General features: G+C 33.9%; 3 protein-coding genes and 2 pseudogenes across 3 annotated transcripts; 4 read left to right on the forward strand and 1 right to left on the reverse strand.

Moving 5' to 3' along the window:
* Positions 1-24,862: 24,862 nt before the first annotated feature.
* LOC120194876 (transcription factor bHLH143-like) lies at positions 24,863-27,728 on the forward strand. Its single transcript, XM_039197053.1, has 4 exons — positions 24,863-25,028; positions 25,132-25,698; positions 25,909-26,068; positions 26,166-27,728. Exon 4 carries the CDS (start codon positions 26,183-26,185, stop codon positions 27,263-27,265), a length of 1,083 nt encoding a protein of 360 aa, XP_039052984.1. The 5' UTR covers positions 24,863-25,028; positions 25,132-25,698; positions 25,909-26,068; positions 26,166-26,182; the 3' UTR covers positions 27,266-27,728.
* A 36,118-nt stretch (positions 27,729-63,846) lies between these two features.
* On the forward strand, positions 63,847-66,259 carry LOC120195044 (annotated as a pseudogene).
* Positions 66,260-67,216: 957 nt separating this feature from the next.
* LOC120194915 (zinc-finger homeodomain protein 2-like) lies at positions 67,217-68,190 on the forward strand. The gene has a single exon (XM_039197085.1). The coding sequence runs from the start codon at positions 67,410-67,412 to the stop codon at positions 68,172-68,174; it is 765 nt and encodes a 254-aa protein (XP_039053016.1). The 5' UTR covers positions 67,217-67,409; the 3' UTR covers positions 68,175-68,190.
* Positions 68,191-70,687: 2,497 nt separating this feature from the next.
* On the reverse strand, positions 70,688-72,618 carry LOC120194936 (GEM-like protein 1). Its single transcript, XM_039197100.1, has 4 exons — positions 72,216-72,618; positions 72,020-72,121; positions 71,614-71,885; positions 70,688-70,878 (listed from the first exon to the last, which is right to left on the reverse strand). Exons 1-4 carry the CDS (start codon positions 72,502-72,504, stop codon positions 70,699-70,701), a joined length of 843 nt encoding a protein of 280 aa, XP_039053031.1. The 5' UTR covers positions 72,505-72,618; the 3' UTR covers positions 70,688-70,698.
* Positions 72,619-90,626: 18,008 nt separating this feature from the next.
* LOC120195125 lies at positions 90,627-93,713 on the forward strand (annotated as a pseudogene).
* The last annotated feature ends 28,213 nt before the right edge of the window (positions 93,714-121,926 follow it).

Genomic DNA, 121,926 nt, shown 5'->3' on the forward strand with positions numbered 1-121,926 from the left:
AAGGACCACGTAGAACCCTCGAATCTTGGCATGCCAACTATACCTCTAGCTCTCATGGCACTTAACATGGGCATTATCTTTCACTTTTATCACATATTCACATATACACGTTGATCACTTGCACGTAGAACATTTTCATATAAATCACATATCACATGGCTTATAACTTGTTCTTATATCTTCTCATAAACATATGTTGTTATAACTTATTGTCATAACATTCTCATCACTTAATTTCACCTAGATCATAGTCACGTGGCTTAACTTATATACATATAATTACATACTTTATAATTACCTAGTTTACTCCATTGCACACATAAATCATTTCCATACCTAAATCATATAACACCTAAGTATTCCTCATAAAGCTATACTATATATTCATATAATCTCATATTATCCTATAAGTAAATATTTATCTTATAGTTTGGTATCATCAGTTATATTTATGCCCCCTAATTTATATATTATTCTCATAAAGTGTCATAACCTTTCTTCTATAATCATTTATACCATATGATCTAATTTATACTTGATTATCTATATTAACATATATTTATATCAAATGATTCTTCAGCTTATAGCTTATGTCAAGTTTTCATCTCATTCCTTTATCCTTATCATATAGCTTATTTCATATTCTTATATAATCATATAGAACATTTGTATTGTTCATATGACTTATCACACTAACATGTATTTATACAAATCATATAACTTACATAACAACATGTCATCACATATACTAATGCACACATATAAATTATAACACATACTTCTATCTATGAATGCATGCATTTTACTATTGGAAATAGACTTTTCGTAAGTCTTATTTCCCATTAAACATCATATACTAAATAAGATGCACTCGCCTATATCTCTTTGTCCTTTCCTCGATCGATCTTACTTCCCAAATGTTCCAGAATTGCTTTAGGCTCAGTATCTACATAAATATAAATTTTAAGCCAATTATTAGATACCTAAACCTTATAATTCGATACTAATAACTTAAGCTAATTTAATGAACCAAAATTCATTTTTTTTCCTTTAGGAGGGTATCGCTACACTACTGGTGTATCGGTACCCAAATTGCTTTCGAAATTCACAGGTATCGGTACCTGCCTGTGTGTATCGATACATAGGTATCGGTACACTCCTCAATGTATCGATACACCGTGAAGATATTCTTCAAAATTTGGTCTTAGTGTATCGGTACCTATTCATAGTGTACCAATACACCCTGCCCAGAATAGACTTTTCCACCCGAAAATTCATTAATTCTTCACTAAATTTCCTCATATAAAGCTCTTTTTACACCCCAAACTCATCAACAATCATTTTAACTAACTTCTATCATTCCAATACCTTATAATCTCTCATATCTCATCCAAATTCTTAAAGCTAAAAATCGTACCAAATTATCAACATGTTCTAAATTCGTTGCTAACACTTTGAATTTCTTATATTGATTGATAACAAGTCAAATTTAACCTCCAACTTCAATTACTAACTCTTTTACAATAATTCACTTAAAAACTTCTTATATTCAATCTTTCATATGTTATCAATCTTTAAGTTTTAAGCAACCTTATGCTTAAATATCATCTAACAATCAAAACCCAAACTTAATTTCAACTAATAATCTTTTAATCAGAAAACTCACCTTCCACGACAGAAGAATAATGAATAGGAGTTCTCTGGAACTTTTATTTTCCTTTAATCCTTCCATTCCACGTGTTTTTTAGCCCAAATGAAAGATAAAAAAAATTCTTTCTTGTCAAATGAACATTTTACCCTTAATTCTTTCTATCTTTACTAATTAATCCTACTCACATTATTTCCAATTAAACCCTCAAACTTTTAACTTATTTCAAAATTGAGCACAGAGTTTTGAAAACTTATATTTTAATCACTAGCCCTGATTTTGGGATGTTACAAATATCCCCTCCTTTAAAGAAAATTCGTCCTCGAATTTTCGCTGCACACATTGATAAGAACATATCTTCTAATGTTATAATGTTACTTTCTTTACTTAATATTTCATGTCACCATCAACAAACTTGTATTTTACTCATTTAATTCTTCAACTCATTTCTCCTTTATACTTCTATTTATTGTTACTTATTATCAAAGCAGTAATAAGTAACCTCAATCCTTTCCATTCAATATTATGAGTCAAATTATTCACTTTATTAATCTCTAATTATCTTACCATAATAACCAAACCTTTAATTCTTGTACCATTTTCATCCAAATTACAATACTCGAATTCTTTTATCATCTATATGAGAACACCCTTATATTTAACAATTTAATCGAAGAAAAATGTAATCCTTATTCAAATCATCATATACCTATCTCTTTTATCAACTTAAACTTTCTATCAATCTTTATCTCCTTACTACATCACATTTACATTATCAAAATACATAACTCTTTTCAAATTCAAGCCATACTTTGTTAGCTTAACTTGACATCATCTTCAAATCCTTTAATTCTAATACATTCATCATTACCTAACTTTGTCAGTCAACAACAATTCTTCCAATTATATCCACTCTTTTCGGTCGAAATTAATTCAGTGATAATTTATTTAACCTATCTAACTCGCATTCTTACTCATCCACAATGCAATTATCTGGTTCCAAACTCAAACATTACCGCTTTCTTTGTCTAACAAATTGATCACCGATGTACTCATTCTTAAACTCTTCTGAAACAATATCTACATCTCTTGATCCATTTTAGATACTTCTATTTTGCAATTTACATAATTTTTAACAGAACTTTCAGTCCAATCCAACACTTTCATATCTTTGTCTAACAAATTGATCACCGATGTACTCATTCTTAAACTCTTCTGAAACAATATCTACATCTCTTGATCCATTTTAGATACTTCTTATTTTGCAATTTACATAATTTTTAACAGAACTTTCAGTCCAATCCAACACTTTCATATCTAAACTTAACTTCATATCTATCTTGAATTCCTTATTTAGTCTTTCAGTATCAGACTCTACTACTTCAGTGAGTTTGACTTTCATCGGATTTAATCTTTTATCATTAAATACAACTGATTCAAACCAAATCTGTAGTTGAAGACCAAAATCTCTATCTCTCTTTAATAGTGCGGATCTCTTTGACATACCAGTTCACTTAATCATTCTGAGTTCTCTATAGAACTTCAACACAACTAACTATTTCTTGAATAGGGAAACAATTTCAACACCAATAACATCCTTTTAATCTGAGCACAAACCATTCACAAACCCTTTGCATAACTCATTTTCATTTAAATTCACATAACAATTCCTTCAACTTATCAAACTGCACTCTTATCCCTACACGTTACGATTCCCCTGTTTCAAATTCATAAACTCTGGCTTCATATATCTGATAAACTTATCATTGAATACTTATTCTCGAACTTTTTCTACAAATTCTCACTACATCATTTGATCTTTGAACGTTATTATGGTGACATTGGTTCACCATATTATATCTTATCCGCAAAATAAAAAACTACTTCTTATTAATTTTTTGATTCAAACAGCAGAAACCCTCTAACGCTATTCTAACATGATTTCCACTTTCTGCAATCCACTTTTGATCTTACGAGGCACTTTTTGAGGTGTCCACTCTTCATCCTACCTGGCCAGGGCAAGTGAATTGCTATCACCATCAGGTTTACCTCACTTTTCTTCAGAAATTCTCACAATCAAATTTATACTATATTAAACTAATCTTATTCTATTAGCAAGATAACATACTCCTTACACTATCATATAAGAAATTTTCTACTCTGGGTTGGCATGTACATATTTTTAAAACTCTTTTACCTTTGGTTTAAGCCTAGAACCGGCTAAACCCTAGAATCGGCTAAACCTTAGCTCTGATACCATTAAATGTAATACCCCTAACTCATATCCGACCCGAATCCGAGTTTGAGGTGTCACATTGACTTTTCAAACGTTTTTCTTTACCAAATGGCTAAAAATTCAAATTCATAATTCAAGGAAAATAATTACTTTGCATTAATTTAAAAACTTTTGATTTACAAAACTTATCAGAGCTTATACAATTCTAATGTTTAAACTACATACCAACTATGTTCTAGATAAAAAAAATATATATACTTCAATATATTTCTGATCTAAACAGTGGAAATGAGAATCTGACATTTATTGCTCTTCTTAGCATCTCTTCTTGCTCCCCAGAACCTACGTGTGAAACACTCACACGCTAAGTCATTGACTTAGTGAGGCATAAAACTTACATATAATTGAAACTCTATATACTTAACAATACATAAATATATCATACTATGACATCACATAACATCACCCATATGTGTGTATATATATAGGCTTTCATATAATCAAATAAATATACACATATCACTCATCATTTTCATCATTAATTTTATTTCACTGTCAACATCACTATCATTTATATCTTTTAAGCATATCATCTTGTACCTATCATTTTAATCAAACACTACACACATTCTCGTATAAACCATGTAATACAATTCATATTACACAATAGTTTATACATGACATGTAATATATTTATTGTTATCTTTTTGTTAGCCTATGTACACATGTGAGAACTAAATATATGCGAGTATATAGAGGTTGTGCACATATATTGTCACCACAGCTCGTATAATTCCCACTAGGGGCGCATAGAATTTTGTCACGAATGACCACATAGAACATATATCACATATGTCCCGAAGAACCACTCCTTAAGAACCATATATATATTCCAATGGTCCAATTATGTGTCTCAAAAGACCCTATAAATGTTCCAAAGGATACATTTATGTCCCGAATGACACGTAGAACCCTCGACTCTTGGCATGCCAACTATACCTCTAGCTCTCATGACACTTAACTTGGGCATTATCTTTCACTTTTATCACATATTCACATATACACGTAGATAACTTGCACGTAGAACATTTTCATATAAATCACATATCACATGGCTTATAACTTGTTCTTATACCTTCTCATAAACATATGTTGTTATAACTTCTTGTTATAACATTCTCGCCACTTAATTTCACCTAGATCATAGTCACGTGGTTTAACTTATATACATATAATTACATACTTTATAATTACCTAGTTTACTCCATTGCACACATAAATCATTTCCATACCTAAATCATATAACACCTGAGTATTCCTCATAAAGCTATACTATATATTCATATAATCTCATATTATCCTATAAGTAAATATTTATCTTATAGTTTGGTATCATCATTTATATTTATCCCCCTAATTTATTTATTATTCTCATAAAGTGTCATAACCTTTCTTCTATAATCATTTATACCATATGATCTAACTTATACTTGATTATCTTATGTTAACATATATTTATATCAAATGATTCTTCAGCTTATAGCTGATGTCACGTTTTCATCTCATTCCTTTATCCTTATCATATAGCTTATTTCATATTCTTATATAATCATATAGATCATTTGTATTGTTCATATGACTTATCACACTAACATGTATTTATACAAATCATATAACTTACATAACAACATGTCATCACATATACTCATGCACACATATAAATCATAACAACACATACTTTTTTATATGAATGCATGCATTTTACACAATATAAATTTTAAGGCAATTATTAGATGCCTAAACCTTATAATTCGATACTAATAACTTAAGCTAATTTAATGAACCAAAATTCATTTTTTTACTTTAGGAGGGTATCGGTACACTACGAGTGTATCGGTACCCAAATTGCTTTCAAAATTCACAGGTATCGCTACCTGCCTGTGTGTATCGATACATAGGTATTGATACACTCCTCAATGTATCGATACACAGTGAAGATATTCTTCAAAATTTGGTCTTAGTGTATTGGAATCTATTCATAGTGTACCGATATACCCTGCCCATAATAGACTTTTCCACTATAAAATTCATCAATTTTCACTAAATTTCCTCATATAAAGCTTCTTTTACACCCCAAACTCATCAACAATCATTCTAACTAACTGCTTTCGTTCCAATACCTTATAATCTCCCATATCTCATCCAAATTCTTAAAGCTAAAAATCATACCAAATTATCAACGTGTTCTAAATTCGTTTCTAACACTTTGAATTTTTTATTTTGATTGATAACAAGTCAAATTTAACCTCCAACTTCAATTACTAACTCTTTTACAATAATTCACTTAAAAACTTCTTATATTCAATCATTCATAAGTTATCAATCTTTAAGTTTTAAGCAACCTTATGCTTAAATATCATCTAACGATCAAAACCCAAACTTAATTTCAACTAATAATCTTTTAACCAGAAAACTCACATTTGCTAGGTGTTCCACGACAGAAGAAGAATGAAGAGGAGTTATCTGGAACTTTTATTTTCCTTTACTCCTTCCATTCCACGTGTTTTATATCCCAAAGGAAAGATAAAAAAAACTTTCTTATCAAATGACCATTTTACCCTTAATTCTTTTCTTCTTTACTAATCAATCATACTCACATTATTTCTAATTAAGTCCACGAACTTTTAACTTTTTTCAAAATTGAGCACATAGTTTTCAAAACTTACATTTTAATCACTAGCCCTGATTTTGGGATATTACAGATTGAATGTTCATTGTCAAATGATTGAGAATATATAGAACATATATTACTTTCTTAATCACTTTTATAAAATCCTACACCAGTATGACACACAGTTGACTGATAAAAGTGTCACAAGAAACCACTGTAGTGGCTAACCAAAAATTTTCTTTAACATGCTCAATTAGAACTATTCATTTGACATTGCTCATGATAAAATAAATAATAATATTTATATAAATCAATTTATAATCGGGAGCTCCCAAAAGAACATTCCAAAATATACATACCATAAATTTAAAATGAATTACGACTCGATTATACAAAACATGGTTACAAATATACATACCCTCTAAAAAGAAACCGAGATGTACTCCGCTATGAAATATGGGTCTGGATCTACTCTGTACAAATGTTCTTCAACTGCTCCACCTATGAATCTGCGTAAGAAAACAAATTCCTAACGTTGAGCTAACTACCCACAATAACAACTAAAACATACTAGATAAAATAATATAGTGAGTATACTCGTATACTCGCTTTCTACTCAATGGTAGACATCATCGTGCGACAGATGGATTTCTGCATCTCGGAGCTCACGTACCACTTTAGTCTACAGATGATGAGGTCCGAAATCTCTGCATCAGACACAACACCCTTGACTAGCCCACCCCTTGTGAATGTTGGACCTTGCACCCTAGCTAATCATTTAAAGTGACTTGCGCACTACCTAAGGATATTCAGACTGATTCTAAACTTCGTCACCTCATCTTTACTTAAGAAACTCGAGTGTCTTGATCATTTCCTAAACATCAATCAAGGCTAATTTTATGTCACCCTAATTAATCGTGCTTCTAAATATAATTAAACAATATTATTGTTCTACTTAAAGTCTTATTTGAGAGTAATTAGAATCTTTGGGAACCCCTATTGCCCCTTAAAAACTTTTGGGTTTTGTACCCGAAACTGAATAAGGGTGTCTATACTTACCCTTAGGTATTGGTACCTTATGTTAAATTAAAGCTGAAAATGAGTAATTAGTATTGATACCACTAACACAGTATTGATACACACAAACTAGGGTATCGATACCATCTGTGGTATCGATAATGAAATTGGTTTCAATGTTGAAAATATACTCTTGGTATCGATACTCTATGGAGAGTATCGATATTGGTATCAATACTCCCTGAGTATCAGTACCAAATATAACTCTGCAATACTGGTCTCGATACCAAGCCCCCCGGTCTCGATACCGAACCTCCAGTATCGATACTCCATCTGTGGTATCGATAATGAAATTGGTTTCAATGTTGAAAATATACTCTTGGTATCGATACTCTATGGAGAGTATCGATATTGGTATCAATACTCCCTGAGTATCAGTACCAAATATAACTACTGCAATACTGGTCTCGATACCAAGCCCCCCGGTCTCGATACCGAACCTCCAGTATCGATACTCCTTCAAAGGGTATTGATATTACCCTTACTATACTAATGTATAGTATCGATACCAGTTCCTTCAGTACATATACTCAGACTCATGAATGCTCTTTTTAGGCATTTAAACTCACCCACATTGATACTTTGGGGTTCCCATTTGTTATTAATGTCTTATGTGATCAACAAGGCTCACAACAAAGGCTTTAATACATATAAAAAACATAAAACATAACATCTACCATAAACATGCTCACCAAGCCTTAATATCAGTTACTTGCACTTCAAAATGACCCACTAGAAAGTATAAAAGAGTTGTGAGTGTGGTTACCTTAAATGTCTTGACTAATAGCAAAGTTCAACTCAATCAAGAGGTGTTTTCTCTTTGCCCACAGCTTTTGAACTTTCTCTCACTTCTTTCACTATTTAAGGGTAAGAAAAAAGAATTTCTAAGTTATCTATATAGTGGGAATAAAGATTAGAATACTTCTTACATCTTGAATCTAACAAAATAACTTGGAATCCTTAGATTCTATTAAACTTCTCAAAAACTCATTTTGAAAACTATGGTTAAAACTTACAAAATGGATCTTGTATTGAAGCTTGAAGGATGTTGATTCACGTTCTTCTTACCTTGGCTTAACAAAACTAGAATTGAAATGTTTGAAAATTTTGATTTTGGAAGAGAAGAGGAAGAGAAAATGATGGAAGGAAGAAATAGAAAGTTTGGTAGGAGATTTGGGGAGTGGTTCACGTATCATACATAAAATAGAGGGGAAAGTTTTTAGCTTCAAATAAAAATGAGAGATTTGCACCTTAAGTCCCTATACTTTATATTTCATAAAATACCCAGCATCTTTCATAATTCTTTTGGGTCTAACTCAAGCCCAATTTTCACTAAACTCGGTCATTTGAACTCTAAAAATGAGTCTCATATTAACCCAAACTACTGACTCGAATTTCATGGCGTTACAATTTTAGCTTAATAAAAAAAAACAAGTCGTCCGTATTCGTTAATCATTGGATATTAGTGGGACAGTTAAATTATTCAAAGACTAAACTATTGATTCATAAAAAATCATCCTTAGGAACCAACATTTTCATTTCAACTAGCACGAGCTGATGAGTATTAAATTATCGATCCATTCAACTCCTTTACTAAAGTAAATGAACTATTAAATTATTATATAAACTATTCTCCATTCTTTTTAATGATCGCTAAGATCAAATATTTAAAATAAATAAAACTTATAAAAACATGTTTTAGTTAATCATTTATTTTAATAAGTGCCTTTAACTAAATATTTTATATTAAATAAATTTTATAAAATTTATACCTGCTAATAGTTATCGAAGAATTCTAACAAATTTTAATAAAATAATAAAATCGAAAAATGTTACAATCTGATTAATGTTTTTTGTCTTTATATATACAAATTTATAAAAATAATAAACATATATGAACCAACTTACCTCAGTGATTAAAGGAATCATTGTTGTTTCTTGAAGTCACAAGTTCGAGCACCAACGACTGCAACAATGTGATTGAGCTGTCAATCTCAAACGATTAAGAGTATTTAGAACATATAGTATTTTATAAATATAAATTATTAAAAACATGGATAAATTGAGGGAAACTGATGGGGTATCGTCTCCTTCAAAATTTAAAATTACTTGATTTTTATATTTTTTATGTACTTTCTATTAAGAATAAAATTTTATCCCTTACAATTTTATAAGTTTAAAGTCGTTCCCTTAAAATTTATAAATTTAAGTTCATTCTTCTAACATAAAATCTTATATCGGTCATGGTTAAAAAAAGTTTTAGGACTTACAATGGTATCATAGCATCACGAGAGAGTCACAAGACATAATAAGAAGGTGATCGAATAAATCAGTGAAATCGCAGCTCATCAACAACTGATCATCACAATTAATGATGATTTTCTTTTTAAATTCTTTATTTCATCTATGGTTCAAAACTCGTAATCATTTTTTATAATTATAATAGTTTTTGTCGTCATTTCCATTTACGTTGATTTTTTTTTTAATTGAGAAGAGCTAGCTAGCTAGAGCTAAAGTTGAGACTTCCTAGGATAAGAGCACCCAGCAGCGTCCCGGTCGAGCAGATTACAAACTTCATGCGGAGGTTGATCGTGGAGAATCAGCGAAGGGTGGCTAGGGATGGACAGTTTGGCCATTTTATCTGCCACCAGGTTCCCTTCACGACGGATCCAGATAACTTCAGTAAACCAGCAGCGGTTACGTAATTCAGCGATGGAGCGAACCAGCGGGAGTCGACTTCTATCAGCACTCGGGTCGTTAATGAGTCTCACAGCGTCGGAATTATCCACCTGGACCTACAAAAGTTCGATACCTAGAGACCATGCAACTTGTAAACCAACAAAGTGTTAAAAGTCATCATGGGCGGCTAATCTTCTAGATGGCAGCCAACTACTTTGATTTAATTCAAAGATGGTTGCATTTTGCTGGAAAAAAAAGGATAAGTACAACATTTTAATCATTAAACTTTAAGGTATTTACAAGATTAAGTCCTTAAGATTTAGCTATAAATACCCTATCCCATTTAGCTTCAAAATCATCCCAAAGCATTCTAGCTTTCTTCCAATACTAGAGAGAATTTAGAGAGTTTCTTGAGAGTTGTTTTCTTCTTTTTTTTATCTAGAGAGAATTATCATTATTTTCTCCTTGGTAAATCGAGAGAAGTTGTAATTCCTATTTTCTCATAGTGAAATTCTTCTACTGTTGCCCGTGGTTTTTACCCTAAATTTTTAGGGGTTTTCCACGTAAATTTTGTGTTTATTTTATCTTCATTTTTATTTTCTCAAATTATCAGTTGCGATTTTGCTCTATCTGATAGCCGTCTTCCGCAACAATTGGTATCAGAGCTAGATTAGAGTGTGTAATATATGCTTATTGTCTTTGTGGTTGCCACCAAAAGGTGGATCCTCCAACATAAGAAAGTAAGAAGGTATTATCCATTCTTTGAAGGTTCCAGAGAACTATTCACGATAGTGAACTAGTGGGAGCTATCCGTAATAGAAGCTATGGCAACGAAATTTGATATTGAAAAAATTAATGGGAGAAATTTCTCATTGTGGAAATTAAAGATGAAGGCCATCCTGAGGAAAGACGGATGTCTAGCAGCTATCAGTGAAAGGCCAGTAGATTTTACAGATGACAACAAATGGATCGAAATGGACGGGAATGCTATGACAAACTTTCATCTAGCATTAGCAGATGAAGTATTGTCAAGCATCGAGGAGAAGAAGACAGCTAAGGAGATATGGGATCATCTCATCAAATTGTACGAGGCCACATCGTTGCACAATAAAATTTTCCTTAAGAGGAAATTGTACACTCTTCGTATGCCAGAATCTACTTCAGTGACAGAGCACTTAAATACGCTGAACACTTTATTTTCTCAGCTTACATCCTTAAGCTGTAAAATAGGAGAACAAGAACGTGCTGAACTTCTACTTCAAAGTATACCGGATTCGTATGATCAACTCATCATCAACTTGACAAACAATAATGTCACCAGTCTAGTCTTCGATGACGTTTCAGCTGATGTTCTATAAGAAGAAAATCGGCGCAAGAACAAGGAAGAAAGACAAATAAATCTGCAACAAGCAGAAGCGTTAACAATGATGACAACGACGAGAGGGAGATCAACAGAACGTGGCCAAAGCAGCAGTCACAAACATGGTAGATCGAAGTCAAGGAGCAAGAAGAATTTAAAGTGCTACAACTGTGGAAAGAAGGGTCACTTGAAGAAGGATTGTTGGAGTCTAAATAAAAACTCCAATCCACAAGGCAATACCGCAAACACTTCAGATGATGGAGATGCTCTATGCTGTGAAGCGTCAACCACCGTGGAAGGCAGAAAAAGATTTACAGATATATAGCTCATTGATTCAGGAGCAACATATCACATGACCTCAAGAAGAGAATGGTTCCATCATTATGAATCTGTCTCAGGAGGATCTGTATATAGCTGCAATGATCATGCCTTAGAGATCGTTGGCATTGGAACCATCAAATTGAAGATGTATGATGGAACAATCAAAATTATTCGAGATGTACGGCACGTGAAAGGCCTGAAGAAAAATTTATTATCCTACGGATTATTGGATAATAATGCAAGTAAGATTGAAACACGGAAAGGAATCATGAAGGTGTTCCGTGGAGCGCTTGTGGTGCTAAAAGGTGAAAAGATAGTTCAACACGTCAAATTCTAGAGGCAAAGTGTTCTAGATTGTCTCTGACGTATAGCAAGCACGGTTATATCCCTAGGCAGAGCAAAATACTTTGTCTCATTTATTGATGACTACTCTAGGAGATGCTGGTGTACCTATTAAGAGAAGTCAGATGTGTTTTTATTGCATAACAAGTAAGCAGCACCGGTTGAAATTCAACACGTCAAATTCTAGAGGCAAAAGTGTTCTAGAATTGGTTCACTCTGACGTATAGCAAGCACTGGTTATATCCCTAGGCAGAGCAAAATACTTTGTCTCATTTATTGATGACTACTCTAGGAGATGCTGGGTGTACAAAAGACAGTTCACAGTGCGAACACTCCTCAACAAAATGGAGTGGCAGAGCGGATGAACAGAATCTTGTTAGAAAGAACAAGAGCAATGTTGAGGGACGCATGCCTAGAAAAATCATTATGGGCAGAAGCAGTCAATACCGCCTATTATTTGGTGAATCGAGCTCCATCAACTGCAATAGAGCTGAAGACACCAATGGAGATGTGGACTGGTAAACCAGTTGATTATTCAAACCTCCATGTATTTGGAAGTATTGTGTACGTGATGTACAACTCCCAAGAAATCTCAAAGCTGGATCCAAAATCCAGGAAATGCAAATTCTTGGGGTATGCTGATGGAGTCAATGGGTATCGCTTGTGGGATCCCACTGCCCGCAAAGTGATCATCAGCAGGGATGTTATCTTTGTAGAGGATAAACTACAAAGAAAAGAAGACGATGATAGCGCTGAAAAGTCAGAGACTACACAGATACATGTGGAAAAGGAGGTTGAACAAGGAGATTCTTCTGAAGCAGAACCAGCACATGATGAACAAGAACCAGAGAGTTCTGAAGCTCCAACAACTCGTCAATCAGATCGTGTGAGAAGAAGTCCCAATTGGCACTCAGATTATGTTATAGAAGAATGTGCATACTTTTAACAGAGGACGGTGAACCATCAACATACCAGGAGGCAATAAACAGCTCAGATGCTTCACTGTGGATGATGGCGATGCAAGAAGAAATCGAAGCTCTTCATAAAAATAATACATGGGACCTTGTGCCACTACCACAAGGAAGGAAGCCAATTGGTACAATGGGTTTTCAAAATCAAGCGAAATGGTGACGATCAGTGGAGATGTATCGTGCAAGACTGGTGGTCAAAGGATATGCTCAGAAAGAAGGTATTGTTCAATGAAATTTTTCTCTTGTGGTTCGACTAACAACAGTTCGAGTAATCTTGGCAATGTGTGGTACATTGAATTTACATTTGGAACAGCTAGATGTTAAAACAACTTTTCTTCATGGAAATCTTGAAGAAGAGATTTATATGCTCTAGCCTGAAGGTTTTGAAGAAGACGAAAAGAAGAACTTGGTTTGCAGGTTGAACAAATCTCTGTACGGTCTAAAGCAGACGCCGAGGTGTTGGTATAAGAAATTTGATTCCTTCATTATGTGCCTTGGATACAACAGACTTAATGCAGACCCTTGTGCTTATTTCAAGAGGTCTGGTGATAATGATTTTGTTATATTGTTGTTGTATGTGGATGACATGCTAGTTGCAGGACCCAACAAAGATCATATTGAAGAATTGAAGGCACAATTGGCTAGGGAATTTGAAATGAAGGACTTGGGATCAGCAAACAAGATTCTAGGGATGCAAATTCACTGAGACAGAAGTAATAGGAAGATTTGGCTTTCACAAAAGAATTACTTGAAGAAAATATTGTCACGATTTAGCATGCAAGATTGTAAGCCAATTTCTACCCCTCTTCCTATTAACTTCAAATTATCCTCCAGTATGAGTCCTAGCAGTGAAGAAGAGAGGATGGAGATGTCTCGAGTACCGTATTCATCAGTAGTGGGAAGTTTAATGTTCGCTATGATATGCACAAGACCAGACATTGCACAAGCAGTGGGAGTGGTTAGTCGGTACATGGCGAATTCAGGCAAAGAGCATTGGAATATTGTAAAGAGGATCCTAAGATACATCAAAGGGACCTCAAATGTTGCATTATGTTACGGAGGATCAAACTTACTAATCAATGGGTATGTAGATTCTGACTATGCAGGGGATTTGGATAAAAGCAAATCTACAGGATATGTGTTCAAAGTTACTGGTGGAGCTGTAAGCTGGGTTTCAAAATTGCAGTCAGTTGTGGCTACATCCACAACAGAGGCAGAATATGTAGCAGCTACACAAGCCAGTAAAGAAGCAATTTGGTTGAAGATGCTATTGGAGGAGCTTGGGCGCAATCAAGAGTATGTCTCTCTGTTTTGTGACAGTCAAAGTGCCTTGCATCTAGCAAGGAATCCAGCATTTCATTCAAGGACAAAACACATACGAGTTCAATACCATTTCATTCGTGAAAAGGTGGAAGAAGGGACGGTAGATGTGTAGAAGATCCATACCAAAGACAACATAGCAGATTTCATGACGAAGGCGATCAACGCTGATAAATTTACCTGGTGTCGATCCTCTTGTGGCCTGTCAGAAACGTAAGCAACATGAAGGTACAAGGTAAAAAGAATGGTGTGAAGATATGATTGTTCCAATCAAATCTTCAAGTGAGAGATTGTTAAAAGTCATCATGGGCGGCTAATCTTCTAGATGGCAGCCAACTACTTTGATTTAATTCTAAGATGGTTGCATTTTGTTGAAAAAAATGGGGATAATTACAACATTTTAATCATTAAACTTTAGGGTATTTACAAGATTAAGTCCTTAAGATTTAGCTATAAATACCCTGTCCCATTTAGCTTCAAAATCATCCCAAAGCATTCTAGCTTTCTTCCAATACTATAGAGAATTTAGAGAGTTTCTTGAGAGTTGTTTTCTCCTTTTTTTTTATCTAGAGAGAATTATCATTGTTTTCTCCTTAGTAGATCGAGAGAGGTTGTAATTCCTATTTTCTCATAGTGAAATTCTTCTACCGTTGCCCGTGGTTTTTACCCTAAATTTTTAGGAATTTTCCACGTAAATTTTGTGTTTCTTTTATCTTCATTTTTATTTTCTCAAATTATCAGTTGCGATTTTACTCTATCCGATAGCCGTCTTCCGCAACACAAAGATCCCCAGAGTTTGGTTTGAAGCGGATTAGAGATGCCAATATGTTCGTTGGACCCTGTAATCCAAGTGCCATCGTTGGAACGAATTACACTGCCAATTGAGCTCGAACCAGTAAAGACATCCACTGCACCATCAGTGTTTAAAGACAGCCATTGAGCAGGCGGTTTTGCCCAAGAGACGCGTTCCATGGGATCACTACTCTGAGCGTGCTTCGACGGGGAGAACTCACTTGAGTGTTTAGCCCAAGCGATGCCTCCGTGGAGAAGGTCTTCCAGAGGCCAACAAGATGCCGAGAACACATAGTCATTCCAACACTTCCATAGCAGGCAAAGAAGGGATGAGAAGAGGATATTCCATAAAATGTCAGATTGTGAGAGCATCTTCGTTGAGTTCAGATTAGACTGGAGCCAGGGTTGTAATTGGGATCGAAAGAATTCAGTGTCCTCAGGCGCGAGAAGCTTGTTCCAGAGACCACGGACAGCAGTACAATCTCGGAGAGAATGGAGAAGCGTTTCAGGTGCTGAATTACAGACCGGGCAATAGGAGTCAGATGTATGATGGCGTTGTGCACGCTCGGACTGCGTCATCAGTTTTCTGTGAAGAGTTTTCCAAATAAAAAGCCTGATACGCTGCGGAACTTGGAGAGACCAAGCAGCCCTCCAGGAAGGGGATCACATGTTCCAATTGTTACCTACCAAACATCCAAAAGCAGAGGCAACAGTAAACGTGAGTTTGTTACTCCAACGCCAATGGCAGGAATCCGGCAGATCCGATGCAAGAGGGGGTCGGACTCTGAGGATGTGAGGGATTGCTTCCTGGAGGAAAAGAGCAGATAAGCGAGTAAAGTCCCAATCCCCCGACTGGCCAAGAAGGTCCATAAAGCTTGAGTCAGGGTTGATATCATCCCGTCGAAGGGCCCATTGTCGGCACCCAAGGGTCATCCCAAAGCTGGACTGAATTTTTTTTAATTAAAAAAAACATTGTATATACCTTGCACATTCGGTGGGCAGTTGGGATGAACGTAATTTTTTTTTATCTAACTATTAATATCTAATTTACTACCAATAATTAGTTGGTCTAGTAGGATGAGGCATTAGGTCCCTTAAGTGAGGTCAAGGGTTCGAATTCTGACGTTTGCGAATGGAGCAAAATGGATTGGGAGGGTCGTCATTGCCTCTGCAGTACCCGATTTAGATTAGTCGGTCAATAGATCTAGATACCAATGATTAATTCAAATATATATATATATAATTTACTAATCTACTATTTTAAATCCAAATTTATAAAGATTTATAATGAGATGGTCATCTCAAAGTAAATTTTAACTATTTAAAGGGTATAAAACAAAACAATTCATACAGCTCATTAAATGAAATATTGATATTCTTTGAGGATTCAGGTCGAGCATCATAATTATGAACGTTCAATGTAAAAAGTTTAAGAATTATCTTCTATCGGATAGTATCTTATACTTATCTTAAACTAATAAAAAAAGTGTAAGCATGGTCAAAGTTGCAAGCCATATCACAGAGGAAGGGCCTTAGTTCATCCATTACGGGTTCGGACTAAACTTGGTAGCAACGTGAGCCTTCCACAAAATGAAAGATTATACTGTTTATCCAACTCAACAAATCAGGAGCAGTTAACATCCCTGATGATGCAATCTGTGTAGGTTAACAAGTAGTTTTGTGCTTATAAACACCCAATTAATCATTATAATAAGGCCATACTCTGATCCACCAAAACTCATCTTTTTTTCTCAGTTAAATTATTTAACGGGTAAAGTACATTTATGGTCACTAATGTTTGAATAAGCTTTTGTTTTCCCCACTAAAGTTTCAAAAATAACCAATTGGTCACTAATGTTATCAATTTGTAACAAAGTGATCACTAACGTTCACGATTTGTAACAAAAATGGTCACTCCACCGTTATTTAAGCTGATGGCATGACATTGTTAATAAAATATTTAGTTTTATCCCTAAACTATTGCTAAAACACCAAATAGGTCCTTAAACAATATTTTATATCGTATTTATATCAAAAACTTTCCAATTTATAATTTTTTTCAAACACCCCACCACCAAACTATATTCGAGCCACTGTCCTTACAAAATGAAAATCACAATACATAGATAAATGAAGTTTTTTCATTAAAGACAAAAACGTGAATATTTAAAGCCATATATTCAATTAATTTTAATATAAAAAATAATACACCAGACAACCTACAGATCACACAATTTGTAAAGTAGTTGATGACAATTGCTCCGTTAAAGGTATGCTAAGCACTATGCAAACTATGATGTAACTCCGTTACAGCTAGTAAGGATCAAAGATGCAAAATGCCTATAGCTTTTGAATAAAATTAATACCTAGGTCAATAACAATAATCAACGAATCAGACTAATAATTAACAAATATGCAAAGGTTAACCACGGGGTATTATAGTTGAAAGCTTGTTCAGAGTGAAGTTCTTTTGTTGGGTTCAAAGATATATGTAATTGGTGATTCTTTGATCGGTAGCAACTCATGGAACTCTTTCTTCAATTTGGATTCATCATCTCATTATTACTTCCACGAGCAACAATCACCTTGGCTTGTTATTCTAATATGAAGTTTATCTCACTGAAACTTTGGGTTAATGTACTTCTTATACATCTTCAGGATCTCATTGTGGCTTATAACCCCGAGGTTCATAAAATTCCATATGACCCTCAAGTTCCTCTTTGCCATGTCAATTGAAATTGGTAAAACTTCATCCAAGATTGTCAGACTGTTGGGAATATTAATGATCATTCTACTGTATCATGAAATCTTGGTAATGAAGTTGCGAGGGTTGTTTAGGTCGGATGAGATTGACATCAGAACTTTGAGGATGCGTGCATTGTCATATTCTTTTCAACAACTCTTCAACCTAAAAAATAGTAGTATGTAAATAATTTATGTGCACTTAAAGACAAAACTAGCAAGTGAGAGTTTATTTAAGTGTGATTTTTGTTTTGTGTAAAGCGGTTAGAATATAATTGAGATAATGGGGTGTTTAAAAAAATGAAAAATAGAAAATTTTTGGGATAAATTAGATATAAAATCAATTTTTAAGGACCTATTCAAAGTTTTAGCAATAGTTTAAGTTAAAGCTAAATATTAACATTTTTATTAAAATTACCCGATCATTAATTTAACAGAGATAACAATGGAGTGATCATTTCCTTACAAATCAATAATGTTGGTAACCATTTTGTTACAAGTCGATAACGTGAGTGAGTAATTTGTTACTTTTGAAACTTAAGTATGAAAACAAAAACTTACTCAAACATTAGTGATCGTCGGTGTAGTTTACCATTATTTATTTAAGCGACCAAAATTTACTGAGATGCGATGCGACCCATCAATTGACAAGGATCGTACCTACGTCATTGCAAATAAACCCAAAAACACATCAATTGAACGGGTTTGGACGAACGAGTTTGGGGTAATATTAAATATGAATTCTTATTGTAGTCACGTAAAATACAGATCCTATTTGCTTATAGTTTTAACAAGTAATTTGATGTCTCCATTTCTTCTTCTCATCGACCATCAATGAGCTTGGTCTTCCTTGTTTGTTCAAAATCTCTAGACTCTCCAAAGAATTCATAGGGACAAGATTGAGGTTTACCTTTCCTTTGTCCGCCTTGTTGTAACCTTACTAGGACAAGTTGACTACAGATTCAATGGCCAATCATCCATCAAGCTTATCCTTCCAGAAATAATTCCTGATTACAGTGAACAATTTAAAAGTAGAGACGTCATATGGATAAATTTGACAAGGTACAGGGATATTCGTGCCATCAACCCTTAGAAAATTGAAATTGAACATGCAAGTATTAGGTAATCAGGATCTAAAGCAATATTTATAAAAATACGAAGGGGCAAATAGAAAATACAGAAACACGGTATCACCAGACCCGAAAAATCAGTAAAACCACGATGCAAAAGTCAAAAGGAAAAAAGGAGCAGTTAAAACACACGCCAGAAAGAGCACGCCATTGGCGGCTAAGATGTTTTCCAACAACTTCAATCCACTCTTCATTATTACGGCTTATAATTTTGAAAGTTAAAATTTGATTGCAGTGATAAATGATTAAAAATATTTTATAATATGATTAAAATTATAATTTAAAACTATGGTCATAAAATTAAAAATAAAGCTACTGGTAAAAAATAAAATTAATTTTTATAGCTTTAGACATAATTAGTTAACATTTTAATATATCACAAATATTTTATGATAATCTTAAATTTATCCTCAAACCCTCGCCCACCTCCAAAATCTCTCCGTACACCCGACTGTCACGCTATCATTCGCGTGCATGTTAGGCTATTTAATAATACTTTACTTTGACCCAACAAATAAAACTCTGTTAAAAGAACTAAAAGCGCGAGCCAGCGTGCACAAATGCATGCGCTCTTTAATAAAATCCCGACGCCGATGCTGATGTTGATGCAGCGTTTTGTTTTTCCTTTTTTGAAAAATAAAATTAATTTAAACTGTGATAAAACTATGTTCTTTTTTTCAGTTTACATCACAAAGAAGTATAGGAACTTTAGCTAATTTATGTAATATCATTTTAATGAGTAAATTGATTTAAGTTCAGAATACTGTTTTTCACGTTAACTAAGTTAAATAAAAACGAAATTTTATAAAGTTGAATCAATTTGTTCCACTCTTTTTTATACCGAGACTGGGATTCTTCCACGTGTCGAGGTCACCAATCGTGAGGCACCGAGCGGAGTAGCGTGAATATGTTGGGAAAAGATAAAACGGCGTGGGTGACCCCCCCCTTTTATGAGAAAAAAATTAAAAAAAAAGTCTGCTGTTTCCTTACTGTACTAAAGATTTTGATGTCGGATCGCAAGATTTTCTTCCCTTTTATTTTATTTTTCCACCAAAGTCTTCTAATATCATGTGTATATTTTAATCTATCGAGGTTAAACTTTTTAAAAAATATTTTTTAAGTTTCCCTGCTCTTTTATTGCTTGAATGGAAATGACCGATTTGCCCTTCTATTTTAAGTAAACTTTTATTTATTCATTCATTTATTTTCCCTCCGACCACCAAGGAAATCGAACATTGTGGGCAGCTGAGTTTGGTCCCATGTTTAACGCTTAACCCTTGAAATATGGGGAAGAAGTTCAATGTATTTATATTTAAGCCACGGCTTAAACAACAATTAAGGAACAACCGATTGAATCTAATTTAATATAAAATTAAATATTTAAATGTTCAATATATTTTAATTTAAATGTAAGAGATCTACCTATTAAGAAAAACTTGGATATGAAGATGTTAATCCTTTTTCTTTTATAATGCCTATCGCTTTCTTGATAAGACATAACCTGAATGATAACCCAGTGTGGGAGCAAGTTGATTGCGGTGCCCTAATAATGCAACTTAACCCCCCCCCCCCCAAAAGAAAAAAACAAAGTTCCAACTTATATCCACCCAAAAAGCATGAAGGGCGCCATCCATCTCATGATTCTTACGTTGGAATGAGGAATTATTAATCTCGACTTCTCCTTTAGTTTCCAAGTCAATAACTCATTATCATATTCACTTCACTGTTAATTTTGACCTTAATTATTAAAGTGTAAAATAACTTAACACCCCCCACGATTATAATTATTAAAGTGTAAAATAACTTAACACCCCCACGATTATAATTATTAAAGTTTAAAATAACTTAACACCCCCCAATGGAAGAGAGTAATACGTCCATACAAAAAAAAAAGGAATTGCTAATTGGCCTTATAATTACTTAGAAATGGATGCTAAGTATGCCATTATACAAACTAGCTGATCATCACTCATTAGCATCTAAAATATTATTTAAAATTTATCTTTTGTTAACTTTTTTAAAGTTAAATTTTAAAATTTTGACAATAATTATTTTAAATATTTAAAAAATTAAATTTATAAAATATATATTTAAAAACTATTTGATGGAAGGTTTTTAAAATATATTTTTTATATTTTTATTAATAATAAACTTTAAATAATAACGATTTAAAGTTAAATAAATTTGATAAAAAAAAGTTAATAACTGATATATTTAACAGGATCAGTGAGATAATTTATCTTACTCTTTTTTTATTTTTTGCTAAGATAAGGTGATTATAAAGCAGTGTATGTTCTAAATACTCTCAATTATTTGATAATAAATGTTCAATCACCCTTGATGTAGTTGTTGGTGTTTAAACCCAAAACCTCTATAAATAAAATGTTAGAAACAAACCACTAATATAAAAGTTTAACAATGATCTAATCATGTCAAATTATCAAGAATATTTTACTAGATGCAGAAGAACACATAAATTAATTGATATGTTGAAATTCTTGAATCTTTATTTGGTTGTGATATTTCAAGAATATAGGGTTCTAGTATAAACTCTTTGACAGTGATAAGAGTAAATACGATATTATCTATTTATTGAGGATCATAACCTCTTTATATAACTTAATTAAGAATCAACTATTGTATGTACTTATGACTATGCCCTAATTAAATTATAAGTGCAACTTTAATAGTACCTACGCTTTTATTTTCATGACACTTTTAATACCTTATAACTTTATAACATAATTAGTCACTTAATTTATGACATATTTTGTGATAACAATATACATTATAAATATGTGACTATAATTATGGATTTTAATTCAATATAAAAACCATTTCTTTAGTCATTGAGATAATTTGATTAGTTCAACTTACCTATTTCTTTAATAAATGATACATTTGCTTTTCATGATTAAGAGGGCTTTACTTAATTATAATTGCTCTTGATTATTGCCATGGTGACATTGGCTTTTAGAGACATACAAACTCGCTTTATATATTATATATTAAAAACCTTCAAATAAACCGTATCTCAAATCTTATAGCTTTGCTAGCTAAAATTTTGTTAAAACACTGTATTATCCGTACTTTTCCCAGTGATTTTTTATTTTCATACATCAAAGTGTAGATTTATTCTAATTTATTTATTCTAATTCTAAATTTCAAATTTTATATTATAACATATGTGCTCTAAATTTAAAATCCCGAATAAAACAAGTGATGTTAAAATAGAGAGACAAATTATGTAAAATAAATTTTACACAATATCTATATATATATATTGCAATATTAATTTATCATTATATTCATATTTTTTTTATTTATTTGGGGTAAGTACAAGGTAATATATGTTGAAAGATAATTTTTAATCATTTGATATTGAACACTCACACCCCTGAAATTATTAGTGCTTAAATTCGAGATTTCAAAGAATAACAACAATTTATTTACAAATAAAATCATTTGTATGTGGGATTATATTCATACTTATATTTAATTGTGACATTAGAAGGTTAACATTACTAAAAAACTAAAGTTGTTAATTGCAAGGCATGTGTGGTTGCTTTTAACTTTTTCTAAGCGTGCTGCGTTTGTTGGAGATCCATAACCAAATGGTTCCATGCTCGCCCAATCCCCACCACCAATATTTAAAACCGAATGGCCCCTTAAACAAGTTTTAGTGCCATAAAACATGGACAGTTGTTTAAATTTATTTATTACATCATTATTATATATTTTTATATACATCGTATTGTTTTACAAATAACATTGTTGACTTAGGTAATGATAAATTTTAGAATTATAATAGTTATAAACCGTAAAACTTCTACTAATATGAGTGATATATTTATTAAAATAAATATTATTATTGTTTTTTATATAAAAAAAAATTCAAGTTTGAGTTTTTCAAACATTGGGTAATCAAAATTTTCGTATTGTGTAGCCAGCGTTGTAAGTACGTTTTGCGAGATGGAATCATCTTCGTCAACTCGTAACATCCATGTAAAATGGATGGTCCACTTGCAAGTCAATACATATGCATATATATAGTGAGACTCGTGTGATGGTGTGTTACACACACACTGCATTTATTTTTTACTTCGTGGGTAAGCTAATGTGCCATATGCACTTTTATTTTGTATCACAAATTATGGGAGAGAAGAAGCTTAGGAGAAATTCGGTTAAGTGGTCAATCCATAACAACCACCATCATGACACCTCTCCAGGCATTATTTGATAATTAATAGTTGATACTATTTCATTTCAAAAATAAAAGTGGTAAAATTTTAATATTATGGCAGTAATGATGAGATTAAGCTAATCTCCATTTGATGATGTTTGGATTTATCGCATAATGCATTCGAAATTTTACTTTTATAAAAATAATTCTTAATGGGAAATAAATCCCAAACTTTTGACATGTGTTGTCTAAGTGGAAAAATAGTTAATTATTGTGATGATAAATGGCTGTGATTTACTTTGGGATTACTTTAAATTTAATATACGATTGGACGAAAGTTTATATTTATCGATGAATAAATGTAGTGAGGATGCTCATAATAGTTTATTTTAATTGATTTAGTTTGTAAATCTGTGATGCTAATTGGTTGGATTTTTAATGAGTTTCACTAATATATCATCATCATCATTATTATAAGTATTAAGGACAAAACAATATTAGTTTTGGTTAGATTAAAAACAATATATCATGTATTATTAAAATACTTTTAATAGCCAATAATATTAACAAAGTAATATATGTTTTTTTTACTATTTACAACACACATACACCACAAACGCATTTATTTGAACTCAGAATTTTTAGAAAAAATAAATATTCTCTTCGATCCTTGAGGCCAATTGATAAGTTCAATATATCATATGTTAAGTGGGTGAGATAAAGTCAATGATAACTATATAATTACGGTAAAATTAAGTGTGAATAAGTATTGAATCTATGAGATTAAAATTAATTATTGATATTTGTTTGGATTTAACATAAACTGATAGTATTTTAAAAATAAAAATAATAATTAAGAATTATTATTTAAGGAATAAAAATGAGAAATAAAAATATTACTAAATAAAATCTCGAACAATTTAATTAAATCTATGTATATCTTATTTTAAAAAAGATATAATTTAATAAAATTCAGTATTATATCGTTATCTGAATATTAAAATTTTATGATTGTGAATTAAAAATTATTTTTTAAAAATGTACATAAAAAATTCAGTGGAATCTAAATAAAAAATGTACAGTAGAAATATATGAATCCCGTGGAATAATAATGTGTTGATATTTTTTTCATTTCCTCGGTATAAATTGGATCCGAAACCGGAACCGGTCATGGTAAGGCCACCCGAAGGGGCCCCGAACTCCCAACACCTACCGAACGGACCAAACCGTGCTTTCATCATTTCTTCACCAGTTATTGTCAAAGCTTTAATTAGGATTTTTAATTAATTAATATTATTTTTTTGGTGAAATGAGGACATTTTCGTCAATTTATTTCCCCTATTTAATCTGCTGGTGTATGTTAGGATCCGTGCATTCCATAAATTTTCGACTCTTTTGACTGTTACCCCCAAATATCTCTGTTCCAGGAAGACGAAAAAAACTTCTCCAGGCTTCAAAAATATCCCTTTCTCTTACTGCAGCTTAAGGATTGTAGGAGCAATTTTGTGATTCTTTTGATTGAGAGTTTTTGGGTTTCTTATCCTCTTTTCTTTCCTGTAAGTTGTCAGCTTCTTTGATCATTTTCTCTTCCACATTTGATTTTGTTATGTTCCTGTGTTGTTTTAGATTATTATCTTTAGTGTTAATCCCTCTTTGCAGGATTATAGGTTGGTTTTGCTGGGAGAGGAAGTAAACAGTGGCTATTTGCGGCGAAGAAGAAACAGCATGCGTTGGTGGTTGAGTCTTTCAGTCGACGTGTTTCGAAAAGTCATCTCCTTGAACTTGTATTGTAGAGTGATTCTGTAATTCCATAATACATCATCTTCAAGATCCACCTTTTGAAATTTAGTTAGTATTAGTATTCTATCCTCCATGGGATCCACTTTTTTCATCGTCGTTCCTTGTTATGTCCGCCAGATTAGCTGAAAATCTTTAAACACATTGCTCAAATTTCTAATCCAAGAATTATCATTAGTAGTAGCGGTAGTGGTGGTTGTTCAGTTTTTGTTGATCTAGAAACGGATCTTGGGGGGTTTTGAATACGTTTTCGTACCCGGAAGACCCTCTTTTTTTGGTATCACATCGAAGGGTTAGGACGTAGTTATGGTTTGCCAAGCAGCAAGTCAAACAAGATTCCGGGCATTGAAGTATGAAAATGGTATTGCGGGGAGTGCCACCATTGTAGTTAGAGTCATAGCATGCTTTCAACCTCTTCAAGATTGCCAGGTTTGTTATTTCTCCCTTATTTTTTTTTCAAGGATTTATGAAAGAATTAGATACCCTTTTGTTTTGTGATGTTTACATTTCATTGATTCATATTTGTTTTCTTTAACATATATTATTTACTGTACTTTCATTATATTGTGTTTTTGTTGATTGGTGAGAAAATTTATGTCTAGTCTTTATTGAATTTCCTTTCGTACCTTTTTTTTTCAGGCCGAATATTTCCGTCATTTGCTTAAGCCAGTTACGTAGGTTGCTTTTTTTCGTTTTCGCGTTCAAGTTAAGCTGGAATTTTTAGTTCTATTTTCCCCTTTGGTTTTGAGAGAAACTGCTTTTTAACTGCCATTTCCATTGCTTCAGCATTCGGTTTCTGGTATGTAGTGCTATTTCTACTTCTTGGTATTATCGAATATCTACTTGTTAGTCTTTTGAATAACCCTTTTCAGGTTCACTCTTTTGTTTTCCTGTAGGTGATTGTTCCCGTTCAATGGGAGAAGGCCGTGGATCCGGGTCTCCTCAGCTGCGATTTGATAGGCAATCACCCATCTTGAACTCTTTGCCTACTCCACTTCCTTTTGGGCTGCAAAGTACTAATCCTCCATTCATGAGCCTTCGCACTAATATGGTGTCCTCTGCTGGGACTTCGCCGGTTTATGTGAATCCGGAATTGCCTCTCTTACGGGTTAGCCAAGGTTATGAACCTCGTGGCTGGTTTTACTGTTTACCCCGATTTCGACAGGTGTTTGAACCTGCTTTAAACTCTTTTGTGAAAGAGCAACCCCTAGCTATTGCATATGAAAATTGCAACGAATGTGGTACTGGTATCCTCAAAGCAGGGCCTGGGGTTGCAGAGAAGAGATTCCTTGTTTTCGATCAGTCTGCTGATCAAACCACCCTGATTCTTAGCTCTGCATTTGAGACTCCTACCAAGTTCCTGACTTCTTGGGGTCCAAAATCTCCTGTTGCTTGTAACTTTAACGTGGAAGATCCCATAGCTAAAGTAAATGGGAATATTCATTCTGGACCAATATCTACAGTTATGGTTGATGAAAATGGGATTGATGTGCAAAGTGAAATGCACGAGGACACTGAAGAACTCAATGCATTGCTTTACTCAGACGACGATAGTGAATATACTGATGATGATGAAGTTACGAGCACGGGTCATTCTCCTAGTTCAATGACTGCTCATGATGAGCAATGTGAGGGAAGCTGTGAAGATGTTGCAAGCTCTACAAGGCTAACTAAGAGAATAAAGCTGCTTGATGATGATGGAAGTAACAGTTATTCACCGTTGCTGATGGGCACGGCTAATTCAGGGAATCCTAACAAAAATTCAGAATACGAGGATGATGCAGAATCCAGCTGTGCCAATGGCCAAAGTCCTAGATCAGTTGACATGGATTCTTCTTCAGGCAACAAGAGGATGAGAAAGGATAAAATCCGTGAGACGGTGAGGGTTTTGCGAAGCATAATTCCAAGTGGAGAGGGAAAAGATGTAGTTGTTGTTCTTGATGAAGCTATTGACTACTTGAAATCCTTGAAACGCAGCCTAAACCTTGAGACCTAGTACTCGGTGAACTGCAACTGTTCGTACAAGTAGTATCAGTGGTAGCTTCTGCCATTGTTAATGGAGCTCTATGAAATAAGTACAGACAATCAGTTTAAGTTGGGAAACCAGTAGAATTGGCTGAAGTCCGAGTCTATTTGCTACAGAAATCAGGAATACTGCTGTGTATATTATGGGCCAATAAAGTAAGGTAAATCATTAGTCATCATCTTGGGGATTAGAGAAAGTAAAACTCCCAGCTTGGATGTGTGAAAGGGAAGACTGGTTATTCTGGAGAGGGCCCTTTAAGCGCATGCTGATTAGGTGTTTTGGGTCAGTTTCTTCCTTTTTGTACTCTTGTCAAGTTTCATGCTTGTGGGTTCCTTTTTCCTTGATGCAGAAAATTGCACGAGCAAAGAGTCTTCCCCCATTTTCATCATATGCAATGCCACAATTTGAAAGGGGGCCCCATATCTCACCATCTGATGCATTCCTTGTTTTGCCATCATGGGGCCTTGTTGTTAAACTCGTGATCTTGTAGTGCTTTGAATTATATTATGATGTGAGCATCCATGGGTGTTGATGTAATTTTATATTTTCTTTAGTGTAATATTTTGTCTTTTTGCCAATGTATATTTTACCCCTCGTGCATGCATTTATATACGAGACAGCGATGTCTTTTGCCTCCTTACCTGAAATGGTGCAAATTGTTTTCGGTGATGGAACCACCAAAGCTGCTGGCAAGCACTATTTCCAGTCCTTTGCTCATTTCCACATGAAAACCGGACACTCGTGTAGGAAAAAGGTTGGGTAGATAAGGCTTCTAACATTAACCAGGGAAATAGACTGATTTGTATGGTAATCATCAAAGTTGTGTTTTGATTCATGATCGGCAATTATTTCTGACTTTAGCCTATTTATTTTCCTTTTATATTTCTATGGTAATTTTTTTTTGAAGATTTTATTAATATTTTTGTAATTTTAATTGTCTTTCATTTTAGAAATTATTATTCAACTAAGATTTATAATCAAATTAGAATCGTCTACAGTTGTCGTTAATTTTAATAATGTTTACAGTTTCAAAAATTATTCATGTGAAAAAATATTTAATCTGAAACACAGTTATAATCTTTTCCCCCTCTAAATTAGTCAAAGTTGAAAAAGAAAAGAGTAGTTTATTATTATTTTTTATTTTTGGTATGCTATTATCAAATTAAAAGAAATAATTATTAGAAAAGAAAGGAAGAAAACATGGTGGGTGCATGAAACTGGAGTTTCACCTAAATAGGGGCCCCCATTCATGTCACGTCAAATCATCACTTGTGCTTTCTCAAGTTTTCTTCGAATCTATTCTTCAACAAGCCGAAGGCTTTGAATCATGCTTTGATCAATTAAGTAATTAATTCTATAATTAAAAAAAAGAAAAAGAAATCAAAGCATTCTTCACTGAAAAAGAGAGGTTAAAACCCGACAATCATGGCGGGAGTTTACATGGGGCTTTCTATAGATTGGACCGTCCTTACTGGTCTACATTGCCCATTTTACTGACTCATCCTTTGTCTAAACAACGCTCCCCACCGCAACGCAATACGTTTGTTCTTATTTTGATTAATATGTTTCTTTTTCCCCTCCGAAAATACGAGAATCATTTCATTACACAGTACACAGAGTCTCAAACGCGAAGGAAGCAACGCAGTTGATCATTTGTTTGCTTTGATGTCTCAAGTCCCAAAGCGTTTTCGTAATTAAAACCAAAGAGAAATCAGTCTCAGCTTCTAAAATTTGATAGCAATTGTTTTCCGCATTTGGAATCGATTTTGATCATCGCCGATTACCAGCCTCGCTGCCGATCGAAGCTAGGGTTTCCCAATTTCTTTCCAGTTTTAAACTTTTCTTCACAAACAACTCGATGGAGGAGTGGCCGTTCCATGACGGCAACGTGCACAATCTACTCGATAACAGGCACATCGACATTGGTCACGTATTACCTCTCTTTCTTATCAACAATTTGGTGTTTCTGTTTGCAGTTCTGAGGATTTTAATTGGTGAAGTTCCCAAAACCAAAAGAAATTGATTAGGCCTTGCACTTAAAATTTCTGAGCTCTGCATGAGCAATATGCAGTAACAGACGTGGCGAATCCCCACACTGACTTCTACTCGTCATCATCTTATAATCCAATGTATAAGAGAAACTGAATTAGGATTCGATCAACATTTGTCTCAAGAGACATTCAACCATCTCCAATATCCGTTAATATTTTCAGTGAATCAACCATCTCAACTGTGCAATTTGAATATTTTCAATGTTCCCCAATTTACGCTTTAAGCCTTGAACATGGGGCTGGAAATAAATCAACTGGAATTGGCTGTGTCCAAATACTACCTGTCGGAACCGCCTTTTGGGTGGACCCGAAATTGGGCTTCGACTTAGGTTAAATGGATTGGAGTCGCCACTGATCATTTATTTTATAAAAAATAAGTTGATTGGATACCTTATTTCTTACCTGATCTGCGTCGTACCAAAGATATGTCAGATTTGGGAGTCGGTTACAGTCAAGGAAGGGTTACACTATTGAACTGTCCTTTCGGTGCTACGTAATTTCCAGTTGTCTTTAATTAAAAAAGTTGAAAGCTTAAATTAAAAGGTAAAATAACGATCCAAATTGCTTACATTTAACGGATTAAAAATGTGCCCTTAAGATGTTACAAAAAGTGTTAGATGATCAAAGTAACAGAAAATGAAAATAAAATAAACAAAATAAATAAAGATAAGTAATAAATAAATCATAAACCAGAAAAGAAAACCCACAAGAATGAAAAAATGAAAAAAATATTTAAATTAATTAAGAAGAAAAAAAACAATAGTAAAATAGGCTTTCATAACAAGTAAATATAAAAAAAAGAAGGTGGATTAAAGAATATGTACATAGTAAGATTTAATAAAATAAGGAAAAGAGAACAAATTAAGAAGTAAAAACAAATAAATATATACACATAAATAAACATTAGGAAAATAAAAAAAAAGAAAAGAAAATATATAATATAAATAGGTATAATAAAAGGAAAATAAAAAATAGAAATAATAAAAATAATAGTGATAAAAATGAAAAAGGAAACAAAAACCTATATATATATACATGTAATAACGTATTAATAAAATTAAAGAAGTAAGTAATAAAATAAAAAGAAAATGAGCAAATATGTATATAATAATAATAATAGTGACAGGATTAAAATGAAATAAATGAAAACTAGAGGCCAAATTTCGAATAAAAATCAAAATGGGAATTCAATTTAGGGTCGAAATGAACTCATAAAATCTGAGAATGACTAAAGGCGCAATTCACCCATTTTGAAGGCCAAAACACGTGGATCTAAGGCAGTTTGGGTTGGGTTATGGTTTGATCTGTGGGCTTACTATATAAGCCAAATATTTTTTTAGTTTCATTTATTCTCTTCTCTCGCCAAAAGCATCCCTCCCCTCTCATGTTTGCTCTCAACTGTTCTTCCTCACGAAGAACAGCCACTGCTATTTCCAGAATCCGATGGGGACGCCGTCTCGCCAGCCGCCGATCATCGGCGGTGAAACCATACAATTTTTTACTTTTCCAAAAGCCCTTCACCTCCTTGTTTCAAAAACCAAAATCATTTCTTTAAAAAGTAAGCCTCGGGGGCTAGATCTACGAATGAAGATCTCGAAAAATACCCCAGTTCCTTGGCCACTCGTTTTTTAAAATCGAAAGCAATGACGAAACATGCAAGCCGAAAATTACAAATGTATGAATTTTACCTTTTCTCCTTACTTTTACTTTTCGGAAAATCACGATTCTTGACTACGATTTGCTCGAAATTTTCTGCTTTTTATTTCGTGTCTCCAAATGTTACAAGATTGCTTACGTATTTGAGTATTTTTGTGTGTGTAAATGGTTTATGTCCCATTCGAATGGGTATTACACTTATTTATAGTCTACGAAAATGCTATTTTAACAGAGTCCTAATCAAACTAATTCTCTTGCTTTGGTTGTTGGTGATGAGCGTCGGACGGTTCGTGACTTGGTGGAGACGTACTGCCGTGAAACATGGGCATGGGGAATTGGAGTCTAGAAGCTTGGGGTTGCGGTGCGGCTGGAGTGAGAGTTTGCTAGGGTTTGGGAAAATAATCCCTAATCCGCGTCTTGTTCCCCTGTTGGGTCACATGTCCTTTGCAAAATGGGCTGCTGAACTCTATAATAATTGTGGGCCTATAACCAAAAACTAATATGTATAAGATATAACATGGTACATATATATTATATAGTATATATATACTATATGTTATAAATGATAGCACGTGTAAATGCCATATGCTCGGACAAAATATGTGTCGACAACTGCCCCTCTTTGCTCATTATCGTGTAACAAAAATAGAGCAAAGATTAAAAGACACAAATTTTGTTCATATCGAATGTCCTCCGGTGTGGAGTGGAAATACGACATTTGACTGGTTCGTCACTTTGAACTGCAATATGAAATGGCTCCCTTGTTGTGAGGTTGAGTTGAACTGGAAACTTCTGAGCACGATATGCTTCGTCGTGAAGTTGAAATCGAGCTCAAAGCTCTCGGCGAGTGGCCTCTGAATCGACTTCTGGATCAAGATACTTCGTCGTGAAGGTGAGACTTGTTTTAAAGACTTTGGTGTGGCTGTGTTGCGGATGACTCCTTCGTCGTGAAGTTGGGTCAATTTGTTGGGGTACGATGCCCTTCGTAGTGAAGTTGGAATCGTACATGCTTTGCTGCAAATGATGTGCCCTCGAAGCTGAATGTAATCAAACTCAAAGGTCTTTGGTTGGCAGATAGTTTTTCTCAACTTAAGCTATGCTGCAAATGACGTGCCCTTGATTTGAATGACATGATTCAGATGATGCTTCAAGAGAAGTTATCTCAAAAGAGACATAATTCGTTTCAAGGGAAACGATCTCAAAGATATTTGTTGGTTCATGAGAAACAGTCTCAAGGTAAACAAAATTTTGTTTTAAGGGAAATAAATTCAAAGATTTTGTGTTTCAAGAGAAACTGTCTCAAGAGAGACAAAATTTTTAAGAGAAAATGTCTCAAGAGAGACAAAATTTGTTTTAAAAGAAACCGTCTCAAGGAAGACGAAATTTGTTTCAAGGAAAACAGATTCAAAGATTTTGTTTCAAGGGAAACTGTCTCAAGAGAGAGAAATTTTTTAAAGAGAAAATGTCTTAAGAGAGACAAAATTTGTTTTAAAAGAAACTGTTTTAAGGGAGATGAAATTTGTTTCAAGGAAAACAAATTCAAAGATTTTGTTTCAAGGGAAGCTGTCTCAAGGGAGACAAAATTTGTTTCAAGGAAAACAGATTCAAAGATTTTTTTTCAAGAGAAACCGTCTCAAGAGAGACAAAATTTGTTTTAAGAGAAAATGTCTCAAGAGTGACAAAATTTGTTTGAAGGAAAATAGATTCAAAGATTTTGTTTCAAGGGAAATTGTCTGAAGATAGACAAAATTTGATTCAAGGGAAACTGTCTCAAGAGAGATAAAATTTGTTTCAAGAGAAATTGTCTAAAAAGAGACAAAACTTAGTTTCAAAAGAAACTGTCTCAAGGGAGACGCAATTTGTTTCAAGGAAAAATTCAAAGATTTTTTTTCAATGGAAATTGTCTCAAGAGACACAAAATTTTATTTTGAGTAAATTAGTCTTGAGCGAGACGACCCCTTGTTTCGAGAGAAATAATCTCAAATGTGATCGATAATCTGCTTGTTTATGCATGTTAAAGAAATCCTTTCAGAAGCTTTAATCGTTGACTTAAGAGAGTCAAATCTGTGGATGACATGTTTGTTGTGACACTAAATCACTTCATCGGGCACGATATCCTTCTTCGTGAAATTAAAATCATGGATGTTGTGAAATTGAGCTTTTAATTGGATGTCCTTCGTTGTGAAGTTAAGATAAACACTTGTAAATTGCATATCTTTTGAGTTCAATGTCTTTCGCTGTGAAGTTGAAATTGACTCTAGCATGAATCTGCAAAATTACGCACATATGCGATGCCATGGATGCAATGCTCTTTTGTATGCCTAAAATGTATATGTGAAATATGTTATTTTAGGGTTTAGAGAAAAATCTCAATCTCTGGTTGTCAGTCTCGATGACTCTTGATGCTGGAATCTTGAATTTCTCATTCTTGATCTTGGATTCTTCAATATGCTTAAATCCGATGTACAAAATGTTGATCTGTGAAGGGAATAATTGTATGAGCAGACTTCATTTTCTTAGACCCAGTTTGTCTTCATTTCTACCAGGGTGTACTCTTGCAAACCTCAGCCTAAGACAACTTAGTTTCCTTGCTCCAACAAATTTTGCCCCAAAATTTTGGCTTCTCCTGCCCCAGCTTCAATCTTGAGCTTCGGAGAGATATTCGTTGATTTCCAAGACATGCTTCCAGAGAACTCATCTTGTTTGAAAATGCTTTTTTTTTTTTTGAATTTTCAAAATTTTGAAAAATATCAAAAGGAGTTTTGAAAAATATTGCCTCATTCTAGGTTTCACAATTGAAGCAAATCATAAAACCGGAGTTCATTGGATTTAAAAAGAATCAAATGCTCTTTTAATCTTTGATAGCAGCAAACCTTTGACAAATATCAAGATCGAAAAGTTGGTTTAGAGGTGGGTTATTAAAGTTTGTTTCATCGATTATGTCATCGTGAAGATCAGTGCATACCCTTCTTTCTTGATTTTACATTTTGATCAGAGGCGAACAAAATGACACAACTAGCATAATCAATGGCTAGACCTTTCAGGACACTTCTATTTCAGTTCTCTGAAATCTTCCATTTGTTCAAGTTTTGTAAGCTCCTCTAACAAAGGTAGTGTAGAAATATCGGTTTAAAAAGGAGATTCTTGAGTACTCGTGTGTATTTGACTATAACAGGTGTTCCTTAACTCCCTTAGTCCATTTTTACCGAAACTCCTTATTTAAATTTTCCATTAAATGGCTAGTTGGATCCATAAAGCCGGGGCGTTTTACCAATTACTCTAGAGAGACAACTCAATATGTAAATACCTTTATCAGGTTAATTGAATCTTATCCATAAAGCTGGGGCGTTTAACCAATTGCCTTAAAGGGACAACTCAAGCTTTATTGTATAGTATAATCACCTTTATAAGGCTAGCTGAATATTATCCATAAAATTGGGGCGTTTAACTAATTGCTCTAAAGGGACAACTCAAGCTTTATTGTATATAAATAATATTATAATGTGGGTATACGGGTCCAATTTCTTAAGTTTGTTAAGAAGAACCTGTTATAGTCTAGGTGTTTTGAAGGTCAGAAAATCTCATCGTTAGAGTTCAATTCCCAAGCAACTGACCTAAACTAGATTCACCTACTTGACCATTTCATCTGAGAAGATCATCACTGAACGTCTTAAACAAAAGTATAAACCAATTAGTTTTGCAATCTCATGTGCTAGTTGCCCCATTTTGTTCGCTTCTAACACATACATGAATACCAAACCTTTGATGGACTCTTCATGAGAAGAGAAAACTAGCTCGGTCCCTGTAAGAGAAGAGCGTATAGTCTGATGTATCTTTTAAATTAGGACCAAGAGGTCTTTGTTTTACAGGTTTAATCTTGTCATTTGTCAAAGATTTACAACCTTAATTATTAAACAACTTTTATTAAGGTGATATTCAAGGAATTCAAGATTAAAATTTGTTCATTTCCTCAGAAGGAAACATTTTATTTAAAATGTTTGAACGTCAAGTAACTTTTGAACATAAGAAGCACAAAAGAAAAACAATTTCAAACAAGATGAGAACACAACAAAACTCATGATGGATGCCACAATCAACTCAATCAGAATACCTCATTACTCATTGAAAGTCAATGCCCCTGAATCGATCAGATCTTGGACCTTACGATTCAATGCCCCACAGTTCTCACTGGTGTGCCCTGAGCTCCCGATATGATAACTGCATATGGCGTTAATATCATGGCCTTCAGGATATGGGGCCTCTCTAGGTTTGGATTGAACCGAAGTCACAAGATTCTTCTCAACTAGCGTTGGGAGCAACTCCTCATATGTCATTGGGATTGGACTGATGCGAGTCTTTTTATGGAAGATATTATGAGGTCTAATCCCCAGATTAGCCAGGTAAGATTCACTTTCATTCATTGGTTCCCTCTGAGTTCATTTAGAAGTACCGGATGATACAGTTGCAGTGGTTGAGATCGTAACACCTTTGTTAGCGTTGTATGTGTTGACATTGTTGATCTCCCGCTCTTTGTTCTTCATGGGAGGCTTCTCACTGGAGTCACTTCCCTCAATTTTTCCTTGTTTTATAGCTAGTTCGATCATCTCGCCAGCCATAACTAGATCTGAGAAAGTTTCCGATGTAATTGCCACCAGGTGCCCGAAGTAAGGCGTCTTCAAGGTCTGTACAAATAGCTTTCTAGTTTCCTTTTCATCCAAAGGTGGATGAACTTATACAAATAGATCCCTCCATCTCTGTGCGTATTGTCGGAAACTTTCATTGTGCTTTTTCTCCAGGCTTTGTAGCATAACCCGGCCTGGTCTCATATCTTTAATATGCTTATATTGCTCCAAAAAAGATTTGGCTAAGTCTTTCCATGTCTTAATATGAGTTCGGCTGAGCTGGTTGTACCACCGGATAGCTGAACCAGACAGGCTCTCCTAGAAGCAGTGGATCAAGAGTTGGTCATTTCCCCCATATCCCGTCATCTTCCGACAGAACATAATGATGTGGGCTGATGTGGGCTGAGGGGAAACTGTTCCCATCGAACTTCTCGAACTCTGGGACCTTAAACTTTGGTGAAAGCACCAAATATGGAACCAGGCTCAGCTCCATTGTGTTCACTTCATTATAATCATGGTCCTCTTGGATCATCTTCATCTGATCTTCTAACATCTTGATCTTCTCTTCCATCTTCTTTGTCTTATCCTCCTCATCAAAATCTGAGATATGATAGTCTTCCGGATGATTGTCAGGACAGGTTGTGGAAGTTTGCACCTTCGCAGCAGATGATGCTTTTTCTTTGGTAAAAGAAGAGTTTTCTTGCGGTCTGAGTATGATCCCGGGTGAAATAACCACATGTGGGGTTGGTGGTATAGTGACTCTTTTAGATGAACCTGCCCATGGTATATTGACTTGTTGGAGACCCGATAACTTGGCCATAATTTGATCGACCAAGGACTCCTGGTTCTTCTTGATGGACTCCAAGGTATTTTGACTGTTCTGAGCCATCTTATCCTCCAGCTCTTTTTGCAATTTTGCCATATTTTCTTCGATTTGAATGATTCTGGCCTCCATTCGCTTCTTTTTTCAAGCGGGTGTTATGCGGATGGGGTGTGTCCAATGCTTGAGGTGGTGTATCCATTATGTGTTCCTTTTGATGAGACATGCATATGTTAGTTAATGCGAATGCAAACAAAATAACAAAATGCAAAATATGTCTAAATGCATAATGCATGAAATATCCGAGGCATTGATCCAAAAAATGTGCCTGTTATAATGAATAATCCTTATTGGGGACAAAAGTGTTTTATCTTTTAAGAGACTAAAAATATCATGACAGTTTTTGACATGCTGACTAGTCTTCTGCGTTCGTCTGTCACCGGTTGAATAACCTGTCAAACCGCTCCAGCTTCTCTGGACGAACCGTACAAATGTTGAGTTGTTTTTTGTACTGGCCCAAGAAGTCTCGAATGACTGTATCTCGGGCATTTATCTTTTTTTGAGCATGTTCCCAACGAATACATCATTGGAGCCCTTAATTGATAGGAACTACGTGAAGTTCATTTGTATGTTTCTTAAATTCGTCAGCAATGGTCTCCAATTTCAGCTATCGTTTTGCCATTGTTGTCTTTGAAGGGACTCTCAAGATCAATGACCTCCATCTTGCCCCTGCAACCTCTGCCAGTCAGTTCTTCCAAGATAGACTTTCATTATGCTTAATGTAGACCCGATTCATTCTGAGTCCTTTATAACGCAGCAGAGTGATATACCCTTCAATTGTGGGCACTGCATCTTCTAAATTGAATGTGACACATAGTTGCCTTGTAAACTGTCCTATGTATTTCATCTCTTGTTTCCAAGATAGACTTTCATTATGCTTAATGTAGACCCGATTCATTCTGAGTCCTTTATAACGCAGCAGAGTGATATACCCTTCAATTGTGGGCACTGCATCTTCTAAATTGAATGTGACACATAGTTGCCTTGTAAACTGTCCTATGTATTTTCATCTCTTGTATTACAACCCCTTTGTCCATTAATACAGATTATTCATGCTTAACAAACACATTTTTGGTGGATCAACACCTCTTTTAAATGATGCAAGTGCTTTAAAAGAAACACAAAGGCAAAAAGTTAGCAAAATAAAAATGATAAAATAAAATAAAATAAATAAATGATGAAAGAAAAAATGAAAAGTAGAAAGACAAACAAATAGCAATGTTAGGGTAAAAATATCTTAGGTTTTGGAATGTGGTTTCGGGGTAGGCTTTAATTCTCTATAGTCTCCCGGTCTAGGTTCTAAAAAATGGTACCCGAGTTCTCCTTGCCGGCGCCCCCTTGGGCTTACCAGACCCTTAGTCCTAAACCCATCACAGGCTAGTGTGGACTAAGTTAAACTCGAGAGTATACATTCCCTTATGTATATTCGGAGAATAAATTCACACGAATACATACGATATATGAATCCCGAAGGCTACTTGCTAGGCCTATGCGATGAATAAATTCACACGAAGGCGTCACTTTCACCCCCACTTAAAAATGGGTTCGGAGCTCGGGTTTAGAGCCTTAAGTGAAAAATGAGCTTTGATGGCTGAAATCATTATAAAACGATTAGTACAACTATTTACTCGAAAATATAATCAAAAGTAAGTAATAAGGATCGAAATGTTACCTTAAAATTTAAACTTACCCTTTTCGTTAAAAAGACAACTGGAAATCATCTTAGCCTGACTCACTTACCTGTGTCCCCAGCGGAGTCGCCAAGCTGTCGGAACCGCCTTTCGGGTGGGCTCGGAATTGGGCTTCGACTTAGGTTAAATGGATTGGAGTCGCCACCGATAATTTATTTTATAAAAAATAGGTTGATCGGATACCTTATTTCTTACATGATATGCGTCGTACCAAAGATATGTCGGATTCGGGAGTCGATTACAGTCAAGGAAGGGTTAGCAACCTTAAATTGCCCTTTCGATGCTACGTAATTTCCAATTGTCTTTAATTAAGAAAGCTGAAAGCTTAAATTAAAAGGTAAAATAACGATCCAAATTGCTTACATTTAACAGATTAAAAATGTGCCCTTAAGATGTTACAAAAAGTGTTAGATGATCAAAGTAACAGAAAATGAAAATAAAATAAACAAAATAAATAAAGATAAGTAATAAATAAATCATAAGAAACCGGAAAAGAAAACCCACATGAATGAAAAAATGAAAATAATATTTAAATTAATTAAGAAGAAAAAAACAATAGTAAAATAGGCTTTCATAACAAGTAAATATATAAAAAAGAAGGTGGATTAAAGAATATGTACATAATAAGATTTAATAAAATAAGGAAGAGAGAACAAAATAAAGAAGTAAAAACAAATAAATATGTACACATAAATAAACATTAGGAAAATAAATAAAAAAATAATAGAAAAAGAAAAGAACATATATAATATAAGTAAGTATAATAAAAGGAAAATAGAAATAGAAATAATAAAAATAATAGTGATAAAAATGAAAAAGGAAACAAAAACCTATATATATATATATATATATGCATGTAATAACATATTAATAAAATAAAAGAAGTAAGTAATAAAATAAAAAAATGAGCAAATATGTATAAAATAATAATAATAGTGACGAGATTAAAATGAAATAAATGAAAACTATAGGCCAAATTTCGAATAAAAATCAAAATGGGAATTCAATTTAGGGTCGAAATGAACTCATAAAAACTGAGAAGGACCAAAGGCGCAATTCACCCCTTTTGAAGGCCAAAACACGCGAATCTAAGACAGTTTGGGTCGGGTTATGGTTTGATCCGTGGGCTTACTATATAAGCCAAATATTTTTTTTAGTTTCATTTCTTCTCTTCTCTCGCCAAAAGCATCCCTCATCTCTCATGTTTGCTCTCAACTGTTCTTCCTCACGAAGAACAGCCACCGTTATTTCCAGAATCCGATGGGGACGCCGCCTCGCCGGCCAGCGTTGAAGATCTCGAAAATAATTTCTTTAAAAATAAGCCTCGGGGGCTAGATCTACGAATGAAGATCTCGAAAAACGCCCCAATTCCTTGGCCACTCATTTTTTAAAATCAAAAGCAATGATGAAACATGCAAGTCGAAAATTACAAAGGTATGAATTTTACCTTTTCTCCTTACTTTTCCTTTTCGGAAAATCACGATTATTGACTACGATTTGCTCGAAATTTTTTGCTTTTTATTTCGTGTCTCCGAATGTTACAAGATTGCTTGCGTATTTGAGTATTTTTGTATGTGTAAATGGTATGTGTCCCATTCGAATGGGTATTACACTTATTTATAGTCTACGAAAAATGCTATTTTAACAGAGTCCTAATCAAACTAATTCTCTTGCTTTGATTGTTGGTGATGAGCGTCGGACGGTTCGGGACTTGGTGGAGACATGCTGCCGTGAAACGTGGGCGCGGGCAATTGGAGTCTAGAAGCTTAGGGTTGCGGCGTGGCTGAAGTGAGAGTCTGTTAGGGTTTGGGAAAACAATCCCTAATCCGCATCTTGGGCCCTTATTGGGTCACATGTCCTTTGCAAAACGGGCTGCTGAACTCTGTAATAATTGTGGGCCTGTAACCAAAAACTAATATGTATAAGATATAACATAGTACATATATATTATATAGTATATATATACTATATGTTATAAATGATAGCACGTGTAAATGCCATATGCTCGAACAAAATATGTGTCGACACTACCTTCCATTGATTCTTTGCCTAAAAGCCACATATCACAACCTTCCCTTTCTTTTTCTTTTCTTTTCTTCATGTGGCAGAGAATTCAGTCACTCTCACCCATAAAGTTGGCAGCCTACAACATATATGAATGGCTCATATTTTTATTTATTTATTTCTCTCTCTTTCTTTCATATAATCATCTTCGATTGTGACTTTCTACTTGGTAGACAATGTTGCTATCAACTACTTACATCTAAGACAGATCCCAAACCTGAATCACGCATGGCACTCCCAAAATTAATATTATTAGATATTAATCTAATTAGCCTCCACCCTTAACAAAATCATTCATAATTATGTTACCTTTCTCACACGCGACATCGAATGTGATACACACTGTTGGTTAATGTATTATTGCAAATAAAACTCACCGTCTTTCTTTTGTATTAAGTTTAAAATAGGTGTTTAAATTATATTGTTTTTCATGAATAGCTGATTAAAGTTTTTTTTTGACTCATTTCGGTGTTAAACGTTACCAACGTTATCATTTTAGATGTCTAGGCCGTCAACGGTGTTAATTTGTTAAATGACACGTGTCATAATCTGGTAATTTTAAAAATTTATTTTTTAAAAAATTAAAAAAAAATTATTTTTGAAAAGTCTCAATTTTTCCCAAAATGTTAAAAAAAACTCAAAACTCTTAAAATCTCTTATTCTAGTCTCATTTATTTCGACTGTCAGTCATCTCCGATCACCATTCGCCGACGATTGATCACTGACCCAATGAGTAGTCACAACCCTTACTATCATCTCAAAACCCAAATTTCTCAAACCCCTAGATTTCAATCCCTAAAATCTCAAATACTCCATTAATTAGCTTTGATTGATCGTGATAATCGATTGTTTAGCCGACTGTAGCATCCAACCATTTGGTCGGCCGTTTGGCTATGGAAATGTCATGGAAGCATGGGAAAGGGAGTGGGGCGCGAGTAGAAGAAATGTTGTTTTAATATTATTTTATTTTTTAAGAAAAATAAAAATTTAAAATTCTAAGATTATGACACATGCCATTTAACGAAAGAAGTTAGTGTCGTTGACGACATGTGCACTTAAAATTGTATCGTTTGTAACATTAGACACCGAGACAAAAACTACTTTAGACACATATTCATAAAATCAGTATAATTTCACTACTTATTTTATATTTATTATTATTATTTTTTGCCTGTGTGGATGTCTTTCATTCTCTTACTACCCCTAATAAAAAAACCATTCTTTGATCTGTCTGTCTGTCTCATATGAATCTATGACATGCCAAAAAAAAAAAATGAAAGCAAACAAGGGAAAAAATGGTCCAATTATATCACAGCAATCAAGGCTCATCCAGTGTTGCATGTGTGGCGATTCTGGCCCCCAAACAAGGGGAAAAATGAAAGCAATCAAGGTCTAACTCAGGAGCTCTTACACTGCAAAGTTTACCTTTTCAGATCTCAACACAGGTCATTTTATATCCCCCCAAATCAAGGTCTTTTCTTTCATTCATCAAAAAGTAGATTCTCTTCTCTAAAATGAGAAAGATTATCATCTATGGTTTCTGGGTTTCAGCAATCTGTACCTAAAAGCAGAGTCTTATGAAGTTTGTAATTGGTGTTAGAGTCTAAAGGTGGATTCCAAGTCTCATAATTCTTCTACTTCTTCGCCATCGTGTAAAGAAAACAGCGAAGACGATTGTAAAAACAAGAGAAAGGGCGATTATAGCAATGACGGTGCAGGCTTTAAAGGTGCCCAAAGGAACAAAAACTTAAAGCAGCAATTCGTCAACAGACCAAAGTCGACGGAGAAACGGCCGCCATGCACGACACGAAAGAGGATCATAAGCAACGCTCGTCTAGAGGAGAATCTTAGGACAAGAAAGGCAGAAGAGGTATCAAATGGTGGGCACATTACAAGGCATGTTCTCAGAAACAAGGTACGAAGATACAAACTTTTGGATGATGTTTGAAGTTAATACACACACGCACACATGCAGCTGTAGAAATGTTCATCTGGAAAATGGAACTACATACATTGTTTATGGTTTGGTTTTGTTTTGGTTTCGTATAATATTAGTGTGATTTGGAAGAAGAAAAACCATGGATATGATTTCCCATATGGTGCATGGTTAATTAAATTAATGTATTAGAATGGAAATCCCATTGATATAACAGCTCCACAAACAGAAAATAATAAACAATTGCTCAACATATTTTGTTCAAGTCAAATTCTAGCTAGCTAGGTCTTCCATAGTGCATGTTGTTTTGCGGTCGGAATAAATTTGGAGATTTTATTTAAATGTTATATTTTGGGATAAATGTGGAGTTTATACGTAAGGTTAATATTTGATGGGTTTATTATATATAATGCTACACTATTAATTAATCAGATTTTAATAATAAATTTATTTTTGATAATTTATTATTATTTGATAGATTATATACACGAATTGATTAAAATTAATTGAGTTGGGTAAACGCGTTTACAGTTGTTGAGTTTGTGGTTTCTAGATTCAGTGGGTGCATTATTAATCTCCAATGCCACACACGTATTAGTAAACAATAGAGGTGAACCTAACGCATCGACTATGTTATATTAATATATGCTAATCCAAATAATTATCAATCCTCTTTTTCTTCTAAAAATAAAAATAAAATTCCGTACGTAGACCTATACAAAATTGGCAAAATTCACGAGATAATGTTCCGAACTTTTTATTTAACAAGATAATGCACTCCCTAGATTAATTGCTCAAATTGGGTAAAATCCACAGTGTTGGCTTTAGGTCGCCATGCCATCCGGGCGACCTACTACGTGGCCAGCTTCCAAACAAACACACATAGAGAATGAACGTGTTGCATGGCACATGCACATCCCCAAGCATAGGTCGCCAAGTACTATGGGCGACCTTGTAGGTCGCCATACAATCCTCTCCTCGCGTGTGATTCCTCTTGCAGTTGCTCAGGAGAACCTATTCCTCCTGCTCCTCGCGTAATTCCTCTTGCAGCTGCTCAGGAGACCTCATGCATGCAATTGTAATAGTTGCATTATTGCAGCATGATTTGAGCTGCAAAGTGTCATAGCTTCGAGCCATAGCTGCTCCCTCGTGCCATAGCTTTGAGACTGTCCCCTCTTGTTATCATAGTTGCATTGGTGCAGCGTAAAATCAATTGCTGCATGCAGCAATTAGTGTTGTATTATTGCAGCGTTCAACGGTTGAAAAATTTACAGCCTTCAACGTGAATTATACAGCTCAAATTGATTGCAGCTTACCAACCATGCAAAGATCATTATATATTAGATATGAGGGGTTTAGGGTAGAATCATAAGAAAGAAAGAAAATTTGGCGAGAGAAAGGAAAGTTTGTGAGGTAATTTTTAATTGTTTAATTTAGTTTATTAATATGAAATTATGAAATAATTAGTTTGTTAGTTTAGGGTTTAGGGTAAAACAGAAATTTAGTTAATTAGTTTGTTAGTATAAATTATTAGTTTGTTAGTTTAAGTTATATTATATTATATTATATTAATTTGTTAGTTTAAGTTATATTATATTATATTATATTAATTTGTTAGTTTAAGTTATATATTAGATTATATAAAAAATTAGTAAATTAGTTTCTTAGTTTAAGTTATTAAATGTAAAAAAAAATATTTAATTAATTTGTTAGTGTGTTTAAACGTATATTAGGTTGTTTGTTGAAATTTAAGTTAAAATATTAAAAAAGTTAATTAGTGCTTAATTAGTTTGTTAGTTTAACTAAAATATTATAAAAGAAATAGTTTATTAGTTTAAGTTATATATATATTAGATTATATAAATTTAATTTGTTTAATTTATTGTTGTTTAAAGAAATAATTCTTTTACACGTACATGTCATTATTCCACAACATTTTCCCACGTACATATTGATTCGAAAAAAAAAACAAGAAAGGAAAGGGAAAGGAAATGAAATGAAATGAAGAAGATATAAATACGGGGTAATTTATTATTTTTTGTTGTTCATTTTTTGTTGTTTTGTATGTGTAAATTAGTTAGTTTATATTAGAGTATATAAAATTAATTTGTTTAATTTATTCTCGTTTAAAAAAATATTGTGTTTAAAAATATTTAGTGTTGTTTTAAAAAGAATATTTTGTTTAATTTATATTAGATTATATAATCTTAAATTTTATAACAATTATTAAAAAATTTGTTTGATATTTAAAAAAAATAAAAATATTATCAAACTAATCATTATTATTAGTAATCATTACTAAATGATTTATGAAATTATCTTATCTAATTTTGTAATCTAAATTTATTTAATTTTTTATTTGTAGAGAAAATGAGCAACAACATTTTCACGATTGTCCATTATAATGGACAGATTATGGAAAATGAGGTCGGAGTAGTTTTTCAGTCTGAAAAACCAATAAATATGATGTTCAAAAAAGACATCACATTTATAGAAATGAAGAATAAGATAGAAAGAAAAATTTGAGTTGCAGTTGATGGTTTGAGGTATAGGTTTATGATATGCCCCAGCCCAGTCAGATATGCTGCAGTTCCACTTGAAGAAGATGATGATATTGGAACCATGGTTGGATTACATGAGTCAACCAATATAGCAGTTATTGAGTTATTTGTTGATGTGCGTAACATATGTGATGTTCTTGGGTCATCAAGAGATGTGTCTTAAAATCCATCTGAAATGGCTTTATATAGTCAGTTTGAGGAGCCGACATACAGGTTCTCGAACAGTTTTATGGCACTATTGGAAAGTGTAAATGAAGTCGGAGGAATATCTGCAGCAGCAGAGTATGAGACGAGAAACATACCGGAATTGGTTGTTGATATTGATGCTGAAAATCGATGGGGAGAAATTCATGATGATTCAAGCGAAGATGAAGAAACCGAAGAACCCGTTTTGGGCGACGATGAAAATATTTTTGGTGGAGGTGCAATTGATGAAGTTCCGGCACCGTATGAAGCTACTCCTCGTATGTACGAGATAGACAATGATACGATGAGAGCACCTGAATTCTCAGATATGCCACATTTACCTCCGTACCAAATGACTGAATCATTCAATAATTCTGGTGAATTTTCAGTTGAGGTGCAATTCAGAGGAAAAAAATGAAGCTACCCTGGAAATATCTATGTGCTCATGTAGTCGCTGCATGTATGTATGTCGGTGTAAGCGCATACACTTATGTTGATGAATGCTTTCACCTGCGTAGGATATTAAATGTCTACAGCTATGCGTTCAGACAGATCTCGAATGAATCGTATTGGCCCAAAAAGGATCATGATGAATGGCTGCCAAATCCAATGCTTCGCAGAAGTCCAAAGGGTCGACCTGAGTCCACTCGTATTCATACGAGTATGGATTTTCATGCTAGAGAGAGAGGTCAAGCAAAGAGATGCGGATTATGTAGGGGTGAAGGCCATTCAAAAAATAATTGTCCTAATTTACCAAGATATAGGCCTCATCATTAGGAATCATATATGTATTTCTATGTATTTATCCGGATTTAATTTTGTAATGATTTATAATTCGAGGAGTTAAATAGATTTGAATAGATGTGTGGTTCAATTAACGCCATTTTCGTTACATAACTAATATTCATCCATGGAACACTTGTTTGATTTGTAATAATGCCTTGTATGATTTAGTAATAATGAAATTATTATTAATATTTAATGATTTAGTAATAATGATATTATTATTAATATTTAATGATTTGATAGTAATGATTTAATAATTATTACTAATAATTATGGAATAATAACAAATGAGTGTACAAGTGTGGACTACTCGAATTTAAATTTATACTAGTCGAATTTATTAATGATTTTTAAATATTTAATGATTTAATACTAATGATTAGTAATTATTATTAATAATGATTTATTACTAATATTTAATTATTTGATAATAATGATTTACTAATGATTATTAGTAATTAAATTATAATAATGATTTAGAAATAATCATTATAATAATGATTTAATAATAATTTTAATATTTAATGATTTGATGATTTAGTAATGATTTGATAATAATCATTATAATAATGATTTAGTAATAATCATTATAATAATTATTTAATAATAATGATAATAATGATTTAATAATAATTATTATAATAATAATTTAATACTAATGATTTAATAATGATTTAAAATGATTTTATAATAATGATTTAATACTAATGATTTAATAATTATTACTAATAATTATGGAATAATAACAAATGAGTGTACAAGTGTCGACTACTCAAATTTAAATTTATACATAGTCGAATTTATTAATGATTTTTAAATATTTAATGATTTAATACTAATGATTTAGTAATTATTATTAATAATGATTTATTATTCATATTTAATTATTTGATACTAATGATTACTAGTAATGAAATTATAATAATGATTTGATATTAAAAATCATTGTTAAGGTTAAAAAAACTAGTCTAATTTCAATATATAATTTGTAACAAATAGCAAACGAGTTTACAATTGTTGTCGATGCCGGGGTGTTGTTGAATGATAATGTCGGGGCGGACGTCTGATACGTTGTGGCTGTTGCGAGGAACGGCTTTCCATTATCCCAAAAATAAGCAAGGTAAGTCGAAGTCTCAAAATTAAAGTCGTCGTCTTGAATGTCGTCAAGAGTTGGCATGAATGAAGCCCTATTGTTCCAAGCATTAATGTAGGTTGCATACTTCTCAACCCAATTAACATTTTCTTTACGACGACCATCAAATCTGTGCAGGTCGTCATGCGTCTCAACCCAATTTACCTGACGACGACTATCTAAGTTTTGGAGGAGGTCATGATCCTATGGACTCCGCGGAATAGGTTGATGGAAGTGGAATTGCCTCAGCACTCTATTCCCAAATTGGATCTCAACAAAAGCAAAATTGATCAATGGTGTAACAGCACACCAATATTGAAACTCATCTAAAATATCGTGCGGTATCAACGCAAAAATTTCTTCATTCATGTATGGTCACCAATTAAACTGTAAAATTACAAAAACAATAAAACTGATTTAAATCAAATAATACAGTTAATTTAAATAATAATTAAAAATAACAGATTATACATACATCCTTTTTGGCCTTAATGTCGATCTTCAACCTGAACTCTTTAATGTTGTTGTGCACCAACCCCGTGCCTTCAATTTTATGCCTCCATCTGTATATCAATCAAAACAAAAACATTTTGTTAAATAATTTTAATCAAAATAAATATTTTCTAATTAATATTTTATATTAAAATAGAGGATTCATATTACCTTCTGGCAAGTGGAAAGTCAACCGTAGTCCGACTAATCGGTGTCAAAAACGGAAGTCTATGTTAAGCCCATGATTGTATAAGCAACATATATCCACTGATTTGTGCTGTATTATTATCATTCACGACTAATGACGCCTTGCACATATCACGATACAAGAACGGCAATATCGCTGATCCCCAGCTATATTGCCTACAATTCTCAAAATTTGTTAAAAAAGAAGATACTGAGTGTGAACATAACTACCAGATTTATCAGGCATCAAAATTCCCCCAATCAACTGTAATATATATGCTCGTGTTGCATATATAATTTCGTGCTCCGTACTATTTGGTAGAAGCTGAAATTCATTCTTCAACCATGACAACCTCACACGCCACCCTCTACACTCTGGTGGTACGGGCGCTTTCCCAAGAAACAAGCTGCAAAGTTGTGCCACATTATTAAACTCATGTAACATTACCACCGGCATCCCATTTGTTTGGACACCGAGTTGCATTGCCACATCCTCCAGAGTTATCGTACATTCGCCACACAACAAATGAAACGTGTGCGTTTCTGGTCTCCAACGTTCAATCAACGCACTGATCAAACATGAGACCAACTTGTAATCTCGAACAAATGTTACATACCAAAATCCAGCCTCTTGCAAGTTTTCTTCTATCAATGGGTATGGCTTGGGCACTTTATGTAGCCGAAGACGAAGGACTCACTGCTTGTCCTCCTACAATTAAATATTTCAAAAAATTTATCACAATCATAAAATAATATTCAAATATTTTTTAATTATAATTCATTAAACAAATATTTTATTCACAATTATTCCCAAATGACTTGAAATATGTTCATTGTCAAGTCTCAGCAGTGGAATTTGGTTAACCATTGGAATGAATCTGTAAAAAAAATTAAACAACAATATTTAAAAAATCATTTAATATAATCTAATATAATCTAACTAACTAACTAACTATTTTACAACACAACAAAAAAAATTATTATAATAACTTATAATATATTAAACTAATAAACTAACAAACTAAACTTTTTAAAATATATGTTAAATGTAATTTTTTCCTTAAACAACTATTAAACTATTCTTTAATATAACTTTAACTATTTTTTAATATAACTTTAACTAATAAACTATTCTTTAATATAACTTAAACTAAAAAATAATTAACTAATTTTTTTTATATAATATAAATTCAACAAACAAATATAACTTAACTATTTAACTAACACAAACTAATTACATATATTTTTATATATAACTAACGACTGACAAACTAACTAATTATTTTTATTAATATGTAACTATCAAGCATACTAATTAAATAATTTTTTATTTCTATATGATATAACTTAAACGAACAATAATATAACTTAAAATAAAAAATAATTAACTAATTTTTTGTTTTACCCTAATTTATAATAATAAACTAATAATTTATAACAATAAACTAATTTAAATAATTATTCTTTTATATAACTTAAACTAGTAAACTATTTTTTATTATAATAAAACTTAAACTACTAATAAACTAATTAACTAATTTTTTATATAATATAAATTCAACAACCAAAATATAACTTAAGTATTTAACTAACTACAAACTAATTAAATATTAGACTAACTAACACACTAATTAATTATTTTTTTAATATATAACCATCAAACAAACTAATTAAATAATTTTATATTTATGTATGATATAACTTAAACTAAACTAACAATAATATAACTTAAACTAACAAACTAATTAACTAATTTTTTGTACCTTAAACTAACTAACTAATTAACTAAAATTATGTTTTACCTTAAACCATAAACTAACAAACTAATAGTTTAAAATAATAAACTAATTAAAATAATTAAAAAAACTTACCTCGATGTTGTGCTCTCCCTTTCTTCTTCTTCCTCTTTTCTCTGCTATCTTCTCCCTTTCTTTCTTTTATGTTTCACTCATTAACCCCATCCATCCAATATATAATATAACCACCGTCTAGACTCTGCTTCAATTATATCACCCGAGTCATTCACGTGAGCGGGTTGCAATATAATGCAGCAATAAGTGTTGCAATAATGCAGTTGAATTCACGCTGCATGGGAGCAGAGCACGTGAAAGTTTCGTTCGCGCGGGCCATGCAAAGCATGCATGTCGTTGGGATGCCCTGGCGACCTACAATGTCGCTGGGATGCCCTGGCGACCTACCCAGAACCATACCAAACGTTGCCAAACGTTGCATGCACGTCAACGTGAGCCATGCACAGCCATGCAGGCACTCCAAGCTCGCCCGGATGCCATATCGACCTCCATCGGAACTGTAGAAATCACCCCATATGAACAATTAATCTGGCGAAATCATTAATTCGTGAAAAAAAAATTGAGAGCATTATCTCGTTGATTTTGCCATACAAAACTTTAAAAAAACAATATTCACTCTATTATCAAGATCTACACATATAGGATAAATTTTATTAATACGGTATGAGATTTTATATGTATGTATTTCTAAATTATTAAACGAGTAAAATTATAAGAAAATTGTTAAAAAGTAGGTTATCCCGGAACTAAAACTTTTAATTTTGATAATTAAATTCAGATAATCTAAAAAACATGTAAAATTTAATAATTTTATATTATATAAATAAATACTAACTCATATATATAATCAAATCCAGCCTAGTTATAATGCAATTAATGAAACTGTTGATGTGTGTTGCTAAGATGCTTCTAATCATTAATGCTCTTATTTGTGACTAACGTGAGTTGTTAGAATTATGTGTCCACCCTTTCACATTCATATTCATTCATTTAAGTACGGTATATATATATATATATGGGCAAGATCCACTTACATAATTTTTTTTAAATTTTGCACATATTTAGGACCATTAGATGAGTAAAAATGGACGATCCAGATTAATAGTAAGATATGTGAAGATATATATACATACAAATTAAGTCTTTATTTTTTTCCTAGTAAATATTTTCTTATATAGACACTAATTTATGTATAACGATAAATTAGACAATTGATTTTGGAATTAAAATGTAAATTTAGTAATAATTTTATTTTATTAAATCATATATGTTTACATATGATTTTAGGGAATAAGTATGGATCTAAAACATATTTTTTATTATTTATTATTATTATTTTAAGAAAATAAAATAAAAATATAATAAGATGTTGACACTCCATTTGTAGAAAAAATACCTCTTAAAATGTTGAGTAAATTAGTAAGAATTTATCCCTAAAACTGTAATCACATTAAAAATATTATTAAATTTTTTTTAAATTTTCATCGATCTAAAATTTGAAAGGGAAGAATAAATTCCGGTTTCCTCGAAAAAAAATATGAAATGGAAAAAATTTCATGATTTTAGAAATGAGGAAAAATAATAATGAAATAAAATCTCAAAAAGAGACTAAGTGTGTATATTAACTATATCTATCAATGTTTCATTATTTTTGAAGCTTTTATATGCGAAATAAATTAATATTTTAAAACATTTTAAATTCATATATATATATACATGTGTGTGATTTATGTTTGAAAGAAGCAACGCTGAACATCATTAATTTAATTTATAAAATTTTAAAGTTTTCAACATATAATTATAAATTAGTTAAAATTTTAAAGGTAAATTATTTAAAATAAAATATTAATTACATTATTAGTTAAACAAAGATTATGAAAAATAATGTAATTAATATTTTATTTTAAATAATTTATCTTTAAAATTTTAACTAATTTATAATTATACGTTGAGTCCTTTAGAATTTAATTTTTTGTAAATTACATTAATAGTGCTCAGCGGTACTCATCGTTAGTGATGTTCAGCGGTACTCGTCTTTTATGTCTGGCAATTTAAATTGCACTTATAACTCTTTGCCCATTGAGTTCCCGTGTATACATACATACATACATACATACATTATCATGTGGATTATGCAACTCATGATATAGCTCTTTTAAATTATGTTTTAAAGCATAAGTCGTTTACAAGGTTGAGGGAATAAGGATGAAGAGGAAGATTATCGGTAGCCATTATAGAAGAGGTGACCTAACCTCCTAAATTTTGGCCATGGAGATGGTGGGCTCATCCCCCATTGGCAAAAGCTTCAAGGCAAATCTTAATGGAATCACCAAATGGAATTATTATTGTTCAAAACATATTTTTATTTTAAATTATATGAGAATTTAAATTTTTTAAAAGATATTATTGTCCTCATAATTGTTCAATACGGTACCAAATGAATGATTATTCTTGTTTGTCGATAAAATAATTAAATTATTATTTGTTGACATCATAGATCGAGATTCAAATCCTGCATCACTCCTCACGCTTTTTTCTTTCTTTCTTTCAAATTTGCAATGAATGCTATTTTTCATCTAATTTCCGGGAGAAGTCACCGATGGTGGTTGAGAGCTTAAAAGGCATGCAATGGTGAAAATCTATTTGTTTTGGAATATTTGGTGATTGAAAATCTTAAAATGCAGAAGCAGAGAGTGATACCAATGGCCCCCGTGTGTGTTTAGATATTTGACACATCTAAAGCTTTTTAAACTTGGAACACATGATTTTCATATGATCAAATGACATGAAAACACTGTCAATCATGGATAAGATACATCCTATATCACTCAATTATTATTATTATTATTTTATAAACGATTCACTATATTATTAGATATATATTCAACTTAAGAATAAAATAATAAGATTTTAATTAAATAGTTATATATATATATATATATATTAAAAAAAGTGATTTATAAGTGAACTGAAAATTAAATAATATGGATATATTTTACCTTTAAATGACAAATTTGTATACTACAGTTGTTTGCATTTAAAAGAAAAGCTGCAAAAGAAAAAGCATGGAAATGGAAACCAAGCATTGGCCTCACCATCTCTCTTCCTTTTGCTCGTTGTCGACTTGTCGCGTTCTTTCTATTTCTTTTTATTTATTTTATTTAACTCCCAAGCTAACCAAAGACGCGAATGATTAAAAGAATCTTCCGTAACTCAGAACGGGTTCAACATTTCTTTTTCTTTTACAGTTGAGCATGACATATTTATTATCAAATAATTAATTCGACTCGCACTCATAATTGTATACTAATAAAAAAAATGCCCATGACATACCTTGCATTTATACCTTGAAAAAGATCATTTTTATTATTAATTTGTAACTTTTATGAGAATGGGCCATATGGCCCGCAGAATAGTATTCCAGGTGTGTAGTGTTATGCGTGGCTTGTATATATTTACAAGCTACAAGTTGGATAAAGTCCAAGTGGTAGTAAAAATTGACATGAATTTAAGTTTAACTTAACAACCATCAGATAATTCAAGTTTGAATTTGATACTACAAGTATAAATTCAAGTTGACAAGTGGTATTGATGGACACCAAGTACTGACAAGTTGATCCAAATTGGCAAGTTATGTTGTTTTCTTCATCCCATTTTAATATTTATAGAAATTCTTTATTGTAATATTTTTTCGATAGTGAAGTTATCATCCGTTGGTGGTGCCCGAGGAGTAGACAATATTTTCGTTGAACCTCATAAATTTGGCGTGTTCTCTCCATTATTGTTCTTTATTGGGTTTTTACATTGTGTTTCAATATTTTGATGGGTTTGTCCGCTGTGCAATTTCGGTAGTTTTGATCTTGACATTTTAGGTCAATTTTGAAACTACTATCGTGTGGGAAATAACTCAGTTTCCCCCAACAATTGGTATTTGAGCTTTGGTTGGTGCTATCTTAGTGGTCACGTTGCTGAAAATATCAAGTTCGTGCTGTTGAATATTGTCTGTTGACATTGAAATGACGAAATACGGATCAGTGGAGACATCAAGCTCTTCATCCAGACAGATGATGAGGGTGATGTCAAATGCAAACTTTTTGGTGGAGTTGTTTGATGGACTCGATCATTTCGGCATACGTCAAGACAAGGTGTTAGATGCTTTATTCCAACAAGGTATAGACATCACCATTGAGGAAGAAAAATATGCAAATATAGAGGAGAAAGAATGGGGAACAATCAATCGTTTGGCTTGCAACACGATTCGATCTTGTCTTTCCAGGGAGCTGAAGTATAGTAACAAGAATGAGACTTCTGCAAGTAAGCTGTGGAAAGCATTGGAGGAAAAATTTCTAAAGAAAAACTCTCAGAATCGTCTTCACATAAAGAAAAGATTATTCAGATTTTATTATCAACCAAACACCAGTATGAATTAACATATCATTGCCTTCAATGAATTAGTGGTAGATTTATTGGGCATTCATGAACTTTTAAAGATGAAGATTTGGATTTAATATTGTTTTCATCTATTCTAGATAAATTTAAGCACCTTGAGACGACGTTACTTCATGGTAAGGATCAAGTTACCTTTAAAGATGTAACTATTCATTTGTATAGTTATGAGCTCAAGAAGAAAACTAAGAAGGAGATCAAGTACGAAGCAACGAAGGCCATGATGGTAAGAGGTCGCTAAAAAAGCCAAAAGCCAAAGATGAGAGAGAGATCAAAGTTGAAGTCCAGACTGAGAAAATATGAATGTACCTTTTGTCATGAGAAAGGTCATTGGAAGAAAGATTGTCCGAAGCTGAAGAAAAAAGGAAAAGCTACTCTAGATGTATATGTTGCAGAGCATGATGCCAATGACTCTGACATATCATTGGTTGCTTTATCATCAATATTCCATTCAGATGAGTGGATATTAGATTCAGGTTGCACCTAATATATGTCCCATAATCGGGAGTGGTTATCCGATTTAGTAGAAATAAATGTAGGAGTTGTTTATATGGGCAACGACAATGCATGTAAAACTGTTGGGATATGTTCAATTCTATTGAAGAATCAAGATGAATCAACTAGAGTTCTAACTAATATCTACTAAGTGCCCACTTTGAAGAAAAATATCATCTCGTTGGGAGCCTTGAAATCCAAAGACTCAGTTGTTACTATGAGAGATGAAGTTTTGAAAGTCACGTCTGGCGCACTTGTGATGATGAAGGGCATCAGAAAAAATAATTTGTATTACCACCAAGATAGCGCAATTATTAGAGCTGATGCAGTAACTTCTGGTGGTGATAATTTGGATACAACCCAGTTGTGGCATATGTGGTTGTGACATGCTGGAGAGAAATCCTTACAAATTCTGGGAAAGCAAGGTTTGTTGAAAAGTGCAAGGGCTTGCAAATTGAACTTTTGCGAGCATATTGTTCTGGGAAAGCATAAGAGAGTGAAGTTTGGCACCATAATCCATAAAACGAAAGGTGTTTTGGATTATATTCACTCATATGTGTGGGGTCCTTCCAAGACACTATCTTTGGGAGGAAAAATTATTTTATAACATTTGTATATGACTTTTCCATAAGAGTTTGGATGTATCCGATGAAGTCTAAAAATGAAGTGCTTGAATTTTTCCTTAAATGGAAAAATATGATCGAGAATCAGACTGGTGAAATATCAAATGACTTAGGACGGACAATGGAGGGGAATATAGAAGTGATTCATTTTTTGACGTTTGCTAGGAGCATGGTTTTGTTCGATACTTCACTGTTAGAAATACACCATAGCAGAACGAGATGACAGAGCGTATGAATCAAACATTATTGGAAAAAATTCGACGTATGCTATCTAATATTGGGTTAGGGAAAACATTTTGAGCTGATGTTGTGAGATATGTTGGCCATCTCATCAATTGTTTGCAGTCATCAACAATAGGAGGAAAAACATTGTTGGAGGTATGATTTGGAAAACCTGCTACATATTATGATTCCTTACATGTGTTTGAATCCACTGCTTATTATCATGTGAAGGAATCAAAGCTTGATCCGAGAGCAAAGAAGACTCTCTTTATAGGAATCACCCATGGAGTAAAGCAATTATGCCTCTAGTGTGTAGAAACCAAGAAAATGGTAGATGTTACCTTTGATGAATATGTCATAGTAAAGAATGTAACAAATGGAGCTATTCAAACAAGTAGTACTTCACATCTGGTGGAGCATACTCCAAAACAGGTGAAAACAAATGGAGCTATTCAAACAAGTAGTACTTCACATCTGGTGGAGCATACTCCAAAACAGGTGAAGTTTCAGTATACAACGATCTTAGAAGTTGATACAACTGATTCTTCAACTCCAATAGAAGAATCAGATGATGAAGATATTCAAACCCAAGAACCATTGGAGACACCAGAATCACTTACAATTACAAGACTAATGAGAGAAATTCGTAGACCTGCTCGATTTGTTGACATGGTGGCCTATGCTCTTCCAATTATTGATAATGATATTCCTATCACTTACCAATAAGCAATACAAAGCTTGGAAAGTGACAAGTGGAAAAGTTTCATAGATGAAGAAATGTAATATCTCTTAAAGAACAACACCTAGAATCTGGCATAATTACCGAAAGGTAAAAGAGCAATTGGATGCAAGTTGGTATTTGCAAAGAAAGACAAATCTCTTAGCAAGAAATATGTTCACTACACGGAAATGTTGGTAGCTAAAGGCTATGCTCAAAAGGAGGGAATCGACTACAATGAAGTATTTTCCCTTGTTGTGAAACATTCCTCCATTAGAATATTGTTGGCCTTGGTAGCACAATTGAAGTTGGAGCTAGCTCAACTAGATGTAAAAATGGATTTTTTGCATGGTGTTCTAGAAGAGAAGATATATATGAATCAACTAGAGGATACAAAAATGGTGGTTGTAGGAAATGTGTTTGTAAGTTGAACAAATCATTATATGGATTAAAGCAATCTTAGAGGTAGTGGTACAAGCGATTTGATAGCTTTATGAGGAGGCAGAAGTACACCATAAACAAATATGATCATTGTGTGTATTTGTAAAAACTACAATATCATTCTTTTATTTATCTCATCTTGTATGTTGAGGATATGTTGATCGCTTTAAAGATCCAAAATGAGATAGACAAATTAAAGCCTCAGTTAAATCAAGAGTTTGAGATAGAAGATCTGTTGGGAAATAAACGAGTAATTTCCCTATAACCAGATTAGTGAGAATGCGAAATAAAAGGAAAAAAATAATATCCTTAATTTATAACGGAGTTCAGTCAATTATGCCCACGTCTCTAGAATGTTGCAGATCTTTTACTAAAGAGAGAAAATTTACAGGTGATTACAAAGCACTCACAACTCACAAGAAAACTCTCTAAACTATTTAGTATTAGGAGAAAGAAATGATTTGGGATGATTTTGAAGTTAAATATGTTAGGGTATTTATAGTTTAAGCTTAAGGACTAATCTTGTAAATACCCTAAAGTGTGTAGGGACTAAAATATAATTAACCTACCCACTTTTCAACAATAACTGCACCACTTTCGGTGCATCCCACCCTTTTTGATTTTAACTAATACCACTTTTGGTGCATTAAATCACCGAAATCCCCAACCTTACTTTTCCAACTTTTCCAACAATCTCAAGACTGATTTTAATCTTTCTTCACACCTCAATCAATGCAGCTGTATTTCTGGTCTTGTTACTCTAGCATGCCAACTGAAGCTGAACACAATTTCAGTTTATCTGTAGTCACCGTCCTATAAACTCACTTGTTATGGAGCGATTTCTCCGTGGTTGTCTTGTCCCTCAATGTCTTGGCTCCCTTCGACTCTTGTCCACTAGTCTTTGAAGGATTATTCCTCACTTGAACATCCTCGGCAAGCCCCTGCTTCGACCCTTCTCTTAAGATGGTCTCTGAAGCCATGTTCTCTATACGAACATGCTCGGTAAACACCTTGGACACATACAACTCCTTGACTTCCCTTTGTTCCAACACTCTCTTTGCCCATGACTTCAATCCGAACATGAAGGTGAAGAACCCATCTTCTTCAGTCAAAACTCGGGACTTTGAGCATGAGTTTTCTAAATCGGCTCACATACTCCTTAAGTGTCCCTTTATGCCTGAAACGCCTCAACTTAGACCATGCCTTCATCCTGGCATATTGTGAGCGGACTTGCTCACTTTGCACCCTCAGCTTGACGGCTTTATCTCTTGCTATCGCACCGGGTTCCTTATTTTGTTTGAATGCTTTGATACCCGTAGTCTCGTAACGTCTCGATCCTGGGTTGATTATTTGAGAACTTATAGTCACACCATTCTTGCTGCTTATTCGGCTACTTTGGAACATTTAGCCTCACCAAGTCTTTCTCATGTCTTGATTGCTTGGATACTCGTAATCTCAGGCTTTCTTCCAGGTTTGGCTACTTCAATATCAACAACCTTGCCTCGTCTCGATCCTTGCTTGGTCGCATTGATCCTATCAATCAGACCAAGTCTTTTTCCTTGCTTGGCAGTTTTAACACTAGCAACCGCGCTAATTCCTACTTCTTCTCCTTCTCTCATCCTCTTCATGATGGTTGTAAGGCAATGCTTCTCGGGACATCCTCTAATCAAATGAAGACCATCATAGAAGTAACACTTTAATTTTTCCTTGCTCCCCTTCTTCTTTACACCGGACTTAGCCTTGTCATTCTTTCACGATGGCTTTCATTGGTTACGAACAGTCGATGGCTCACCTTGGCTATTCGAAGAGCTTTCTCTACCATCTCCATGTTGCACATTTTCCCGGTCTCCACCACTATTGCCACTATCTCTGGGCATGGGCCTGGACAACACATCGCTACTTGGCTTGTCTCCTGCAAGCTCAGTCAGCTTTCCGGCTACAACTATGGCCTTCAAAAGTCTCTGGCATCACTTTGCTCTCCCCCGAGCATCGCCTCTGGTCTAAGTCCTTCCAAGAAGGTCTTGACGCATCCCGTTCACTCATTACTTCCTTGCATATGAGTAACTCCCTCTTGAGCTCATCAACTTCGTTTCTCAAAGCTATTGCTCCCACTCGAATCTGGTTTATTTGGATTGTTTCTAACAATTTCTACGAACCACCGTGTATTAGAACACCTCCATCAACAAACTCGTATCGCCGACCAAATTTTACTATTCATAAATTCACTATTCATGTGAATAGTAACCTCGCAGAAAAATTGAAAAAATTCACAACCAAAAGCTCATGATACCAGCTGTTGAGAAATATACGAGTAATTTTCCTATAACCAGATTAGTGAGAATGCGAAATAAAAGCGGAAAAATAATACCCGAAATTGATAACGGAGTTCAGCCAATTATGCCTATGTCTCCGGACTGCTGCAGATCTTTTACTAAAGAGAGAAAATTTACAGGTGTTTACAAAACACTCACAACTCACAAGAAAACTCTCTAAACTCTTTAGTATTGGGAGAAAGAAATGATTTATGATGATTTTGAAGCTAAATGGGTTAGGGTATTTATAGTTAAAGCTTAAGAACTAATCTTGTAAATACCCTAAAATATACAGGGACTAAAATATAATTAACCCATCCAATTTTCAACAATAGTTGCACCACTTTCGGTGCAGCCCACCCTTTTTTATTTTAACAAATACCACTTTCGGTGCATTAAATCACCGAAATCCACCGAAATCCCCAGCCTTACTTTTCTGACTTTTCCAACAAGATCTAAGTGAAGTCAAAAAGATTCTTGATATAGAGATAAGCTGGGATAAAGAGAGATAAGTTTTGTTTGACTTAGAAGCAATATCTGAGAAAGTTATTACAATGTTTTGGCATGAATGAAAAAATCAAACAAGTAAATATCCCACTTGCTTCTCATTTTAAACTTAGTTCTCAGTTATCTACTAAAACTAATAAAGAATAAGTATATATGGCAAAATTTTCATAGGCTAATGTAGTAGGGAGTTTGATGTATGCGATGATGTGTACGCGTCCTGACATTTCACATGTAGTTGAAGTTGTGAGCAAGTACATGCATGATCCTGGAAAGGGATATTGGCAAGCTATGAAATGGATTATACGGTATCTCCAACAAACCATAGATGTTGGTTTAGTTTTTGAACATGATAAAAAACTTGGTCAGTTTGTGGTTGGATATGTTGATTCTGACTATGTTGGTGATTTGGATAAACGTTGATCAACTACTGGGTATTTGTTTATTCTTTCTAAAACCCTAGTGAGTTGGAAGTCTACTTTACAGTCTGCGGTGGTTTTGTCTACTACGGAGGCAGAGTATAAGGTAGTTTTAGAGGCTGTGGAAGAAACAATTTGGCTTAACGGGTTGATGGAGGACTTGGGAGTTGTTCAAAGTCACATTAGTCTCTATTGTGACAGTTAGAGTGCTATTCACTTAGCTAAAAATCAAGTCTACCATTCAAGGACTAAGCATATCAACGTGAGGTATCACTTTGTGCGTGATATATTTGAAGACTAAAATATTATACTTCAGAAGATTGACTTGATTAACATCCTGAAAGTTTGAGCACCTTCAGGTGTACGGCGCTTGTGAACGCAATTAGAGGCACTACATAAGGATAGCTTCATCAGATTTGGGGAGTTTAAGAATTTGAGTAGGCTTGGAAATATCAAGTCAAGGTGGAGATTTGTTATGTGTGGCTTGTATATTTACAAACTACAAGTGGGTTAAAGTCCAAGTGGTAGTAAAAATTGACATGAATTTAAGTTCAACTTTATAACCATCAAAGAATTCAAGTTTGAATTTGCCACCACAAGTATAATTTCAATTTGACAAGTGGCATTGATAGACACCAAGAATTGTCCTTGAACCTCGTAAATTTGGTGTGTTCTCTCCATTATTGTTCTTTATTGGGTTTTTACATTGTGTTTCAATATTCAATATTTTGACGGGTTTGTTCGCTGTGCAATTTTAGTAGTTTTGATCTTGACGTTTTAGGTCAATTTTAAAACTACGTTCATGTGGGAAATAACCTGGTTTCCTCAACATGTGGGAAATAACCTGGTTTCCTCTCTGAAATGGAAAATTACAATTTAAATCATTTTAAAATTTTAAAATTTTAAACAAATGTATTAAAAAAATTGCATATTGGGCATTCCAAAAGTGATCAAATATCCGTTTAATCTCTTTAAAATTTATAAAGTTACACGTTAATGCATGGAAATATTACATCATAACTTTCCATAATTCTATAATTCAATTTTTACTATTTTATTCTTTGCTTTGATACTACATCCATCATAAAACAGATTTTCGAGTCGTAACATTAACATTTTTATAATGTTTACTTTTTGGTTTTATTGAAATCTTACTCTTACTAACACGAATGGATGCATAAATTTACGTTGGGATACGAATTTAAGAAATTATATTAAAATTTTTAAGGTACACATATATGAAATTTTAGAGGTGTGAAATTAGTTAATCAATAGAAAATAAAAAAAAACTTAAAATATAAAAGAATTTGAAAATTACCCGAGCCCATGCCTGCTTACTAAAGTTCCAATAAGGCCTATGAGAACCCAACAATTATATTATCCCTAAAGAGCACGCTTAAGTGGATGATTTGTAAGGATTTGGCATCGTCATTTGGTTCTCAACGTATCATCATTGCTTTTAAGATTTCAAATCTAAAATCTATTCATCACAATTCATGCATATATTATTAGGAAAATTTTACCACACTTGACGTGCGGTGATTAACGATGAGTGTCATTATTTTAATTTATAAAATTTAAAATTCTAAAAGACTTAACATATGATTATAAATCAGTTAAAAATTAAAAGTAAATTATTTAAAATAAAGGGTAAATTATAACAATAATCATTTAACTATTGTTCCTTTTTATTTTGATCACTATTTTTGAAATTTTATCAAGAATGTCACTCAGCTGTTTAAATGCATTCAATTAAGCCACTTGCCATTAATATTTAACGGATAAACATATGTGGCATTTAAAATATTTGGAATAATTACACATTTGGTCATTGTTACTTATATTTGTATCAATTTTTCCTAATTTTAATAAATTAAAATAAACTTAACCCTTTGACTTTGACTTAGGAACCTAACATAATATAAATTCAATAATTAATTAATACTTAAATTTATTATATCTAAAGGTTGTTTTGATTTCTATGTGCATTAATAAAAAATATATTTCTATGTGCAATTTATTCATTTAACTTATTCTTTTTAATAAAATAGTATAATTTACGCGAGATTAGTTATTGACGGTGACAATTTTATTATTTTAATATTTAAAGTTATATTTTATTATGCAACCAAAATATATTTTTTGGTTAAGATTTTGTTTTTAATTATTTCTTTTTCCTTTTTAAAAATATTTAAATTGTTTTCTTCATTTTATTATGCCAAAATCATCAACAATTACAATGTCGATTCATTTTACCAAGTAAAGGATGACTTTTACAATTATTGATCAAAACCACCTATTTCCCAAATTAATTTCTCAATATCCATTGTTGATTCCTTTTACCCAGCAAATGATGACTTTTACAATTTTTTTTGCTATTATTATGAGGGTTAAATTTATTAAAATTAGGAGAATATTTATAGAATATATATGTAATAGTGACCAAATGTATAATTATACCAAATATTTTAGTTGTCACATCAACTTCTCCATTAAATATTAACGACAAGTGGCTTAAATGAATGTATTTAAATAGTTGAGTGACTCTGATTGACAAAATTTCAAAAAATGATGGTCAAAATGGAAAGAGATAATAGTTAAGTGATCATTGTTATAGTTTACATTTTATTTTAAATAATTTATCTCTAATTTTTTAACTGATTTATAATTATACGTTGAACCCTTTAGAATTTTAAATTTTATAAATTAAATTAATGATGCTCATCGCCGATTGTCGAGCCCAAAGAATCATCCATAATATTATTAGACTTAATAATGTCAGAAGTAATACCGAATGGCATCTATTCATATTTAAATTACAACTTGTAGGTATTATGGTCGGTCTAAACTACGCTTCAATGTTTCATCACAAAGGAACAGCGCTTCCCTTTTGTGTTGAGTGTAATTAAATAAATATTGTAGGGTTTAAAGGTGTAATGGATATTATAGGTATTTGGACCAAAGAAACCAAGGTTTGTTGTGCATGCATGAGCTGGCATAGATCAACCTCGATTGCGATGATCGTCAACTGGCACAGAGTAAAATGCAGTTCAGAGCCCATCCAAACCATGCCTTCTAATTCACAGTTTGCTCTTCTCAGGATAAGTCGGGGGAGAAGCACCCAACACAAATTAAGACAACAAAACCGTGTTACCTTTTAGGTATTTGAAATTTTCTTAAATTTTTAATTTTAATTTATTTGTTATGATTCATGTTGTCGTAACCGTCTTTCGGTTGGGCCACGGAATTGGGCTTCGACTTGAAAAATGTGGATTGGAGTCGCCACCGATCATTTATTTAAAAATAAATGGGTTGATCGGATACCCTATTTCTTACCTGATCTGCGTCTTACCATAAATATGTCGGGCTCGGGAGTCGGTTACGGTCAAGGAAGGATTAGCACCCTTGAACCGCCCTTTCGGTACTACGTAATTTCCAGTTGTCTTAATTAAGAAAAATAACAAGTTAAATTAAAAGGTAAAGTTTCGATCCTAATTACTTACCCTTGATTGTTTTAAATTGCGCCCTTAAGAGAACCAAAAAACACATTAGATAAAAAGAATGAAAACGAAATAAAGAAAGTAAAATGGGAAAACAAATGAAATGATGAAAACAAAAGAAAAATAAATAAATAAAATAAACAAATAAATAAAAAAAGTAGAATCATCAAACAGAAATGAGTAAATTAGAACAGGGGGAAAAATGATGTTAACAATGCAAAGAAAAAAAAAATAAACAAATAAACAACGGGGTTAAAAGAAAAAGGTAAAATAAGTAAATAAACGAATATAACAATTATGCATGTGGACAAAATGTGTACTGAGAAATAATAAAAATAATAAATCAAAGGTGTAATATAATAAAAAATTAGAATATAAAATACATAAGATAGTAATAATGAAATATATGTATTGTAATAATGATAATATAAACAAAGGGAATAGGAAGATAAAAAACGTACAAATAGTGTATATAATAATACATAAAAATAACCAAAAAAAAATACAATTAATTATATATGCATATAGATATAAGGACTGGTTTGAAAGAGAGATCCAGTTTGGGGCCGAATTTAAAAAACGTAAAAGTCAAATTTTGGGTCAGAATGAAGGTTTTGAAAAGCAGAGGGCCAAACGGAGTTTCCCCATTCTATTTTGAAAACACGTGGATCTGGGGTGAAACCGAGTAGGCAAGCGGGTCTTAACCGACCCATGGGTCGTGCATATATGCTAACGCTTAGGGTTAATGCTTCATTTTCCCTTCTTCTCATAAAAACGTTCCCTTCTCCTTTAATATGTTCTCGCCTATTCTTCAGAAATGAAGAACAGGGCCATGGTTCTTCGTGAACCCATAAAACGCCACCCTACGCCGCCTCGCCGTCACCGTTGAACGGCACCGGCCGTCGTTCATCGGCGGCAAAACTCGTGTTATTATATTTTTTTTTTTGAAATCTCGAAAGCTTTTTGAAATTCCTTTCTAAAAACAAAGATTGTTTTTCAAAAATCGACTAGAAAAAACGTAGATCTGAATTTTTTTTTTTTTTTGAAAACGAAGGGCCTTTCGTTCCTCGGCCGAATGGTCTTGGTGGTTCAAAAACTCCACCATAATGGCATGCAAGCAGTGCAAGGGAACCGAATCGAAAAACAAAGGTAAAAGCGATACCTTTTATTTATTTCTCTTTCGAAATTTACAAGAGATTTGCTAGTTTCCTGTGTGAAAGTTACTGTGTATGGGCTCACGTGTAAACTCTCTCTGTAAATCCTCCCACCTTTTTTTTTTTTTAAACGGGTTGGATTACCCTTATTTATAGTAAAAAACCTATTTTGAGTCCTAATAGGACTCTAACATTTGTTGGTTGTGGATGAGCCTTGCGAGATTCTTGCGTCGTTGGTGGTGTTGATGGGGACGTTGGATCCGTGAAGTGCGGCTGAGGAAGACGTGATGAACCAGGGGACTTCGGGGCTTCTGGATGAGATGCAAGAAGCGACGGTGTGCTAGGGTTTTCTAGAAACCCTGATTTTTAGAACGGGTCTTGGATTACACGTGATGTTGGTTTTGTTTGTGATGGGCCTGTATACAAACATGAAAATACATAAGTATGCATATATAATATACTTAGTAACTATCATAATATTTACAACAGATAGAATTTAGTGTCTTCATGTATTGCCAACATCTTCACATAAAACTTCTATTTGATTTTGAAAGTAGACAAAATATAAAATTCAACAAAAATAATACATGTATTTGGATAAGGATGAAATAGAAATCTTCTTAAAGGTGATAATTAAATTATATATTTATCTTGAAATAACAAATTAGATTTTTATATTATTTTTTACTTGTAATTATATATATATATATATATAATAGTTGCATTAGAACTCTATCATTTGAGAGAACAAAATGTAATTTTATCATTGATTTTTTACCTTTATAACTAAAAGAAATTTAAATCTTTAATTATGTTGATTGACATGATATAATTATATTATGATTTTTTATATTATATTTGATAGTATAAATTATAATTATACAATTAAATAAAATATTTAGAAAGTCATTATTAGGGGTGATTTCGAGTTATTTGAGTTTATGAGTCATATTTTATAACTCAAACTTGATTTTAAATTTTTTCGAGTTGAATTGAGTTGTTAAAGTTTTTTTTAAATTTAATTGAAAATATTTATAATGTTATGTTACTATTTTATTTCAATTTAAACAATTTTCTATAATCATATATATATATATATATATTTCATATGCGATATACATATATCATATAAAGTTGAGGTATTCCACCCAAACTTAAAAATCAATCCATTAATTACTAAAAATTTAGAGTTATTTGAGTTATTATTTGAATTATTCCATTTCTATTTTAAAGAGAAGAAGATTTATGGTGTATAAAAAAATATGAAAAAAAAACATCAATAAAATGATACTAATGTTCATCAGCAGCAGCATTGCAACAAAAACATCATCAGTTCTATCACCATAACTCGGAAGAAGATGTTCAAACCGACAGTAGGGGTGCAACCGCAGGCAAAGAGCTCGACATCCATGATGGTGAAGGTGAGATGAGTAGAAGGTCACGAGGCAGACCTATTGGATCCACGAACAAGCCTAAGTCATCCATCATCATCACTCGAGACAGGGCCGATGATCTATACACCGATGTGATGAAGATCGACGACGTATGCGATATCGTAGATAACACCACCACGTTCGCTAGACGGCGCCAAAGAAGGGCTTGTGACATGAGTGGGACTATGATTCTATGAACGTGACTAATGTTACACTTCTGTAACTTGCCTTGGCTGGTGCAGCTGTGAGCTTACATGTGCGTTTCAGAGATTATCATTGTCGGGTTCGTTTTTGCCTCCTCTGGAACCGTTTTCGGCAACGGGTCTAACCATATACTTAACCGGTGAACAAGGCTAATTTGTAGGTGGAAGTGTTGTTGGGACGCTAACTGGTTCAGGTCATGTTGTGATTATGAAATATGAAAAAATCTTTTAGTAACGCCACTTATGAACGGCTTCCATTAGAAGAAGAAGAAGAAGAAGAACCGTCGCAACTTCCTATGCAAGACGGTGCGATCGAATCGTCATCAGATGCAGTCGGTGAATAAGAACAACAATTGTCGCCTAATGTGCCATTTTTCTATGGGCTCCAACAAAACCTTCTCAATCCTATGCAGTTACCAAATGAAACAGGAATTTTATGAGAAAATTTCTACAAATAAATTAACAAAAATTGAGTAAATTAGATTAAGGGGTTTATTTTTATTTAAAGTTAAGCATTTGATCGATCAACAAGATTTAATTTCCGGCCATGACCGTCAACTTTTTCAAGTAAGCAGTTGAGCCACATAAATTTTCATCACCCATGAACAGCGGTTAACGGCTAGTGATCTATTTGTTATAACTCGATAATATTAATGACTAATTTGTTGCTTTTAAAACTTTAATGATATTTTTTTTTTCAAGTATTAAGACTATTCATGTAGTTTACCTTTAGACAAGGTTCGAGGCCCTGTAAAAACTGTAGCTTACCTTAAATAATTATAATTTATAACGTTAAACACAACACAAACAATAAACATTAACCCATTAATTCCTCCATTTAGATTTTGTTTGCTTATCAATAATACTTTTTTCGTCAATGATTATAATATAAACAAAATCACCGCTAAAATAAAAGGTCCTGTGTAGAGATGATATAACAAATGTTATTAATGGAAGTCGAATTCCACTACTCTGCAGAATAATCATATTTCACTTTGAATGTGCCAATAATGAAATAGCTACTCCTTGGAACCAAACACCCTATTGTTTTTAAGCAATAAATCCTAATTTCCTTTGTTTTTACTCTTGCCATCCCCACATATGTTAACAAAAATAGAAAAGAAAAAAAAAGGAAAGAGACAAGAATTTCCAATAACTAAAACATCAAAGAGGTGAAATTTGAAATTCATTGTCGAAAATAATATTAAAAAAAAACTAATTAGAATGTAATAAAGGGGGGAAAGGGATGAAAATTGGGTTTGTTTGCTTACATGGTTTGAACAAAATGGAAAGCACATGAAGGCTTTGGAGTAAGACACCCTTTTTTTTTTTTTTTTTTTGCAGGTTAGGCGTAGCCCAGCAAACTGATTGCCACATTCTCTTCCCTTTTCTTATCTTCTTCTCTCTGCTGAAAGAACCAAACATTTTCACTCTCAAACAACAAAACCCCTTGTTTTATTTATTTAAGCTCGCTTCTTTTATTGTCTATGGTGGATCTCAAGCTGAGTTCGCATCGGCTTTGTAGATCTTCTCTTGAGTGGGCAGAGAACTGAAATATTACATATATATGTTATATTATATGAAAAAGAGATGGATTTTGATGAACATGAAGAGCAAGTACAAGAAATGGGTGTAACCGTTCCATTTCCACCAGGATACGACTCGCTCGGCAACTCGTCAGCTGCTGGGTCCAAGATAGGACCCGTCGGCGGCGGTGGCGAAGGTGGGGCGGCTTCGAGAAAAGTAGGGTCCTGTTTTAGGTACCGTGAGTGTCTCAAGAACCATGCGGTGAGTATCGGAGGACACGCGGTGGATGGCTGCGGCGAGTTCATTGCGGTGGGTGATGGGGGGACCCTTGACGCCTTGAAATGCGCTGCTTGTAACTGCCACAGGAACTTCCACCGTAGAGAAACTGAAAGTGAAGGCAGTGATATTTATTATCCTCACCACCATCAACAGATTCAACACCCCCAATTCTCGCCCTACTATAGAGCGCCGCCACCGGCCGGGTATCTCCGCCTGACGCAAACGCCGCAGCAAAGGCCCTTGGCCTTGCCGGCAACGTCGGGAGGTGGTGTTGCCGGTGCCTACAGTAGAGAATATGAAGATGTTTCGAATCCCAGTAGCAGTGGCGGTGGAGGTGGAGGGAGTGGGGGGTCAAAGAAGAGATTTAGAACAAAATTTACGCCTGAACAAAAAGATAAGATGCTTGATTTCGCTGAGAGGCTTGGGTGGAGGATTCAAAAGCATGATGAAGCTGCTGTGGAGCAATTTTGTGAAGAAACTGGGGTGAAAAGGCAAGTTCTTAAAGTCTGGATGCATAACAACAAGTACACTATGGGTAAGAAACCCTAATTTCCAACAACAAAAATGCTTCAAGATTGTTATTTGGGAAGTAAAAAAAAAACATCAAAGAAGCATACGATAATGGGAATTTGGTAGGTATTGAACTAGGGTTCTTGCCTTTCTTCTTCTTTTTTGTTTTTGAATTAGTCTCCGTTGTATTATCAGGGTGATCAGTGTAGGATGATGATGATGAAGTTTTCTGCTGAGTACATTGTTGCTAACTCTACTTTTCTTATTCTAAGAGTTGTTTTAGCTCATTAAATCTCATTTCTCATTAATTAATAGTAATTTATGATCTTTTCATCTCTTACATATAATTCGGGTTCTCTATGATCGAAACTTCACTTTTAATTCGTACATAGCTAAACTTACAGTGGGCAAGAAGATCAAGGAAAACGGGGGAAAAAGGGTAAGCTATGATCATAAATTCATCATCAAGGATCGATGGAGAGTATGTCCAAGTTGAACTAAAACGTGTTAGCATGCAAAGCTGGAATATTTCTCTATGTACTATAACTTATATTATTTATTGTTCTCTCAACCCATATATTGCAAACTCTTAAAGACACTTTTTTTTCCAGCTGAACAATTCCTAAACACCGTTTAGGAAAAAAGCTGACAAATGAGCTTACGGAGTTCTCAGTTTTGGTTTATTTAATCTATCATTTTATCACCTATACTAATAAGTAATTACCCATTTTCCATTAATAATTTCTCTTTCATTTTTTTCATCTTATCACTTAATTTCTTTGTTATTTATAATCTTAATTTTTCCTTGAATTCACCTCGTTTGCTTGATTCCTTCCTTTTTTTCTTCTTTCTTGGTACTTAGAAAGAAAATGAGCAGAGAACAAGTGAGGAGTGGTTATCAACGTGACAGTCTTTTCCAGTTTTATTGCAGTGTTTCAGACTTGTTCTGACCACCCAAAGGTCCCATGGATGGAACGTTAACAACACCTTTTATTATTTATGCACAATAATTACTTCTAAAAATATATTAAAAAATATGTCAAAAGAATTAAAAAATAGGAAGAGTTCGTTGAGATATATACGTACATACATCTGTGGGAGAAGAGAAGAAGGATGGAACGTTAACAACACCTTTTATTATTTATGCACAATAATTACTTCTAAAAATATATTAAAAAATATGTCAAAAGAATTAACAAAAGGAAGAGTTCGTTTGAGATATATACGTACATATACATCATTGGGAGAAGAGAAGAAGAAAGAAGAATATATATGCGGGGAAGAAACTGAACATGTTTGATGTTGGGGAAAGTCAAGTAAAGAGCAGGTGGCATCGTGGAGAGTTGGAGCTGTCGGAAATAAGAGTTTCAAAATGGGTTTTGAGTTTTGTGTGTTGGGGGATCTTTTTGGGATTGTCCCTGTTTACCAACATGTGGCTCTCTGTCTCGAAACAAAAGTAAACTGGAATAATATTTATTAATTGCACTGACATTACAGCTATTCTATATCATTTCCTCCTCTCTTCCTCTTGTGTTGTTGTTCTTCAATGTTCACCTTTCACTTCCATTCCACACCTTTACACGTAAATAAATAAATAATTGAAATACCCATTTTTTCAGTTAGTGGCTTCATCCAATAATGGTCCTCTTTTTCTTTTTTGAATGAATATGTAACTGTTACAGTACTATTGGCGAAGGACCAATTTTGCAGCTTTGGTTATTATAGGTCTTTATTTGGGACGGACGATTAGAATTGAGATTGGCTAAAAAATGAGAAAATATGGAATGCATGGCCCATGATATCAATGTATTATCATCTGCCAGAAAAATAGGTGTATGTTTCCCACTATCAGGTTGCCAGTTAAAGATGAAGACAGACAAGCTGACCTGGCCACAACATCCATTCCTCGGTAAGATTTTGGACCTACTAGTGGATCTGTCGGTTCCACCAAATTTGGGCCAATAAGCACACCTCATCAAACATACTGTTGCAAAAATTGGTGGGTCTTTCGACGCCAAGGTTTTAAAAAGCCCAGCAATCATGTAATAACAATAAACATATGATAGAATCGAACTCTTTTCACTTATAAAAAAAAAAATAGTACAAATAATCAAATTCATGGTAGCAAACTATTTAACAAGCTGATATCTTACAGACTCTCGAACATATTCACCAACAATTTATGTTCGACAATCAAAGGAGTCACTTCACAGTGACACTCAAAATAAATTCAATATAGACATGTTTATAAACATGCTATATCTCAATTATTACAATTATGATCAATGTATTTTATCTACATCAATCTACTAATGCAGATCACCTTTTTTGGGACATAGTGTAGAGTTCGATAACATCACATCAAGAACTAACCAACAATTTATGTTCGACAATCAAAGGAGTCACTTCACAGTGACACTCAAAATAAATTCAATATAGAACATGTTTATAAACATGCTATATCTCAATTATTACAATTATGACTCAATGTATTTTATCTACATCAATCTACTAATGCAGATCACCTTTTTTGGGACATAGTGTAGAGTTCGATAACATCACATCAAGAACTACGAGGTTGCAATGCACCTTGAAGATTCTTAACAGCACTGTCGTAGTGTACAAACCCCATGAACCAGAATTCATGGTTGTCGACTGACATAATCTGTACGTATTTCTCGGCAGGGTTGGCTTTGCTAGCCGATGGATTCACTGCCCTCAGCTGATGTAATGGAATAACCACCTACATGAACGTATGTGGACAGGACACAAAATCACATACTAACTAGTAAAACAGTTTAAAGAAAGGGGAAAAAAGAAGGTTTATATTCTTATCCTAATATGTGGAACATGAACTAATTTGGCAAAACAACTTGGTTTTGGATAGCATTGAATCATATGAGCAATTAAAATTAGTAAAAGATGAGGATACCCTATTGACAAATGTCCCACCCAGATTCATCTCATATACGATATTCTGCATTCAAAATGCCAATTAAGGTCCCTACTCCACTGCCACTAGTGTTCATCAACAAATCTTTACTTGAATTAAACAAAACTTCAGATGCAAAAGTATCAACTAAAAATTTGTGCGACAAGGGAGAAGTCGAGCAAACAAGATGACCACGGGATGTTGCAAATAACTGGGATAAGTCAAGTATAACGCAGATGAAAAAATAATCTTGGTTATCTAAGAAGAGTTTTCAGATAACAAAGCATCCCGGATTGTCAACTTCAAGTGATTCACTAATTCACATAGAATCATCAAGTTTGTAGCATTAAAATATTTTTTGAAACATGTAAACCAAGAAAAGAATGAAATGATAATAATAATTCATATCTTTGACATGATATGAAACTGCCAAAATCTAACAATTTTCTATCACAGCATCAAAAAGCAGCATTAACTGAACTCCACCCTAGCCCTTAGTTGCTTACGCAAAAATTCGAACCAGAACAGAAACGAGAGCCTGTTTACCTTATAATAGCTGTATTGAGTCTGGTCACCAACTTGATAAGCCAGAGGATCGTCGCTACAAAAAGCAAGCTTTTCAGTTGACAGATAAAAAACTCCAACAACAGGACCAGCCGAGGTGGACAAGTAGCAGGCATATGTCTTCAGAAGCTTTTCCTCGGGAACAGTCTCAAATGTTGTCCGGAAGATCTTCTCATAACCACCATCCGCAATAACTTTGGTAGTCTGAGCAATTTTTCCTACAGCAGCGTCAGCAAAACTCGGCCCAGTTTTCACTGCAACAATAAAAACAACAAACTTAAGCCAATCATTGTACTCATTACTGTTCACTCACTTGACAATATGTAAGGAAAACAGTACAGAAATAGAAGGGGAGAAAGGGTAATGATCAAAAGATAGAAATAATTACAGTGTTGCCACATATTCTCAGCTATCTCTTTCGCCTTCTTAGTATCGTTCGCCGCTTTCTTTCCCCATTTCCCCAACACGTCTTTCACTGATTCCATCTTATCTGCTCGTAGAAAAAGTAAAGCGGTTAAATTTAAATAGAATTCAAACTATTTTCAAAATTCCAATTTTATATAAAAGTGAAGCAAGTGGGTTACTCTTGACGGAAGATGATTGAACTGGCGCCGGAGAAACGTAAGGATTCGACTCGGCAGGCATGGTGGTGGCAGCACCGTTAGAGATCAGTGCCGGCTGTGGACTGGAATCCGATTGGGAACTCATTGAAACGCTGGTCCAATTTTCCGGCGGAGGAGCGACGTCGTTCGGATCTAATTTCGGGTAGGGAGCGTAATCAGAAGAGACAGTTGGCGGTTGGGTTGACTCCGAGGATGAAGTTGACTGTGTGGCTTCCGGAATTTTCTCATGAACGGTCGGGGGTTGGCTCATGATTTCTTTGTGTTCCGATCAGATAAAGGAAAAGAAAAAAAAACGAAAATTGAATTGCTAAACTACGGAAAAAGCCATTATCTGGAGAGGGATCGAAATTCAAAAATCAAAAGTTCGTGAGGAAGATGATCTTTCAATTGCTGTCGGTCGTCTTCGTTCTTTATGACCCAAGTTTGAACTTTGTAAACCTGGCGAACAGCTGGCACGTGGTTACGCCACATGCTCCTCCATAACGCAACTTATATATAGGCTACATTATCTCTCTACTCATTCAATTTCAACAAATTTTTATTTTAATTATAAAATATTAAATTTAAATACTAACGTTTCAAAATTATTTTTTATGTAATCCTCCGTTAACCCTTTTAATGTCACGATCACATGGCATTTTTCTTTTAAAAAGTTATGCATAAATCCCTGTAACTTCCCTTTCTAATGTGTCAAATCTAGTTTTTATTTAATTTCTTTTTATATTTTTTTAAAAATAACTAATTTTATTCAAAATGCAGAATATCTTTAATTATAATAAAAAATTACAATCATAATCGTAAACTAAGTACATAATTAAAAAAAATTCTTATAATTATTGAAACAAAACTAGTAACTTAATATCACATATGAACCATACAAGAAAAAATTAAATCTAGCCAAAAAACTCGAACAAAGATAGATACAAACAGATTTAATTGAATAGGCAAACGAACAAAAAAAGATGATCACGTTATTGAAAGACCACCGGCAAACCGCAAATCATACTCGAGCGGTATGAAAAGCTATCCACGAACGCAAATTGGGTATCCAAATCTAATCGGATGGTCCAAAACAGGAAATATCACAAGATATCAAATAAGCGTCATCTTGATCAATCGTGACGATGTCAAATCAACCCTTCAAAAAAATAAATAAAAATAGCCAAAGAACCGAAAAATGATAAAAAAAACATAAGAAAGCATGCTATAAAGGTAAATAAAAAAGTGTAATACAAATCAGCATATAGCGCGGGGCAGGGAACGCGCTTTACTGCTACAGGTGTTAGATCAAAAAATATAATTTGACCGGTGTTAGATCGATAAATATACCGATCACCGATGATTTTTCGAGAAAAACACCATTTTTATATCTCAATAATTAGAAGGTGGGGAAAAATAAAAATAATATTATCATAATTTTACAATGATTGAATGATACAATATACCTATTAAAATAGCTTTTTTAATACTTATTGTTAAAGTTTATAAATTTTTTAAAAAATATTTTTTTTCGAAATACTTAATTACTAGTGTAATAAATTTTTTTTTTGAAAAAACATTCTCATGTTTGATTTGAAAATAAAACAAGTTTGAAATTATTTCATCTTTTAAATTGTGTTATTTTTTAATTTCATAATTGAATAAATTATATAATAATTTAAGGTAAACATTTTGGGAGTGTTATTTTTTAATGTTGTTTAAACCAATTCATTTTAATATCAAAAAATTATAAAACAATTCATGTAACTTTGATGATATTGTATTTTTCTTTAAAAAGTAAGCTAAAATTGTTCAAAATTAAAATATTTTTAATACTGCTTAATTGTTGATGTTTTCCATCGTTATTCAGCTTATAAACGGTGGATAATTCTTTACATTTGAGATTATTTTAAGGTAAACATTTGCATTGAAATGTTATTGTATTGTTTTCATATATCTTGTTTCTAGTTTTGCGAGATGGATAATACTATTAAAGTTTGCTCTAATTTCTAAGTGTACGAATGATTGAAAAGATCGTACTGATTTTAAGTGACATTTGTCAATTATAGCTATTACACACATCGATATATTTATAAATTGTTCATATTAGTGTAACACCTCATTTTGCAATGATATATTTTCCAACATAGACTATTGAATTTAGAAAGCTACAACAATTAGATAAAATGACTTAAAGGTGTTTATTCTTGGTTTTTTTTTTTTGAGTTAGTTTACTTAAAATGTTTAATTAAATATTTAGATGACATTTTTTAGTATGACTAATGTTTTATAATATTGTTTTAGAATTCACACATATAATTTTGTAATTATAATTTATAATATTAAATAAAAAATAAAAATATAATTAAATTCTGTATATTTGTGTGTATATATATATATATAATTAATTTATTTCAACCAAATTTGTCTTACTCGATTAAAAAATATTGTTAAATAAAATATAACAATAATATTTTATACAATTATAAATGTGACGTCAAAATACATCATTAGATAGTGAAAAAGGTGAGCCCAAAGTCTATAGCATAAAATATTAAATGGCATTGGAGTAAAGGACACGCCCATAATCAAGAGTCTGTTTGCCTTTGGGCCTTCCCTTGTAAAGAAGCATGGAATATTTCTGACTGTTTTGATTTTATAGGTCTATAAAAATGAAAATAATTGAAAAATTATTCCATAATTTTTAAATAATTTTAATATCAGGGTAAAGTATTTAAATAATTTTAATATCAGGGTAAAGTATACCTATAATAACTAATAAGATTATCTTTTCATCACCCCATTTTAAAAAAAATCATATTTCCCTCTAATAATCGTTAACTTCGAATGAGAGAATGAATTCACCCTCTAATAATCTATTTAATTTCACTGCCTATTGCACACATAAAGCACGTTAATGTTACTGCTACTGATAAGGATATCTTTGTTTGCTGCAGATTGCATATATGAATTGCCCAGATTTTAATGATGTCATTTTAGTTATATTAGTTTTGAATTTTGTTTGATTTTAAAGAAAATACGGTGATAATGTTATATACTTAATTTGAGGGATTTGTTAATGATTTATTGAACATGAAAGAGAGATTTGCTTATTTGTTTAGGGACCAAACATTAAAAATATGAAAAAACTTAGGGCATCATTTGTAATTATATATTAAAATATATAAATGTCAAAGTTTTTTTTAAATAGTTTGACATAATTACATGATAATATACGTTTATAATCTTTATTAATCATTTGTAATGTACACACCTTGAATCAAATTCAGAACATTAAGAAATAACAATATTTCTTTTAACTATTGATGTCACTCAATGAGTTTACTGATAAAAATATAATACTTTAAAATTAATTGACAAAAACTTAATTTTACTAATAATCCAACGATACGTGGGTGTAATTTACCCTTATTATAGTTCGATATTGCCTTATTTTTTTGGGTAAACTATACCAGTAACTATCTAAATATAGCTTCTTTTCATTTTGATCACTATTTTTAAATTTTTGTCAATCAGGTCACTTAACTATTTAAATGCATTCAATCATGCCATTTGTTGTTAACAAGTAACGAAAGTGTTGACGTGACAATTAATAAAATTGATATAATTACACATTTGACCCTCAATATTTATACATTCTTTTATTTTTATGATAATTTTAATTTAATAGATTTAACTTCCAATTAGATGGTGAAATGTGTCACTAGCATATTGAAAGATATATTATTAATTTTAATTATTTAATTTATTTCATATCCAATCAAGTTGTGACATGTGTCACCACCTTATTTGATACAAAATGTTGAAAATTTACAAGTTGCTATTAGGTGGAATCTAACCAACACCCTACACCTCCTTTTAGGAGCATGCCAAAACCGTTAGTCTGACTCCCTTGATTATAAATAAATTACAACATCTTATTATAAATGATGGCATAGAAAAATAGGAAACTAACATGATTTTAAATGGATTCAAACTTAGGATTTTAAGAGAGAATGCAAGTATCTTAATCATTAAACTAGGTCATATGTTCAATTAAAATTTACAATTATATATGTATATATAAATCATTAAATTGAGTTTCTTAAAAGAAATAAAAATTATATTTTTATATTTTTAAAATATCTTTATTTTTTATAAAAAATTTATATAATCATAAAATTATTTTTTAATATATTTAATAATTTTAGTTTGATTTAACAATTATAATATATATATTATTAATTATATTTAAAAAATAAATTATACTTTGTTTATATAAATAATATTTTTTTTAAAAAATTAAAATATAATTAAAATAATATTTAATGTAATAATAAATTTAATATGAATAAAAATAAATTTAATATTTTTAAAATTAAAAATTAATTTTATTGAAACTTGAATTCACATTTTAAATTATATTTATTTTTTATATAACCAAATTTTTTTTTTATTTTTAAAATAATTAATAATATTTAAATATATATATATATTATATAATTATTAAATAAAATTAAAAATATTAATTATATTAAAAATAATTTAATGATTATGTATAAAATATTATATAAAAAATAAAGATAGATTTTTTTTAGCAAAACTCAATATATAAAATTTGAATCCATTTAAAATCATGTTAGTTCCCTATTTTTCTCTACTATTGATTATAACATATTATATATAAGATGTTGTAGTCTAATTAAGGGACTCAACCCAATAGTTTTGGCATGCTCCTAAAGGATCTGTAGGGTTGGTTTGATTCCCCTAAGAGCAAGTTGAATTTTTTTTGACATTTTGTATCAAATAATGTGGTGACACGTGTCACCACCTAATTGGAAATAATTAAATTAAATAATTAAAATTAATAACATATCTTCCAATATGGTAGTGACACATGTCACCATCTAATTGGAAGTTAAATCTATTAAATTAAAATTATAACCAAACTAAAAGAATGTATAAATATTGAGGATCAAATGTGTAATTATATTAATTTTATTAACTGTTACATCAGCATTTTAGTTAAATGTTAATGACAAGTAGCCTGATTGAATGCATTTAAATAGTTGGGTGACCTAATTGACAAAAATTCAAAAATGATGGTCAAAATAAATAAAGACTATAGTTAAGTGTTCACTGGTATAATTTATCTTATTTTCTTTGTTTTGCGAAAAAGAAGCCATGATAAAAAAAATGGAAGAATGTTGCAACATTTATAATTAAATTAAAATGTCGAAATTAACCAAAACAATTATAGTGAAAACCCCATTTTTTTAATTAATCATTGATAATTTATTGATCGACTAATTCAGATCGGGTACTGCAGAGGCGAGGGCGACCATCCCAACCTAGTTTGTTCCATTCGCAAACGTCAGAATTCGAATCCCTGACCTTACTCAAGGGATCTAATGTCTTATCCCACTATAGTTACTGGTTGTTAGTAGTGAAAACCTCATTCTAATTTAGGTAATTCTGCATTCTTTTTTATAAAAAGGTTTGACAATGATTAAATATTACCTAACAAATTGGAAAAAGATAAAGAACAAAGGACAATGGGACATGAGAGATCGAAAAGGGATGGTTCAGAACATTGCCACAAGTGATTCACCTGTATTGCATTGGACACAAGGGCATCAGTTCTCGAGAGGGACGAATTTTCAGTGCTTTGCTAGTACTGGTGATGGATCGATTGTGGTTGGATCACTTGATGGAAAGATCAGGTTGTATTCGAAGACATCAATGAGGCAGGCCAAAACTGCGTTTCCTGGACTCGGGTCGCCAATCACTCATTTAGACGTCACCTATGATGGGAAGTGGGTGTTGGGTACAACTGATACATATCTGATCCTCATTTGCACTCTGTTCTCGGATAAAGATGGGAAGACGAAAACCGGGTTCGGTGGTAGAATGGGGAACAAAATTCCAGCACCCAGACTGTTGAAGTTGACTCCTCTTGATTCACATCTAGCTGGGAATAATAATAAGTTCCATGGTGGCCATTTCTCATGGGTAAGATCCTTCATTAATTGTTTTCAATGATACTGTCTGTTGGTTGAACTTAGTTTATTGTTCCTCTAGATTTTGATTCTTGTTTGTTGTGCATATCATTTGATGTTTCGTGAACTTGAATTTCATTTTGTTCCAAAAGGAGATTAGGCCCAAAGATTTTATGAACGACAAATGATGCTAACCACATCAAACACCAAAAAGAGAAAAAATAAATTTTTTGACTAATTGATGGCAAATGGTTAGGAGTTTTCTAAAAATTTGTTATTAATTTTGTATTTATAGATATCACTTAAATTGATGCACATTGGTTAACGTTTTTATTCGTTTATATTATAAATGAATTTACAAAAATATTTATATCGTATTATTTATTTGTATACAACATAATTAATAAAATTGAAATGACATATATATTTGAGTAAAAGTTAAATTTAAGAGTATTATCTGACTATATAGGTATCATCAAAATTCTCATTTATTAGATTATACCACAAATCAAACTACTTCATTGCTAAATGAATTCTTGTACTTTAAGATTTTAGATTCGAGTATCATAATAATCTATTAAAAAAATTACGTTAATCCGAGAATAATATGAAAAAATATAATAATAAAATAATCATATAAAATCGAAGGGATATAACGAGTTTACTCTTTCTTGAGATTGTTATTCAAAATAACAATCTGAGACAAAATCAACCTAAGAAAAATAAAACAAAGAAGTTACACTTCTTAAAAATGAATCAAAAATAAATAGAAAGTTAAATACTCTTTTATTTTGAATCTTGTGATCGAAAACAATTCAGGTATGTCTTCACATCTTCCTTAAGATAGATTTTCAGTCACTCATTTGTCTTCGTCGAGATCACAAACTATCATTGCCGTCTATCACTAGAAAACTAGTGGAAGAAAAATATTTTTTTTCAAGAAAAGATAAGTTATTGAAATCTGAGATGTGAAAACTTGTGTTGAATTTAACATGTTAACTTAGTACATATAGGAAATTTCCAAGAGATATTTAATCCAATATGTACCTTTTAATAATCAAATGTAAACAGATAATAATATCTTTTAATTTGAAATATTCAAAATATATAAACACTTTTTACTATTCAAACTTAAATAGTATTAGGAATTTTGAAGCTCAAAAGATCAACTGAAGAAAAAAAAAACCCAAAAAGGGGTGGATTGGTTTTTTGAAATTTTAGGGAAATAAGGAGAAAGGATAGGAAAGATTTACACAATGATTTATAGTGGTTTGACTTCTCAACCAAGTCTACATCCACTACCTTAGCTTCCCACAAAGGATTTCTAACAAATTCACTAATTTATTCTTTCTTTTTATAGGCTCAAGAGTAACCTTTACAATTTACCTATTTTTTCAATGACTATGATAGAATAAAACAAGAAAATCTCTCTAAGGTAGGTGTTTACAAATTAAGCACATAAAAACACTCTATTTGTAAGAGAAAATGAAAAATAAGTTTGAAATAGCTTTTTTCTTGATATGGATTGATTGGATAGGTGTTGTAACCTTCTTCAATTGTCTTGAACTTCATTTTATTGTTGAAACATGTTTTTGAACGTTTCTAATCATTGGGGGATGTCTTGGAGCTATTGGGGATTAATTTCCTGTAAAATAAAGCTGTTCAGACACAAGAGTATCGATACTCAAGCTGGGAGTATCGGTACTTGAGTATCGGTACTGCTCTAATAAAAACTAATTGTTTATGATTGTTGGATAGGGAGTATCGATACTAGGGTTTGAGGTATCGATACTTTCATAGTATCGGTACCAAATTTATATTATGGAATTTGAACACAGCTAAAATCAATAGGCAGTATCAGTACTACCGTGGGCTCTTACCTTGGGTATTGATACTATATAAACAATATCGATATTGTTCATGTGGTATTGATACTGAAGAAACAATATCAATACCTCATGTTTGGAAAAATATTTTCTGTTCAAATTCAAGTTTTATGGACTTTGAATTATTTTTGAAAATTTTATATAAATTCAATTTAGCCAGAAAATATTTTCCCTTAAATTTGTTATATATAAATAGATTCAACAATCTCCCACTTTTTGATATAACAAAACATTTGAAAAATGGTTTTTTTGGCAAAACTCCCCCTTAATAAAATATTTAATGAAAAAGGGAAATATTTTCGAAAATATTAAAGCTCGTCATTTTTCATTATTGAAATTGAATTTTTCAAACCCATACTTATCTCTCTTTTTGTTATATAAAAAATAATCCAAACTTTAAGGTGCAAAAATAACAATGGACAGTAAGTTTTAATTTTAACATTCAAATCATTTGAAAAATCAGAAGCTCCCCCTCAACAATTCATTCCAAAAAAAAATTGGACTTTGAAAATTTTTTCACTTAAAAACTATTGAATTTCAACAAAGATAAACAAACATGTTAGTAACACATGAAATTCAATAAATCCAAGTATATACTACTTGATGTAACATTAACATGAAACATTAAAGTTCATATGCATAAAGCTTTCTAAAATGTTATGCATTTGAAAAATTGATATCAATTGTTAGAGAGATATCATTTGCAATAAAAGGTACATGCATAAACACTTAAATTTAGGTCAAAAATTAAAATTTGTAAAAATAGAACATTAAAATCAATTTTTAACCAAAATTCATTATGATGAACTAACATTTATGAAAAATTATTAAAACTTTAAAAATGTTCATCATAATACATTTTAACATATATGAGATAGAAAAACAACACAAAAACATTTAAGTGTAAAACTCATGCATGGATAGGCAAATAGGCAACCAATAATGTAAAATAAAAAACTCTAAGTTTAGAGGTTATACATTCCTCATCAAGTGTGGCAAGAGCATTCAAATTTCTTCACTTTGTCACTGTTGCTTCTACACATCCACAAGAGACATTTATTTGGATTTTGGTATCCAAATTTCTTTGGATCATTCAACATTAGTTTCAATGCCCTTTGTTCCTTTTGTAACCTATACTTGTTTAATATTAAAATGTTTTCTATTTTTAACAGGACAAGTATGTATATCATGACCATGATAATGGCAATGTCAGCATTTTGCCATTATTAAGCTAGATGAATTATTTAAAAAGATTTATTTTTCTTTTGTTAAACATTTAAGCTTAACGTTTAAATCAAAATTTTCTTTTTCAAAATTTCCAATTTTGAAAGCTCTAAATCCTTTTTCAAAATTTCATTTTGATTTTCAAAATCCATTTTAGCTTTTAAAAGAAATCATTTTCAACTTTAAATTTTGAAATCAATTTCTTGTATTTGGAGTTAATGGTCTCAAACTCCAAAAATAATTCATTATATGCATCTTGTAACTCATTAAAAGAATATGAATCAAATTCACTAAAGTTAGAAAATACCTTAGGCTCTTCAAGAGCCATAAATCACATAACCTTTGGATTTAAGATGAGATTTGAACTTTATGGCTCTTCTTTCTTGTCACCATGTAATTCTTCAAGCTTATCCCAAAGTTCATTGGCATTAGAACATAAAGAAACTTCTTCATATATATCAGGACCAAATGCACAAAAATAAAATGTGCATGACCATGTCGTTTTGTTGAAATTTCTTATATTCTTGGTCATTCCACTCTTTATCTTCTTCATTGGAGAAAAATAACCATTCATGATCATCTCTCATGCTCCAAGATCAATGGATTGAATGAATAGCTTCATTAATTTATTCCAATGACATAGTTATCTCTATTGAAGTATGGAGGCTAGTCGATCGGTTTGTAGAATGGGCCATAAGTGGAAGTCATTTTTTCAGTTGAATAATAAATTGATAGAGCGCTTATAGGATCTTCATAAGGTTGTTAAACCGTTGATTTTGACCCACTATGATACTAATTGTTGGGAATTTTGAAGCTCAATAGATCAACTGAAAAAGGGCCAATGGGGGGTGAATTGGCTTTTTGAAATTTTAGGGAAATAAGGAGAAAGGATAGGAAAGATTTACATAATGATTTATAGTGGTTTGACTTTTCAACCAAGTCTATATCCCCTACCTTAGCTCCTCACTAAGGATTTTCAACAAATGCACTAATTTGTTCTTTCTTTTTCTAGGATCAAGAGTACATTTACAATTTCCCTATCTTTTCAATGTCTAGATAGAACCAAAACACATTTTACAAAGGAATAAAAGACTGTAAATAAGAAAACCTCTATAAGATAGGTGTTTACAAATTAAGCTCACAAAAACACTCTATTTACAAGAGAAAAGGAAAAATAAGATTGAAAGAGTTTTTTTCTCTTGATTTGGATTGCTTAGATAGGTGTTGTACTCTTCTTCAAGTGTATTGAACTTCATTTTATATGTTGAAATGTGTCTGTGGATGTTTTTAGCTGTTGGGGATGTTTGGAGTCGTTGAAATTAATTTTATGCAAAATAAAACTTTTTAGACACATGAGTATCGATACTCGGACTGGAAGTATCGATACTACTATAATAAAAACTAGTCGTTTATGATCCTTAGACAAGGAGTATCGATACTAGGTTTGGGGTATCGATACTTGCATAACATACATACCAAATTTGCATTATGAAATTTGAATACATCTAAAATCAATAGGCAGTATCACTACTACCATGAGAGTATCGATACTTCCCTTACCTTGGGTATCGATACTACATAAATAATATTGATATTGTTCACGTGGCATCGATATTAAAGGAACAATATCAATGCTTAATGTTTATAAAATATTTTGTGTTCAAATTCAAGTTTTATGGACTTTGAATTATTTTTGAAAACTTTGTATAAATTCAATTTAGTCCAAAAATATTTTGCCCTTAAATTTGTTATATCAAAATAGGTTCAAAAAATATATATTATTTTAATTTAAAATATTTAAAAGTATATAATTATCTTCAATATTAAAAGTTAAAAATATAATAAATACCTTTTTAAATTGACATATTCAAAGAGTAATTATCCTACTAATATTAAAATTAAAAATATCTTTTAATTTACAATATTCAAAAGGAATATGTATTTAATATATATTAAATCTATCAATTAAACACACTATTTTCCCAACATAATAAAAAATATAGATATTCATTTTCAAATGAATGAGAGTTTTTTCTAGACAAATACTATCATGAGGCGCTCCTTCGTAGGGTTTTGTCCAAACTGATGCCATGGTGGAAAAGTTCAGATCATAATTCGTGCCTTCGCGGGGTTTTATCCGAGCTGGCGCCACGGTGGTAAAGCGCGAATCATGAAGCGCACATTTGTTGAGAATCAAACACATGGCAGAAGGCACAGATCATAATATGCGCCTTGCATTTAAATCTCAACCATCTCACCTTAAATATCACCCAACCCCTCATCCCCTCCCCTATAAATACACCCTCATCCAACACTCATACCACACAAAAAACATTATATTTTTTTTCTTTCTATATATCGTTCTATCAAGTTTTAAGTAAGTATATTTATAGTTTTTAGAAGCTAATTTTTTATTATATTATAATCATTTAATAGTTTATTATTTTATTATATTTTATTATACTAATTTTTTATTACTATTTACAGTTATAAAATGGCAGGTAGGTTGCTACGTTTAGATGATAATCATATATCGAGTCATTTTTCTGATACTACAATAATTTTAAATTATGTTATTTTATTTATTGTGAATGTTTTATTCATTTATTATTTTTAGAATTAATTTATATTTTAATTTGTATATTATTTTTTTAATTAGGTGAATGACAGTATATTAGATCCATTTATTCGTAACGCTAAATTAAAAACACCAAGTCGTGTTTGGTCGTATTTAGCTAAGGCTGAATTTGGTTACATATCGAAATATGAGGGTACTGTAACCTTGAATCTAACCTTATTTTTACACCGATTGAGAGGTGGAGACCAGAGACACACACATTCTATCTTCCGTGTAATGATTGCAATATTATGCTCGAGGATGTATCCTTGCATTTGAGGTTTCCAGTAGACAGGGATGTTATTTCTGGTATGGCGGACAGTGATTGACATTCCTTGTGTGAGGAGTATCTTAGAGGGATCCCACATAATTTCAACAGTGGTTGAATATCGTTATTAGGGTTGGCTAAAAAATTCGATGGTTGAACGATCACTATTCCGATGAACATGCTTGTCCGCGAATTGTGAGTACTATATATGGATGCGGAAATACGTGCAAGTATACACAATCGAACAAGTAATACAATGATGAGTGAGTATCGTATCCACAGGGATTGGAGAGATCTTGAGTAAAGTTTATGCACTATTCTAAAGTAACTAAGTATAGCTAATGATATTCACAAATGAGAATGATGTGGCAAAATGGATGGAGATGTCGTGACAAATTAAATTGTGTTTAGTGCAAACAAATGGAAATGAAAAGGCAATATAAAATGTAAATACTGGATTTGATTATCAGGACTTTAGACTTCCTCACACGACAAGCTACTATGGGAATGGGTGATAGGAGTTACTTAGGAAATTTAAGTCTACTTCTCAGAATGGTCTTACTTCTATGCCTTCTCTGCCCGACAGAGTTTACTAAGGGTGCCCTATGCTATCTATAGTAAGGGACTCGACAGATTGAAGATGCATTGGAAAAACCGATTGGCGTTAGCTACTGCAGGGATCCTATTGGTCCAGATAACAGGATATATCTCGGCAATACCTTTTTGCGGCAACATTAACATCTAACCTATCGCTCATACACAACTCCTTTTAGTCGAATAAAATCATAGCATTATCTCTAAGGTGGATTAGGCCTAGTTACTATCTAGAACCCCTTGCTTATGTGGTTTCTCCCTAGTTTCTCTCGAACACTAAGGATGTGCTACCTAGACATTCTCTCGAACACTAAGTAATCTCCTAAGGAATGGCTACTCTCGTAGCTCCTACAACCTTAAGGCACTAAGCTTCATAAACAAAACATAATATAACATAGAAAAATAACCATTCATTAAAGAAAAAATTAAATATCCAAAATAAACTCTCACCAAATAGGATTAGTTCATGGTGGGGTTCGAAATAAGCAAGCACAAAGCAAGTTAATCCATTCCTTACAACCCAAACGATAAAATATGAAAGCAAAGCGCAAAGGGAATGAGGAAAAGCCTTCGACGTGTACTACCGGAGCTTCCCTTGGCCACCACGAACTGTCCCAGCGATTTAGCTCTTATCGGACACCTAGTTCGCTACTCCCTCTAGCTTTTCAACGGAGGAATGCCACGGTAAAAATAATTGACGAAAAAAAGAGAGATCTTTTTCTCCGAATTTTTAGGCTCTTGGCGACTGTGTAAAAGTCTCCAAGCCTCTTTAAAAAGTCAGGCTTTATCTTCTATTTATAGGGGAGAATGAACCCAGGGTTTTGTGTTAAAATAACATTAGTACCCTAAAGTTCATTCCTTTTATGTGAGAGTCGGTGCAAAGATGGTAACTGACCCCTCCTTTATGGCTGATTGCAGAAAACACTTTTTATGCCATGACAGTTGGCTCTTACTAAAAATATTCTTCTTTCGTTTTGATCGCTCTCGAAATGCCAACTAGTTCGACATTTGCATTCTACTAAACAGTCTCTTTATGTCATGGCATTTCCCTTTTGCTTTTCCTTGCTCCCAAATCTTGCACATCACCAGACAAACACCTTCCCCATAAAAGCAACACTGATTACAAAATAAAATGTCGCGACAAACAGAATTTCACCACATGCAACTATATGCTCCTAAATGCATCTATATGATCTTATATGAGCTCTTAGACAGTCAATAACTTAAGTGAAAAGGTCCCAAATATGACATTTTTATGGAGTTATCAAGGCTCAAATATTTGCCCGGGCTTGCATATTGCAACTCATATGAGGGATCTTGATGCTCGATAAATCTCACAACCAAGTTCATTATATGTGGTTGCATTATCTCACAGATTTTCAAATTGTCGGTTCAGTCAGTTGGGGCTCCTTGGTTTTGGCATCTCTGTATAGATAAATGTCTAGCAACTAATTATCAAAAAATACTATCGAAGGATGTCTCATTCTTCTACAATCATGGGTGTGGTACCAATATCCTTTTATGTCGGTTGTGAAAAACTCATTAATATTCTTGTCATTGTTGAGATAATTTCAATACTGAGTTTGAAAATAAATATTTTTTGAGTATATAATGAATTTTTTACATTGAATATGTGGTCATCTATAAGGAAAGATCACTATGATATACTAGACGAATTGGAAGAAATTCTGGTGCTCATTGATCAAAAATCTGGTACAGAGGTATGTATTTAAATTTTATTATTTAACTTTAATTATCATTAGATAATTAAAATATTATTTTGATAAGAATTATATATATTTGTTTTAGTTTCAATGGGCTCCTTATTCTATTGAAGAAATGAGACTTTACATCTCACCTCACTGGAGTGACCCATTAGATGTATGGATGACGGTGGTCCCTCTGATATATTATATTATTGTCGAGTGGAATCCTATTGATCGAGTGCTATGCCAATTTGGTTATGTACAATATATTCCTAAAGCATCTAGGAATCTCAACAATATGCATAACATCGATAGACGGGACTAAAAAGAAGTCAACTGGCTGATGAAGCACAACGAGTAGGTAATAATCTGGAAGGATCGATGTGGATGCATTCCCCGTAGGGAGCCGATTTATATGGATCATTATTCGGTTGATGACTATTTTCAATGGTTCAATACAAATGGGGAATTGTTCCTACCTTCCGAGAAAGTAAAAGGCGGGAGCATTCATTGGTATCGAGAAAAACATTCACCGTCACAGCATCATCTTCTCTCAACTCGTGGACGGAGAGTAGGTGCTTCCAGTTCGTCCTCAGCTACAACACTTGAACCATCACAATAGCCACCGATTTTATTCCGTAGTTGTTTCAAATACCATCGCAACTATTTCAGATGACACCGTAGCCATTTTCGATGCCACTGCAGCCACTTCAGAAGCCACCATCGCAAGGTTTTATGAAACATCATGGAGGATATACTCTCATGCTTATAGATCCAGCATGGTCTTAATATACTGCTTATTTGACGGGTGATGCTTCACTAGAGACATAGACACCTCCAGCTCAACTTTTGCATTCATCGATGTCAATGTTTTCGCAGTTTTCATAGTTTTTTATGAGCGGTGTGATGGTTAGTGATACATCTCCAGGGTTCTTATCCTATAAAGGTGCTACATCGTTATTTGTCCCTTATCAATAAAATATAGCTGCTACTGCTACTGTTGATGATGATGATAATGATGATGATGAGAGTGAGGAGAAATAGCAACTTATACGAAGAAATCATCATCGAAATAGACAATCACCGCCATGTGGAACACATTCAAGATGCTTACATCGATAGACTTGTTTTTATTTATTTTGTTTCTTAATGTTTTTATTATTTGATTGTTTGACTTGTAATGTTTGTATTTAATGTTTATGTTTAATTATTTTTATTATTTAATTTGTAATGTTTTTATTTAATTTTCATTTGAGTAGACCATCACTTGAGTAATACATTAATTAAAAGTAAACGAAAATGAAATAACACAAACTGAGGCTTCATAAACAACAATTACATCGTCACAACATTAACTGTTACATGATGATAAAAGAGATTGACATTTTTTTCATATTATGGCCTAGGTTTCTACAATGCCCACATCTTTTGTTTTCTTTAGATATCTCTTGAATATCCATATCGCAATGAATTTGAGTGGATTTTGGATGACCTGCCTCCCTTAATAAGGACATATCTAGTACAATTCGAAAGCCAATTCTGAACCTCATATGGATATTTCTCATTACCTGCCTCACTCAAATTCATATACCTTAAATACTTCTGAAAGTCAGTATACGGGATCCACAAAACAATTATAGTCTTGACGGGTACAAGAGCAATCTGCTATAATATGAGAGCATGTATACTTTAGAGCTTGAAAAAACTCACAGTCACACCACCTGTATTATATATTAACTCTGAAAGAGTTAGCTTCAATCCCTTGAAGAAGTCGTGGCATTTCTATGACACAAAATAATTCATATGTTCGAGAGAAACTTGTTACAGACATTCTATTTGATGCATCAATTATTTTTTGTAGATCTACAACTAATCTTGGGTGATAATTATGACCGTTTTGCATCCAAGTTAGAGCTTGTCCCCGAGCTTTGCAAAAAACGCTCCCAAATGAAAATAAGTCATTTTAACCAAAGTTGTTACTAGTAAATGACACCCCCTTTAAGGTTGAATTGATAGCCTTAACCAAGTTGGTCGTCATATGTCCATATGGATATCCACCATCGTATGCCTTTGTCCACATTTCTTTGTGTTGATAAGGCTGATATAATTGTACCCTTGCTCGTTTTTTCCTCGCAAATCTTGAAGCATGAACTCAAATGTTTGAGGTAATAGTTCGTAACATGAGCATCAAATGTTGTAATTACTGTTAAGTTCCTATAAAAATGAAAATGATTGAGAAATTAAATTAGACATTGTGGCATGCCCATGCGCATAGGGATGGGTATTTAAACCCGACCCGATCGGGTCGGATTTTTCAAAAAAAAAATTCGAGTTCGGGTCGGGTCAGATTTTTTATGTGGTGTTCGGGTCGGGTTGGGTTCGGGTTTTATGGTGAAAAAATCCGACCCGACATAAAAAAAATATACAATTTTACCCTATATATTTAGGGATAATTACAATAATACCCCTCTATATATAATTTTTTTCAATTAAGTCACTGTTTTTATTGAATAAAAATAAATTTTTTATTATTTCGGGTCGGGTCGGGTTTCTATGTCATATATTCGGGTCGGGTCGGGTCTCGGGTGGAGGCTTTCTTGCTCTCGGGTCGGGTCGGGTGGACCAAAAACCCGACCCATGCCCATCCCTACATATGTACACATAATTGGCGTTCATCATTCTTCTTGAACTTTCCATGATAATTTACAACAATATGTCAGATACAATATCGATGTTGGGCTATTAACTTGATCAGCTTGTTGAGCCAACCCATAGTGGGGAGCATAATGACGTACCACGAACAACAAACACTTCAACAATGTGGCATACATTTGTGTATCATCGTCTGAATTTTGTTTCTAAGCATCAACCATCATAGCAACATCTTCATCGTTGGAGAGTTCGAACGTTGTTTAAGTTAACAAAAATAATGCAGTTGGAAATCTGTACTGAAATAATGATAGTCTTCTAGTACTTCCAACATGAACATTCCTTGAAATTTAGTGATCAGTTTCTCAAGAATGATGTTTCTCTTGAAAGATATTATGACTGAATGATTTGATGTGAAGACAACTTCTGTTTCATCTTCCCGAATTTCTTCATCATAGTAAACAATAGCTGAAATAAGCCTCATTTTGAGAGTCTAAAAGATTAAGAGTCTTATATCTGTAAAAACAAAATACACCTAATTAAATAAATAGTATACAAATTAAAATATTAACTAATGCTAAAAAATAAAAAAAAATCACAATAATTTAAATAACATAATTTAATATTGTTATCGTATCGGCAAAATGTCTCAAGATATGATCTCACTTCCATTTTACAACTGCAAAAATAATAAAAAATAATTAGTGCAATAAAATTTGATCAAATAGTTAAATATAAAATAAATATAATATAATAAAAATAATTTTACATTCTAAAAACTATAACAAAATCTACCTAACTTGATTTAAAGAAAAATGTGAAAGTAATTTGGGTTTGTTTTGATGTTTACATTGGAGGATATTTATACGGAAGGGAATTGGTAAATAAATGAGAGAGTTAAGGCTCAAGTAATAATGGATTGTGCAATAATTCAAAGTGAATAATGTAAGGCGCGCCTCATGATCTACGCCTTCCCTGCATGTGTCAGATTTTTCAACAAAGACGCGCTTCATGATCTGCGTCTTCACTACGTGGCGTCAGCTCAGACAAAATCCGCAAAGGTACGCTTTATGATATGTATTTTTTCACTGTGGCGTTAGGTTGGATAAAACCATACGAATGCTCGTCTCATGATTTACACTTTATCAATAAGGATGCTAGATCGATAATATTTAAAAAATATTTAATAAGTAATATTTCGTTATTAAGGTGTTATTTGGATAAAATTGCCTATAGAAGAAGACAAGACTGTAAGAAAAAAAGAACCCAAAATAACGGGGGATAAGTGTAGAGAGAGAGGATATTAGAGATAAAAGGGATATATAAAGAGGCATGAGAATCCCATAGCCCAAAAGGAAGAGAAAAAAACAGCTCAAAGAAAATAATTTAAAATAATACAATTCACTATTTTCATTTGCTGCTTTACTTTACATTGAATCCATGACATCAGAAGCTCAAATCTCAATCTCGTCTCTCAACCCAAGGAAAGAGAATAACAGAACAGAGTAAGGCGAGACTGTCTTAAGATTATAAGGCAGCGCGTTGCTGTCTGTCGTGTGAGACAACAGGGCAGAACAAAATGTCCGAGGACGACGAGAGGCAGCACTCTCCGCCGTTGGATCTTGAGTTCGTTTCCATCAAGGCGCGGAACTGCAACGCCACTGGATCTGGTTCGGGTCACCCGGAGTTTCAGGCCGCATATCCGGACCAGGTTCTGGAGAACTTATTGGAGAACGTGCTCCACTTCCTGACGTCGAAGCGGGACCGAAACGCCGCTTCATTGGTTTGCAAGTCCTGGTACCGGGTCGAGGCGCTGACTCGATCCGAGCTATTCATTGGGAACTGCTATGCTGTTTCGCCGGCTCGGGCCACAGCCAGGTTCACCAGGGTGAGGGCTCTTCACCTGAAAGGGAAGCCCAGGTTCGCTGACTTTAACCTTATGCCGCCTGATTGGGGGGCGCACTTCAATCCCTGGGCTCTGGCGATGGCCAAGGCTTACCCTTGGCTGGAAAAAGTTCATCTAAAACGCATGTCCGTGACGAATGATGATCTGACAACACTGGCCGAGTTGTTTTTAGGGTTTAAGGAGCTCGTCCTCGTTTGCTGTGATGGGTTTGGAACTAGTGGCCTTGCTATTTTCGTTAACAAGTGCAGGTATTCTTCTTTGTTGTTGCTGATAAGCTTATTATTTACTATTAACTGCCCGATTAGATCCGTTTTTGGTGTTAAAGAGAAATTATTATTGGTTTATTTAGTAAGTAGTTGAGAAAAGTTTGTTGCTGTATTAATGTATTTTTATCTGTTGGTTTTGTTTATAGATTGAATGTTTTAAGATCTGTTTATTGTGTTCCTTGATCTGGGTATGAACTGGGATGTGAAAATGTTTCGAGTTTATGGAATGTGTACTATCAATGGATGAAAGGAGAGTTTGAGGGTAGGGTATGGATAGTTGATTGCTGTATTTCTGTAATTGCAGACAACTTAAGGTGCTTGATTTGATCGAATCTGAGGTTTCTGATGATGAGGCAGATTGGATATCCTGTTTTCCTGAGGGTGAATCGCATCTTGAGTCCTTGATTTTTGATTGTGTGGAATGCCATATAAATTTCGAGGCATTGGAAAGGCTGGTGGCTAGGTCTCCTTCACTTAAGAAGCTTAGATTAAATCGATATGTTCCAATTGGGCAGCTATACAGCCTGATGGTTCGAGCTCCACAGCTCACACACCTTGGGACAGGGTCCTTTAGCCCTTCAGAGATTGCAGGGCAAGGTGATCAAGAACCAGATTATGTGAATGCTTTTGCCTGCAAATCCTTAGTTTGTCTCTCTGGGTTTAGGGAAATAATTCCGGATTATGTGCCTGCAATATTCCCTGTTTGCGCAAATCTAACGTCTCTGAATTTCAGCTATGCTAACATCACTGCAGAACAACTTAAACCGATTATAAGCAAGTGCCACAAGCTCAAGGTTTTCTGGTATGACATTGATATTTTATTCTATAAGCTTTTTGAAGGAATTAGGTCTTTGAAGTTGACCTTAGCTCCCATTGTGCAGGTTCTTGATTCAATATGTGATGAAGGACTTCAAGCAGTGGCTGCGACATGCAAGGAATTACGTGAGCTTCGGGTTTTTCCTGTAGATGCTCGAGAGGATAGTGATGGCCCGGTTTCTGAAATTGGCCTCCAAGCTATTTCGGAAGGCTGCCGGAAATTGCAATCTATTCTGTACTTTTGCCAGCGGATGACTAATGCAGCTGTGATAGCAATGTCCAAGAACTGTCCAGATCTTATTGTTTTCCGGCTATGCAATGGGGCGCCACAGGGCCGATCATGTGACTGGAGAACCTATGGATGATGGTTTTGGTGCCATTGTCATGAACTGCAAGAAGCTTACTCGCCTTGCTGTATCCGGATTACTGACGGATAAAGCTTTTGACTACATTGGACGGCATGGGAAATTGGTAAGCACGTTGTCGGTGGCCTTTGCTGGAGACAGTGATATGGGCCTTAAATGTGCTTGAGGGCTGTCCACAATTACAGAAGCTTGAGATTAGAGATAGCCCATTTGGAGATGCAGCTCTGGTTCCGGTTTGCATCACTACTACAACATGAGGTTCCTTTGGATGTCCTCATGTGGGCTAACTCGCCGTGGTTGCCTGGAGATTGCTTGTGCCATGCCTCGCCTAGTAGTTGAAGTGATAGATCTGCTGATGAGGAGGAGGTGAATGATGATGTTGAAATATTATACATGTATCGGTCTCTTGAAGGGCCAAGAACTGATGCACCGAAATTTGTCACCATCTTGTAGTTAAACACAGTGCAAGAAGCTATTTAAAGTGTTCTCATGATAGATAAAGAACAGGTTTAATCTGTTTCACGGGGAATATTAATATGGCAAGCATCTTTTAGATAACCCCCCCTGTATTCCAGTCAACCCAGCCAAGCAAAGTTGAGTAAATAACTTCAGCTTCAGACTTGGGTTGTTATGGTTGCATTGAAATCAGATCCCCAGGTTAGGTAGAGCTTTCATTTTTGCATAGGTTCTTTTGAAGGACTTTGGATGAGGGGACTAGCGACTGAACAGGATGTCTTTGTATGTTATCAGACCATCAGATGTTCTGGTGTTACTGATTTGAATTTTATGTGTATTTTTGTTTTCGTATTCATTCCAATAATTGAAGTTAGCCAAAAGAGAAGGTAGGAGGGCGTTATTGAACAATATATGGAGGGATAATGATGCATGTTTTTTCGGGCCAAGATCGCCTTAACTTTGATGTAGAGATGGTAGAAGAAATTGGAGATTTGAAGCAGCAGTAGTATTTTTTTTCCCGCTCCCTAAAAGATAAGCCTGCTCATTTGGATTGAAACTGTAGTTTAGGTTAATAGCTTAGTGAAGCTTGCACTTCTCTTTGCTTCTTTCTTTTTCACCTTGGTTCATATTTGTGGTGGCAGCACTCGACTGTTAAATTTATTATTGTTTTTGTTAGCAATGTGAGAAGGGTATGGTGCATGGAACTATGGACCATAATACATTTGCAAGGCTGTTGCTCCTTTTTTGTTTTTATAATATAAATTTCTCCATTTCTCCCTAGAATGTGGAATGATTAAACTGAGAGGAAGGGCCATTAATTATGTGTGGAAAGTGCTGTATAAGTACACATTGCAGGTCCATCCCCACTATGTGGGGTTCCATGATCCATCCCATTTCTTAAGAAAGGATTGATTGATGGATGTATGGTGGATGGTCATCATAATTTCTTACCTCCATGAAAAATTTCATCGACGGTGTTGGAGCAGTCTATATTTTCTGCTAGCTTTGTGTTTGATTTTCCTATATCAAGGGATTTGACCAATCATTTTGATAGTTAGTATGAAAAATCTACCGCCATGGCAGCTAGGAAAATAACAAAGAAAGTAAAGCTTATGGTCGATGTGGGATCTGACTCTGCAATTGAATAAGTGATGGGGAATCAAAGCTTTTGACTCTCCCTCTACTGTTTCAGTGGCCATTTCCGTGGTAGCCTCTGCTTTTTTGACTTCTCTTTTGCGCTTTGATTGATCATATTCCTTTGTAGTTTGGCTTTTGTTCATTCTTTATTGTCGGGCAACTATCCATTTCTCCAAAGAAAAGAAAAACAGTGATTATGACATAACATTTACGTCCAAGTAGAGATGAACATTTGTCGGATTTCAATCCGATCTGGTTTTTTCTCATAGAAAAAAAATCGGTTTATAAAATAATCGGTTCGGTTTTTAATCGGTTTGGAGGGTCGGATATCCTAACCGGTGTAACCGGTTTCGGTTTTAAAAAAATCGGTTTTTTTAAAAATCGGTTATAAAAAACCGATTTTAATATTCCAGATTGCCATAGGGATATCACTAACGTTCAGAAGTGATTCAAGGTGTATTTAAGCAAGCTTAGAAGCCATTGATCAAAGACAAGAAACATCAAGCAACTAGAATCAAGAGAGAATCAAAGAGAAAGCATCAAACCTCAAGTTCGATAAATTCAAATACTTAATTGAAATACTTAATTAACTCAACATAATTGAAATACTTAAATACTTCCAAGTTTGATAAATTCAAATACTTAAAAACTTCCAAGTTCGATAAATTCAATACTTAAAAACTTCAAGTTCGATAATTGAACAAAGTTTACGATAATTGAAATAAAGTTATAAAATAAACTACATTGCCATCTCTTCTTCATCATCTTCGCCTTCTTCGTTTGGAGGGGATATTCCAAGTTCGACTTCTTCAATGTGTAAGTTTGCTTCCAAATCGGCATCAATTGCATCTTCTAGGGTGGTGATATGTTGCTTACGAGCCGCTCCATCCAAATAATCCTTTAAACAAATGCATACTTCCACCGACTCGGGACTTAGTCTTGATCTCCGTTGCGATATAACCCTGCCACTAACAGAAAAAGTGGATCCGAAGCTACCGTAGAAGCTTGGACGGTTAGTAAATCACGGACATGGCGGCTAGAATCGGAAATTGTGCTTCCTTTTCTTTCCACCAAGCCAAAATATCCAAACTTTCAAACTCTTCAAATGTCATTTTTGATAGAAAATCGCATGACATATAATTTCCCAACTCGCTACTTGGGTGGTAGTACGTGATCGTTTGGATTGGGAATTTACAAGAGTGTAAAAGATTCAAATTTATGTTACTTGGACGTCTACTAGATGATTCCGCATTCATTCTCATTTGATCGTGTATTACACTACTTGATCGTATTTAGTTAAATAATTGCAAACATGTCTCGAAAACATTTGTTAAAATAATTTATTTGGTTTTGGACAAAGTTGGGTTCATCATCGGTTAGATTAAAACACAATTTGTTCATTAGTGTTTCAACCCCACCAACATTTAACGTTGGGTTTAAAGCGGCGGCACAAGTAAAAATGGGGGGAATCTCCTTAAAATATTTTAAAAGTTTTTCCTTCATTGCAAAGCCAATTTCTTGAAAAACTTCGGTTTCAAATTCAAAGTCATTTAGTCGGGTAGCCAACAAAATATTTGATTAAGAACCAACGGGCTAGTAGGGTAATAAACACCGGATAAAAAGTTGTTGCATTTTAAAAACCTCAAGCAAATCGGTTATTTTGGCTATAGTTTCCCAACTCGAATCCGGATAAATGTTTGGGACATGACCCTCTCGAAAAGCCGATCGTGAAATGTTTGCAATGTTTCCCTTTGCCTTAAGGCAGTATGCATCATCATCCAAGTTGAGTTCCAACGAGTTGGACAATCCAAATTAGGACCCAAAGCTTTTTTATTAACGGACTTACAAAATTACAAAATCGTTTATAATCATTTAGTCTTTGTTGTTGTTACAAAGAACCGATTTTATCATTGTTTTAAATTCTAATCTAATCGGCTCAATAACCTCCAACCGGCTTGCACGGATAAATTAATTATGTGTGCAACAACGGGTATGAAAAAAACGCACGTCTAAAATCGTGAAAGTAATATTTCAATCTTGGAACCGCGTTTGTATTATTCGATGCATTATCAAAGGATATAGAAAAAACTTTATTTTCTAATTTATAAAGACAAATTACCCTTTTTAAAAGTGTAAATAAATTAGCACCGGTATGTGGCTCACCGAATAATTCAAATGCGATTGTTCTTTTCATCATTGCCAATTATCTTGATCTAACCAATGTGACGTAACGGCTAAAAAGAATTTCCGGTATTATGAGGGGAACTCCAAACGTCACATGTAAGCGACACACCATAACGGTGTTCTTGGAATCATAAAATCATTTTTTCCCTCGCCGTACGCCACATTTTTATAGCATCTCTTCTAAGGGTAGTACGACTTACTTGAGTATAGCGTGGTTGCATTAGTTGTTGAATTGTTATCGTGAAATCTTCATCATCAAAGTGTCGAACGGCAATGCTTTTGTAATCACGAACTTTGTAAACGCTTCTCGTAATTTTTCGTTGTCGTAAACAAAACACCACCTTGCGTGTAAGATTCGATTGACTAGGATCCGATCTTGAGCGAAGTGCCTTGCATGATTTTGTCAAATGGTTCTTCAACGTTGTGTTTCCTTCCGATGCAAGAAACTTTAGACAAAGTTTACAACGCGCCCTCCTCGAGCCATTTGACATCTCACATAAATCGTAGTGATCCCAAATGTCTTTGTTTCGAGTGTGTTCGATCACTCTCACGACTTCAAGGTTTCCCCCGACGGAAGATTCAGCCGTGTTACTCATGATGAACAAAAAATTACAAAAGTAAGATTTGAGAGATGTTTAAGGTGTGTAATAAGATTTGAGAAATTGTAATCAACCAAATACATCCCCAACCTATTTATACATGTTTAGGGTGGTAAAATGGTAATTTTTTAAAGAAAAAAACGGTCAAAAACGGTCACAAAACCCCCCAACGGCTATATTAACGGCTAGTTTTTAAACCCAGACCGGTTTTTTTTCCGGATAAAAACCGGTTTTTAACCGGTTTTTTTCAAACCGGTTTTTTATCCGGTAAAAAAACCGGTCTAGGTTTTTTTCTCCAAACCGGTTAAAATAACCGGTTTAAAAAAAATCCGATCCGGTTAAAAATAAACCGGTTTTTCCCAAATCCGGTTTCGGATATTTTTTTCGCAAAATCGGATATTCGGATTTTTTGTGCACCTACGTCCAAGATCTTGCCAAACTATTAGAGAATTGGGTTACCACATATGAAAATGCCCCATTTTGATTGGTCTATTTCTCCAACTGGAACATATCTTATCTCATCCCATTATTTGACAGACTTGACTTCATTATTTTAAATTGAATGAATGAAGGGCCTTAATTTATTAAAACCACCTTCCCTGCTTCGGCTATGGCTTCCACAAGATATCCAACACTACAATACTCATGCTGCTGCGTGCAGCTCACCACCAAGCTTATAATAACAGCAAAAACAATGAAATGATTAAGTTGTACGGACAACTGAGTTGAACCTCCAATCCCAAAATTCTGATTTTGATATAACAAATGGAACAAAGATGAAAATGAAGCTAAAAAAATGAAAATAAATAATGAACTATGTAAAGCTACTTTTGGAGTGACGACGAGCTTTGGCCGGCCAGGAACGGTAGGGAAAGTAGAAGGAAGAGATGTGATGAAAATTGAAAAGATTGATGTCGGAGACGAAGGTAACTTCTGTTTGGGCTGAAGAGGATAGCTACTGCGATGTCGATGATGAAGTGATGGTGAAACCGTCGAAAATGCCACCGCATTTGAACCTTTATTTCATCGCAAACAACGCGTCGACCGTGAAGCTTCGGCCTTCGTAGTCAACAGACCTGGATCTCGAAACCTTCCGCTCGAACGACGAACCAGCCGAGGGAGTAGCTTCATTAGTGGGATTATAATCGTCCTCTATAAACACAATGCTTGCTTTTCTCCTTTGGCGGTTTCACCATAGAACCGAAGTGAGAAGACGAAGCTGTTGCAACTAAATTATATTGAAATTATTTTTATTAATTTGAGTAATTACAAGGTAGTATATGTTCAAAGATAATTCTCAACTATTTGATATTGAATGCTCACATGTGAGAAAACTGTCATTGATGGCATGTAACGAAGAACAGCCGATGGCCGGAGTGTGTAAAGAAATGAAGAGCGACAGTGGTTGTATTTGGGATCAATCAAAAGGATCGATCCATTCCCTTAAAGGATCGATCCATTTGTTTCAACAATCAAATTTTTTGAAAAAAGATCGATTCCTTTCACTAAAGGATCGATCCCTTATGCTTTAAATGATATTTATGGTTGTAAGTAATGACTATAATGATCCCAACGGCTAAAATTAATGGAAAAAGTATGAATTGAAGATCAAAACTTCCCAAGATCAACAAGAACCAACTTACCAACATCAAAGTTTTGTTTTGTGGTTAATTTATAAAATTATTTGTTGTAAACACACTTGTGAGTTTCATTGTTTATTTTGCTCAAGCATGATTTGGGTGAGAGCTTAATTAGTGCAAACACATTTTCTTTGTAAAGTTTTCTCTTTGTTTGCTTTGTTTGTAATTCCTCTTATCGAAAGAGTGTAAACAATGTTTTGGGTATAAGCCTTGTAGGTTATTGTAAGGTTATACATTTTCCTCAAAGGTAAACAAATCTAGTGAATTTGAGAAATCCTTATTATGGATGCTAAGATAGTCGATATAGATTTAGTTTAAAAGTCGAAATATTCTAAATCGTTGTGTAAAAAGTTTTTTTATTTTTCGTTTGTTTCCACCAAATTTTTAAAAGGCCAATTCATCTTTCTTTTGGCTTATTTCGGTTTTTCGTTAGAGTTAACAAAACATTTCATCAAAACCGGCATTCTTCTTCACTTAATTGAATAATGCAGTAAGCTGGTTTGCTGACTTTATCTTACTTCTTTAACACAATGTTCATACAAAATCTTTCAAACCTCTTTTCCTCATCAAATATGTCGTTCTTCTCACTTATTGAGACTTATTTTTGGTGGAAGAAGGCGGTTAAGCTTTAAATTTTCAAGTACAATCTGTAGCATTTATTAGGCAAGAAAACACTATTTTATCTGGTTAAGGAGAACAAGACTGTTAAACTCTTGATTCTCCCCAAATATTTTTTTTTTTATCATGGTCACTTGACTGTTAAACTTTAAGTTCCAATTTACTTTGCAACAGAAGTAAACAAACGATGAGGAATGCACAACAATCTTCTTGTTCAACAAGAACCAGCTCAAACCAAGAATTCAGTAATCACACAACGCTCAGCAATGATACATACATCCGAATGACGATAAAATGTGTTAAAGTGAATCAAGCTAGAGCAGTTGTACATCTCGACTTTTAGAATACTTGAACAAAGTAATCCAATTAACATCAAAATTCCCAATCTCCTCATTTAGCTAGCTTGACTGAACAAAATTATCATTGTCAGATAACTTTGTATTTGTGTGAGCATGTTGTATCACCATAAATGCTTGACATCAGATGCACAACCCAACAACTTCTAACAGATCACCACGTAATTCAAAACAATAACCAAATTCCTCAAGAAGCCATGCAACCATACAATGACCAAATATTAACACATTCCGACTACTAAAGACGAGCTCAACAAATCAAATCAGAGGGTGTAGATGATGACAACATATTAATACGCTCTTTAGCGAAGAAAATCAACAAGCTGACCGAAAAACTGAAAGCTCAAACATGAAAACAAACTGCACTTAGACCATTGAAAGCAACAATCAGTAACCTTGTTCGTTTTAATATTGATGGACAATCGGCTCTTCACTGAGATTCTAGGAAACAAAAATTCGAGACATGCACTGACAGGTCAACCAAAATAAAATCAATCCACTCTTCTTGTACCGTTCGATCATAGCAGTACTGCAGTAGAAACGATGAAGACGGTCTCATGACAGAAAAGTCAATCGACAACTAAAAAAAAGCAAAAGAAGCGATTGTTAATGCAGCAGAGATTAAGTCAACGAAGCGAAAAAAGAGATGGCCACAGGATCAGCGGCTTTGATATCATGTGAGAAAGGTGCCATTGATGGCATGGAATGAAGAACGGCCGGTGATCGAAGTGTGTGAAGAAGTGAAGAGCGACCGTGGTTGTATTTGGATTTAGTTTACAAACAAAGAATGAAAATATAGATGACTTTATTATCATTAATAATGATAACAATTCTGATGTGAAAACCCTCTTCTCAGATGGGCTTTATATAGCCCAAATTACCATCAAATACTAACTAATTACTACTAATAAATTTTCAACTAATTATGGTTACTTGGAACTACATTCCAACATTACATACCTGGCGTTTATGGTGCTCGAACCTGTGATCTTAATAAATAACAATAATTTATTTACCAACGATGTAACACCCTAAACCTATTCGGGCTTAAAGTATCATATACCAGTGTCCCAATAGGCCCATTAAGCATAACTATAGGACATTTACTTTAACATTAAAAAAATTATCTTAAAAGAAAATGGTACATACAAAACGACTTATTTCAAATATTAATTTCAAAAGTGGAGCTCTATTTATATCCAATGTTAACTTAAAAAGAAAACATTCATGTGAAAACATTTTACAACAAAATGCAGTGTAATGACCAACACCATAATGTCTACATGGATACATCAGCCCGACAATAGAACTTAGAATTGTACCCCAATAGACGAGTTGGGATTTCACGATGATGGTACTCTTTACCTGAACAACCTACTCCTACGAACCCGAGATGGTAAAATTTTTCGGAGTGAGCAACTAGTGCCTGTAACATACAATTATTCTAAGAGATTTTTATATAATGAAAAAAATACGTAATGTAAGCAATTAACGCATAAACTATAACACGCCTGGCTATTACACAATATATATATACTATTCGCGTATTTTTCATTCATGAAATGATTAAACATTAGTATCAATGCATAAATTAAACACTAAAATATTCTTGTAGGGTGCACTTAGATCCTTCAGGCTTCTGTGCAAGTGACGTGCAATTAAACATGATTATGTACTCCGTGCACTTAGATCCTTCAGGCTTCTGTGCAAGTGACGTGCAATTAAATATGATTATGTACTCCCTTGCGAGTCACTCTAATCCTTCGGGGTTCCCATACGAGTCACCCAAAATTAAATATGATTAGGTGCTCCCGTGTGAGTCACTCTAATCCTTTGGGACTCTCGTGCGAATCACCCATAATTAAATATGACTAGGTACTCCTCTGTGAGTCACTCTAATCCTTCAAGGCTCTCGTGCGAGTAACCCGAAATTAAATATGATTAGTGCTCCGTATGAGTCACTCTAATCATTTGGAACTCCTGTACGAGTTATCTGGAATTAAATATGATTAGGAGCTCTCGTTCGAGTCACAATAATCCTTCAGGGCTCCCATGCAAGTCATCCGGAATAATATGATTAGGTGCTCACGTGCGAGTCACTCTACTCCTTCGGGCTCCCGTGCGAGTCGACTGTAATAATATGATTATGTGATTCTGTGCAGGTCAATCTAATCTTTTGGAACTCTCGTGCGAGTCACCCGGAATAATATGATTAAGTGCTCAGGTGCGAGTCACTCTACTCCTTCAGGGCTCCCAAATTGAGGGTATTTTTAATTTTCAACTAAAATTAGAAGGACCCATAGTGTAATTATACCGTTGTTCAAAATAAAGGCTGAACACCATTAAAATTTGGTGATCTCACGTCTGTGCATGTCCCTCTTTTTCTTCACAACTCTTGTATTCTTCTCCCAAGCTCTTCTTCTTCCTCTTCATCATCTTCTTGAGAAAACTAGATTAAAGAAGAAAACCTTAGTTTGTTGCCAACATTTCACAGTAAGCCAAGGTAAGAATTAGATTTAACTCACCCCAAGCTTTATCTCAAACCCACTTTTGTAAAAGTTTGGCCATAGTTTTTCATGAAACGAGTTTTATAGGGGTTTAAGGAATTCAGAGATTTTGACTCGTTTTCAGTAATTTCTAGGCTTAAGAGAGTCCTTTGGGTCTTCTGAAGGTTAAACTCAGCTAGTAATCCTTGCATTGGTTTTTGTCTAGTGAGAGAGGTTGGAGAGAGCTCTCAAGCAAGGGGGAAGGAAAAACTTACTTTGGGTTGAGCATTGGACACCCTTAGCAGCTCAGAATCACCAGGTAACTCGCTTTTAACTTCTCTATACCATTTTAGCTCATTTAGGTAAGATTGGTAGTTGCATAAGCTTGAAGCATGTTCATGGTAATTTGCATCGTTTGATTGTTTTCAATATGTTTAAAATTAATTTATGACCCCCTTAATATCAAATAAAACACATAAACATCAGTTGGGGATCTCAATGGGGCATCTAAGGTAGAAAGATATGATTTTTCATGCTCAAAACAGGGCACCCAGTAGCGACAATATCGATAATATTCTTCTGTTAGACATAAACTGGGTAATTTTATAAGGGTAGTATCAATACTCATTTATTGGGTATCGATACCAGGACATGAGTATTGATACTCCTCACAGGAGTATTGATACTGAGGTATTTTTTCAAAGCATCAAACTGAAATTTGATATCGATACTCAGTCAAGTATCGATACCCCAACACCAGAGTATCAATATTCATACTAAGGTATCGATACTGTCTTAACCAAATAGTCTATGTCAGTCAGGGGGTATAGATACCAACATGTGGGTATCCATACCAAAGGTTTAGTATCGATATTGAAGGGTCAGTATCATTACCTAACATATTTAGATAAATGATCCAAGGATTAAATTATCAAACCCTAGGTACCCCAAGTACACCCTAATAACAACAAATACAACATCAAGTAAGAACAGTAACAAACATCAGAATAATGGAAACAATAACAACTAGGATTATATAAAACTAGCCTTGCTTGATAATTGGGAAACAATAAGGACACTTGAGTTCTTCCTTAGACGAATACGATAGTCAGTGGATATCCAAGTCAGTGCTAAGGCATTTTAGTAGCCGACTCGGTGCAGATGCCTCACGACTCGATGAAGTAAGTTGGCAGGTGTATGTTTCCGATGTAGGTTCCGGATCTCACCCTGGTGTACCATGAGTATACCGAAAATGCTAGAGGGGTGCGTGAGCTCCGAGATGTAGATCCCTTAGCCAAACCATAATGCCAGCCACAGTTATTAGTTTTAGTAGTTGCATGTTTCAGACCTGTGTCGCTAGCTATTTCATTTAATGAATGCATGTAGTATAGTATAGTTATTGGTGAGACACTGAGCTCGTAAGCTCACCGTCCGGAATGTGTTTTTGTGCACAGGTTTTTAGGGGCAGATCGTGGAGAGTTATCGTCTCCAAATATTTCAGTGTAACAGGCCAGATTTCCAAAGAATTTCATATATCGTCTTAAGTCACCTTTATAGGGTATGCATTATTATTGACCCTTTTGTATTCAGTAGTAACTTTATTTGATACTCATTATTGTATTTTTTGAATGTATTTTGGGAGTCCCCATCAATTTGTAAACCCATATTATTATCATGTTTTATTTTATCACTATGGACGATTTATTTATCAGTAAATTATAAGTAGTTTTTAAAGGAAACTTTTTGGGTCACTATTTTGGTAGTCTCGTATAACATTGTAATCCATGGATCTTAGGTCAAACTGGATTAGGGTGCTAAATTTAGTGGTATCAAAGCATCCAGGTTAATTCGTTCCTAGGATCCGCGAGTCAGCGTCAGTCAACGTCTATATATGTGCATGCCTCTAAGGAGTCAATAGTACTATAAATACTGGAATGAAGATAATGATACTTTTTCCTTCTAATTTCATATAGAACATATGGAAGATGACCCAACCTATAGTAAGGATTGCAGAGACGAGAGTTATTCCTCACTGCCAGCAGATATCAGTGAGGGATTCATTCTGGATACCTATGACCAGTAGATGTGGGGGTTGAGGAGGGTACCTTCTTCGTGGACCTCGCCTCCGTACTTAGGCAGATAACTAGGTCCCTACCTAGTTCCACAGTTGTACCACCTCCCCTACCAATACCTCCACCTCAGCCAGTGGCCATTCCTCATGAGTCCCCATTAGAGCGATTCCATAGATACAAGACCACCAAGTTCTTCTATACCGAGGATAATGATCTTATATTATGCGACTAGTGGCTCAGAGAGACGCTTTGCACCCTCAAACAATTACACCTAACCCCAGAAGGTAACATGGAGTGCGTCACTACCCTAATAAATGGTGACACCATAGATTGGTAGGAGACGATCGAGATGGCTATGGAGCCAGAGAGACTGACATGGGAGCGGTTCCTCTAAGAGTTCAGATATAAGTATATTGGACATATTCATATTGATGACTTGATGGAGTAGTTCTTACACTTGACTTAGGGCGATTGCTCATTGATGGAGCATGAGCAAGATTTTCTCAAGTTTAGCAAGTATGCTGTAGAGATAGTCTCGACAGAGGAATGCCGCTGTTATAGGTTCAGAGATGGCATTCACTGTGATATTTTATCATGTCTTGTAGTCTATCCCTCCAGATTCTTGGCCTAGCTGATCCACCAGGCGAAGGCAGTTGAGAGAGCGTTGGATAGACAGTCCAATGAGACTTCTGGACAGATCAGGAGAGCCCCTGAGATAGCGAAGCCATATCAGACTCCAACCAAGATGGCCATAAATAATCATAATTCGTTGAGACCCCCAACAACTCAGTCGTGGAGGACCGAGCAGAGTTCGAGTCGTGGAGGTAGGTCCAACTCCAAGAGAAGACCATTTAACTTAGCTTCTAGGAGTAGTGTCAATGAGCCGTTCAGAGGGTACACTCATCTAGTGTGCTCAGTGTGAAAAGAGACCCCCCCCCGGTGATATGTCAATAGGGGTTCAGGGGTTATTACAGTTGTGGCTATTTGGACCATTTTGTCAAAGACTGCCTAGGAGCTCAGAGTTTAGCATCAGCATCAAATCAATGATCAACACCGTTAGTGCAAAGGGGTCGAGGGCTAGCTAGAGGTGGTAGTATTGTATCTGGACAACAGAGTCATAGGACAAATAGATTAGTAGCCAATGCAGAACCGAGAGTGCCATCCATACAATATGTGGTACGAGACCGAGAGGAGGTTGATGCGGCAGATGTGATATCAGGTACATTTATCGTCTTCTCCATTCCAGTTACCGCATTGATAGACCCCGATTTCACCCACTCTTACATCTATTTTGACCTAGTCCAAGAAAAAAAACCCTAGTAGATGATCTTGAGATAAGTGTTCGAGTATTGAGCCCTTTAGGTTTAGATGTTCTCGTTGACAAAGTCTTCAAACGCTGTCTAGTAAAGATTCAGGATTAGACTATATATTTATCTTACACAATTAGGACTACCCTATTGGGCCAACAAAACCAACATGTGTTACCTTATAAGCCCAAACTATATATTTATCTTACACAATTAAAAATATATTTAAATAAAATAACAATGATATCTTATACGTAAAATTATAAATGTGACGTCAAAAATAAAATAATAAGATATTGAATGGCATTAGACTAAACGGCAGGCCCATAATCAAGAGTCGGTCTGCCTTTGGGCTTTCCCTTGTAAAGCAGCATGGAATGTTTATTTCGGGATCCTTCTTTGCATGCTCCTGAATCTATCTAGCTCGAATACCATCAAACTTTGATTCTTCTATATTCCACCATCCAATCTTTCAACTCATTTTCCAAACCTCTATATTTTTTTTAATAATTTAGAATGGTTATAGGGTAATATATATTCATAATATTTTTTTAGTCATTAACAATGTACACACCCTATAGATGTAGTTACTCAAATCTATAACCTCAAAGAATGACATCAATCTCTTTAACCATTGATGTCACTTAATAAATTTAATCTCTATACATAATAAAATGATGAAAATAAATTTTCAATCAATAACATAAAAAATAACAGGATATTTGAACTTTTGCATTCATTGAATGACAATATTTAAAAATTCAGAACGATCAAATTATGAGAAAAAAATACCCGTTAACCAATTTTGAGCTTTTAAGAACCAAATCATAAATATATTTTTAAAGAATAATCAAAACATTCGTTTTATTAAATTATCATATAATTAGACACTTATTATTTATCAGCATTGGGAGTTTTTTCGACGTTGTTGACAGAGTAAGGTACATGTGTGTAATTAAGGGGTACGTAGATCATTTGATTTTATATTGGGTCTATATCTTATTTTTGATGTTTGACTTCATTGAATATGTGTTTTTATTTATAAATTGTTTTACAGTTGAAATGATTTAACAAAAACTTTATTTTTTATAAATTTTTATGGTGGATTGTTCCGGTAGCTCTAATGTGATACCATGGATCGGACAATGAGTGTCAAAATAAACTAAGTGTAATGGTACGTGAGATCTTTAAACTTTTTTTTTAAAAAAAAAAGTTAATATGACCTTCGAATTATTTATATATGACATCTAATTATTTAATGGTACGTGCATTGTAACCTCGATCCATTAAAAATCGATGGATTCGAAGACGGTGACACCCTATCCGTATATGACCCTAAGAGCCCAGCACCACCCTGGTATTCCAACTTTCAGACTCAATTAGAACTTCGTGCAACATATCCGTATGAGAGCTTCCTTAACCACGATGAGCATCCTCCCCTTCGAGCTCGCAGGAAGGATCGGATCCATGTCGGCTGCGTCCTGACATAAATCATTGTAACTAGAGACTTCTTCACCTCTACCCTCGGTCAATGCTGCATCGATCAATTCATTTTCTTGCTCGGGTAGTCCAGACTTCATGAATGAGTTTTCTTTCTCCATCCGATCAAAGAGAGATCTACCATCGATAAACACTCGGTCTCCTTTGAACTCCTCAGCGCGCATAATGATTTTTGACACACGCCCACTGATGATAATACCTACTGTCTGGTATGAAGGATAACTTCTGAACTGAGACTAAGATCCTTGCTACATCAAAGCGGTTTCCCATCTGTTTCCTAATTCGGTAAAAAATCTGTCATTCCAAAACTGTAGTGGAACATCGTACAACGCAACTCACGTTTTGACGTTGCTCTTTCCGTCGTACCCTCTTGCACAAAATTTAACGTCATACATACGTTTTATATGACCCACGAGGCATCTTCCTAACCATTCAGCCTCTCCTCTCGTCATGCGTATTACCTCTGTTGATTCATCTCCTTGAGAGTCTACGTTGTTTGGCTCACCATCGACCACCCTCACGTGAACTACTTCAGCAGGACAATTACTAGGTTTAGCTTTTCCGATCAACACTTCTTTAAAGGTTCTCGCATCTCTAAGAGATGAGCTCATCCACCGTGCCTTCTTAACCTTGTCTCTCCTTATTGGAGGTCAAGCTCTCCGGTTTGAGCTAAAAATGACCCTGATAATGTAACCGTCGATCCACCTCTCGTCTCCCAATTCCACAGCGCGTTTAGCCTCATCCCAATTCCTAAATCTGACAAAGGCAGATCTAGTCTTCATTGCCTTTCTTTTCAGGTTCGAGTATGCATTGTAGGTGTCTAAAACAACTCAATAAGATTGGAATAGTTCCTTCAACGCAGTTTGGGGAACTCTCTTTTGCTAACATTGTCGACGAAAACATAAATTTCTAACCGACACCGATCACTTTTCCAGTCTCGTTCGACGTTTTTTCTCCATGACTCTTCAAGTCCTGCCATTTCGAGATTCATTTTATAGTCCAATATTGACTCTGTCCCCTAATAAAAGTGACCAATCTTCCAATTCTTATTCAAATAATTGAATTTATCTTTCAAAATATTAACATATATGAAAAAACAACCTTTTTCTATGTTTTCTGATTTTATGTGTGAAGAATTAAAAAAAATGAATATCTTTACCATCAACATGTTAGATTTTAGTCATACTATTTTTACCTTTTCCTTTTCTGAAAATTTAATTAATTTAAACGTGTACTTATATCCAACATTTCATCTAATTGTAATTTAATTCAGAACTAAAAGTTAGAAATTATCTAAATTCCTAAATTCAATTTTTACTAAATTTATTATTTAGACCTTAAAACTTTCTCATTATCTTCAAGTTTAATCCTTTTTAATCTTAGTCACTCTAAAATTAATAAAATTAAAAATATCATTCCTTAATCGACTTTAATCTTTTAAAATATGATTGTTTCTTTATTTTAGCAAAATTATCAATTTGCTCCTCAGACTTTAAAATTCTTCCAATTTAATCCTCATCATTCACCCTTGCTAAGAGTGTCAAAAACCTCTCTTGACCCCCCTTATTCACAATTCCACTAATATGAAATTTAATATTCAATATTAAAATTAAACGAAATCTAATATTAAAATTTACGGATATTAAAGAATTTATTAAAAATTTCAAAATCAAAAACAAATAAAAGACTGTAAATATTTATAGTTAAATCTATAATTATATCAATTAAAAGATGATAAAAAGAAGAGTAAATTGAGCCATCAATTATTTTTAATTGTTCTTTTTTAAAATTAACAGAAATTAAATTACTTTATTTATTTTGAATTAATTTAATTTGCTTATTATTGGAATTATCACTACAGCAAAATTGTACATTAGCGGCTTTTTTTTATTTATAGCGGCGTTTTTAAGCGCCGCAAAAAGTGCCGGGGAAAATAGCATCGCTAAAGTTCGCGGCATTTGATAACGAAAAACGCCGCAATAGGTCACGAGATTTAGCGGCGTTTTTCCCACAAACGTCGCAATAGGTGTTGAGATTTAGCGGCTTTTTTTGATACAAACGCCGCAAAATGTCATATCTATAGCGACGTTTTTGGATACAAACACCGCAAAAGGTTAGATCTATAGCGGCGTTTCTGGATACAAACGCCGCAAAAAGTCAGATCTATAGCGGCGTTTTTAGATACAAACTCCGCTAATTACTATTCTTTATCTAAGATTAATTGATATTTTGCATATTTCATTTTTACTAGACATCACCTAAATTTAATATCATGTAACTTTATATAAATAATAACAACCATAAATTTAACAACAAAATAAATTAAAATTTATAAACATTAAAATTAAATGTAATGTAGCTTTAATGTTCATTACTTTGAAAATATTGAGTTCAAGTCCACATACGGAAAGAAAAATAAATTAGTATGAATATAATATAAGCTACAAATGCCATTTGGCTGGATTCCTGACCTAAAAGCCATTCCAAATTTTCTTAGAGATTCAACTTCTGCAACTCCTCCAATTTTTCTTTGTCTGGAATCATCCAACAAAGGTGCAGAATCTGATAAACGAGTTGACTCATTTGCTGGCAGTGGAAGTGGAACCTCCTTAGCAAAAGATATAGTCACAGCAGTAGAAAATAAGAGAAACACCTGTACAAATGCCTAAAAAATTTTAACACATACATGATGGCATTGATTAAGTGATAGGAAACATGTGCAACCACAACATGGTCAACTCCGGACAATATAAGGATAAGAAATGACTTTCCTAGCTCATTGAATCAGTAGTATAGTAATAGATGCAACTAATGGTCCACCACATAAAAGGAAAATGGAACTCCAGATCAATAGTTTCACTCACAGTACATGTCATGTTCATTTTGTCATAGTAAAAACATATGAAAATCTATTTACCTATGCCAACTCCCACTAGCACCAGCTAAAAATCCCAAGATGTTTCCAACAACCATCCATAAACAAAATATAGCATTAGAAGAATTGTGCTGATCAGGACCTGTCATACAGCATTTTATCATGCATGGTATTAAAGCACGCATAAAAACTAACATCATAATGTTACCATGTACAGACTGGAAATTCTCTGTATTTCTTAAGAAAGAAGTTCACCTGATAGATCTGCCAGAAGGGTACAAGATGGTCCCTAAGAAAATGAAAATTCGTTATCCACACACACATACAACGACAAACTTGAAAGGAAGAACAAATCACCATGGAAGGCTTACATGCACTGTATTGTTGACAAGATCCAACATCCAGAATCCAATAACAAAGACAAAAGCCGCCCTTGTTCGTGAACTTTTGAATGTACTGCATTGCATATATTATTTGGAAAATATCGTTCAAATTTTTCCTTGTTTTTTTGGGAGAGTGGGGGAGGGACTATAAGAGCTAAGAAGAAATCAAAGCAGGAATGAATACCAGCAATGCTCTGTTGTATCACCTAAAATGTATCCAACATCTGTAGAAAACCCGATTACTATCACCTAATGCAAAACTCAGTTTAGCAGCATTAAGCTAAAATTTTGCTCCATTAATTTTGAATATACCAAAATCCCTGGGGAATCAATGAAGCATCTCAAAAGAATTAGACATGGGGTTTCATGGGCATTGTATAATCTCCAAGGTGGAGGTCCTACTACTACTCATATGCTAGTAATAATATATTGTGAGTACAATTTTAATGCACATTGTAAATTAGTTTATAAGTTTTATACAATATAAATAAAGTACTTTAAATTCAAGCTCAATCGAAAAAGAACAACTAGTAAAATTTTTATTTCGGATAGAACTTGAGCACTGAAAATGAAATCAAAGATACAACAAGTGCGAAGGGTAACAATCCATCTGTAACAACATTGTTTGAGAATCAAGATTGTCATAATAAAGGTATTCTCCACTCATTGTTTCAACCTTCCAAAAAGAATAGACGATGATATTAAGTAGTTTAGGGGCATCAATCAATCAAAGAGTGAATTAAAGAGAAAACTCCAAACAAACCAAAAAAATGTCGGCACTCAAACTAGCAAAATGAATTAAATTTACTTGGGAAACAGAAGCTTTTATCATGAATTAACAATATCAAAAAGTCCTAAATTCTCAATAAAAGAACCAAGGACGTACCAGATCAAATTACAGTTCCTTGCAACCTTTTCAGGTGAAACTTCTTTCCAATCTATAAGCTAACGAGTAAGTTCTTACCCAGAACATGCCTATTGCCCAACAACCCTAACTACTATAAGCTTTCCACATCCAAAAAGCTTGTTTTGCACCCGACCAGAAGGCCACCAATAACATAAGAAAAAAATATAATATAATAAAAGCATGAAAATCTGGTAATTTTGCCAAAATCTCACTCTTTATATTCCAAATGCATTCCTCAAAATGTAACTTTTAAGAACTTAATTTTTGCAACATCAATGCTAATATACGTACACCTAGACATGCTAAAACACAAACAAATAATATTATTAAGTGAAGCATCAAATGTAGCTAGTTAATCGATTATAAAAATAAAATCAATATAAGTTAAAGTTTCTAATTCATAAGAAATTTAAGAGCACCTGATTCTTCGAAGGGAACGGACTCCAGATTCGAAACCCTAGCTTCCAAAGCATCAAATTTCTGCTTCATCTTCATTTTTAAAAAATAAATTAATTAATTAAAATCAAACAATATTAATGCAATTACCAAAAAATTCTTGGAGAGGATTCAAATTCCCGAGACCCAAAAAAAGGGGGAAAATGTTAGTACATGAGATTTAAGGGCGTAACGTTCGGTCCATAGGTCTTTATATATGAATTAAGAGATTGAAGCCGATGTGATCGAAAACCCCAAGGTGAACCATAGCAGTCGATAATTAAAATTTTTCCTTATGATAATAATAATAAGAAGAGGAAGCGGTAAAGAGAGGAAGAGGCAAACCGAGAGAGCTGAAACCAAGACCAATGATAAGCAAAGCAGCAGTGTACAGGACTCTGGTACTGCGAAGAAGATGTTTGCAAGCAATTCCTAGTACCAAAGAAATCCCAACGAAGATAATCACATCAACTGGCTCCGACGAAGAAGAGCTAATCTCTTACGAGGATTAGATTGCTTCTTGTAGATTCAGGTTCAGATCCATCATTTGGATCTCGGTAGTTCAACTTCGGATTCCTCGCTCTTCAATTCCAGCGATGACTTATTCTAAAAATCTGGATAAGGGAATCAAAATCAGAGATAGCATAAAACATAAGTGAAATAGATGGGTTTAGGGTTTGGTAGTGAAGCAAATGGGTTTGGGTAAACGGCGGGATTGAAAATTGGGTGAAGGGGAAAAATGAAAAAGGGTTAAAAGGCGCGGGACTTTAAAATTGTAAACTTGCGGCGTTTGTGCCACTAAAGTACTAGTCTATAGTGGCGTAAGTATATAAACGCCACTAAAGTACAAGCATATAGTGACGTTTGTATAAAAACGCCACTAAAGTATAAGTGTATAGCGGCGTTTGTATATAAATGCCACTAAAGTACGAGTCTTTAGCGGCGTTTCTAAACACAAACGCCACTAAAGTACAAGTGTATAGCGGAGTTTGTATAAAAACGCCACTAAAGTACGAGTCTTTAGCTTTGTTTGTATAAAAACACCACTAAAGTACGAGTCTTTAGCGGCGTTTGTTTAAAAAACGCCACTATGGCTGAACCTATTGCAGCGTTTTTATAAAAACGCTGCTAAAGTTAACATTTTGTGGAGTTTGCTATGTAAATGCCGCTATATGTTTAAAGTTAGTGGCGTTTACTCCCAAAACGCCGCTGTAAAACAATTTTGTTGTAGTGTATAAAAGACAATAGTTATCCCGAAATAAAACCCGAATCAAGCTGAATCTATTGGGTAGATTGAATGGGTTGTCCTTTTTATCTCGAGTTTGTATATATTTTCTAAAATTAAAATGCTATTATTTGATTAAAGAAATCATGCATCAATTATTAAACTTCTATATAGTACATAAAATGGCAAAACTTCACTTCTGTTTATGAATCATCATGAAATTACAAGAATATAGGAGAATCTATAGAAAGGCAAACTAATTTAAGGTCAAATAAAGTCGCAACCGAAAATATTATAAAAATATAACATTTTTTGTTGGACACAACTTAAAATGTTTTTTTGAATGATTTCTCGATTTGTAAATCGTCCAAAAAGATATGGAATTTGGCCTTGTTTGCATTCTTGTGGTCTATATGGCTCCATAGAAATGATGTTATGTTTAACAATATGAGTTTTTGTATTGATAGCTGTTTTGATGCTACGATTTGGAGGTTGGGTTGCTGGTGCAAGTGGAAATGGCCTGAGTGCTACATTCCTATCGCGGATTTTATTAGGGATCCAAGTATGGCTGTTGGGATTGTTAGGCAGTAGTGTTTTTGTGATCCTTTTTTCGTAATTGGTTTCTAGGGATGTGTTGTTGTGCATATCCAATCTCTATTTTTATGGGTGGTTACATATCTCTGGAGGCTTTCTTTTTTTCACTGCTCAAGTTGTTTCATATACTTGTTGGTGGTAGGCTCTTGCTTCCTTAGTTGTTTGGAGTTGTTGTGCGCCACATGTTTGCCTTCCCAATGGTCATTCTTTGTTGTTGGGTGGACATTTGCTGTTTCGGTGTTGGAATGTTGTGGTCTTGTTTCTTTTTTTTTCTGTTTTGGTTCTCTTCTATGGCAACTCTTTGTGCATTATTTTTCCTCCATTTAGGTTTATGAAAGTTTTTTAACGAGACCCTCAATGTGGCTTGTTCTTGTTTCTCCCTTTATCAAATACAAATCCTTTTTCAAAAAAAATGTTAATTTTTTTTTTACATTTTACGTTTGTAAACATTCTTTATGATATTTTCTATTGATAGTCAAATATGTTACATTCTATATAACATTTTCGGTTCAACCGAAAATTTAAAAAGTTAACATTTGAGGTTACGATTAATAAAAAAAATTATAACTTTTTATAATGTTTTTTGTTGAATCTATTCTTGATCGTTCCTTAATCTTAGATTAAATTGGCTATGACATAACTACCCAAAATGGGAAAGATGCCCCGTGAACTAGATTTATGGACAAGACTTCATGAGTGTGTGTTTATATATATATTGCAACGTTTAATCAAAACCAGAACTTCAGTTCAACCTAAATGTCGCCTCCTCAAACTTTCTCTACTTCACACAATAGAATGATTGGTATCTATAAAGGCTAATAATAATCCATATCTGTTTATCCCACACAAAAAATCATTTATTTAAAATATTAAATTAAAAATATGAATTTAATGATTAATAAAAAACATTAAAACACATTTTAGTGTTCACCTTGATATTAAAAAACAATTATCAATAACATGTTATTTTATCATTAATCGGTAAATAAAAACCCGAAGTTGAGTTCTTTATTGACAGATGGTTATTTTTATGAAGAATATTTCGAAAATAGAATTACCGACCCATCACGCTAATATTAAAACAACGCAATTAAAATTATTCTAAAAGAGGAGAATTAAGATTATAAAATATTAATTCATTTACCAAAAATAATAATAATAATAACTCTTATTCTTGATGGTAAGTCAACTATTAGACTAGAGTACTTGGGTCTTTACTGGATCTGTCTCGATGCAATGGAAGGAAAGGTACCTATATTCCATGCTACTTAGGGTCTGTTTGGAACGGGAAAAACAATTTACGGAAAATATTTTCCCCGTTTTCAAGTGTTTGGTTCGCGTAAAACACCCAGGTCAACGGAAAATGAAATCCGGTCAATGGAAAACTAAGAGTAAAACACGATATTTCGACTTACCGTTTGGAAAAGGGTAAGTCATTTTCCAAATTTCTCGCGTCCTTTGTTCCACGCAGAGAACACGGTAATTTCTTTCTCCCGTCCCTTGCTCCACACCGGAAAATCGATCTACTGCTTGAAATCCTTCTCACAGGCGAGGCGGGCGGTCGTCTTCTCAGGTATGTATCGTTTCTTGTTCTCCCTTTTCAACTTCCTTGACCTTCTTTTCTTGTTTCATCTTTCCCTAATTTTCCATTTTCAATTTCACCGACGGGAAAGCTATTGTTTATGAGCCGAAAGCTGGAACTAGAAAAGAATGAAAACCCCGAGAAAGCTTGCATTGAAGTTATTTGGAAGCCTAAAACTGGACAAATAGGTGATTTCTTAACACCCCTTTTAATTATTCTTGCATTTGAAGTTTGGTAAACTGGGAAATTTCTAAAATATGTACATTGGTGTTTAGGGAAACTAGAAAAGGAATATGAAATGATATTGAAGAGAACCCTGCAGAGTATTTGTATTTTGACTATTAATCCAAATACTACAACATCAGTTATAATACAGGTAGGTTATTTGTTAGCTATTTGTGGAAAAGTATATCTTGTTTATGGCCGAGTTGTTCATAGATCAAGTTTTTATGTTTTGTATTGTAGGTTGCCAACGATGATGGTGTTGTATCCTTTATGCATTTCCCTTAGGATTGTTTTATAGTTTCATTTATTTGTGCCATGAGTTTCGGTTTTCCAAAGATTAGGCTTCCAGTGTTTATAGTTTTCCAAAGATTAGGCTTCCATATTTGTTAGTTATTTGTGGAAAATTATACTTTGATTGCAGTTGTTTATAACTCAGTGCTGCTTTATATAGGAATGAATTGAGTTACCTTGGTTTCTTGTAAATTTTTGTTTAGATCCTATTTGCTGACATTGATGTCTTTCATAATAACACAAAATGAAGGCATTTGCATATTTAGTCTTCCCAAACTCGGTCCATTCAGTCCTTCCTGAAGGATCACCAAGTGTGTAAGGTGAACCTATTCATTGTTGTCTATTGGTCTTTCCTTTTTATTTTAAGTTTACTTTGCGGCTGCAGTCACATGTAATTGCAAAGATTTTTCATGTTTTTGGAGATTTAAGGCTACTATCAGATAAACTGAATGCATCACTTTCATTGGCTTTCATTATGGACCAAGAACTTGGGAATTGATAATACCAGCTTCAATGAAATGAAGCTGCTTGCCTTTGAAGTCTTTCTTGCATGGAATTTGGGTGTTGTAACAACTATGATGTTTATTTTTGGCCTCTTGAAGTATTAGTTGGGCTTAAATAATATGTGATGCAATATTTGATTCTAATATATTCTTTATTCGAATCCTTCTTCCAATGGATGATTATTTTTACTGCCACCAAATTGTCTGATTTTCTCGGGAAGAACTTGTAACAACAGTCAACTGATTCATCTAAAGCTGGGTGACTTTATAGCACGTTCAGGAATCCCTGGTTTGTTGAATTTCATGTTCTACCGGATATTAGCATTAGCCATAGTTGTACTGATTGATCACTCATTTCCTCAAACTTCCAAAACCCTTTTGACCAAATTGTATTAGAAGTTTGATGTAAAGATACCCTTATTGTTTCTAAGTTGTGATCTTGCTACTATCATTGTTGTTTAATGAAAGGAAACTTTTACTTCCCCTGCCAATCAGTTTTTACTAGTCTTTAATGAATCAATCGGTTTTTCATTGGTTCGAAAAATCTTTAGATTAATGATATTTGCCTATTCGGACAGAGTACTTGTTCTTAATTTAATTGGTTATGTACTATTGTTATTTTAATTTTGTGTACTATTAATTAAATATTCTTAGGATTTATATAAACTTTTATAATATATTTTTAATCAATTATTAATATTATCTAAAATACAGATTTTTATAAAATATAATTATATATAAAAAATGAACCTTTAAAAATAATAAATAATAAAATTTATCCAATATGTACAGCTTCTTCATTAAAAACAGATTCTGAAAACAGTTTTCAAGAAAATTACTCAAACAGTGTAAAACATTTTACAATGTACCATCCAAACATTGGAAAATATTTTCTGGAAAATGATTTACATTTCTGTAAAACATTTTCCAGATTTCATTTTCCGGAAAATGTTTTCAGCGAACCAAACGGACCCTTAGTATTTACCTTGTTTATTGGTCAAACTGTTTGGTTTCCAACGAAATCATAGAAAGATTTTTCGTTTCAGACATTTCAATGTCTACTGGTAGCAGTGCGTAGCGGGTAGAGAGAGAATTTGCTCTCCCTTCTCTCTTGTTTCCTTCTCCGAGTTTGGTCTTTGGTAGGTCTCTAAGGTTTCATCCATGGTTTCTCATGGTCCCCCGGTTGTAGAGTTCCATTTTTGGAGCTCAAAACAGTTACGGTTTCTTAAAATCCGGTTGTTTAGTTGCCAAAATCTTAGGTCATTAGGCTTTGAATGCTATTCTGAATATTTGTGTCATTCTCAGTGTTCGTCTTCAGCAAGAGAAGTTGAAGGTAAAAGCTATTCTTGTTTTCATTATAGGGTTTCTATCGTGTTTTATGTATTGCAGGATCTTTTTAAGGAAAGTAGCAGATGGATTGATAAAGAGAGAGGAATGGTTGATCTAGAGATGTTGCAAGATTGGAAAGTTGGGAAGGTGGTGCTCGAGGAAGTTGGGGAAAGAAGGTATAGGAAGTGGGATTGGTCTGGAAGTATGAGTGCTATGGGAAAACTGGATATTGATAAAGGTCTAGGGAGGAGTTCGGTGCCGGAAATTTCAGTTAGCTCAGACATTGAGTTTGAAGAAGATTATCGAAGCCGGCCTTCCATAATCAGTTGGGGTGTTGCTGAAAAGTATAGAGGAAGTTTCTTGATTGCTACAGTTGCTGTTCGAAAGTATAACAAGGATTTGGGGGGGTTCGGTTATGCTAAACAAGAAGTTAAGGGAGAAAGTTTGGCTTGGTTTATGTTTGAACTAAGTTACTTTAGAAGATATTTTCAATATAGTAAAATCTGGAAATGGGTGATCAAAGTGTCAAGTCATGGGTTCGGACAATCAATTTGCTGCTCGGTGCAGGTGGTTGATGGGATCGGCAGGGGAATGAGCTACTTCACTTGCTACTCGGTGCAGACAGTAGGTGAGAGTGGCAGGGTTCTAGCAGGGGATGAGAGCTCTCGTTCGAGCCTGGCAGATCAACTGACAGATTGCGGTGGCTACAGTATGGTAGGCACTGATCACTGTTCGGTCAGATTAATTTGCTGGAATTATGGAGGGCGATTAGATGTTTTTGGGGAATTGTTTATCACTTATAGATTTTATATGAGTTTTATATTGGGAAGATATCTTAAAAGGCTATTTGAAATAGGAAAAATGTGTAAGAGGAGAAAGTCACATCGGATGGAATTAAGTCAAGTGGAGAAGAGAAAGTCATGAATGAGGGATAAGTGTTGGAGGGGAGAGAGAGGTAGGTGTCTCTTTCATATTTTCAAGAGAGGAAATACTCTATATTTCTCCTCTGTTCTTCAACTAAGTTCCAACGGATTAGTAGCTAAAATTAGAGGGTGTAAGGGAGAAAATTGTTTTTCTTTCACGATTGATAATACTACGTTGGAGATGTCTAAGGAGGTTGCGTATTTAATGAAACACTTGACGTTCACGGAGGAGGAGTCTGAGGACATTTCTCCACAAAGGCTTACCACTGAAGATGATGCTTTGGAGATGGATAAGTGGATTGTTGTGAGGATCATTGGTTTTAAAAAAGTTGAAAGCGAGGCGGTGTTGCGGGTTTTTCGATCCATTTGGGGCCATGCTAGACTATCGGAATCTAGTATTTTGAAGGACAATATGTTCCTTTTCAAATTCAAGACGCTCTCGGATAAGCTAGCTATTATGAAACGCACTCCATGGAGTTTTGAAGGTATGCTCTTGGCCATTGTTCACTTTGATCCTACTTTGAGTCTTGAAGAGTTTGATTTCCGGCCCTTTGCTGTGTGGGTGAGAATCTATGAACTCCCTCTGGGGTATATGAAAATCGAGACTGCTGAAAAGATTGGAAATAGAATCGGAAAGACTATTGCTACCGACACTAGACCTGGAGATGACAGAATGGGGGATTTTCTACGGGTTAGAGTGGAGATTGATAGTTCAAAATCGTTGAGAATATATGTTAAAATGGGAATGTTTGCGAATGGAGATCCGAGGAAGTGTCTTCTAAAGTATGAGAGGCTGCCATCCTTTTGTCATAAGTGCGGAATTATCGGTCATGTGCTCACGGAATGTCCGGGGTTTTCGGATCAACTACAGCAGCAACTATAATTTGGGGAATGGCTTAGAGTGTCACCTATCAAGAGACCCGAAGAGAGTAGCTCCAGAAGGAAAGAGGGGATTATCTATGTTGAGGGGGAAAACAATGGAAGGTCTTTGACAAGTTCGGCTAACAGTCCGATTTCGGACAGGGGAACTAGGACCCCCCGAGGAAGACCGTGGATACCTGGACGTGATTTGTTACTTTCGTCAAGTTCTAATCAAGATGATTCAAACCTATCGGATCCTTCAGGGCCGGATAGCTCCCTCCCTCGGACATTTCCGAAAGTCTTCGTTGGGCGTAACCGAGATTTGATTGAAGATCAACAGGCCAATTGGGAGTTGAGCGTAAGGGCTGAAGTCGGGTCCTCTAGCTCGGGAAAAAGGAAGATTGGGAAAACGAGTAAGGGAAAAAGGAAAGTGAATAGAGTAAACCGAAAAGTGGTGCACATTTCTGATTCTACTTTGAACTCTAAGGTGGGTACGAGTGAGGAGGAAGACCCAAGTGAAATACCGGAGGAATGTGTTGGGGATGTTCAGTTATTGGCGGAGGCTGAGGTTCAGCCCCGCCAGGAGCCATGACGATATTTTGTTGGAACTGCCGGGGGCTTGGGAACCCAGCGACAGTTCGAGAGCTTAGGAGGCTGATCTCTGAAAAGGACCCGATGTTGGTTTTTGTTTCAGAAACGAAATTACGGAAGAATAAAACGGAGGCTATTAGAGTGGCTACAAAGATGGGTGGGTGTTTTGAAGTTGAAAGATCGGACCGATGTGTGGGGTTGATGATGCTGTGGAGGGAGGAGTTTGATGTCACGCTCCAGAGCTTCTCCAATATTCATATTGATGTGGAGGTGGTTTGGAAGGAAAAAAAATTCTGATTTACGGGGTTTTATGGGTGTAGTGAGTGGTCGGATAAAAGGCATAATTGGGAGATGATTTCCCATTTGGCTTCCACTTCTTCTCTTCTTTGGTGCTTGGGAGGTGACTTTAATGAAGTCATTCATGTGGACGAAAAGAGTGGAGGGAGAAAACCGATCAGGAGTCAAAATGGAGGAGTTCAAACAGTGTCTTCGCTATGCTGATTTGTGGGATATTCGCCCTAGGACTGGTTGGTTTACTTGGGCCAGTGGAACCCGAGCCAGGACGTTCGTGTGCGAGAGAATTGATAGATTTGTCGCGAAGAATGATTGGGGATTTCTTTTCCCGGATGCCAGAGTTGACACAGTTCCGATGGCATCTTCTGACAATTCGGCGATCGTCCTGAGTCTGGAGGGTGTTACTGTGACGCGTTCGGCCAGGAGGGATTATTTCAAGTTTGATGTTTGTTGGGCGAATGAAGATAAATGCAGGGACATTGTGCATCGGGTTTGGGAGAACGTGGAAGACTATTTTGAGGTCAAAGTGGGAAAGTTGGGGAATTCGTTGGGTGATTGGCAAAGGTTGAGAAGATCCAAAGCTAAGAGGGAGGAGAAGCGTTTAAGGGGAGCTATTCTTAGAATTGATTTTGGACCGTTCACAGAAGAGTCGTGTGACCTTCGGAGGAAAGTAATGGCGGATCTGAAGGATGTTTTGGATAAAGATGAAATGTTTTGGCTTCAAAGATCTCGAGTGGCGTGGCTTAAGGATAGAGATCGCAATTCTTCATTTTTTCACGCAAGTGCTAACGGTCTTCGGAAAAAGAATTGGATCGAGGGGTTGGAAAGTGAGGGAGGGGTTTGGTGTGATAGGTTGGAGGACATCTTCGGGATTGCTTCGAGCTACTTTTCCTCTCTCTTTAGTTCTTCTGCTGCGAACCCCGATGAGGAGATCCTCCAAGCCATTGAACAATGTATTGAGCCATGTGATAACGATATGCTTTGCCGTGAATTCTCTGTCGAGGAGGTTACCACTGTTTTTTCCCAAGTTAATCCATCGAAAGCTCCTGGATTTGATGGTCTTCCAAGTCAATTTTTTTTATCTTTCTGGAATATTGTTGGATGTGATTTTGTTAATCTTTGTCTTAGCCTTTTGAATGGTACGATGGATTTCGATTATGTTAATCGTACTATTGTTGTTCTTATCCCTAAGGTTGATAGCCCGAAATTAATGAAGCATTTTAGACCGATTAGCTTATGCTCGGTCATCTACAAAGTTGTGTCGAAAGCTATAGTTAACCGTCTTAAACCGTTGATGCATGCATGTGTCTCTGAGAATCAATGCGCTTTTGTCCCGGGTCGTTGTATCTCTGATAATTTTTTAGTAGCCCATGAAATTTTTCATTTTCTTAAACGTTCTAAAAATGGTCTAAACAAGGGTGCTGTTATCAAGTTAGATATGGAAAAAGAGTATGATAGGGTGGAATGGGACTTTTTGTTGAATGTTATGACCCGGTTGGGTTTTTGTAATCCTTTTGTTAATCTTATTCGCAAATGTCTTTCCACCGTTTCCTTTCAAGTTCGTATTAATGGTGTGTTATCTGATGCTTTTGTTCCCCAGAGAGGTCTCCGACAAAGAGATCTTTTATCTCCCTACCTGTTTTTGTTCTATGCTCAGGGTCTATCGGCGTTGCTCCTCAAGGCTCAAAGGAGGAATGAGATCAAGGGTATTAGAGCCAGTTTGAGAGGACCGAGGGTTACTCACCTGTTTTATGTGGATGATAGTCTTTTGTTTGTGAAGAATTCAGGGGCGAATGTGAGAAGAGTTAAGAGTATCCTTGCTCAATATGAGAAAGCGTCCGGACAGAAGGTGAATTATGAGAAATCTAGTATCTTTTTCAGTCCCAATACCCCGTCTGGAAATAGGGGGTCCTTTTTGAGCGAGTTAGATGTCGTTGAGGCCCCGGAGCCGGGGAATTATCTTGGGCTTCCTCTGGTTGTGGGGAAAGGAAAAAGGGCGGCCTTTAACTTCATCAAAGATATAA

This window comes from Hibiscus syriacus, unplaced genomic scaffold (genome assembly GCF_006381635.1).
Source record: "Hibiscus syriacus cultivar Baekdansim isolate YM2019G1 unplaced genomic scaffold, ASM638163v2 tig00117005_pilon, whole genome shotgun sequence".
Classification (NCBI taxonomy): domain Eukaryota; kingdom Viridiplantae; phylum Streptophyta; class Magnoliopsida; order Malvales; family Malvaceae; genus Hibiscus; species Hibiscus syriacus.

Bases quoted from the DNA above. Each gene is read 5' to 3' on its own strand.
- LOC120194876 (XM_039197053.1), top strand. From the start codon at position 26,183: ATGGGAGAAGGCCGTGGATCCGGGTCTCCTCAGCTGCGATTTGATAGG.
- LOC120194936 (XM_039197100.1), bottom strand. From the start codon at position 72,504: ATGAGCCAACCCCCGACCGTTCATGAGAAAATTCCGGAAGCCACACAG. The intron at 72,122-72,215 runs GTAACCCACTTG...TTCTACGAGCAG, and splicing joins TCAATCATCTTCCGTCAAGA to ATAAGATGGAATCAGTGAAA. The intron at 71,886-72,019 runs GTAATTATTTCT...TTATTGTTGCAG, and splicing joins TGAGAATATGTGGCAACACT to TGAAAACTGGGCCGAGTTTT.
- LOC120194915 (XM_039197085.1), top strand. From the start codon at position 67,410: ATGGATTTTGATGAACATGAAGAGCAAGTACAAGAAATGGGTGTAACC.